General features: G+C 42.2%; 1 protein-coding gene and 1 long non-coding RNA gene across 3 annotated transcripts; one reads left to right on the top strand and one right to left on the bottom strand.

Moving 5' to 3' along the window:
• Positions 1–16,366: 16,366 nt before the first annotated feature.
• On the bottom strand, positions 16,367–58,569 carry TBX20 (T-box transcription factor 20). 2 transcript variants are annotated; one of them, XM_048299140.1, is made up of 8 exons: positions 58,463–58,569; positions 53,928–54,162; positions 52,423–52,587; positions 47,131–47,239; positions 41,467–41,625; positions 37,971–38,047; positions 26,425–26,534; positions 16,367–22,095 (listed from the first exon to the last, which is right to left on the bottom strand). In XM_048299140.1, the coding sequence occupies exons 1-8, from the start codon at positions 58,491–58,493 to the stop codon at positions 21,755–21,757; spliced, it is 1,227 nt and encodes a 408-aa protein (XP_048155097.1). In that variant the 5' UTR covers positions 58,494–58,569; the 3' UTR covers positions 16,367–21,754. The 2 variants fall into 2 exon arrangements, with proteins under 2 accessions (XP_048155097.1, XP_048155087.1); XM_048299130.1 differs by lacking the exon at positions 58,463–58,569 and adding an exon at positions 56,186–56,425.
• Positions 58,570–58,947: 378 nt separating this feature from the next.
• On the top strand, positions 58,948–61,768 carry LOC125335099. The gene is made up of 3 exons (XR_007207343.1): positions 58,948–60,039; positions 60,239–60,593; positions 60,688–61,768. It is a non-coding gene; the product is annotated as an uncharacterized LOC125335099 (long non-coding RNA).
• Positions 61,769–126,248: the final 64,480 nt, after the last annotated feature.

Below are 126,248 nucleotides of genomic sequence, written 5' to 3'. Positions count from 1 at the left end.
TTACTTCTTTGCTTTCTGTTTCCAGTACCATATATTCATGCTACTTTAAGTGCTTCCCTGCAGCTCTGAAAACAAAAAATAGTTAAAAAAAAAAAAAAAGGAACGCTAAATACTATGACTTCAGGAAAGAAATTTAGGCTACACTGGGAACATTTTAGGTAGTTTTAACATATTTACAGTTACCCTTCTTTCCTTGCTGCAGACAGAATGATGAAAGCAGCGCAGCATTCATTATTCATTTGCCCTATTGAGCAGCTGACTGGGGAGATTTGGCAATGCCCCTTCCTAGGCATGGTGTGTGATCATCTCCTCCCAACTGAGGCCTGGAATGTTTCTGTAATTCTTCACTGTTCTGAGGACTTTTAACTCCTCTGCGTGATATAATCTCCTTACAGATTTCAAAATGAGGATCTCTTGCTGTACACGCCACATACTCATTGCGTGGCATTTGGCCACTGTGAGTAGTCATGCTAATTTGGCATAGATGCCATGATTCACAGCCACAGCAACTGCATCTCATTATGCTTCTATTTGGAGGAGCAAATTACAGAGTAAGTTTTCCGAGGACCACAGAACTCAATATTTACAAGCAGAAGTGATGGATCCAGCTTCCCCTAACCTGATTTACTAGCCATGGTGGTTTTACTTAATTTTTTATGGAGTCAGTGGTTATCTGGTGTGTCTCTAAGTAGCAGCTGCCAAAAGATGCGTCAGAGAACACGGAGGAAACAGCTTGAAGCGACGAGCAGAAGCTTAAGTGATAACAACAGAACAGGACCATATGAACATGGGCTGAGCTACTACTATATTTCATGGCAGATGCTCCTCTATGTGAGATTGAGAATATAGACACCACTTACGGTGGAAATACGGGAAGGCCAGCAATGGACCGAGAACAGAAGCAGGAGAAAAGCAATGATCTGGAAGTGCTCACAGAATAGCTTTTCAGTGAACAACTGGCAGAGCAGCCAGAGGTGAGAAACGGTAGGGCTCCTGAAATATTGAAGTGAGTATATATATTCCATATGAGGCCATATTGAAGTCAGTATATCTAGATTGGTGGAGATTTACTGGCAAATCTGTTTTGGCAAGAGAAGCTTGTGGACCACTGTGAAATACAAACAGCTGTATCAGAAACAGCAGCAGGGTCTAAGCTTGCCTGTTCAGATGTTAGCAAGTTTATTTCTGTTTCACACTTTGCTTAACCTGATTTTCATTTCGGTGGGGATTCCGGAATGTGCTTTGCTGCCCTGGTTACTGAAGGTAGAGAAGAGGCACATTAAGACAGTGATAGAAAGTACCTCTGGCAAACTAAGCAACATGGCAGACAAGACTGAAGGCAGGATAATCCTACACATCAAACACCCCTTAAATGACAAACAAAATCGTGGCTTGGGAATGCTGTTTGCTTCCTGTATATGACTGAGAAAGGGTGAATCCTTTATGACAAACTGAAGTGACTAAGAGCCACTTTGAGGGCTGCAGGGCATCCTTTCCTGGTAAATCTGGTCTTTTTGCTAGATACCTGATAAAGAGGAGGAAAAAAAGATACTGAGGCTACAAACCCTTTAATTTATACCATAAAAAACTAAAAATGTGATACAATTTTTACACAGAAAAGTTTTGAAAATGGTACATGGAGTCCCTGTTGGTGACTAAAAACAGCAGTTGCATCTTCTCATCTCCTTCCTCACCTTTTCAACTTTTTGACAGTCTGTCTCAGAACATGATCTTAAATACTTCATTATACATTCTTAAACTTCATTAAGAATAGCACCCGACTCAGGCTTTAAAGACTGTGTTCACAAAACATTAAGATGTGCCACAGTATCAAGCAACTTGGTGGAATTCATCCCTTTTTTTCAATTTGTTCATGTGGAAATTTGTAGTGATCATGCCTTTCCACTTTCTGTAAGTCCGACCCCTCCTTGCTTTTTGACATTACTTCTCTAATTTCTTGAGCTACTGCGAAACAAACAGAGCTCTTTTTCGGTTGGAACAGGGCATTTGTGTCTGATCAGCTGTGCTTGCAAAAAGGCACAACTCTAGCCCAATTTGAAGCTTATTTTTGAGGTCACAGTGCCCTCTACTGTCCGAGGCATCCTCTTTGCTGCTGCATCATGATCATGAAAAACCACAGCATGTGAAATAACACATTCATTTGTGTTTCAATATACTCTTCCGTCTAGACTTGTAGGCCAAGTCTTCGGTTGTTTGATTGATTGAAAAGAAAACAGATTGGTCAGGCCATTGTCATTTCTTGCTGACTCTAATGCTGCTTTGTCAGAGTTGCTAATAATTTAAATTAAGCCACTGATCTATGCAGAGCTTCAATCACACCTGATTTGTAAATGTTGAGTAAGTCTACATAAGGAAGCACTTTGACATGCATGCAAAGTAAGAAAAATCAGGCCTGTGTTTCAGGTACAAATTGTAAATACCTCTGCCACAGATTTGTATTGCTCCAGGTGATCATTCCAGCTCTGCAGATACAAATTACCTGTTCCATACAGAGGTGTTCTTTACAAACTCCTCTTCTGTTTGTGTTTGCCCTCACTCTCTATCTCTGTGAGTGGTGTGTGGCACTGTAGGTAGTTTCACTTCCTTGTGAGTGTCACCTGGAGCACCACAGACTGTCCCTTGAGAGAGCCTGGGACCATCCCTGCCCTCACACCAACCATTGCTCACAAGTAACCACAGACCCTTGGTGACTCTCCCTCTCTCACCCCAAAAGACCCATTCACCTTTACACAAGGCATGGGCTGCTCTAGCATTAGAAAATCCTACTTACTTTTGATGTTACCAAGACCAATGCAAATCGAAAGAGGTATCTATAGGCAACAAAAATCCTTAGCCTCACCCACTTCTCAAGAAGCATGCAGCTGGTAGCACTGAAGAGATTATGTGAGGGGAGGGGAAAAACTCCTTCTAAAATACATTGTTTGTTTCATATTCTCAATTTCTTTTTAGTTTGACAGAATAACTCATTATGCTCAGACAGCAGCAGCTGACTTACTGTTTCACAAGACAGGTGCAACCACTCCAGTTCCTCAATGTGCTACAACTTGTTTCCCAGTAGGGGATCTTGTAGCATGGTTCCCCGTGGCATGACACGTAGGAGTTCAGAGAATTTCCCTTCTGGAGAGGTTACATTGATGATATATATCAAGGTATATATTGATGATGGACTGAAGCCTGAATATAGGATAGCATTCATTTTCTCCTGCTAGCCCCATAGCAAAATGAGGAGAATTCACTAAATAGTGCACTTTCAGGTGTGCACGTACAAGTGTATGTGTTTGCATGCATGTATCTATAAAAAGCATCTATAAAATACTGAAAAACAAACTGTGCTGCTGGGCACAGGAGGCATATTTCACATGACAGACCTGTCTTTAGCCATTTCTCCTATGCAGCTGTCACGTCATAAAGTCACAGAGAATTTCATGAGTAGAGCTGTGGTCCCACAGTGTGTTCCAGGGCTGCATTGCAAGGTAACTGTGGCCCACTGGTAATCCTGGGTTTTGCTGAAGAAATACTTGATGGAAAGGATGCTTTTAAAATTGCCACTTAATGGAAGGAGAAAAGGATGTCAAAGAGCAGAATGCAGAATGACTGACAGAAAAATGTGATGAAGTTTAAAGAGATACTTTCTCTTTAGAGAAATCTTCCCAATCTGTTGAGGTGGTACTTGGAAAAATTCTCTCTGCCTTTCAAAGAGAAAGAGCTTCAATGCCCACTAACAACTCACGAACTGCCTGTACCAGGTTTAAAGTAACTTCATGTTAGCACACCATATGCAGAATTCCATTTTGCAGGCAGCATGGAACCTCCACATTTCAGCTGTCATTATAGCCTTATTGCCAGCATTATTAGAAAAACTGCAGAAGAAAGAATACAAAATAGATGGTGTCAGTCTTACTTCGCAGTCATCTATTAACTTTAGTTAGTACTGGAGAGATCTCAGTTGAAGGAATGTGTCCAACAGTGAAAACTGCACTTCAGGAAAGATATAGAGCCACTGAAAGATAGGAAATTTTCCTAATCTCCTTTATCCTTTACTGTCATTCTTATTTTACATCAGCCATGGTAGTTGCAAAGCAGATTTCCCCCTCCACCAAGCACATATACACAGCAGAAAACACCCTTGAAATCTACATGAAGAAGATGTAAAATGTAGCCTGGAGAAGAGTAATCAGAGGGAATGAAATATCAGTTTTCAGTTAGGCAAAAGGTTGCTACAATAAGTGACAGAAGCACTGGATAAGGAGTGAAGGGCTAAAATTTCAGTCTGGGTCAGGTTAGATATTAGGGCTAATTTCTAAAGAAAGTATAGTTAAGCATCAGAATATTTAAAGAACCTGTGGAGTCTCCATTGTTGGGGCGTCTTAAAAACAAATAAGATAAACATCTTCCAGAGGTGGTTTAATTATAAACTGATCTTGGCTTGAATCAAGGAGATGATCTCTGAAGACCCCTTCCTGCCCTACCTATTATTATTATATATCGGCTAATCCCTCAATGAGTATTTGTGAAAAAAATTCATCCCAGGTATCCCCTGACCCAGCTTTGAGCTGGAGACCACCCAGCTCCTAATATACTGAGGAAAATGCTACTTTTACCCTGAGATGCCATATTGTTTATCATAAAGGCTCTAAGTGACCTGGAGATTAACAGTCTTCTACAATGAAATACATTGGCAACACCTTCAAATTTTGCCAATACCTGAAAAAGAAGAAGAAAAACAAGAAAAGAGAACTCTGGAAGCAGAAGAGCAGGGACAAACATGTAATATTTGCTTGGGCCTTTCTTTGGAGGTGGGAGAGCAAAAGAAGAAAAGAAGCAGGAAGAGGTAACGCTGAGTTTACAGTGCAAAACTAGCTTGGGTCTTATAGAGGCACACAGGTTTCAGTAATGGGGCTGCCACAGATCTACTTTGTAAGTACAGTGGATGGTCTAAAATGAGGTGATAACAAGGAAGAGACCTGTGACAATAATTGATTAGTAGCATTGAGAATAGGGGATGTATATGTGGAACGAGAATGAAGAGGAGCAGGCAATAAATGAGGAAGAAAATGAAAAGTCAGAGGACAAAGAAGGAAAGAGGAAAAAAAAGTCGTATTAGAAAATAACCTTAAATGTGCAAGAGCAAGAGAGGCCTAACTAACTCCAACAAAGATTCTGTGGTTTTCAGTGTTTCATAGGTTTTTAAGGGAGTGCTATGGGTGGGGAAAAAAAAAAATCTAAGTGCTGGAGTGAATCTTGGCCCTGGAACCTGCATCCCCTGACCTGTTGGTTATAGTAGGTCAGAGACCCCAAAACCTCACACTCCTAAGGACATGTAAAAGCCAGTCAGCCATGGTTAAATTTCTCATGTAATTCAAGAGATTGAGAAGGCGTCCTTGTATGTACCTTTTCTACCCCTGGGTAAAATAAATGTTGCTTTCTCATGGAATCATATCCACTCTATTGCCCACATTCAAGAGTGGGTCTGTTTGTCTCTTGTGTGATGGATTTTTGCTGCCATCTTCTTTTGAACTGACTCAAGGTTTCTTCCTCCTCAGGAAGAAACAATTAAGTCCCAAAGGTCTTGTGAAGGACCTGTTTCTGGTCCTCCCTCCTCAATGTCACTTCTACCTGAATTAGAATCATAGAATGATAGAAAATACTGAGTTGGAATGGCCCCATCAGGATCATCAAGTCCAACTCCTGGCCCTGCTCAGGACACCCTAAGAATCACACCGTGTGCCTGAGAGTATTGTCCACACACTTCTTGAAATCAGACAAGGCTTGGTGCTGTGATCCCTCCCCTGGGGAGCCTGTTCCAGTGCCCAGCCAACCTCTGGGTGAAACTTTTTCCTGATATCCAACCTAAACCTTCCATCTCAGCTTCATGATGTTTCCTCAAGTCCTGTCGCTGGTCATGAAAGTGAGGAGATCAGTGCCTGCCCCTCCTCTTCCCCTCACAAGGAGGCTGCAGATTGCAACGAGATCTCCTCCTCTCCAGACTGAACAGACCAAGTGACCTCAGCCACTCCCATACGGCTTCCCCTCCAGACCCTTCGCCATCCATCCTCATGGCCCTCCTTTGGATGTTCTGTAACAGCTTAATGGTTTCTTTTATATTGTGGCACCCAAACTGCCCCCAGCACTCGAGGTGAGGCTGCCCCAGTGCAGAGCAGAGCAGGACGATCCCCTCCCTTGCCCGGCTGGCGATGCTGTGCCTGATGCACCCCAGGACACGCTTGGCCCTCCTGGCTGCCAGGGCACTGCTGACTCACATTCAACTTGCCATCAACCACGAGCCCCAGGTCTCTTTTTGCAGCTCTGCTCTCCAGCATCTCATTCCCCAGTCTGTGCACACAACCAGGGTTGCCCTATTCCAGGTGCAGAATCTGGCACTCGCCCTTGTTAAACGTAATAGAAGAACGTAGAAGAACAACTGCACCCCTTGTGCAAGAAGAAAAGGAAAGCTAAAAAAGGCAAAGAAGTTCTCACCCACCTTGCAAAAAGAAAGATTGCAGCTGCACCTTCAAGGTTTTCTTACATTTCTCCTGTAGTAAGCTCTACCTTAATAAACATGATCGAGTTTCTGTCCTATCTCTGCTCTGCTCCTCAGAGTTGCCTTGTTCTTGTCTTACAGTCCCTGTAATTTTAGCACTAATGGACTTGGAATATTTTTTTTCTAGGGTTTAGTCCTCCAGTTTCTTAAAAGCTCTCCAAATATGTCTTGGAAGAAGAAGGAGGAGTCTAAACTCAAGACCAGTCATATGTCTTTACTCCTCAGAGATGTCAGAGCTATGGCAGACACATGCTTTGGAATTTAGCATTTCCATTAAAAGAGATTTATTCCTATTTCACTAGGGAGTTCAGCTGAGACAACCTGATCCTTTTGCAGGGACTGTATTCATCCTTTTCAGTGTGTGATTCCATTTCTTTCATTGCGTCCACTTGAATACAAAATCCAAAATCATGAAGATTAAAGAGGAAAGTAAGTCCTTAAGCTCATGATTTTTACTCAGTTTCCTACAGAAAAAGGTGTCTGCATATGCATATATGAGTTTTTCTAATTATACCAATTTTTTTACTATTTAGCCAGTTTCAACTTAATTCAACATTACACTTTAAAATTGTGGGGTGTGGCTTTCTAATTGGATGGCTTCTGCATTAATAACAATTTAGATCAACACAATCAGTGGGAGGAAAAGGGGACAAAATGCTGAGACCACAGCTCACTGTCAGCATGCTTTCTGAGACTCAAAGTGAAGGGCTGCAAACCTATGAAAATGATTGCCACAGGAGAAAATACATGTATCTTTATGCAAACATACAATCTACATAGTTTTGCCCTGAGTAAGGTGTTAGGTGTGGCACACTTACCCGGTTCAGCAGCAGCAAGTCCTGAACAACTATGCAATTACAAAACTCTGGTGTGGAAAGAAAGCTCTAAGTGGGTGCAGACATCTGTTTTAATCCTTGCAAGGCTTCCTGAGCTTTATAAATTGGCTTTTGTGTAAATGAAAATCAGGCTGTGTGTTTTCTGCCTTTTATGGTGTTGAGTGCATGTTCCAAAAGTATTTCAAGATTATTCCTTTGTTAAGATACAGAGCAATATTCTCGTTCTGTCTACCTGGAAGAAATTAGAAGTAGTGCATGTGGATACAAGCCAATTATTTTCTCTTGTTCAGGTTCATTTATTGCAGAAAACAGTAATATTTGCTGAAAATAAGAGAGTAAAAAAAAAAAAAATTATATCTTACCATCCATAATCCAAAAAGACATTTATGCCTGGATGCCATCCAACCAGTAAGTAGAAAACAAACAAACAAAACTATTGAGATAAAGACAAACCAGAGAAAAGCCTAATCAACTTAAGAAACCTAAGTAGCTATCCAATGCAGGCCAGCATGCTTTCATTCACCACGTGGATTTTGCACATGAGGACCTGGTATAAAATCTGGGAAAACATACCCGAGGCAGACTGTGTTACATATTGTGTATAGGGAAAAAAAAAAGGGATATCGCTGCCTGAAAAACGTCCCAGGCAGTGAATTTGTGCAGCAGTGGCAGAAGAGGTTCCAGGCGAAAGAGTTGAGTTACCACTGTGTTACAGGGGCTTGAGGTCAGAGGAGAGGGGCCAGCAGGAATTTAGGCAATACCAGAGGTGGCATTTGGGGCACGTGGAAAATATTGCTGATGCAAATCTCTCTTTTTCCTCCTCCTGATTTTTCCCTCTCGCTGTTTACTCTCCCGCCTGCCTTGTCTCGGAGATGCCGAGCCCGCAGGCTCCCTGTGCCAGGGCAGCGGCTGCCGGGGCCCGGCGGGAGCCGCCGGCAGAGGGCACAGGGCGCCCGCGGGACGCGCGGCCGCGCTCCCTTCCGCGAAGGGGGGCGTGCGGCTCGCCCAGGTGGCATCTGCCTCACAGTTGTATAACCCAGAGACCATTAGTCGTCAATTAGGAACAAACAAACAGAAAAGTTCCTGTGTCTCCGTACGTTCAGGGTAGGCTGAGTGTTAGGGCGCAGGTGAGAAACTCGCTGGTGCCTGACAAGAAATCATGAGGGTGACTGCCCTCCATTTAGCGCAGCCCGCTCCATCCTCCCCTGCCGTGGCCTTTGCAGTGAGTCACTCCCTGAGAAAAGTTCCCTGATGGTGTCACCTGAGCTGGAAGCATTTCCCTGAGCTTTGAGGTTTCACGGCAAGGTTGCGCTGTGAGTGGACGGCTGGGCCAGGAATTGTGTGCTCATACACATGAACATCAGCCTGGCCATCAGCTGCAAAACTCCTAAGCACGTCAGAGAAGGAGGCTTGTGGCACAGAGCAGTGCAAGCTGTTGGCCACAAGCAGAGCACACGAAAGGGAACCACGTCTCTACCTGTGAAACGAGGCTGGTGGGAAAAGGCAGGGCTGGGGCACCTCCATCCTTCAGCAGAACCAGCACTTCACAATGTGAGATCAGCTGGCGCCCAGAGTACTGAGCAAGGGGATGTGGCCCTCAAAGCACTGATCTTGCACGTGCAAAAAGGCCTAAAGCTATCACAGCATACAAGCTACAGAAAAAGGTGTGAAAACTTGTATTGTCTCAGCCTTTACAGTAGTCAGGATTGCAATTTTACGTAAGAGGTGGAGTTTTCTCTTGGGATGGGGTTTTTTTTGTTTGTGGGGTTTTTTTGCATCTAACAATAAAAGCTATGATGGAGTGGCAGTGTATAATACAGTAAAGATTAGATAGTCACGTGAAGGAGGGTCTTAGGACCCCACATGGCCAAGAAATTCAGTGATAAGTGGATTTGTCAAAAGAAAGATCTGGTTCCTGGAAGCGGAAATGAGTTTCTAATTCAGACCAAATGATTTTCAGCTGGAAATAGAAAGAGGAAACTATATCAGAAGTTGAAAATAAAAAGTTACTTGATAGGTAATAAAGTGTTTTAGTATTTTAGTTGAAACTGATGTAAATTAGTAAGTTAACAAGGAGTGGTGATTAACCTGAGGACACAGTCAAATACTTTCAGTGAACATGACATTGTGTATTTACCCAAAATGCATGTGTGTTCTTGTTCTTCATTTAAATCAGCCCTTTATACTCCTCCAAATTTAATTTTTGCATTATCATTTAATTCTGAATTCATTTTCCCCTATTTTTCCAGTTCATCAGCCAACCAAAAACCATCCACAAGCCCATCTTTTTAGCGTCCTAAGGACTTTGTAAAGAGTGACAGGGAAAAGTCACTTTGCCATTACTGTTTATTTTTGTTATGTAACTGGAATAAATTATATTAGAAATAAACTTATTTGCTGACATAGCAATAACAGCAAAAGTTATTCTGTTTCCAGCCCCAAATATTAAAAAGAAAAAGAAAGAAAAAATAGAGTGTTCAAACAAGAATTATGAGGTGGTTTATTTATTACTATCCTGAATTTTGAAACAGATTTATTTCATCTTAGTTTCCTCTCACCTTTCTTCTTTTTAATGGAAGGTGGGCTTGAAATTGAAATTCTGTTTCTCATGTCCATGCTTTTAATGAAAACACAAGGTGAAACAACACAAAACTCACAGTAAAATTACAAAAGAAAAAAAATCAGAGGATCCCTTGGAGAGGAAAAGGTTAGTTTCCCTAATGCTGAAGTGAAATGTTTTAGTCTTAAAATTAGATTATGGGGAATGCAGCCATCCCATATTAAAATTTAAAAGTAGTCTTATACCTTATAGCACTACGTGTGGATATCCGATACATGTGGGTCTGGGTGGAGCAAGAAGAACTAGTTTATAAGGTCCTGTATATATAAATAAGGAAATCCAGTTAAAACAGCTGAAACCACACTTGTGTTAAATGAACAAGCTCCCTGGTATGGTCCTTTCCATCACAAAGATGCATAATACCTATAGAATCAGGTTTATGCCACAACTTTTTCATGTTTAGGACTCATTGCTCTCTTTACTAGCAAAAGTGCAGACCATCACGTAACATTTTTGCAAAGGCTTGCTTTTTTTTTTTAAACTCGTGATTTCCTCACTAACTTAAAACATTTCATTCAAAAGCTAATTTTCAAAGTGACTTCACATGGAGAAATCTATTTTAAGGCATTGGTTAATTCAACATCAGTGAAGTGTGGAGAGAAACAAAAATGAAGTCATTGTTAATTTTAAAATTATTTATGTCATATTCAATGGTGGGGGAAATTTTGCAGACCTCTCTTTCTTTTCTCAATTTTTTTCCAACAGATTGGTGCACTTATTAATTCTTATGGCTTTCATTAGTTAAATGAAGATGATACACAGTTCTCTGTTTCCTTTTCTGGGGTCTTTTTCGTCTTCTCTGAATAATTTCTCCATCTGGATGCACGTTCAGCACTTGCCATGAATCCCAGATAAAGCAGAAATCCATTATTGTCGTCCCATTTGTTGTCTTTGTGTGTTTGGATAACTGGTTTAAGCCACAGTCGTGCAACTTATTTTATGTGGACATACTCCAGAACCAAAGCAGTAAACAGAGAATTAGCAGTGTATTCTAACACAAAATTTAGAATAAGCATTCGTATTTCCTGTATTTAGGCATGCTTACGCTGGTGCTTTTTAAAAGTTTTTTCAGTTAGAATCTGGTATAGCTGAAATTTGGATGTATGATCTGCTTTTCCTTCAGGTTACATGTTATGGAAACCTTCTTTCTAAGTTAGAGTTGTCTTTAACTGTACTGCAGTTTTGTTTACAGTCACATTGCACGTGTGACTTTTAGTATTCTTTTTTGTGGTTTGCAATTTCTCATGTGATTTTAGGTTTTAAAATGCCTGCCCTATTCTCGTGTTATCTTGCAGTGCATAGTCAGTGCAAAGTTTCATGCTTGGCACATAGAGCAATTCATCTCAAAATTACATGTTATTTGCTTAATTTGGTATTTCTATTTACACTAACTCTAAATACCCACTTGGATCTTATGATCAGCTTCCAATTTATTTCTACTGCTGCATCCGGACAGTTGCTATTTACGTCTTTCTGGATTTTCCAGTGTGTTCATTCTGCTGAAAGTGTCCATCTCATCACAGCTGCACTGCGGATTCACATTTCCAGAATAATACAAGTGTTAAAAATATTCTAAGCCATAAGTTTTTGTGTGTGTGAGAGAGACTTGTACATTGCAGATCTTAGGTTCTAGGCTCTTAGATCACTCAGGGAATCCACAGCCTTGAGCAGCTCTAGGCACAAGCTGACAAGGCACTTCCTCAGCATCAAATACACTCTGTGTGTTTATATGTTTGTGGGCAAGGTGGGGACAAACCAGTCCCAAACTTCCTGCCTGCTTTGCTGCCTATATCAAAGCTCTGAAGAGGAAAACATTTTGCTTTTGCTGTTGGAGAAGTTTTACATGCAGAATGGCAGCATCTGCTCTGGAGAGGGGGGAGGCACCACTTCCTGGCAGCGGTAAGGGCTTGCTGATCTGATGCTTCTCCATGTCATTTTACATTCTGACTTCTTTTATATCAAGACAGCTCGAACCCATTCCTTGAATTTTGGACAGCAAAATTCAGTTTTGCCTATATTGTAATGATGGCAACTCTGCCTTTGAGATAAATATATGGACTATTTTGCAAAGCAAAAAAGAACGAAGCTCTGAAGAAGAGGATCCACAAACAAACATGTCCAAAACCCCACAAAGACAGAAAATAGTAAATTAACCTCTTCAGCTCACATGAGTTCTCTTATTATTGAGTTAGCAAATAAAAAGGAAGTATCCATGTGTTCTCTAACAGTTTGGCCAAGGTTGAAAGAACAGGAGAACAAAGGCATGATATTATGGCATGGAGCAAAGGAGGCTTTAAAATAATTCAGGAACAAATGTTAAAGTGTTTCGGCTGGTCTCTGAGAAAAACCATAACAAACACCATAGCAAAGACTTTTCTGTACAGGACTCAGAAGCACGACTCTTACTAAAATTACTGCGAGCTGTGCATCTATCTTTGTAATGGCTTTGAAATCTCAGCCTATAATAGCCCTTGGTAGTCTTTTCCCTCATCAGTTATATAGGAAGGAAAACGTTTCCTGGGACTGAAAGCATGAGTAGTTGTCTGTCCATAACTACTGAAATCATGCCAAGTTGTCTTAAGTGCTAGATAGGCTCTACAACACATACTAATTCATTTAAGAACAACTCAGAAGTGTTTAAAGCCTTGTAAAGGAAATTATGGGGGCACAAGTGTTTGGCTTTTATATGTTCAGTCAAAAATGTACAAGATTCCTAGTGCTTTGTAAAATGAAGGAGCGAAGAAGGCCAAAGTCTTTAACCATCTGAAACAATCTAATAATCCTCTGGAAATGCACTGTTTGAGATGACTATGTTAACTGAAAATGGAGAGAACAAATAAACTGAAGCTGATAAATCCCCTGAGTACTACTAACTTATTTGTAATATCATGGGAGATGAGTAGTATGACTGGTGTCTCAAGTCTGAAAGCTATGATGTTCAGAGGGAAGGTAACTGAAGCCTGCCACTCCAAAGCCCTTGGTAGGTGTTCAGATATTATCAATGCAAATTTTACAGCCAACAATTTGCATCAAGATAAAAAGTAATTCCTCCTTTGGCTGCCTTGGGATCAATCCATGAGAGAGCACAGGAAGAAATAATAATTGATTTGTGATGATTTATCAACCATGCCTTTAAGATAAACAGAAACTGTTCTCTCCCACACTTGACTTTTATACCAGAGTGAAGACCACTGAAGACCACAGAGTTGTTGTCTCAGAAAATCACGTGGGATTTTGAATAGAAAACCCCTCAATTGAAAGCAGTCCAATTTCAGCGACCCTATTAAACGCAGACTACCTGTTTAAGTATCACAACTTATTCCACCTCTGTGAGAACTCAAAGAGAGGGTAGTTTCTGATGACACCAAATACCTAAATGATTTAGTATTTATACTTAGAACTATATATGCATTGTCCCTAGAAGCTGACTAGAAGACAGTGCAGACTAGAAGTAAAGACATAGTGAACTTCTCCAGTTCCATATAATTGTTTTCACATCATTTAAGATGCCTTAAGACAGAGACCCAGGTAAAATCCCAAAAATCATTCTAGTTTGAGGTGACAAAGCCATATGAATGCATTGCCTTTGAAAGTGCAGATAACAGATTTGTGACACAGGTGACAGACACAGATTTTTTGGTATGTACTTTGTTTCTATGACTCTCTCAGAACAGCTGACCGAAGTTAAGCATCTAAATAGAGAAAAGCCACAGCTGTTCAAGGAACTGTATCACCTCCACCTTTTGGGGGGGGTTGTTTGTTCAAATATCATCAATTACAGAGTCAGTTGCAAGCATTTTCCCTTTTTTAATTTGTCTTACTCTTTGAGCTATTCTACAGTTATTGGTAATTTAAACAAAGAGCTAGCTGAGTGCCCCTTGCATATCCGAAGGACAACCATTCAGCTCACCATCATTTCTGCAACCACCCTTCTCCAAACACAAGAGAACACAGACTTTTGAAGGGGGTACTCATGGAGTTTGTGAAAACATGACTCAAACCCCGGAGATTCTCTAGGACAAAAAACCCTGAAGCCACTCAAAATTACTGCATATATTCCTGGAAGGCTTCACAATGGGAATAAAAACAATTCAAAGTCAATCAAGAGGCAAAAATTGTAGAGAATGGTTGCTTGATTTTAATTCATCGAATTAGTTAGGCAATGTGGTTCCTGCAATAGACCTACTTTCCATCCTAAAAAACCTTAAAATACTGAATTTTGATGCGTCTGCCTGTCAAATTATATTTTATATTAACAGAGCTAAAAATGCTGCAGTGGTGATATATCTAACACTCTCTGCATTGGGAGAAATTATTATCCTACTCTTCAAAAAAACCTCTCTGTCCTACTTTTCTGGTAGGCATCCCCATAGGTTTTTCTTGGTCCCTCTGGTTATTACCCTGGAGAACAAGGACCAGCTTCTGTATTGCCTGCAAAAGTCCCTAGAGCCTCACTGACCAACCCTGATATCAATGATTAACTTTAATAAAGATCTTGAACATTAGACCACTGGCAGTTTAATTTTTATAGTTATCATTAGTGATTATTCTTAGTTTATATATATATTGAACTGTTGGTGTATGATCTAAATATTTTATGTGTATTTGAAATGACCTTGATTCAAAATATTGTTTATTGCTCTGTATTTCAAGCATACCATTAAATCAGTACATTCATTGTGCTCCTGCACAGGAAGTTTAGAAAATAGCATTCTCCAAATAATTTGTTTTCTGCATGCTTATCTCCAAGATAGGTAATTTGGATATAAATCAGTTTTCTAAATGTGAAACACAAGGCAGCCTACAGCCATCATGACTACTCATCGGTCTCTTCAAAGTAACCCTACTGCGAGACAGTTCAGAATCTTCATTTTGTTTAATCCCCTGGTTTCTCTTTGGACAATAGCAAATAAAGGCTCCAGCTACAGAGGTGTTTGTTGCACAGACAACTTGTTCCCAAAGGTCTTGATTCTGCAAAGCGCAAGGAGTTCTGCTGTTGCAGAGCCACTGCAATGCTTAAGCGCTGATGTAACTTCAAGCAAGCAAACCTGCTGATTTCAATGGGACCATTGGCATAAGTATGACTTGAACGAGTGTACAACCAATAGTTCTGATTCAGGAAAGTGCCAATGCACACGCCTGGTGTTACTTGTAATCAAGAAAGCCCCCTTAGCCTCAGGTTAAGCAAAAGACTTTCACAGCATTGAATATCCATGAGAGAATGCAGGTGTTTTGCTACTAAGATGCCATAAAAATATAATACAGAGACAAAAGGCATCATACAGAGTTACCAACTCAGCGATCTATCCTAATTTTCATATATTCCAAATGTTAATGAGATACATTAATGTATAGTTGCAACTCAGCATAGTTAAAGGTAGATTTGAATTACCTGAGGCTGTTATCTCCTTACATTCACAAACCAAGACAATGCTAATGCTGCTGCTGCTGCTGCTGCTGCTGCTGCTGCTTGGCACCTCACAGCTCTTCTATCCCACTGAGCTTCTTTGCAAACCAGGGATCTTGTGACCTAGTTGCAAAAGACCCAGCAGCTGATCTCAATTTGAAAACAAGATAAACTACAGGTGCATAACAAAAACTTTTGGAGCAACATGAGAATTTTGTCAGAAGCTGCTTTAAGGGGTGGCTCTCATAGGAAGCTTGGAAGTGCCTCAAGAGATCATTTGATTATCCTAAGGCAAGATTAGCTTTAATCACAACATTCTTAACTAGTGCGTGTTCAACCTGTTCTAAAAGACCTTGAATGATAGGTATTCCTCCTTATATTCTCTGGGTAACCCTGTACTATGCTTCACTATCCTTCCTCTTTGAATACCTTAGATAGAGTCTTAGGTAACTCTCGCTTGCTTTAATGTATGCTATTACAATTGAAATAAAATCCTATTAAATAAAAAGCCTGCAGCAGTTATGGAGAGGAATTTATTCCTCACTTCTTTACATTCTTCACTTCTCCTGACTTAACAGCCCTAATTACATTCTCTTCTTACACTGTGTTTCCTAGGTCTGTATTTACTGTCTTGGGGACCCCGAGAACCCCATATTTCAGCCATTTATTTGGGTTTTGCTGGCAAACCCAGTAATTTTTGTGAATATGATTGCAAAGCATTTTGAAAAAAAAAATTGTGTAACTCCATGCAAACTACAATTGTATTTAACTACAGTACAATTATCACTCCATATGAATCCAAGACTTGGACCACCTTTTGTAGATGAGCAGCCCTAAAGAATTTTGTATACTCTCGGAAACATCTGTGACTGGTTCCACTGCCCTCAGCAACTTGATTAGAGGAAAAAAAAAACAGAAGCAGAAAGATTTGGCTAAATAAGAATGATATATCAAAACACCCAATATTTTAATGAAAGAAACTGCATATCCACACATTTGCACTTCTGTACAGTTTTTGTGATATATATATAATTTTAAGCTGTTTACAAATAACATTTAATGCTTCAAATATTACATAATGTTGATATTATATTTCTAGCAGAAATAAATATATTGCACTTAAAAAGAAACTTTTCATTAGATGTTGCTTCATAGTTTATGTTCACAACTTTTTTTTCCATAAAAAGATTTCCCTCTACCCCCACCCCATACACACAAACACACACTTCAGTACATGGTGAATGTGCTCACGCAATGCATTATAAACAACAAAGTCAACACAGCAAACAGAAGAACTGTGGTACATTCTGTTAAAGAGGTTACATCCAGTTTTTTACCTTCCTTACTTTTAAACCAAACCTTTCCTCATGTTTCTGAAGGTACAATAAAAAAAAAAAGATTGTTTAAATGTGCTAAAGGTAAAATACAGCAAACTGTATTTTTTGTCCTTAAACTATCATAAAAAGTTACTTCAGAGCTTATTTAATTCACTGCTTAGTTTTCTCTTAAAAAGATAAAATAAAAAGAAGTTGTCATTTGATAATCTAGAGATTATATGCAAGGACATTTGATTACAGAGTAATACATAAATCCTCTGGCCAGCAAGTAGGTGTTTAGTAAAGAAACCGCATCTCCTGCAGCAGAAAGTGCTCTGCAAAGAATAGTGAGAATAAAGTCTCACTAAAACCAAAATTAATCTTGCAGTGAGTGAATGTCATCCCCCTGGAGATGATGAGTATACGCACTGTGGCCACAACTTCCTCAGGACAAGAAGCCAAAACTGTTACACTGATCTCAGTGTTGCTTTTACCCTTATCTAGGAGTAAATTCCCACAATTTGTATTAACTTACACTTTTGGAAATCATCCCAAGTTTTTGCAGTAATTTCCATTGATATTTCTGTTTCTGCATAGTACACACGCAAAAAGAGGATGTACTGTATAATCAAGTTGCCAGCCCAAATGCTTTTCAGTTGAAAAAGGTTCATTTTCAAGTGCCAGTTAGTGTTTGCTGGACGTTGGAAATGGCAAGTTCTTCCTACATGTGTACATGTTCATGCAGTGTCCCCGCCTTCGTGGATAAAATAGGCTGTGAGAAATTCTGCAATTGCATTCTGAAGGTTGTAGTGCCAAGCCTGTTAGCTACCATACAACTTACCATCCTTGAACTCATGAAGAAGGATTTCCATTAGGAACTCTATCTACTTAGACTATGCTTGTTTTTCAGTTTATACCCAGAAGAGTATGACTGAAACCCAGTGGCATTGATTTGGTATCTTTGACAGTGCCTCAGGCCATATAAAGCAATGCTGCAAACTAAGGAGCTAAATTAAAAATGGGGGGTTTTATGTTTAGATTCTCAGGGCTCCAAAAGTAGAAGAAAAAAAAATTCAGACAAATACATCCAAACCGGTTTTGTTAATATATGAGATGCTTTTGTTGGATTAAAGACTGGAGGGCGATGACAATCTATAGATAAAACAGTAATTCAAAAAAACCACAAAAATACTTGTAACACTTCCGAGGAAAATTTTATCATTCTCTTTGAAAAGCATATTCAGGCATGTTCTCTCCATTCTTCTTAAAAAGAGACAAACAGCCCCCCTCCAAAAAAAAAAAAACCAAACAAAATCAAACATAAACCAGCTCCATTTTTATGAGCCAAGAAAAAAAGCTCATAAAGGTGAAGAGCACTTCTCATGGGATATAAAATGTGAATTGTATTTGGAGTATAAATTCTAGATTATATTTGGCATTCCTAGCCCATCGACCAACAACAGATGTTCTGTCCTGAAAGTGATACAATTTTGACAGCAGTACAGCAAGTCCTTAAATAAATTACTGGGTTAATGTCAAAGTGATAGAGATAATTTAATTTTTTTTTCTTTTTTTTTTTAGCAAAAGTGATTTCACTCTTTAACCAGTTAATTACAAATTTGCATTCATTTTCTGCCAGTTGTGAGTTCAGTGCAAAAGCTGATTTGTACTTGGGCTTTAATCTTTTCTGTAGTGTTCCTATATTTTTGCTGTCATTGAAGTCACTGTTCTTACTGTGAGACTTCATTTTTAGATGACAATGTGGAATGAAATCCTGCCCCTGTTACAGTCAATAAATTTCCATTTTACTTCAGTTGGGCCAGAATTTTATTCCTGGAATCGCTCCCATGCTTCCCCAGGCCCACAGGAAGGTGAGAGGGACAGGGAGCAGAAACACTGCAAGGTGGCAAGACCTCTTCACTGGACGTCCTGTGACCTCTGTGAACTTAATCCCTTAAACCTCAAATCTATGCAACTGGTTTTGTAGGTAGGTCTGGGAGGGCAAAGAAGAGTAAATGAGGAATGGGCCGACCTATTCATCTCATTCCTGGGGAAGGCTGTGACAAGCTGCCTTCATTCCCTTGCTTGGGACCTGCCTGTGATTCTGCATTAGTGGGGAACCCAATCGATTTCTGCTGCAAAGGAATGAAACCATCAGAGAGCAACACAAGGAGGGATGAGCACACTGAGAGAGATTTGGTCTGACTGGAAAAATCAAGCTGTGGATTTTTCTGCAGATAGTTCTGCATCATATATAATACAAAATTCATCAGAGAGAATTTGGATGAGGAGTTGGCTCTATCATGTTTTTATATCGAGACAGCCTACTGCCATGTTTTCTCAGATATGAATCCCACTTCATTTGTAGTGGAAAGCACTTTTCTTTCATTTAATATTTTTGTAAATGAAGTTGTCAAAATCCACTTTCATTCTCCAGAAGCGGCCTGGAGAATTTTCTCTGAAACAGTATCGGGGCATTTCTGCATGCCAAATATTGGTATTCTCAGAGCAGGGACTGGGACAGGGCTGAAAAGATTGTAGAGTTTATTTCTCTGAATTAGCTTCATGAAGGAAGGTCATGTATGAGTAGCCTTTATGTCACATGATGACCATGCCTAAATCAGCCCTCCTGTTTCAAACTTGTTTCTGGAGTCATGTAAAAGTTGCCAACTCACTTGACCCTTTCCTGATGGAAGTATCGGCACTAAAGCTACTGGCTTGAATTCTGAACCTAACCATATCCTCTGCAACTCCAGATAAGTTAATAAAGCTGCAGAAGGAACCAGATAAGAGAAACTGAATCTCCCCACAGGCTTTAGCGCATGTCATCCTAGGGTTTTCGTACAACTCTAATAGAAGTCAAGCAACGGAAGAGAAAACTTTCTTCCAAACCTCTTCTGTAATTTTTGTTCCTATAGAGTCATATGTACTTGAAGAATTACATTCCTTTAGGGTCAGTATCACCTAATTTCCTGAAAAATAGGGGGTTTATACCAAAACCAGTTATAAGTAGACACAACCTTGCAACATGCACTTTTCCTGTGAATCTGAGAGCCTACAGCAAAATCTAATATTTGGGTATACCAAGACAAATTCAGTGTCTGATTCTGAGCCATTTAAATACCACAACGCTTGGCCTGTTATATTAATTTATGGAACTCCTTGTAGCAGGTCTGAACCCAGAAATTGTAAATAAATGTTCCTTTTTCTTTACATACAGAACACAGGAGTTGCAAATTGGCCCAGGTCATTTTTCATCAGCAGGTCCAACAGTGATTAATGGGGAATTAGGGTGATATTGCAGATAACTTCATTGAAAAGGTGACTGAAATGGCCAACTTGAGAAGATTTCGAATTCAGCTACTAGAAAATACATAGTGATGGTCCTTTTCTGTGGGATGCATGTGCCTTGCCTTGCACTTTGCAGAGATGGGTGTAGGTGACTCAGTGTACCGCACTCTGCTTTTTACCATATGACACCAACACAGAATGGTCAAAAGTAGAGGAGAATAGAGGGAAATAACTCTGTTTTGTGTTCCAGCTCTACAGAGATCTGTAATATATGAGATTATATGTGCTAGTTCTTTTTGGCCAGTACGTGTGTTATCATCCACAGCTTGGATGCAACTCGACAAAGAAACTCTGTGTCGACTTGTTATTTACAGTGGAATCCCAGCTTTTGCCACACGGAAAACCAACATCACACTGGTACTGTTTCCAGCAGTGCAGAGGATTCATGCTAGCTCTCTGCAGATGTCATTATTTTCTTATGCCTCTATAGCTCCTCCATTGTATCAGACACAACATACGAGAAAAAGAGGACAGTACTTTGAATGAGAGCCCCAAATACTAACTGAAGAGAAGTCAGACATGAATTAAAAAAAAAAAAATTGTGTGAAGTTCTGTATTGATATTTTCCTAAGGAAACTCCACCATTCTTGTGGGACATGGAGAAACTGGTAGTACAACCCTCATTTTCCTGGCCAAGGAGCTTGTATAATAAAAGCCATGACCAAACCCAAGAAAATCCAAACAAGCAGAAAGATACTCCAATGCCACTCATACCAGTCCATTAATTATAGTTTGATCCAGAGAGTCTATAGACTGATCTAGCCTGAAATTGGGTTAACTTGGCACACACGTGCAGCTAGAAACAGGTCTTCAGTGGCAAGCACAGCAGCAAACAAGCACTGTTTTAAAATTTGAAATCTTGGGTTTCTAAGTTTAAGTAACAGATTTTTCCAAATCAGAATTTTTCTTCATTATACCTTAACCAACAGTTAAATTGCTCCTCCTCGGATATAGGACAAACTTCCTTTTAGACTGAAGGCCAGAATACATTATTACTACTACAGTCCTGTAACACAGTTCTTTTTTTGGAACCGATAAGTGTTTTGTGAAAGAAACAAACAAAGAAAGAAAGACTTGTTAATAATGTTCTCTTTGTGATTATAGTAGCAACTAAGGAATACTGGTTTTGGTGAATATAAGCCAGTCTTAAAAAGGACAGTGGTCTTCTCCACTTTGTCCCATTTTCAGCAAATGTATGCTGAGATAGCCTAAAACATGCTCAAAGTTATAGCAATACATTTTTCTGTTTAGATGCTCATCAGTCACAAGAAGAGATGAAGATGAGTAATAGTATTGCCTTTTTCAGAATTCATCTAGCATATGAAAAAAGACCTATAGACAAGTAGTTTGTACACTGCTGCTTAAAGATAATCTCTTTCCGCTAGATATAATGCACCTTTGGAACAAGCTGCACGTGACCAAAGATCCTGGGGACTTTGGGATCCATTTTGGCTGTGTTACACATAGATCTGTTAGCAGCTCCAAGCTGCATGCTCTCTTCTTGTGATCCCTCAAAAGAGGAATCTATATCCACAATGCATTTTCTTAACTGGTTTGTTACGAGTTCAGCACTCCTGCCACAGGCCTTTCAGGAAGGTCCCTTGTATTTTTCATAGCAAACTTGCACATTTAAAATCTTGTGTTCCACTTCTCTTACATCACTCATACAAACGGTGTCATCACTGCGGAGGAGTGACGCAGTCCTTGGATAGCTGCATAAGGACCCTGCTGAAAATAATGGTGGTACCTTGGCATGTGGAAAGATGGGAAAGTGGGGCCACTGCCTTGCATGGAGCTGGCTATAGCAGAGGGTGTAAGAGGCATCCCCAGGCGGCTGTACGGAGGCAGAGATCCTTGGATCGGATGAGGAATGGGTGTAGCTATGGATGCAGTGCTGGTACCCAGGGCACTCAAAGACTGTGGATGCTGAAATCCCGGGAAACTGGTTGAAGAGGAAACCCAGGAACTGAGAGACAGGTTATCAGATGTTGTAAAGGCTGACCCTGCAAGCAAAGAGAAAGAAGACCTAACATTGGCACTGCGACACACAAAGCCGGGAAAGTAGCAAAAAAGGAGAAAATGAGTCTTTCACAGCAAGCCTGGTTTCAGTGACCGGTTGTCACTGGAAATACTTCCCAAATACTTCCATCTTTAAAATGTTATTTGCTGGTTGCTGTCCTTTATTGCTACATCTTAGACAAATTTCCATTTTCAGAAGCTGTTTGCAGTGGTTCAACAGTAAAATCAGCTTTGCACATCGAATATTTTAGGTATTAAACACTGAAGCATCTTGTAATGGTGCCACTAAATACTGAAATATCTACTCTGACATGGAAGCTCACTGAATTACATCCCTGCTTAGAAGACATGCTTGTAGATTTTTACATCAGATCCTTAGTAGAACTGTTTTGTTTTGGTTTTTTTCCTAAAATTTCAGTATGGCAAAAAATGCAGAAGAATGTAATTTGCACTACAAGTTTTCCTTTTTTTTTTATCCCAGTAAAACTTGTCAACACTACATCTTTCCAGTCAACCTGATTCTTTCTATAATATAGAACAAAAAATTATAAAAACATAAATGTCAAAGTATTTGTTGTTTTTCCAATTGTGTACAATATTCTAATAAACAACACTAGTGCTAATTCATAGTAAGAGATGCAGAACATGCTCTGAAGGTAATTATCTACTTTTGATCAAATGGAGGTGTTCTGTTTGTCATTTTGTTTGGGGCTTGTTTAATCTGAAAAGTTCCAAAAATTATTTCCACAAATCTTTCAACTCTTTAAAATACTTTTTTTCTAAAGATTGAAGAAACATTAAAAAAAAAAAAGAAAAATGGTTTCTTGAGAACTAATTACTTATTTCATGTTGACAGTAAAATTTTGGGGAAATGATAATTTGTTGGGATAATTACACATGGTCATTTTCAAATCTGATGATTCTTTTGCCCTTCATCTCTGTAGTTCCTCTATGCATCTGGTCATCATTATATGTCTGATTTCTAGAAATAGGGAATACAATAAAATGCTGTAAATAAACTCTTTGTATTCCTCTTCAAACAATAACTTAACTCTTGTGTCTTATGTATTTTCTTACTTGACCAACTTTCTTACTTTAGAAAATAAATTTGTTGACAAGAGTATTTGATGAAATATAAGTTCAATTCAGTATTGCAAAACATTCTGAGACAACAAATTTTGTAACAGGTATTAGTTTCCTAAATCTGATTCAAGAAGGGACGTTCATCCAAACTGTAGAATGAAGACATATGAAGACTTCTATCCGTCAAGGTAAACTTACTGGAATTAAGTACAGTAACCAATCATAGCCACATACTTAAACCAAAACTATAAGCAAAAAATAACAGAAATAAAAAATGACAATTGTTATTTTTTAAAAATCATAAATCTCTTATAGGATATACTCTCAAATCATGATTAATTTTTCCTCTGCTTAATGAAACAGGTAAAACAGCCCAGTAACAGGAAAAAGGAATTGTGCCAATTTAGCAAAGGAAACTTGAACCAAATCCTGGTCCTACCACTGAACCAAATCCTAACTGCTGGGAAATTAGGATCCAGAGCCAAACTGTAAGGATGGCACAATACTCACAGACCACAGCAAAACCCTAGACAAATCAGAGGGTATCTGAGCATTACTGCACTACAGGGAAAGAAGGATGCAAATCTGGATTTGCCCGGGTTTGCATTTGGCTCTGTTCCAGGTGGCTACTATGAATCCTGTGTGTGGAAGCAGGCACACAGAGAACTATGTATTTCCTATTTGTTAATTCCTTTGGAAATAGACATCTTGGGATAAATACAGTACTGTAGGTTACTGCTTCCATCTTTAGATGGCTGAAATTGGCTGAGCAGAGAATGCTCTGGGAGGGTGCTGAAGTAGTTAGAAAGCCTATCACTGCTATTTATTCCTTTGTTTTATGCCGAATAAGGTATGTGATCCTTTCTCATGAATGACAGTGAAATGATTGTGGGACTGGAACACTTCTATAAGGAACGGCTTAGAGAATTGGGGCTGTTCAGTCTGGAGAAGAGAAGGCTTTGGGGAGACCTAATTGCAGCCTGTCAGTGCTTAAAGGGGGTGTGTGAGAAAGCTAAGAACAAATTTTTAGCATGACCTGTTGTGACAGGTCAAGGAGTAATGGCATTAAACTAAATGTGGATAGATTTAGACTAGATATAAGGAAGAAATTTTTTACTATGAGGGTGGTGAAACACTGGCACAGGTTGCCAGAGAGGGGCTGGATGTCCGATCCCAGGAAACATGCAAGGCCGGGCTGGGTGGGGCTCTAAGCAACCTGATCTAGTTGAAGATGCCCCTGCTCATTGAAGGGGGTTTGCACTATATGACCTTCAAAAGTCCCTTCCAACACTAACTATTCCATGATTTTCATGAGGAACTTTCTCAAGCATCCTTTCCTGCTCCAACTGCAATGGTCTCTAATTGCAGCTTAGTACTCCAAAAAGTCACATACCACTTTTGCCAGCACCAAGGAGATTAGTAATTCTGAGGCAATCAAGGTCTCAAGGATTTTATAATACACACCACCCAGCACCGTATATATATGTGGCTCTCAACTCTTATTTGTATGGGGGAACATCCATCAGTTTTGCATGCAAGGTGGTTTTAAAATAAATCAGAAGAAATAAAAATATCTATGGAATTTCAATAAGAACATTATTTCTCTCCTTGTGTCTTGGAGGACTTTTCCTTATTTAAGGGCACTAGACCTAGAGAGAGAGCAAAGGTAGTACCAGTTACTCATGTGCAAGAGCATTATGATTTACCCTCTGTGCATGTCTCTGGTTGCCCAGAGCGCTCACGCCCCATGTAGCATATGGCTCCCAGATTAGACAAAAGTTCTTTGCCATGATTCACAATCTTCCTCACTTACTCATTTGCCATATTGTGAGCAAATGCAGAACTGTACCTTTTTATTACACATAAAATTCGTTGTCATAAAGTATTGTTTCCCTCTATGACACCTTTCTAAGGATTCTCTCCTGAAGAGATTTAATGGCCTGCTCTCATACGGAGGTTCACCTGCTTCATTTTGTCACTCCCAAGGGAGGACATCATGCTAGGAAGAAATTTAATTCTTGAAGAGAAGTTGCTTTTCTCTGAGCACTTCCAGCAATGGAAAATTTAATACTGTCTTCAACAATAGCTGGCCTAGGATCTAAGTTGACATGAAGCAAGGTAATCCCCCAGAAGTATGTGAAAGGATGGCATCACACCAGGTGAAAAGTTGCTTTAGAAACTCCATAACGTAAGGGCCTGCTCTTAGAATAGACCTGTAAAAACAAGGCCACCTAATCACATTTTGCTGAAGAGCAACTCATGGTTAAAAATAAGTGTGTTTTCCCTGCACAAGTCCAAAGAGCTATGACCAGAAATAATGCTCTTATCTCTTAGCAGCACTGTATGAAGTTAGAGGACAAGACAAGGGCACTGCCAGTCGGAAGACAGATAGACCTGCTTTACCTCAAGTGGCTGTGGCATATCAGGCAGGTCACAAAGTCAACATGCAAAGTATAATGCAACACAAGTTTGTGCTAGTCAGCAATCCTACAGGAAGGGTTTGAGATCTATTTCCAGTGGCAAATTATGACAGATGCAATTTCTCCAGTAAGCATCCCCACAAAGAACAAGTCTGTCTTGCTACTACTTTTGCTTCTACTAACGCAGACAAACTGTTTGATAAAGCATTTGGGGCTAATTTCTTCAGCAGGAACAGCATCTTTCAGAGACTAACAGATAACAGTTAAACATCAATTTTTCAGGGCGCTGCCAAGTTTTCTTCCTGAGGAGGCAAAATGGGTTAACCACAGGCTGGTTGAAGATGAGGTAAGTTGAAGATGAAATAAGATGAACTAAGTCCTCTGTTCACAGAAGGCTGGAGAGGCAGCAAGTGGCACATCTACATGGTACTTTACAAATGGTGTGGATCCCAGCTAGAAAATCCTGCCAAGAGATGGGGAGTGTTAATTTGTTCTCAGCACCACAGTAATGAAGTTGTCTGGTTTGCAGACATTTTGAAGAGGAAGCAGAACTAATTCTCTTCTGATGGCAAAGACTATATGGTTGTCTCTAGAACTGCCTCCTGAATTGAACCACCCACACCAGTGCCATGGGCGTATCAGATATCCCAAAGAGCCAAAAGGTAACAAGTACTCTTCTTCATTATAGGACTTCATGGCAGAGAGACACACCAGAGAAATATTTTAGAGCACCACAGTACTGCCTGTGGTCCTGCTTTTCTCAAGCATAACTGGGTCACAACACTTTACATCATGAGCATGTTTTCCTACCTCTGCTTTGTGTTGCCTGGCTGTCATCGCCAAGATCATCTTCTCCTCCGTAGGTCCGAATGGGGGATCGGGCATAGGAATGCTTTTGGATAAGGCTCTCCACACTTTCTCTGTAAAAGGAAACAACCTAGTGTATCAATACCACCCTAAACACAATTCTAATTCATTTAGGTAAATACAATGCCTTTTCCTGTCCAGATCACAGCTTTCTCACACAGATTCTTGAAAATTTCTTAACAAAAGACTTACCTCATAGCATGACATTGGAAATGCCAGATTTGGCCTGCGTTTTTTTAATATTGCTGATCATCTCTCACCAGCTTCTCCAGCAAAGTAGAGTCAACTTCCTACTGCGTTTCCTGGATGTGGTCTCAGGCAGTGAATGTAAGACCAGCACTCTTCATAAATTTGAAAATGCAAACTCTGCAGTTATTTTTGCTGAGTGATGAGTCTGGGTTCAAAGAGACACCTGTGGTCCAGCTCCTTTCAAACAAGCTTTTGCATCACACATGACCACCTCATTTCCTCTCCCCTTTTTCTGGAAGCAGGGGCAAAGACAGGTGTGTCCAGAGACAGCTCAGCTCTGACCATGCTCTCTCAGCACCGGGAGTCGAGGGCAGTTTGTAGCAGGAAGTCTACAGATACTACCGATCTCATGCCACATCTATTCTGGGAGGTTAGACGTGCCTGACAGGCCCCTGCCTTGCTGGTAGCACAAAGCACTGAAGTCACCCAAACCATTTTTAAATAGAAGGAAGGCATATCTGCATGATAAGCCTTAGTAGTTTGTAAGGAAGATCCAACCTTACACATTCCCAGAGCATTTCCATGTAAGTAGGTGGCATTATACCAAAGATGAAAATGACCTAGGCACATTTCCAAAATGGCTTTGACCTTCTGTTCCTGTTTAAAAAATCTAAGTAGCAATAGTTGTTTAAATATGCTGCTTGATGAAGCTTTTGTCTGAATTTACCATTTGTCTATTCATACTTGCGAATGCCCTTCGCTTAGAGAATATGTCTGCTGCAGAAATTCCAAGGAAAAATATTTTTCAAGTAACATGATAAATCACAATGGCACATGTTTTCCTTTCCTACAGAAAGTCCATTATGGTCATTTTGTCCTTGGTCTATCACTGGCATCATTACTTATGCTAGTGTCCTCAGAAAAAAAAAAAAATAAAAAGAGGATCTTATCAAAGTGATTTACTTGTGTCAGGATTGGAAGTGGACTGAAAGCAATGGCAGTTCCTACATAGAGGATAATATAATTGGATTACTGCCTTTTAAGTGATTGAAAACAGTAGGCATATCAGGGCTATCTCGAAGAAGATTTTCCAAAGAAAAAGACAGATGGCATTGTTTACATTATGTGCTGAATGCCTCTTGAAACATTAGGCTTTCTTCTGAAGCAGAATGTGAAATGCAAAGAATTTTACTTGACCAAAAGGACTATTTCATATAAGTAGAGCATAGCAGAATAACAAATTTGACCAGTGTTGTCTGAGTGATTTAGATATTGGTATATAAACATAGTCATAATCACAGAATTATTAGTCTATAAAGGTCTGAAAAATAAATTTGATACAGGTGATTGTCTGTATTGTCTCTATTGACTTTATTTCAAGTAAGGGTCTGCTTATAACAACAGAGATTACAGCATGTAATAATATCCTGATGCAACAGAAACAATGCAGGCTCTAGTTTTAGCACAGTGGGCCAATTTCACCTCTCAAACGTTGGATCCAATGGCGGCTTGGGGATAAACTCACCCCAATAAATTTACATTTGAATTACCTACAGGGATTTAAAGCTAAATCAAATGCCCACAATTATTGCAGACTAAATTCTTTCCAGATGGGTTTATATGCTAGACAGAGAACTCTATTATTCTATATGGTTGTCTTCTTTTAAAGGAAAAAAAGAGATGACTTCTTAGTGAACCCTGAATCTGCAAAGTTTGAAACCAGGGAACTATGTGGTAGGTTTATTTATTTATTTTACGATGTAGTGTTGCAGATAGTATGCAAAAGGTTTTGGAAGATTAATCTCATTCATCAGCACAAGAGGCAAAGGTTTTTATGGCAGAGGGAATGGTCTAATGTGGAAACTTGGACCAGAGAAAGCAACTAATCTCACAGAAACAGTTCCTTTTGTGCAGCTGAGATTCAAGATTCAAAACTGTATGGGCTTGTCTTGACTAACCACGTTGGTTGTTTATGCTATAATCACAAAACACCTAGTGAATTTTCATTTTAGAGGTTGAGGCTGTGATTCTCATCATGAGTGCAGAGCTGAGATTCACACCAGAATTTAGGCACCTGCCGCCACAGTCTTCTGGTGGGGTGGCCCCTCCTCTTTCCACATACAACACATGCTGCATATAAACCTCCAAACAGACCTACAAAATGCAAAAGGCTGTGTGCATCTAAGTGTGCAAAAGGAAACAGAGGAAAAAATGCAGTGTATTTTCTCCACTCATAAAGCTTGTCTCTGAGTTATCCTCCAAGCACTTTCTTCCACTTAGAAAAGCAAGAGCAGAAGTCCGCATTTAGATTTCTTTCCTTCCCTTTGTGTTTCAAAAAGGAAAGGGGTGGTGGCCTCTGCACCATGCTGCAATATTCCATCCTCAGAGAACATCACTTTGAGTCTTGATAGGGAAGACAGAGTTGCAACTCATTTAACCTATGAAAACATTTGGAGTTTCCCACATAGGTTGGAAAGAGGAGACTAAACTCCTCCACCATTTAAAGACAGAAGTGCCTTAAGACTTACTCCAATGCAGATATGCAGGAGGAAGCAGAACTTTAACAACAAGACTTAAGTGCCTGTGAAATCTAGTTCAGAATGCAGGAACAAAGATGGCAATCTGGAACACAGATTCCTTCTTATACCCTTTTTTCCACTGGGTACAAGAGGACTTGAATCTCAAAATCTTTCTGGAAATTCTCTTTATGGAAGTATGAACTCTTTAGGTTATCCCAAATATGATTCCCTGGAGAGATGATTAATACAATACATTTTTTTCAAGTCTCAAAATATTATGATAACACTACTAAAAGGGAAAGACATTATTACCTCTGGCTTTATAGTTCTGTATGCAACATCAGATATCTCAATGTGGTTCAAAGGATTTATGGAAATAATTTTATAAATTACTGAATGACAAATCAATATTTTCCACTTTATGATTCCATGATCAATTTCAAAAATAGCAAGTGAAGAGTATGGTGTGGTTTTTAAAGCTGTTTTGCGTATTTTTCAGCACTGTTCCACAGTAAACTGTCTGAAGAACCAAGTGACTTCCACTTACTCAATACTCAACTTCTGTTTCTTTGTTTGTGATCAGAGACTCGTTATCTAATATGGGGACCTAACAATTTTTACCTTTTAATGTGTCTTAGAACTCCACAGTTTCTTCTATTAGCAGGAAATTAGCATCAAACTTTGTTCTGAGAGATCAAAAACTGCCAATGGAATAAAGGAAAGATGTCTTCTTTCTGTCAAATATTTTTGTGTGGTCTAACAACAAGTTTCAAGTCTTCCACACTGTTCTTCACCTCACAGATATCTTGCAAATACCCAGAGGAGGGGGGAAAGCACACACATACATACAATATGTAACTATGATTAAGCTGTGCAATATGTACAGCTGGATAATAGTAGGAGATGACAGGCTGGAGAAGAGCAAGTTAGGGACTGAAGCTGCTTGAGAAAAAGGATCCACATGCCAAATGGAAAGGAAAAAACTAAGCTCGTATTGGCAAGCACACCCACAGAGGACAGGCTGACGAAGGACAAATGTGAAGAGAGATAATAGGAAAAGGAGCGCAGGCTGATCACAATAATCTGCATTCCAGCAGAAGCACACTTTGAGCCTACCCCTGTCAATAAACCTTATTATGAATGAAGCACTTCTCTCCTTTGTCCAAGAAATAAAACAGCAAAATTTGAACCTGAAATCAAATCATGCAAAAGGCTGAGAGAACTCATCAATCAGAAAGGGTTTAGGGTACACAGGGAACATCTTGCTATTCTGCAGGTTCTAACCTCTTGATTAAACATTTCACTCTTGCCTCTGCTGGCAACTGATTCCAAAACTTCCAGCTAGGGATGCTTTGTGTCGTGCAGCTCCAAGCTGAGTCTTTGGCTTTGTTTAGTTAACAGTGCCCTGTATGTACAGAGTAGCCTCAGAGGACCAAAAGAAGATAGGAAAATCCTGATGTAACTGACAAATGATTCACTAACACTTTACAGACCAAACCCAAGTTTGCCATGGATTTGAACTAGGAGAGGGCAGAAAATAGACCTGGCTTGGTAAGTAGCTGAGGCTCTGTGAGAGGATGCTCACTTTCTTTTGCTGTCAACCCAGATTATAGAAATTCTCGCAGGAGATGATAAAGTCCCAGATTACCCTGAGCAGGATCTTTAATCAAGATGAAAGAACAGAGCTTCTTTGTAGGTGGGAGCAGGCATCTCTGGTGTAATTTTTTCTCCTCCTTTTACTATTACCCTACGTCAGCTGTGCATGCATAGCAGCCTGGTGATCACCACAACCCTGGTTCTAAATTTGGCAGAAAGAAAAAGGACATGGAAAGCCTACCTTCTCCCTTTGGGACAAGAATGCTTAAGAGAATATATTTAGTGTTGGTGAAAGTGTCAGAAAAGCTGATTCAGAACTAGCTGGCTGGAACCAGGGCATCCAGTATCTATCTTAGATCTATACCATGGCTACAAAGAGGATGAAGTCTGATGTGAGGGGCAGCCATCCCTTCCAGCGGGAGCCAGGTTCAAGCTTGTTTGAAGACAACATGCTAAAGTCAAACTGCAGTGAAAAAGAGCAGATGGCTGAGCCAGGCACTCTGAACTTGTGTCTTCTGCGTAAGTTACTGTTTCAGGAATGGCTCCAAGAGGTAAAAATTTCAGAGCAGAGCTGAACAGTCTCTTAGTATTAACCTCTTTTTTTTACCCCTTGCTATCCAAGTGCTAGGTATGCAGAAAGGTAAGGATATCCCCAGAATCTGCTCCCTGTTCCTGATGTCATGGGGTTTGCTTTTTTCTATTTTTTTTTCTTTTTCTTTGCAAGGAAAGGCAATGTTGATTAAAAAAAAAAAAAAAAAGAAGGAAAATAATAAAATAGTAAAACTGACAATCGTGTTTTGCTTGGCCATTCAGTCCAACACAAAGAAAAATACAGAACAGGATATAAAGTGTATGAATTATCAGTTTGCAGCCTGAATGACTTCTTTAGTTCTGCATTTCAAAGGTTTCCTTTTTTTGTAGCTGCCAGTTAGTATGTTTGGAAGAAAGCCCAGATAACAGAAGACGTCAGAAGTGAGGTGAGGTGAAGACAGATGGAATAAATGGGCTGAGAAGGCACAAAAATAAACTTGTCGGAAGTCGCACTGTAGTAGAACTTTTTTTTAAGGGAAAAGATGACTAATTTGTCCAAGACACAAGTGCTAAAAACAAGTCTGTAAAAAAAAAAATCTAAACCCAAACAAAAAAACCAACCAATGAACAAAACTCCCCTCAAAAAACCAACAAAAACCACTCACCTCCCAAAAAACCAGAACGACATAGCAGGAAGAACAAATACATTTCTGTAACAGCAGCTGTGAGTGAACAACTTATGCTGTCAGAACCACTGTCCAGATATCACTCAATCTTTCCATTCCTGTGGCTTTTATTTGCTATTTTGCATAGGCACAAACATACAGACATATTCCTTTTCTACGTATACCTGCTCTTACACTGGTAGATGAATATTAGAGGCTGACCATAGGAACATAATTCAGGTTATGGATGGTCCATGGTATGGACCAAATCACTGAGCAGAACAAAGTAGTTCTGTTCCACTGCTTAGATTAAATCTGAACCAACCAGGGACAAAACAAGACCTACAGACTACAGTGGCTCACGTGACCTGGCCCAAAAGCTAATCCATAGCCTCAAAACACTTTCACACAAAGTCAAAACTACCGGGCAACTGTTGGATGGATGCATTACTGCAAGAATATATACAAAAAAGAAGGGAAATTAGTCTTAAATTATGAAAAATCTGGGGTTTGATGACTGTAGAAAAAAAAGTGTACCTCCACAATGATCTTTACTGCCACCCTCCCAGTAAAAATCCAGCAGTTGTAGAAGAGCTGTAATATGCATGGATGTGACAAAGCCTGGCTGAAGCCATGGCATGGGAAAAGTAATGACATTTATGAAGAAGGGGCATGAATACACTCACCCTACTTCTCTGAACTGCAAATGAAAATGAGAAAACAGTATTACATAGCCAGCCCTGTGGAGCTCCACTTCACTCAGTGGAGCAACCATTTCTGACTGTAGGCACAGCATAAGAGGTGAGGACAGAGCACTACTGTGCTTGAAACTGTGACTGGGGAAAGTCTCTGGAAAACTTCCTCTGGGGTGGAAACCATAGACCTAATTTGACATCATTCCCTCCTCTTATGCACACACTACATCTGCATGAGGTGGGTGGAAACAACTAGAATAATATTTTTATACCATTTTGCACAAGTAAGAAGCTAGATAACAGAAAACCTAAGTGAAAATGAGCCAAAGTATGAGTGCTTAAAAACTTGGGAGCTAAAGAGGTTTTAGCTGGCACAGGGGGCTTTCTGCTGGGTGAAAAGGCACAGTTGCCTGGCTAACAACAAGCAGAGTCAGAGGAACCAGATTTGACAGGAATAATTCAGGTGTTTAAACATAGGCAGGTAGTGCTTTCAAGATTTGCTAAGGCATCCAAGCCACCTGCAGCATTCTGGAAGGGACGGCACAGAAAATACAGACAATCCACCCACCCATCTGAAGCAGAAGCTGAAGGCTGGACTAACCTCAGCAACATCTGAAATGGCACTAGATAACAGGCATTTAGGCACCAGAGTCCCTGGTATTTCTCCCTAAATTCAGGACTCCTTCTCTTCTCTGAACCTGAACATCAGAGATCATTGTGACGCTGTATTTCTCACCCCCCCCCCCCAGCCCTGGCCACCCCCTCAGGCTCTCCCTATTGGTTCCTGTACCCCAACTCCGCCCATGTATCGCCCTGGCCCCTGAGAAAACCCCTCTGCGATGGGATCACCAGGTCTCTCTGCCTCAGGGAACCACCTGGAGAAGAGGTAACAATGAAAGTCCTCTTGGGCTGCCATGAGGGTCCCTTCTCTGCCTCCTTTACTGTTACCGTGCTGCAGAGCCCAGCTAGCCAGAGCAAGAGTGCGGGGCCATCTGGAAAGGCTTACAGGAGGGGCAGAATGGCTGCCCTGCCCTAAGCAGCCCCACTGAGCTCTCTGGCAGGGTTGAGGCTTGCTAAACTAAACCTAGCACTGCAACAGATGATATCTCATGGCTGGTTGCTGACATTCACAGACTGACAACTAGCTGAGAATGAAAGATCAGCTGGGAGTTTGACTTGTTGGAGAACTATGACAGAGCCCTACTTAACCATGGGTGTGTGGCTAGGTCATAGAGCATGTATATATTTCTGGCTGTTGGTAGGGGACTTTCAAGAGTCCAGGAAGTTCTTCTAGACCAACAGTAGGCAGCAGGAATGGGGAAGAAGGCAGCTCTGTGGGGTGAGCAGGGAAGGGATGGGAGAGAGGACGGCTGCGCACAGCCCATCACCAAGCATGTGACTTTGATACTTCAGCAGGGAAGTACCCATATCCAGGCATTAGCATGAACTTTGTTTACAGCCTTATAAACCAGCATGATGTATTTCCACATCTCAGAGATGAAGCTCCTCAGGGGAAAATCTGGAACTTTATTACCATGCAAATCCAGTTGGGATGCTGCTCTCTTACTTCCCCATCCCCCCATCCTTCCTTTCTCTGCCTAAAAATGACTTGGGCATGCAACCATACTTTTCCGTATTTCCTCGTGAAGTATCCCAGAAGCATTATTGGACTTGTGCAGATGGGTATACTCACTTAACTCTCTCCTTAATAGTTAAAAATCCACACCCTGAACGTGCCTATCACATACTTGGCTCCTGCTCTTGAAATTATCACCTTTTTCACTGACTTTTTTGAATGGTATGTGTAATTATGATGGATTTATTTATCTGTTTATTTTTAGCAGGCTAATTCTTCACAACAACTCAAAAGATAAATTCAGACTCAAGATTAAAAAAATTCATGTGTTGGGTTCTTCCTCTGCATCCTTTATGCCTTTGGCAGTTTTTTCTTCAGCAGAAATGCCTCATTACTGCATTTGGCATCCCATAGTCAACACCACAGTATGCTAAGCTCCATGTTCTGGTAATTGCTGTTAATTGTTCAATTTTTTCGTTCACAACCACTATGGGAGCCTTTTTATAGTAGAGGAGATGTAAATACCATGTAAAAAGATCAAAAGGTGCGTCAGAAACTTATCTAAATCACAGTAGCTCCAGATAAAGTCTGCCCCATTGCTATAAATAGATTACCACAAGTAATGTAGGGAAAGGGGTAATTGTGAAAGGAACCTTGCATCCTACTAAAAATTCGGTATATACCAAACTCACCCAAGATTTTTTCAATAGTTAAAAGGCTTGCATATAGCTATGAGGACAAGGAAACCATTCTATGGTATTTAGACAGGAACAAAAGAAAACGCAGGGCATTTCAAAAGTTTTGCTGTTGCCTTCCTCCTCTACTGTTGCGCAAATTTCACTATCTTTATATATATTGTTTCAGCTACAACACATACAATGCCCACAGCTTTAATCCTAAAGGCATTTTCAGCTTGAATTTCTTACATAAGGATCGTAAATCTAGAATGGGAAGCCTGAAATCGTTAAAGTCACATATTTATGAAATCATATTCAATTAGGTTAAAAAAGTGCAATTTCTGTCATCATGTCATAAAAAGATGTGTTTTTCTCTCAGATCTACTATAAAGAAAAGCTCCCTATATTGTTACAGATAGAGGCTGTTTTCAATCAGTTACAAGAAGCAATCCAATTACTGGATGGTTTAGTGCAGTAACTGACTCCAGACTAATTTAATTTCTTTAGGTCTCTAAAGATCAATTGATCTGATTTGTTTCCCTCCCCAAAGGCTGTTTAGGAAAAAGCAGGCTTAAATACCTGGAAATGAAATACAAAGCTCTGTACGCTTTCACACTACTTAGGTCATTTGGAAAAGCTGGAACTCAGGATAAATGAGTGCTGCCTTGGCCCCAACATCACGGGATGCTTTACGGGAGGCCATTAGGATCACCACGCCACACTGTAGATTACACATGCACGTGCTGCGTGCACGCCTGCTTAGGGAGCAGTGCAGGGAAAGTATTTTCACAGCTCCTAGATAACTACTCAATTTTCAAGAGCTGTGCAAGAGTCCATTTGGCCTTCGTAGTCTTCCCTAGCAAATAAGTATTTTTCTCCAGCAGTGATCTTATAGTTTACAACTAGACTGAGCAAGAGTCATGCTGTACTATTCAACATTCATCTATTTGCAATTCATGTCACAATGGACATCAAGAAAGAAATTCCTCCTGTTGTCATATCTCACTTTGCTATTTCCTTTGCTTTTTTTCAGATTTCTTTAAGCAATTTTTCTGGTGCTAAGATGAAATATATAGAACCAGTAGGCACTTAGAGAATGGTGTCCTCATCTGCCTGAATATTTTAATGCCAGAACCAAATAAACCCCTTCATATTTCTGGACCATTTGTATAACTTTGGCAGTTCCCAAACGGTCTCTTACCAGCCCACTTGCATGTTACACTTTTACTATCTCGTGACTTGATGTGTTGTGCAGCAGGTTTTGTATTTTTAAATACTATTGTAATAGCAATCAGGGCTAAGCTTTCTAATTTAAGTCAAAATCAGACCTGACCCAAACTTGGGCTCTCAAATCCAGAGTTTTAATGTAAGTTTAATAGTTTTCACATTCTGTTTCTTGTATTTATTGTAGGCTTCACATTTGTCTGCCTTATCTTTCATGGCAACATTTGTGCCTGGGCTTGGCTGCCTGTCTCAGGCTCTATTCTTACACTTATCAATAAACAAAAGGGCACTGCAGCTTATGCTCAGCATTTCTGACTCCATGCCATGTGCTGTTATAATAAGATGTCCTCCGGAAAAATTCCCTTCATATCCAGCACCACGATAGTCGGTTCATCCGCACAGTGGTAACTAAGTTTTTCTCCCAGCTTATCTGTTCAGACTCTTTCCGCCCTTGCAAAGCTGTGTTGTTAGATGTCTCCTGTCTGTAAAACAAGGAAACCTCTTCCAACAGGTCCTCCCTTGATTACTTATTGCATACAAACCTGAGCTTTGGATGTTGTTTACCTCACTATTCTGTTAATACAGTCGACTATGCTATTTTTGTTAAATTTGTCCTTTTTTTCTGTTTGTTTTCATTTTCAATGAAGGCTTTCACTTAAGAAACAATTTTCAACAACTTTGCTAGTGTGCACTGCAGCCTACAAGCTTTCTTTCCCCAAATTACTGGTTTTTTACCCCTTTACTCAACAGATCACTAATGATCCAGTCACTAGTAAGGTGTAAAGGATACCACTATTTCCCATCCATGGGCCTGCTTAGATAGATGTACTTTTGAGCTGCTGTGAAGGCTTTCTCTAGCTCTGTGGCTATGACTCCATTGAGCCGTTTGTCCTCTGTATGCACCTGTGAAAAATGATTCACAGATGCATCTGGATATCCCCACATAGGAGCCTGGAGAGGCTTGGCCTCTCCAAACTTTCTTTCATTATTGTGTAGGAAAATGCTCATTGGAAAAATTGGATGTGCTATATCCATCTCCATCGAGTTCTCTTCCAGCTTAAAGGACAAAGGCAGCTTAATTTGCTTCATTTGCCAAGATATTTGACACGATATGATAAAAATGTGGCGTGCTGGAAAGCTACCAAGAGATTGAAGTTTATTTCCTAACTCAGCTGTGGGTTAATGCTTCTGTCCCTATGGCACAGTTGCTTCTAACAAGCTGTACACACACAAAACAGTTTCCAGATAAAGCTTTCCCCTGATGCAGCTTATAATACAACTTTGGTGAAACAAAAATGGCATCTTTGTTGTTAGAGTGGGAGTTGTGGGAGTTATGGGAGTCATCCTGATGGCAGTAATTGCCAATTCAGCGTCTGGGACTGCTGAAGCAAATTTTGGGAGCTATCATCTCTCTTTTCCACTATGTTGAGCAGTGGGGAGCTATAAAGACATTTTTCACAGGACCACTACCCTTGTTTCCCATTGGCCCAATTCACAGCCCTCAACAGGATTAAATGGCATGATAAGAAAAAAGCTTTTCATTCTGAAGTTGTAAAACTGACCCTCTTCCCCCTTCAAGAAACCCCCTGAGGAAGACAAATATATCGGCCCCAACTGGAACAGATGTCAAAACTCAAAACAGCTCTTTCTTCATAAAGTTTATAAGAATTTTTAAAGGATGTGGAGGAGTCTTACTATATGCAGTAAGATAACGTTAAAATGCACAGGTTCTCAGGAGTTGAAAGGATGCTTTTCCTACAAACTCTCTCTTCTCTTTATCTTATCTGCATGGAAAGTAAACAGAAAGTCCCCATTACCTCTCAATATCAGTGAGTCTGGAAGAGTCACGGAATCCTTTAGCAAAAGGGTTGCTGTCAATTTTCAACTTGGTTATCTGGAAACACAGAAAAGAGCAACATTACACAAATATAGTGTTAAGGTACTGCAGTGTACAAAGTGTTAACCAATCCATCCGCTGTGACCTCACTGCTAATTTTATCCGCGTGCCCCGTGCGTGTGCATGTATGCTGCTCTTGAGACACTGCAAAGCTGAGGAGGCAAACCAGGGTGTACTGCACATATGGCAGTGGAAAGACCAAAGGGCACAGCAGGCTCAGCCTTCCTGTTGCCTGGAGCAGGAGGAACCCACCCACGTACAGTATTACAGCTTCCAAATACTTTAACAGCATCAATCAGGTTGTCTCTTCCACAAGCAGTACAAATCACCCTGCTAACAGCTGAGCCTGCTTGATGGAGCCGCGCATCAACCAGTACAAGCCCAAACGACCTGAAGCCATGGCTTCAGTTCAGCACCGCCTTTTCTTTTACTGGGATGGAAATGTTCTCAGCCAGGCCTACCAGCCACCGCACAGGGGCAGTTTAACTGGTTTTGTATGAAAAGAGGCTGAGGAAGGAAGGAAAAATGTGGGGAGAACTCAGATTTAAACTGACAGGGCCTGCATTGAAGGAGTAACCCCACTGAAACTATCACAGTCTTGAAAAAACACAGATCATGAATAAAAACTTTCCTCCCTTCTTCAAAGGTAGCTATAAACCTGCCCAGTGATTCAGTCAGCCTTTCCATTTTGACAGAGAACCCATTGACCAGGAATCCCTCCTGCCCCAAAGCATCTGAGCTCCCCTTAACTTTGCGGTGAAACTTTTCAGGCATATGGTGGTGACTTTCAATATGTTTTTTTGAGGACCAAGAAAAGAAATGCACCATTGTCCTTGTGAAATTTTCTATCTATCCAAACAGTTTCGATTTGGTGAATAAAACCTGAGACATCATTGTAATATTTGGATTTTCCAGCCATACTTCTTCCAAGAGCTAAAAATAAAATTTTAAGTGGAAGTTAGACCTTGATGAGAGGCAACACAGGACCCATCCTACAAGGCAGTGAATGCCACCAACTCTAGCTTAAACCCACGAAAACCAACAGCTCTCAACATTTCATATCAAGGGGCTTTGTCAGCCTGACTTCCCTCAAAAAAAAAAAGCCTGTATCGAAGAGGCCACAACCTCATTTTTAATAACTGGGCCTCAAGACTCAGGAAAAAAAAAAAAGGGATCTTTTCCAAATCATCAAACAATGAAACACTCTCACCAAACAAATATATTTCAAAATGGGGTCGCTTCTCCCCTGAAATAAAAAAGAAATGAAAAATAAAGAGGACAACTGGACCCAACTTTTAATTCTGAGAAAGAGGTCTTCTGTGAGGAAAACACAGAGAGGAAAGGACATGCTGACAAAGGCAAATTCTGAGTTTTAAAGTAACACTCTTCCAGTGGTCAAACACCATGGACCTGAGTGCTGGTCGAGGGTTTGAAGCTGTCTCATGGCTCAGATACAACTGGTGGAAACAACCCTGAAGCCTTGCTACAAGGACCTTGAAACAATTCATAAAGTTAGTTACAGACTCATTCTACTTCCAAGATATCCATAAGCCCTCAGCTCATGGTGATGTTGCAGCGTGGCGAGTCAGTGCCTCACATCCACTGAAGATTTTTATGGCAGCGTTTTGAAAACCACCTTTAAAAATACAAGCTCTAACTAGTTCCATTGACTGAGATCACCGACACACCAAGCCAACTGCACTACAGAACAATAAGGATGTCTATTCATCTCTTGAGCATATTTTCACCAATCAAACTTCCATCTTCGCGATATTAAAGTTTTGGTATGACATCACAGGAGAAACTTTTTGTATCCACCAAAGCCAGATGAGACTCACAATCATTTATGGCCATATTTTTCCTCAGAGACTGTCTCACAAACAATCAGAGAACATCTGCTAGAAAGCATTTTAAAATGAAATCTGACCTACAATTCAACTCTGTGGCAGTGGTTTGACTGTTTAAATAAATGCATGCCCTTTAAATCTTAAATTATGAGATAGTTTGTTGAAAGTGTAATGTATTTAGCTTTTATCTAATAACCTCCAGAAATGTAATCAATCCCTCCTTAAAACAGTTCTGAAAGAAATGGCAAAAATGAAAAAAGGCTCCATTTTCATTAGTCATAAATAAAATGACAACATCAACCTCTAGGGGTTCCGGAGATGTTCCATTGAGAAATTTCCAGGACTCAATGTATGTGCTTTGGGAAGGTTGGTTTAGAAACATCTCTAGTGTAAATATCATCGGTAGACGCAAATTCATCCTACAGAAATAAATTCCGGGTTTAGCTGGTTTTGTGCCTGTTACTGTTTTGCTGGTTTTTAAAGAAAGTTACATGGAAAAATCTAACTGCCTGTCCAAACATTATTTTCTTGAGATTGCCAGGTGCTGAGTGTGTTTTCTACGGCATTCAGATACAAATCTGAGTCTAAATCAATACATTAAAGCCTTAAAGCAGGATATGGGGTCCATCATAAGGACTGACTTAATACTACTAATATTATCTTCAGAGCTTCCTTGGCCCCCTATGCAGTAGTTTAGTTTTATTCATAACATTTCAAATTTAATTACTTTTGCTTCATATTAAGAAACGCTGACTTCTTTAAACAATCCAGCAGGTTCATTGACTCTGTGATGCTACCTGCCCACATATTTGGACGGGGCCTATATTTTTCTTAACTTGAGGGAACTAAGGAGTGAAATAGGTGGGTTTTTTTGAAGTACCATAGTCAGTAAGCCCTTAAAGCATGCTCTGAATCACACTGAAGGCAACGACATATTTCCACTGACTTAAATATTAAAGCCCAATCCACCATCAAGCAGAGCCTCTGTTCTCTGATTGTTTATAGACTTCCTAAAATTACTCATTAGCAATCCATTGTTATGATCTCCTCCATTTTGTATATATTATTCCCTGGCATGCAAATTGAAATTCAAACATCTGGATGTAATCTGGGCAGCCTCTGAAAAGCATATCTCTGAGTGGTTTTCCTTACGTTTGAGCCTTACAGCTTAATTAGTCGACTTTTTAAGCCCATGAAATTATCATGTGCAAACCAGAATCTCTCTCAGCTCATAGCTTGTGGCATAAAAGATCTCTGCAAATAAGAACAGTTCTTTAATGAGCTATAATTAGAAAATGACTAAATGTTAATATGCAAGCAGCTTTGTATAGACAGAAGGGAAGACAGAAGAAAGCCTCTTACTTGTCATTTTTACTCTCATGAATAACCCTTACGGCTCTTTGAAGTCTGTAGTACTACTGTATATTCAGGAATTACTCATGAATGTGAGTAAGATTGGCATGGAAAGGTAGGTTATGGCTGACATTTTCCTGGTTTACATGGGGCAGAAGGGAGTTTTCAGCAGGGTAGGGTCTAGTTTCATCCATGGAAATTAGCTGCTCTACTCACCAATTGATTCTGGTAGGCAGTAACAGCAGTAAAAACTGTCTCTGGAAAGATGAATGTCCTGAACTCTTCTGATTTCAGATTGAGCAAAGAAGCCGTGTGATCCTTCTTCTTAATGATGTGGACCCTTGGCTGGTACTTGTGCATGGAGTTCAAAATGATCTGCGAGAAAGAATGGCACAGCACTGTCCTGAGAGGAGGGTTGACAGAGCCCTCAAAGCTATAAAACCATAGGGGGAAAAAAAGAGATCTAATTAACACTGCAGGGGAAGTGCCTGAAATCTAACCAGCCAGGGGCTGGTTTTCAGAGTAAACTCTCCAGCTCCTTTGGGCAGTTCCAGGAAATGAAGGTGGAAAAGCAGGCATCCCAGGAGCTAGACTCCTCTCACTCCTACGCCACTGGTGAGCATGCATATCTTGAAGCATAAATACCTGTTCCTACAGGTGAGGTGTTTTACATATAGAATTAGTCACTACCAGAGTGTGCCCCAGTTGGCAGGTGCGAACTGAAAGCTAATGGCCAACACTCCCCATTTGCAAAAATGCGCAGGTGCACAATGAAAACAGTCACAAATCCCTCAAAAAAAATGACGGAAAAAATTAGACCCATCCAAAAACCTACCAGCAGCAGCAGCACAAACCATCTGACCAAAAGTAAAACTCCACATAGCCTTCTACTGTGGCAAACTCTTAAAACAAGCTGCTTCATAGATGCTCTTCACCGCAGACTACCAAAAATGAGAGCAAGGAGGGAAACCAGTACGGAACCCCCAAATGACTGGGTTTTGCTATTCTATCCTCATTAATAATTGTTTACGAGCTCCCAAAACAATTCTAAACCCAAGCTACCAACCAACCAATTTCAATGTTCACTGGAGTCAAACCAAGAGTTCCCCTTGCTTCAGTTACCACTGGCTGGAGGCCTGTTTGGCTGCCTCTAACCACAGTATTACAATATAAGAATTAAATACAGAGCTCAGCTCACACCAGCCCTTGTTTTGGATATAATCACAGTCACAAGACGAAATTGGCAATGGTGTGGGTGGTTCTATTTTGCAGGGGCCATAACGACATTACAGTCAGCTCCGTACATCTGGAACAGCTAATGTGCATTCCTCAGGAAGCGTTAACTTCAGCTGAAACATAGCAGGAGCAGTGCAGTATTTCATGCTAAGTCAATGAGAAAGGTTGCACATTGCATTGGAGTGGAGAGCTCAGAGACAGCTCTATCATATCTACAATTTCCATCAGCGTTTTTCTTTGCTGCTCCTTTGGGGCCAAATATTGCCAAGACTCACACTGAGACTTTGGGGGGAGGCACACAGCAGCAAGAAAGACATTACAGTGACAGTGAACCATCATCTTGGAAGTGTTGCATGTCCGCTTTAACCAGCTCAGGTCCTTTTTCAAAGCACTTCACCATTTTATACAGCAACACACACAACGGCCATGGACCTTGCCTTTAATACCCTTAGCACTTTACCTTCTCTTTGTCTTGTCATCCTAGTAATTTGGAGTGCTCTAAGCAGATGGAAAAGACATTTTAAAGCAGGGTGTGTGGATGGTGATGAGCTTACTGAGAAGTTGGCCCACAGACCTCGGTGCTTTCCATTGCCTTTCACGGCCATGATATCCACACCAAGGCATTACATCTGAGCAGCAGTCAAGCGGAAGGAGGAAGAAGTTGTGACAGAGCAGCTCCCACACATGTCCTTTCCTTTCACTCCTCTTGAATGCAAATTGTGATAAAGAAACTACATTTCTCAAACAAGAGCACGTAATCCCTTATGAAAGTTTTCCAAAAAATGAAGTGTACATAGATAACATCCCCTTCCATGGTACTCTATGTTTCTCATTCCCACCAGAGGCAAGTCTGGTCATTCATGTACCAAACAAGTACTGAATGTAGCCAGGAGGTCACAGAAGACCCATGGCCAAGGTAAAAGTAAATGTCACCATTTCCTTCATGTGAGGGTCTGTACCTGTAGTACTCCACCTGCACCCCCACACAAGCTGCTGGTAACGCACAAAGACACTCCTTAATATCCATGCAACATCTCGTGTTAGGACTATATAAAAATATCCTAAAGGAGTTAGATCCACAGGGTGTTCCTCACAGAGTAGCCTCCAAGAGTGGCCTCAAAGTCCAAGCAGTCCCCTCCTGCATGGTGTAGCTATCAGAAAATCCGTCATGCCAGCTCTGTGACAGTCCTGCTGGCATGTCCCAAGAGATACATCAGGTGCCCCTATACTCATGGCAGCCCCCCTGCACACACTTGCTGGCAGCCACAGGCCCCCAGCCACCCCATCCACCTTTGTGCTGACAGCCTGCAGCAGGGAAGATGACCAGGATCCCTCCTTACAGGATCCTGATTGCTGTAAGGTCAGGCAGGTTTGTAGGCATCTGGCTCCCACTGGCTACAGACCAGTCACCAGAGGCAATCTGGATGCCAGCTGCAAAATTCCAAGGTGGTTTTGAATTCAGGAACTGTGCTGTGAATGCCACTTCCATATTCACCAAATAAGAGCATTACCACGTAAAGTTTTCTTTCTGAAAACACGGAGGTTCCTAACTTCTGCCTGGTTGACTCTAAAAAACCTTGGGCATAACTCCTTGCAGCTATTCCAAACCCCCTGCTTTCACAGTTATTTATTAAACATGTTCACAGCTTTGTGTTTGCTTTTGCAAACATCCATGTGTTTGAGTTTTGCTATTGTAAATGCCAAAAAACCAATTACAATAATGTATACACTCACAGCTCACCTCACCATAAACCAGAAATTATGTCACTCCAATGAAAGGCAACAAAAAGTCCTAAAGAAAGCATTCTGTGTGAAGAATGTCACCAAAAATCTGGGGGGAAAATGTCACATTCATAAATATTTTGCAATCAGAAAAATGGCAATTACTTGCTTGGCTGTAAAAATCTAGAGATAGGAGCCATTTCCTTCCTCTGGTAAGGATATCTGAAAGTGTTTCCATGGAGCAAGCTGTATGTCATGCACACAGAGATAAGACTTCTGCCTGGTGCTTGGGGAGACTATGTGCATAACTATGGGGTTACACACGCTGCTGAAGGTACACAAGCAGAAATGCTTGCCAACTCCAAAAGTCCCAGAATAAGAGAAAACAAACATATGCTAGAACAAACAAATGCCTCTCTTCTCTACAGATTCCTTTCCAGGAAGTGAACCACCCTACAAATAAACCACAATTACCTTAACACCCATAACTGTCTTCTGGACGATGAAGAAAGCAAGAAAGTAGAACAAACTGGAATCGGGTTGGATCCATGTTCCCTACCTGCAACTAGTATTTAAAGGCGTCTTTTGGGTCATCCAAATTTCCTCAGGAACTAACACGCCTTATCAAACGTAATTAAAAAGTGAAGACTAGCTCTTTCAAACTGAAGTGAGAGATTTCAGGAGGTGTTTCAATTCTCCTCTTCTCCTCGTACACAGGAGTTCAGAAACACCGTGGGCCATAGCACAGTGAGCCCTCCTTAAAGGCTTTAGAGCACTGATTTCTTCCTTAATTCTACTGATCATCCACTGAAGCATTCACATAGCTTCAATAAGGCAGCACATAAAACCTGACATCCTAATTTGGAACATAAACCCCCACAAAATATTAAAAAGAGAGGGCTCTGTGAAGGGGTAACACCTGTCACTCAAACCTCAACACAGGATCAAGCCTTCAGGGCTTATACTTAACTGAACACACAAAACTTTCCATTGTGGTTGGCTGTCCAGAGCCTTTGTGTAAAGAATGGGATCAACCTCTGTTTCTCCGGAAATTAATAGGAAGGCTGCATCTCAAACACTACAGATCATTTTCTCCCACTGCCTGTATTTGAGGTGATTACATCTTCTTGCTCTGCCACATGTCTCTGTTCCCGACAGCTCCTCAGACCTACTTCTTCTTCCTCCTCCTCTGGGCTTCTGGGAACTGCAGCACTCCTAACTAGCTTGCAATATACTGCTGCAAGCCCTTTATTAGAGGCACACATGGCCCCTGTTATGATGAAAAATGCTTCTTTTTAAGTGCTCACGTATACTGCTCTATCATCACTCGGTGATAGAGCCCACAAATCTTCAGCTTTGCCCTTCTACAGATTATGAAATAAAAGAGAAGAAAAAAACAAAACCATTCTCTACTAGTCATGAAGAGAACAACGGTGGGAACTGGCTTCAAGAACAATATATCCACAGATGGATCTCTACAAAAGAACAACACAGAGGCGTCTATCTGGGCTTTTTTTGTTTATTTGTTTGGGGGTTTCAGCTATTTTTTTGTTGTTGTTGTTATTTCCAGGATGTATTTTAAATTATCATGGCTGTGATTGAATGCTCAGTTCTTGAAATGAGTGAAAATTCTCTTTTGGATGAGAAACATTTGCACAGAACACAGCTGAGACAAATGGTCACTGTCTCACACAGTCCAGGCAAAAAAATACCACACTAGGAAAGGGATTTCTGATACATTGTATTCTGCAATTATTCAGCTGAACAAATTAGTTCCCCCTACACATGCTTTGGAATTCAAAATCATTCCTCTCTTCCCAACACCTCATTTACTAACACTGCCTTTATGCTCATTCTTCTGAACTAAACTGCCTTGTTCTCAGCCAACAACTTTCAAATCCGTCCCCTCGCTCCTTCTGTCTTCCCTGGGAGAATCAACAAGCCCAGAGGCAACAATTTTAGCTCTTTCTTCACAATTTGGAGGCACTACCCAGTTGTTCCTGCACTTTAGAGGCATTTTTAGGGAAAGGACAGGACAGACAATACCTATTCTTATCGCCTACTGCTAGGCAGTCAGGTAAGTAAAGGAGTTGTCCCCACTGACGGAGCATAGCAGGAACCCATGGCAAGCAGCTCTGAATCCTATTTACCATCTTCCAGCCTCAAGGCTTGTGACAAAGAACTGGCACCAATTAGAGCCAAGACCCGTCTCCTTCAGAGGCCCAAGTCCACCCTGTGGCACCTTGGCTTGCAGTTAGCCTACAGTTATTTCAAGGGCAATTGAGGCACACTTATTTTTTATAATTTTATAGACCTTGCTTTGGTGTCAAGTCAGTATTTTCTGCTGACTCTGTGCCCATGCTGCAATGAGTCTGGAAGTAAAAGAGCTCTTATTGATGGACCCAGCCCTAACAGGTGACCTGAAGTGACCGGCAGGGAGCTTCCAAGCCCACATGTACAAGCACGTGGGTTTGCTGGCCGTGGGACGTGGCAGAGCATACTGCCAAGTCACAGCAAACTGCAAGCAAAAGCACAACAAAAGGCTCATCTGCTTTCCTTCTATCCCTTGCTCTCATCCTCAGCTCCACCCTGAACTTGTCCCAGATGGATGTTTTGCCTCTAGTGGTAGCAGGGTTTGATCTGGGCTCTGCCCTATGAAACACTTTGTAAAATCCCGACTTTTAAAGTTGCCAATTCCTCAACAACAGAGGAACCCAAAAGGGGCCTTAAACGTGTTAAGTCAGATGCATTCAAGCTTCACACATCGTCCCCCACTGTAGTATGAAGGGCTGGCTAAGAGAGGTAACATGGGGACCACGGCAGCCTTTCCCCATGGCAGTCTCTCTCCCATTTAGCCCTGTGGCCCAAGCAAGCAATTCCCTGGTGATTTCTTTTCCCTTTCCCACCCATAGGGCTACTCACATGGCCATGCTGATCCAGCTCATTGTTGGTGAGTTTGACTTTTTCAAAGGACACCATCTGCTTCAGCAGTTGCTCTCCTGTGAATGGGGAGTCAGGGTGCACATACAACCTAAAAAAAACACAGAAAAAATGCCTGCTCATAAAAAAAATCTCACCTCTGGGCTTGTGTGTGGGTACCATCTCTGTATGAAATTAAAATGCACATATCATTCTGCTTTTGGGATATGCAGTGGTTTCACGGACATGGACTTCCTGAGAGCTTAGGATAATACAAATCTGCTGCTAGAACATGACACCGCCTCCCCCAAATTAATGAATTCCTGAAATAAAGCTATTAATGAAGGACAGTAAAGCAGATTACTTATTTAATTCACTGGAACATAACTGAGAATCCTGTGTCTGAGTGCTAGACTGCTCCTTAACCATCCCTATTATTTTATCCTGCTATCTAAAACGGAGACATTAACTAACATTTGCTGTTGTGTCTTTTCCCAAATGAAAAATTGATCATGTCTTTCCCCACAGCTGTACTAACAAGCACTTAAAATAACAATGACTACAGCTCCAAGAGAAAAAACATGGTGTCATTACAGAGATAATGGGGGAATGCAGATAAAAATGCATTTTTCTTTATATGTAACATTAAGCCGTGATAATGATTTTAACCTGCACTCGATCACACATTCGCTGTGGTGACGTCTGTTTATAAGAGGTTGAAGGCTGCAGTCCAGCACAGTGGTTTGACATGAAAAATTAGTTACAGCTCTGCTATTAACAATCCTACACTTGGGAAATTAAGCAGAAGAAAAGGAAGCAAGAAGACATGTAGATACAATGATGTATACATTATGACTACACTAATTACAAGTGCCATGCTATTTAAGAGCAATGATTTTATAGGAATAATGTATTGCTGAAAATTATTAACTCAAATGTTCTTTTGTGATGGCAAATTAAGAGTCGGACCAGACCTTCAGCTAGTGCAAACCAGCCCTGTTCTGCTTCTGTCTGCATTGGTTATCACTCACTGAGGGCCTGACTCTCATTTTGAGTGATGTCTTTGGCCACACAAATGACTTTCTTCCATTAGGTGGGTGGGGCAGCACTGAACTGCCAGGTTAGGAAGATAAACATTTGTCCTTGTTGTTGAGCTACGATTTTAGAATGGAAAAACCACTAAATGGTGGGGCGTAACTCTCCAATAGACCACACTGATCCCTAATCAAGGAATGCCCATACTAAAGACACTGGGGAGAACAGTCCTGTTGCGCAAAGAGGAAGGAGATTTGATCCTGCATTCTGTTTTTGCCAGCAGAATCCCCAAGACACAGTGAAGCTAAAGTGTTACCAGCACAGCTCACCTCAGATGTGCAGGATGTTTGCCTTACATTGATCCAAAGCACAGCATGGCTGCTCTAGCTATGTCCATGGGAGGGATGCTGAGCCAGGATTCCTGTCACAATAAAATATTCCTAGCATGCAGGCGTCCTCACTGCTATAGACTCTGCTGATTGTACTGCAAAGCCCATAAAAAATGGTCGTGTATCTGAAAACCCAAGACCTGGAATCATGTTATGTCAAAAGAATCTTAGCTCTCATGAAAACTAACTTTGCCTTCCTCTAAAAAAACCTGAAAATTTCAAAATTTAGAGCCCTGAATTAGAGAAGGCAAGACAAAAAGAGTTCCTAACAGGCCCTGCAACTTTTCAGCCAGCCTTGTGATATTTTTTTTTTTTGAGCCTGCCTCCTAATTTTGAATGTCTGGATAGCTAATAATGTTTACTGTGATCACAGAGTGTCAGACTCAGCACGGTTTGGCTAATTGGGTCCAAAAAGCCAAAGTATTTCAAATATGTGCTGGGAATGAGTAAAGACCTCCCTGTGCTGAAAAGCTGAGCACAATTGTTTTACACCATGGATAGTTAATGCTTGGCACTGCTTTAGAACTACCGAGTGCCTGTAAGCTGAGTGCTAACAGGAAAGTCACTGAAGGATGGGCACCAGAATATCACTTACTGAAATGCAACAATAGACCTTACTTTTTTTACCCATTTGCTACACCCCATTGATCCCACTGCACCACAGGGTTCCACCTGGTGAGCTACACCTATTTCCCACACTTCTCCCACAACCTGAGCTTGCACACCTCAGGGAAGAGGGTTGAACACTTGACATAGTGATTTCTGAAGCAGAAGTTGTTGGGAAGACCATGAGCGTGCACAAGCAAACAGGTCGGCAAGATAAATGTGCACATTCCAGCACAGCACACAAGGCTCTCCCAGAAGTTTGCCTGGGATCTGCTGCCTAAGGCCAGCCAGATGCGAGGAGCTGCTCGCTTTGATTCATAAAGGATTGAGGAGCCATATTTGGGTGTGAATTTGCTCCACAGTACATAATGTTTAGTGATATATGCAAGGTTTGAGTACTGCTTCTTTCTTGTGTATTTTGGAATGCAGCACTGCACTCCCTCTATTTAGTTTAAACAGATGGTCTGGTCCCACAAGCCCCATGTATGCTACTTTTATTTACCATAATATTTCAAATAATTTGCAAAATATAATACCATTTAAAGATTTCCTGCCTAGAGTTCTCCATAAGTGTGTAAACACTGTAACTTCATTAAACAAATTATTGTAGACAAATACAGTTTAAAAAAAAAAAAGGGAGAAATTTTTGAGTGAAAGAAATGAGGCAAAAAGGGAAGAAGATCAAATAAAGGTACATGCTGAAACTTACTGATGTTTCACGCAGTCTTAATGTGGAAGACAAACACAAAATATCACATAGGAACTCTATACCCAGATAGCACTTAAGAAGATTCACAAAAGACTTTCTGAAAAGTATTTTTATTTAAGTGTTCGTTGCAACATAAACTTGTTCATTGCAACATAAACTTGCCTTCAACATTGACAGCAGGAAGACAAGGATAAAACTGGTTTTAATAGAAAGTTCCCTGAAGGGCTAATCTTTCAAACAGAATTGCAGAATACTTATTAATTTGAAAAAAACCAAAAGCCCAAAAAAAACCCTACAAAACTGTCTTAGTGTTGAAAGTTTTTTTTAAAATGGAAAGAGCAAGCCATCGAACTGGTTCAATCCTGTAAAGTCTTACACTCAGGCACAATGCAACTCCTGAAAAATTCCTCTGATGTCACTGTGCCTGTGCAGATGCAGGCAATGGTGTGTGGGGAACAAGTACCTTGTTACCAGTGCCCAGACACTAAACACACATACACCTCTCACTGACACTCCTCAAGTAGGGAGAGCTAAAACCCTGTGTTTGGAGGACAAGAAATCATAACTTCATTAAGGGCTTCTGTTACTGGAGCAGGACCAAACTCGTTTCAAGATGGGAGGAGAACTACTTTTAATCTGTTCAAGCAAGACTGAGACCTCCCACCTCAAAAGATGCATTAATACTCTAGAAGAAGCACTGGTAATGCAAACATTGGCACACTGAACCTCTTGACATCCTTTTTCTCACCGAAGAGAAGTATAAGGAGGACAACGTGCATAAATGTATCCATCCACACAAAGAAGCAGCTATCTCTGCCTGTGCTCTGACCAACAGTCTGTTTAACTATGCATCCTGAAAATAAAGCAGGAAAGGTGTACGTTTACACATGAGGGCAAAGCATCCTGAAAATGGAACAGCACAGATACACTTTTGCACATAGGGGGACTGATCTGTTGAGGACTCCTGAACGTTACCACAGTACAATAACAACTATTAAACTTCAAGAAGGTTTTATCCAGCACTCGGCAGAGCAGTTGCTAATTATTCCAATCTCTTGTCTTATGTTCTAGTATTTCCTTGTTGAATGAGTCTATGCCAGAGAGAGTGTGAATTAGTAATCTATTTAAAGGTATCCCAAAAGGGGCGTGAACAGAAAAATAAGAAGGGGGAAACCCTGCCTTAAAATTGTTTCTGTTCTTCTGTTATTTCTTCTTTTGATGCTGACTCCTTTGGAGCAGGATCTGTGTTTTTTCTTTGGGTTTTGATCAGTGCCCATTACTATACGTCAAATGAAGCCCTCAGACATTTACCACACTACAAGAAGGAGTTTTTGGCCACGAAAACAAAGCAGACATAACTCCTAGGTTGCTGTCTTTAATCACAGCTTCTTCTCTGCCTGCGCTTTTTGTTTATTTACTTCCCTGAACAGCCTTCCAGAGATCACCAGTCACCAAGATTTCAGTTCAACACTTTATATAAGGAAATCGTGCACTGTTTGGTGCCTATACTCACACACCAAAAAATTTGTTTCCATTTCTTGCATTTCACTTATAATTTTTGCCTCTGTAATAAGCAAGTTCTTAACCCCAGGCTAAGCCACGGAGCAGATCTGTGTTCCTGCACAGAGCCCTCCACAAAAAGTTTCTTTGAAGCCAGAGAGGCATCCGCGTTATTTCCCTATCTCCGGCTCTGACTCAGCAAAGCCTTTCGACATGTGCTGCAGTCTTACTGGACTTGGGGACTGAAGTAGGTACAGAAGTGCTGGGCTGAATACGATGAAGTGTGGGTCGCCTCTGAAGTGCCCTCCCACTGCACAGCCCAGCGCTGCAGCCTCAGCTGCCCAGTGCTTAAAGGAATCAGTCAGTAATTATATTAATAGAATGACTTTAGCAATTAAACTTCTAAAGCATTTGTTTCTGTGTAGGAAAGGGAATTTATTTTACAGAGGGGTTTTTTTTTCCTAATGTATCAGAATATGTCATGATTTCTTAACGAAAAAGAAAGTAACTATGCCGTGGAACTGATGTGTACTTTGCCTGCTGTCTAAGAGATGATTAAAATCAAGAATAAAATCACTGGTTAGCAAATGTTGGATATGTTACAGAAATAATATCATTTCAAGCCTAAACAGCAATGAACTGCAATTTATTTCTACTTTGGCTTGGCTGGTGGTGCCTGGATTGCTTTAAATTATGAGGTCAAATATTGGGGGGGCAAATCCAAGGGAAAAATCTTTTTTTTTTTTTAAAGCTTTCTTATCTGAGTCATGACAAACTTCATTAAAAAGAATTAAAACAAACAATATGTATAAAAGAACTCTTAACCAAATTCTACATGTCTTGGAATATTCAGTATAAATCAAACCTCAGGCAGAGATCTGAGGCCAGATTCTGCAGCACAAAATTTGTAATCAGAGTTTTGTAACCAATTTTGTTGAGCATGGACTCAAAATTTTAGAGCACTGTCTGCAAACAAAATGGAAAGATTAATACAAGGTATTTCTTGAAGAAAAAAAAGTAAAGAGAAATAAAAGACCAGCAATAAAATCTACAAACCTTGCAGGGAGAGGAGGGTCAGCTTTTCCAGCCACTAACCAGGAAGACCTGTGGTAGGCATATCTATATCTTTTATTGTCCACAGGAACTATATCCATTAACACAATATACTTGGCCTCAGGATCCACTCCCGAGAAGGAAACCCTGATCGTAGGAAACATTCTCCTGAAATAAAGGCAAATCAGAAAATAAATATTTGGGCAGAGAACAGAAATAAGAGAGCTTCTGAAAGGCTGCTAAAAGTAACAATTATATTTAAATCCCCTGAAAAAACTTAAAGCATCTATTGATTTTGCCTCCACATGATGGAAGTTAAATCTTGTGTCTCTCTAATAAGGAGACAAAAAGCAGCTTGAAATCGAAACGATATTTGGGAAGCAGAAAGAAAAATATGGTAAAGGTGAAAAAGTAAAGGAGAAATATACTATTTGCCTGTTAGTTAAAAGTACACAATGATTTCAGAAGATAGTTATAGCTAAGGTACATAAATCTTTAGAAACTTGGATTTTCTTTTAATTATTTATTTTTTACGGGATCCATACTACTGTAAGGGAAGTATTCCAGAAATTATTTTGGTCATTATTCTCCCATATGTTAGATGAGTGTTTTCTTAAGCCTGCTCACAATATTTTTGAATGAAATTTTCAAAACTAGAAACTTTCTTTTCTGTACTAAACTTTTGACAAAACACAATTTTAAAGTGTAAGGTTATCCTGTGGACCAGAAAAAAAAGTTAAATAATTTTTAACAGGTTATAATTTTGAACTTTAAAGTGCATGTTTTATACCTACTTTTTTTAAAAAAACAAAACAAAACAAAACAAAAACATATACCGATAGAACTAACCAGTTAGGGAAAAAAAATAAAAAATCGTCTGGGAACGACATTAGTAAAAAGTAACTTTGGGGATTGAAAAACCCGAAAAGACATTTGGCTCCTCCGGACTGCATTTTACTGACCCAAACCCCAAAAGCTTTACTGAAGAAACGGCATGGTTTGAGGTGACAAGAAAGCCTGGAATTCTTTTGCGCATTTTTGCAACCGAGAGAAAAGAACCAAGCAAACCAAGCTCTGACTTAATCATTCTCCCACGACCCCGCGTTCCCCGTGGTCTGTACCAACCTAGCCCCTTGAAATCACTGCGGGATTATAGTCGCAGACCTGACTATTAGGGAAACAACACTTCTAGCCTGCCGCCAGGACGCCCCGGATGGATTTCAGCCGGCCCCGCTGCAGCGCCCCGCGCCCCGCTGCCGCCCCGGGCCGCCTCTCCCTCTGCCCCGGCGGAGCTCCGCGCCCCGCTCCGCGCAGCGCCGGGCTGGGCCCGCCGAGGGGCTGCGGCAATTATGGGGCTTCACCCTCCTCTTCCTCCCCTTAACCCAGCCGTGCTGTTCTCCCGTTACAAAAAACTGCAGGGTTTCGGTAATTTTGTCTTTTTTCCCCCCTGTCCAAAGCCACTTTTCGAAAGATGCCCAGGGGGAAGACCCGGGGCTGCCCAGCCTTACCTCCCGGATTTGGTGATGATCATCTCGGTACCCAGTTCATGAAACTTGTCCCAGAGCTCCTTGGTCTCCAGGCTGCAGGAGATTTTGGCCATCTCCTCGCTGGGGATGATGGGAGTGGTGGGGATGAGGGGCTCGGTACACAGGGAAGAAGGGCTGCTGCTAAAGTCCCCGTGAGGGTCCAGGCTGGATAAATCACTCAAAGGCTGGGCGCAAGAGGATTTCTCAACGAATTGTTCTGCAGGGTTTGAGGAAAAAGAGAGAGGGAGAAAGAAAAAGAGAAAGAGACACAGAGGATTCAGCTAGGACAACGCGACCACCGAGACGAGCTATTTAAAAAACTAAAAATCTATAAAAAAGGCATTTTTCGTTCGACTGCCGCCGCTCTGCCCCAGCACACCCGCAGACCCGGCTGATTCCTTAGGCATCCGCTCATCATTTGAGGGCAGCGGTGGTGATTTTCGGAGATGAGCTCCGGGAAGAGCCCGGTGCGGATCCACTCCGCGGGGCACGGCGGGGCAGAGCCAGCCCTGCGCGCTGCCCCCGCCGCTAACCGAGGGGTTCCACGAAAAGGTCACTAATTCTCATTAAAACGGGAGCGTTGGGCGCCGAGGGGCTGCTGAGGGCCAGGGTCACGCTGGGGGAGCACGGGAGGCTGCTCCTGGACTGCACCGCTGACAGAGAGCGCAACACAGAAGGAGCCCGAGCGCGGCCGCGCAGGCTCCGCGCTTCCTCCGCGGGGAAGAGAACCCCAAATACCAATTAAACAGCGGGCACGGGCTCGCCCTCCCGGAAAGCTGGGTCTGCCTTTCTCCCTGGCGGTTTGCTGACACTGAACACGCTCCTTTGGAGAAACTGTCTCCAGGGGAGCTGCGTGCGGCCGCGCAGCCTACGCGGGTGCAGTAGCTGCTGCCGACGCTGGCCGCCCGCCGCGCCTGGCTTCCGCCGGCGCTGCCGCCCACCCCCGCCCGCCCCGGGAGGCTTCGGCCGCTTCAGCAGCTCCGTTGGGAGTTTCCGCCAGAGGCGAGGCCAGGAGGGAGCAGGGCTGCGAAAGCTCTGCCCCGGCTCCGCGATGCGGCACCGGGATACGGCGACGGATCCGCCGCTCGGCGCCAAAGAACAGGAGAAGCACGAACGCGCCCTGCCCCTCCAGGGAAAGGTTTTGCCTAAAGCTCCAGTTAATAAAAACCGAGTTACAGGCAGTCGTTTCCCTTCGATTTTTAGTTGAACGACATGCGGGAAGGGGTTAAAAAAATTTTGAAAAGGCAAATTAAATAAGCGTTTTCAGAAAAAAAACCAACCAAACAAAGAACAACTCCACTAACACTAACTTTAACACCGACCCATGTAAATATGCCGATCGGGAATACTACAACATTCTCGGCCTACATTAGCGCCCAGACTAAAAACTGAAGTTCACAAGGAATCCCTAGACTATGTGAAATCTTTTGAGACAGTTGATTAGGTGGAGCAGACGCTGAGGGAGCTGCCTTTGCTAAATTCTTTTAAGATTGAGTGTAATCCTGTTCATTGGCGCCCTGAAAGATTAACACATATTTTGTAGTTTTCTGCGAACTCCTGGATACACGCAAGGATGACAAACCGCAGAAACTTGGGGGGCCGAGGGGGAGGAGGCGAAGATGTTAATGTCTTTTAAAAGCTTTCAGGATTCTGAATCGAGGCAACCGAATAGAAGCGAAATCGCTTACCCGAAAATCGCGAGCACTTAAACTCCTCCCGGTCTATGTAGAACAAAACAGCATGTATGAGCCTACATCGAGGAGCTGTGAAAGGATTTTCAGGTCTACGCACAAGTTTTACTACCCTTGTAAGCCTAGGCACGATAACGGAGAGTCTCTTAATTGACTTCAGAACCAGGGTGGATTTGCAATAAATATTTAAGAGATTCATTTCATATCAGCGAAGAGAAATGGAACTACCTTAGAGTGTGGGATTATTCTACAAATGGCGAATCTGGATAAATAAGAGGCGTAACTGAAACTGGAGGAATTTAGGAAACTCTTTATGCTATAAACAGCCTCGCCTAAAAACGGCGATAGGTGATGAAGGGGCTCAACCTTCAAGCTTAGGTGGTGCTGCTTTTCCCTCCGCAGGGAAAACCTTCGGGCAGGGGGGACGCGCCGCTTCCCCGGCCGGCTGCCGGAGCACCGAGAAGAGTGAGCCAGTGCGGCCAGGGCCAGACGGACGGACGGGAGCTCCGCACCCCACGGACACCGGCGGTCACCCCCATCCCCACTCACCCAAAGGCTTGATGGTGCTCTCGGGGGACTCCTTGTCCTTGGAACTGCCGCTCGACATGAGGGCGGCAATGGAGAAGGCGTTGGCCCGGGAGGAGAGCTGCGGCTTAGGGGGCGGCGTGTACTCCATGGCCACTGTGCGGGGAAGCGGCGCGGCTCGGTGCGGCGCTGCCCGGACGGGGCGGGCGGGAGGACCGGCCGGGGGTGGCGGACCGGGATACCGGGAGCACTCTGCTCCCGGCGCCGCGAGCTCCCCCGCCTTAACGCGGGGCCGCGGAGATCCTATCGGCCGGCGGCCAATCGGCGCCGGGACACGTCAAGGGCCCCGGCCCGGCCCGGCCCGGCCGCGGGGGAGGGGGCGGAGGCGGAGGCGGGCGGCAGCGGCAGCGGCAGCAGTAGTAGGAGGAGGAGGAGGAGGAGGAGGAGGAGGAGGAGGAGGGACGGACGGGAGGGAGGGAGGGGAGGGGAGGGGAGGGGAGGGCAGGGCAGGGCAGGGCAGGGCTCTGGCCGCCCGCGAGGTGGGGAGGGGGCGGCTGGCCCTCGGGACGGCTCCCCGGAGCCTCTCCCCTTTTGGGCACCCCAGCCCCACTCCCCGCCGGGGCCCCGGCTGCGGTTCGGGGTGCGCCCTCCGCTCCTCTGAGCCCTGGGGGCGGGAACGGGGGGGGCAGGCCCCGCGGCCGGGGATGCTCCCGGGAAGGTCCCCAGGCTATTCGCTTTGCCGAGGCAAGAAACGGCGGAGAGGCGCTTGAAAGGATGAAACGTAACTGTGGATTTTTCTGGTGCGTGCGTGTGAGTGTTAATTTTCTCTTCTACATTCAAATGTTGAAAGACCACAGCTTTCAAAGCAGCCGTTTTCGTCGTTGTGTGCTTTCCGCTGGGACAGAATGTTCCTTAAGGCTCATCGTGCCCTTGGTTTTCCTGCACCGGATCCCAAATATTGTCATCCCGGTGAGATGTACTCGCCCCCACCGACTCCAGGGGAGACCCTTGCAGCATTCCCCTTTTAGCCAAACCAGCGCGTGGGCCGCTGATCGCACAGTTTTCTTCAACTCCATTTCATCGGCTGCGCCGAAATAGATGGTATTGATCAAGCACATAAGACAGAGAAAGTCGGGACGGGCTGATGGTACCAACGAGCAGATTATTCCAAGGTAGTGATTTAAGTAAGTTGCTCACCAGTATTCTTTCACACGTATAATAGAAACATACTCTCATGAATAAATAAATAAAGAAAAGCGGTGCGTTTAATTCCTTTAAATAAAAATATTACTGAAAATATTTACTCGCTAGAACGATTCACAAGAGGACATGCAACTTGGTCACTGAAGTTCCACCTTTTAAACCTAGAACAGAATCCAAGAACTTTTAGTATGCACGCTTGTGCCAAGAGCCTTACATAGCCGGTGTCTCTCCGTTCCTGCTGCACTTAATTAATTAATATGGAGAAACAATTATTCGGGTCACCCTTCACAGCCAGTGGAGTGGGGAAGACGAAACAGTGCTTTATCACTTTGAGTTCAGCGGGAACCAACTGCAGTTTGCCTTTTTATTACCTGAATTTTGCCAATAGATAGAATACATGTCACAAACGGGACGTGCATATTTAGAAGCGCCTGAAGCGTCTGGCAGAGGATTCTGGCGTCGCCCGCAGCAGTCTGGGGGCCCAGTCTATAGCCTCAGGCATTAGCGGGAGGAGAGGGGCGAAAGGGGAGAGCCCGGCCAGTGCCGCGGCCGGCGAGCCGGGAGGGCCAGCTCACGAAGCATCGCCTCTTGCTTGACACAGGGAACCAGAGACGAGCGGTTCTGCCGACATCAATCTTAAGCAAACAAACAAAAAGTCCCTCCAACAGTTTACCACTTTATCCCGAGGGACATCCCGCCAAGTACGGGTCCGACTTCCCTGTGGGACAGCCCTGCTGCTGGGACCCCTCCCGGCGTGCGAGGGGCGGCGGGACGGGGGTCCCGAGCTCCCGGCCCTGCGCTCCCTTGGCTCTACCTGAAAAGCAGGGTTCGGCCTGCCTGAAAAGAAAGACAAAGGAGGGTACAAACAGCCGGGGAAATTATTCTATTCACCGTTCCTCTGGTGACGGGGCTGCCTAAGTCTCCTTTGGTTTCCTACCTACTGTATGCGCCGGGCAAATAAGGATAATAAAACCCACGAGCTCTCGTCAAAGTAACAGCACAGATCCTACTGGGGGAAAAAAAAAAACCGCCCAAACAAAAAACAATCTCTCCTTTTCCCTTGCTTATTTCTGTCCCCCAGCAGTGAGGGTAACATACCTGTGCCTAGCAGGGGCTGCTCCCAGTCCATCGGGGCTGAGGGGAGAGGGGTGGCGGGTGGCCGTGGACATTTCAGTGCGTCCGTCTGGGAAACATCGGCTCAGCCCCGGCAGCTGAGGAGCTCCGGACTGATTTCTGCTCTCCCTTGCCACGGGATTTCCAGTCCCGCGCGGCGCCCGGTCATTGCCTTGGCCCGGGGGAGGAGGACTCGGCCGCAGCGGGGGGAAGCGCTGCGCAGTGAAAGGGGCACGGCGCACCCGGGCGCGGAGACGAGCGGAGCGGCGGGCGAGGGGGAACCGAGGCCACGGCGCAGTCGTGGAGCTGGGACGGGGCTGCCGGTCACCTCCGGGCAGTGGGTTGCCCCTCTGGGAGAGGAACTGGCCTTGGGGGCTTGCGGGTCTCGTACCTTGGAGGTAAAAAAACCGGGGTGGAAAGAAACCAGGAGCTTCGTTTTATTTTATTTTAAACGGGTCCTTCCACACGAGATGGCTTTTCTTTTGCTTGGTCAAGTCATGCAATTTTTCGCTCTATCCCACGAGAATCTATATTTTTTTAGGTTTTTTTTTTTTCCCCTCGCTCCGCCTCTGATAAGGAAATGAGCCTTGTCTAGACGTCCAGAGCACCCCCCTCCTTCCCCGTGGGCAGGGAATGGGTCTCATCTCCGGCCGCCTAATTCTCGCTACGGCTCTCTCCCCCGCCGGGGCCGGACTGGGGAGACACAGGGATCAGGGAACCCGAGTGCGGAAAGGGAGAGAGCCCGGCTCCCCTGGGCTGCTTTGCCGTCCCTGCCCATGGCCCTCTCCGGCGACGGGACGGCTTCCAGAGACCAGGGGGTGGCAGGGGAACATACCACCACCACAGTGCTCTTGATGCCTCTCTGCTTTCCCAACCAAGTGGATGTATTTAATAACGTCCGCGCGCTCTTCCCAGGGGATGCGAACCGGAGCTGCCAGTCCCCGCCGCACCCAGGCACAGAGCGGCTGTCACCACTGTACCGACCCCCTCCCGAGAGCAGAGTTACTGACCCTGCTGCTCCCCAACAGGGCGGTTGCCTCGTTTGAACCCATTTCAATTAAATCCTTCGTTATTGTTTATCCGTTTATGAAGAACACGCAATCTACACTGCAGTTTGTTTTTAATCTAGCAAATCCATGTGTTTGTCGCGGGTGTCAGCCTGCTGTGGCAGAGACATTTCATTAGGCTTCATTATTCTTGTAAAGTACTTTTTTCGCCCCTTCCTTGGTCTAAAAAGCTCCTTACTCTCTTGTGCGCCAGCAAAAAACAGCGTGTGGTAATCGCTGCACACCTCGTCGCGTTCGTTCGGTTCCCAGCTTTAATCAGGATTAGGGCTCAGTTTCGCCGCCAGGTTTCAAACAGGGAGCTTGCGGCCCCCCTCCAAAACCCCTCTCTGATCCCTGAAAAGCCAAGGAGTAAACCCGATTCCGTGAAAACCATGAGAACCGCTTCTTCCCGGCCCTTTCCTCACCAAGACAAAATCGCGACGGCAACGACACACGAGGGACAAAAAACCCGCACAAACCCGCCGGGCAACCTAGGGTCCAGAGGGATGGTTTCAGGTGAGCCTTCGCTTGTGTGACAAGAGCTCCGACGCTGCGCGTTTCTGCGCGGCCGCGCAGGGCCGCCGGGGGTGGGGGGGGTGTGCGGAGAGGGGCGCAGACCGTGCGGGGAGCCGCGCTCAGGTTTTAAGCAACTCTTTCGCGTAGTGATGAGGGGCCGTCACCCTTTCTCTCTCTTTTTTTTTTATTCTCGCAAAAGCCCCCACGCCGCACACTTCTCGCCGCAGAGACAAACCTGGGCTGTGGTACCCGTGGGGTTGCCCCCCGGAAATGGGCCCGGCACCGAGCCGAGCTGGCACACGCTCTTCTCCCGGCTGTCCCTTGGGATAATCTGACATTTGCATCCCATCCCTCCTCCTCCGTTACTTCCCCGTGTCCCCTCCGGATCCGTCGCCTGTGCGGAGGGCAAGATCACCTTTCCCTTTAATTAGGAACCTATAGGTGAGGGGTGCTGCTGCCGAAACCCTCCCTGCCGCCGTCCCACCCTGACCGCTGCTGGCCTGGTGCTGCCCGGAATCTGTGTCTGACCCTCCAGCCCACACCCCCTCTCCAAGGTAACCTACAGCACTGCTTTGGGATCGAGCTTACTCCTGCCTCGGGAGGGAAGAGTTAAAATTTTTTACTCTTTCTTATTTTTCACCCTTGTAGATGAAAACAGTTTCTCCAGTAAAAAGAATGGTGTTTATTCGCTCGGGCGGAGTCTCAGGATCGCCCGTTCGTGCCTTGCGAGCGCACCGCTACTTTACAAAACGACGGCTACAGCACTACCCGGCTCCGGCTTGGGCTCTGCTCCTCTGCAACCTCACGCGATTATCAGCCCGGCTTTCAGGAGCTTTTTTCTCCTCCGCTGCACATAATTCTATTGGTCTGTCCGCCGGATTCCTCCTCTCTTTGCGCTCCCCGATTTCGGAGCAGCCCCCGCTCCCAGTGCTCTTGCTGCGGCAGGGACATCGCTCCACTGCCGCCGCTCCACGCTCTCCCCTTCACGGAAAGAGCCGCGCCAGCAAGGCAGAAGCCCACGTACCCGAGATCCAATTTCACAACAAAAACATCTCAATGTCACCTACGGCGAGAAGGTGGCTTATTGGAGCAAAATGCGAGGCATTTTAAACCCATTAGGCATCTCCCAGATGCAAATCCAATGGTGGAAAGAGAAAGGCTCTATTAAGACCCGAGGGCTGACAATTAGATTATAGTCCAATTGCCAGTGGATAATGTGCTAAAAGCTTTCCCATTTAGTGTAACTCCTCGCTGAAAATTATTCACACTTTACAGGCTGCCGCGCTCCTGAACGGGAGACGTCTTTGTCCGCGTAGAGCGCGAACAGCCGGGCATAACTCGACACAGACACACGGACAGATGCACACGCAGGAGGTCTCGCAGCCAGGAGGATCACTGAGCACATCCTTCCCGATCCAGAGCCGTGTGGCAAATCTGTTCGTGGTACAAGCTGACGAGCGCACGCACCGCCGCTACAAAGGCGCCAGGACAAGTGCCCCATGGGCGCACAGGCACCTCTTCCAACGTGACATACTGTGTGTATTTAGCATGGTTTGTGTAGAGCATAGCTTGGAAGATCATCGAGTTCTCAAGCACACATTGCCGCGTCAGCTGCACACAATTAGACTTTAATGTTCCTTCATGTGCAGAAAATACACTATTTTCCGTATAAACCTAAAGTTTGTATTTAATGACAGGGATGACATTTTCATTAAAAATAAATATCTGAGTTTGGGTACTCCACAGATTATTTCTTTCAGTTTAAAACCGTCACTAAAAGCTGATGAAATTTTCACTAAGGGCTTGAACTCCCAACTCTCTGCGGCTATAATTTGAAGTACCACCAAGCAGTACATGAGTTCGGATGTGATCATTTAATTCCAGTATTGCAAAATCTTTGTCATGGGGTGAGGGGCTTTGCAGCCGCCGATGCTGTGCCTGCCCGGAGGGCGTGGGGACTGTTAGCCTCCCTCCCCGCGGCGCGGACAGGCTCCTGCACCCCTAGGGAAGACGATGCTCTACGGCGGCCGGCCAGCATTACGTCCTGCCCCAGGGGAGTCTGCCCTGGACCGGAGGGCGGTGGAGGACAAGGTTGGGTTCCCCATAGCAGGATGGGGTAGGCAGAGGCAGCCAGGGCCTTCCTGACTATTCACTGAGGGAATCTCTGCCTCCCATCATGTCACACGTACCAAAAATCCTGAGCCTTTTTGGTTTTTTTAAAGGTATATACATATAAATAATAAACACACAAGTTTGTCTTGCTCACCTTCCCCAACGACACCGAATTGAAAACTAAAGCAAAACGAGTCATCCCCCCAAACACCCAGAACTGCTCCAGGACCGACAATGCACACCAGGCTTGAAGTGACCAAGCACCAGCTTTGGATTTTGGGGTTTAAATCGGTGGTCTGAAGTGTTATGAAAAGCCACGTCTTTAATGCTCTATTTTTATACAACCATTTTATGCTCAATTTCAAACCAAAGTCCTTAGGAGCCCTTCCACCTGTTTTGCAGAGTTAGAGGAAATATGAATTAACTGGCAGAATTAAGCAGAAAGGCTGGAATGTTAGAGAGAAAGATGAGATCAGAAAAGCTCCTTCACAGGTCTCGAAAAAGACAACACAGAAACACATTGTCTGTCCAACTTCATTGGAGAGAACATTTCAATGGCATGCAAAAGAATCTGTTTGTCTAGTTTCTTTACACAAAAAGCATTTTTAATTTCTTTACTCACAAAGCATTTCAGAACACTTCAAAATTTTATAAATCATAAAATGTAACTCGCTTCCTTAGCAGATAGGAATATTATTCAAGATGAACAAAATGTGCTTGTGTATACACTTCTCTATACACATACATACATCTGCAGTACCATACATTTAAACTTGCCCAGTGGTGCTTTTCTTAGTTGCCTTCCACAAAACAATACAATCAACCCACGGTCTGCCACAGCACACGATTTACTGTAAGCTGAAACCACTGCTTTGGATCAAAATTTTAGGGGAACACAAGACTTCTTTATTTCAGTGCTCATTTTAAAGATGTAAAAATTTATGTCCGTGATACGGAAGCAGTTTGCTGGAGCATCTGAAAAATCTGTTCTAGTTCCTGATTTTTGAAGTCTCACTGTAGTTAAGATATCCTGACAAGCACATGTATGTTTGTCTATTTGTCTGTCCTAGAGACAGGATGGAGCTGCTTCTTGACTTTCACCTTGATGATGGAAGACAAGAAGCAATTCCTGGCAGACTGCAAGAAAGTGATGGCTCCCTCTCCTTTGATTAGGTACAGTGGTCCACCTGAAATTCTGGGCTTGCAGTTTTCAGGAAAGCTGTCACTCACATTGTTTATTAGTTAAAGTATATCTCTGGCTATTGTGTGACTTGATTGTGTAGTTGGACTGCTTGGAAAATGTACTCATTGCTCAAACTCCTGAAACAATAAAATCTCTTCTTTTTTTCTTGTACCTGTGACAGACATTTTAAGTGAACCTCTTTTATTTTCATTTTCTTTCAGGCCTTTTTGTCTCTTTCCTCATTTAATATTTAATTTTCATTAAAAAATAATAAATCAGAACTTTTGAGCTTTATTAAGCGAGATTTGAATAGCTAATTTATTTGCTGTTTGTTGGAAATTACCTGTTTAAGAAATACTAATAAATAATAAATTGGCAATGTAGAAGTATTTAGAACAATCTCAGCTAAATAAAAAGTCTCAAGGAGCATTCTTTGGTTAAAAAAAATAATCAGACTTTACACAGCACTAAAGATGATCATGTGCATATTTATGAGAAAGGGCAAATTTTTTCCTCGACTTTTGCAGCCCTTGGATCGGTAGGAGAGTTTCAGAGTTGCCTGTAGTGGTGATATGAAAATAGGAATAGTGGGAAGTGCTGGGAAGAATAGAAACCTCAACAACTAAGAAAAAAGTTTCTGGCAAATGTTAAAACTTTTTTTTTTAAATAGAAGAGTCTGGTTTTGGGTCTCCATTTTGAGATGTCTTGGGCGTTACTTACTTCATCTAGATTTATAGTTCCTTGCAATTTTTTTGTTGTGTCCAAAGTTGTGTCCCAAAATATCCAAAGCTAGGAACCTAAAATTAGAGACTGCCTTTGAAACTGCTGATCTCTGCATATTTTCCCTCTGTGAACATACAGCAGTAGAAAACACGCCCAAAGACAATGAGTAAAGAGAATGAGTTTTGCTTTGAGGGCCGGCAGTAGAGAGCCTTACAAGAAGGCTGTCAGCCATTTCCCAAAAACTTCGGGAGCATTGCTTTTCCATTTTTATTCAGTGATATATCTGTAATTTGTGTCCACCTCTCCTGGTAGGTGTTAAGAAAAATGGTAGTTTAAAAAAAAAAAAAGGGAAAAAAAAAGTAATGAAGAAGATGGAAAACAAGGAGGAGTAAGGTGAACATAGAACAAAGAAGGTTTCATTTCTGGCCTAGTGGGCTTGGAAAGTGAGAAGAAGCGCTGTGGTTTACAACTCTCGCAGCTCACGCGGAGCAGTTTGTAACAGAGCGTGTGATACAGTCTGGGAGCAGCACTGCTGTCACTGAAGAGCTGCTCCAGCAGCCTTCTGCTGCCTGAAGCCTCACAGCCACAATCACAGAAACCCAGAGGGTGCAGAGAGGGTCCTGCTGCCGGACCCATCAGGCACCACAAACGGGGCCTGCCAGATATTTCTGGCTTATTTCCACACTGTAAGGATGGAGGGAGAAGCACTCCCACACCATGGCACGGTGAAAGATTGGTTTTGCTTATTTTAACAGTATGGGGAACCAGACTGGGGGTGTTCTGGCATAAAAAGGATTTTTTTTTTTCTTAAGCCTGCAATTTCGAAAGCATTCGGGATTAGGGCTTGAAAAACATATATCAGTACCCATAACATTCTGTTGATTTATCTGGCAACAGCTAAGCTTGCAGAGGGAAACTAAGCTTATTTGAAATAATGTGGTCATAAATAACACTGGGGGAAAACAGTTCACAAGTTTGTGTAACTCCCAGCACACTCTCTGCTGGAAGGCTGACACTGAAAGGGTTTTCATTTCAGCAGCGTGAAGACAACCCTACGAGGTAAGCACTTCCTGCTCTGCCTGCACGGGTTTGCAGGAGAAGCCAGCTTGCTTCCATTAGTTATATCAAAGTGAGGAAACCAATGAACCCGGAATTTGCACCATAAAAAGTAGCTACAAGCCAAGTAGGTTGCCATCAACTTGCAGGTGATCAGAGGTGAAATTACAGCCTCTTTAAAGTTAGCAGTTCATTTAGCACGGATCAGAGAAGAGCTTGAACCAGTATTTCAGTTCAACTTTACCAGGAATTTTTGGGTGGTTTTAGAGCTTAACTTACTGTTGACCATAGTACAGTATTCATAGTTGCTCTTAAAACCTTCACCAATAATGAGTGCAGTAATGAAAATACAAATCAAATAGGCTTCTGGGTGACATAGAAACTAGCATTGCCCTATGACAGACATGAGATTATAGCAGTTTATATTTAATATAAATGAGTGTGTGAGTCTTTTGCTAATGAAGAACATCTACAGTCTTGTAGTGCTCAAATTTGGCAGTTTAAAATATAGCTAGACAAGAGTAAGTCATGTGTTAACCTCAAGCGTTCTTGCAGGATACAAAGCCAGGCTGGGTTTTTCTAGATACAGGAAGGGTTAACAAAATTTGACAGAGTTGTTACTGCTGTTACTATGAAACACAAATGAAACTCAGCTAATAGGATAATACCTTGCTGTTTGTCCTGAAGAAATAACCAAGAAATACGATCACAGATATAGTTTGTAAATGGGTGTAAGTAATGTACAATGGATATCATATCTCAGGGATAGAAACAAGGGGAAGTAAAAAGGTGTGAGAACAACTCCTTTCCAACAAAAAATAAATAACACTTACTATCTATCATGCATCTTATTTTTTTCCACAGCAGAAAAATCAGCTTTTCTGGGCTTTTATTTAGATGATCTTTGGTTACACAAGGACTGAACTACATTTGCATTCCAGTGTGGTCTTTTCGCCCAGCACTGGGGATGTAAATGGGGAGATTTAAAAAAAATATAGAATCATTTGGGTTGGAAAAGACCTCCAAAATTGAGTCCAACCTTTGACTGACCACCACCTTGTCAATTAAACCATAGCACTATGTCCCATTTCCAGTCATTTCTTAAACACTTTCAGGGATGGTGACTCCATTGCCTCACTAGGAGTCGATTCCAGTGCTTGACAACCCCTTCAAAAACTCCTCCCAGTGCCCAAACTGAACCTCTGGTGTAGCTTGAGGCTATGTCCTCTTGTCCTGTCACTGGCTGCCTGGGAGAAGAGACTGACCCCCACTTTGCTACAACCTCCTGTCAGGCAGTTTTAGGGAGTGATAAAGTCACTGTGACCCTCCACTTGTCTCGTACGATTTACTCTCTGTAGACTCTGCACCAGCTTTGTTGCCCTTCTCTGGACATGCTCCAGCACCTCAATGTTTTTCTTGTAGTGAGGAGCCCAGAACTGGATGCAGTACTCAAGGTGTGGCCTCACCAGTGATGAGTTCAGAGGGAAAATCACTTCTCTGGTCCTGATGGTCATACTATTTTTTATACAAGCCAGGATAACTGGGCACTCTGCCAGCTCATGTTCAGCTGGCTGTTGACCAGCACCCCCAGTTTCTTTTCTGCTGGGCAGCTTCCCAGCCACCCCTCCTGAGGTTTGTAGTGCTACATGGGTTTTTGTTGTGAACCAAGTGCAGGACCCAGCACTTTGCATCATTGAGCCTCACACCACTGGCCTCAGCCCATTGATCCAGTCTGTTTAGATCCCTCTGCAGAACCTTCCTGCCCCCCAGCAGATCAACACTCCTGCCCAACTTAACATCATCTGCAAACTTAGTGAGGGTGCCCTCAATCCCCTTGTCCAGATCATCAATAGAGGTATTAAACAGAACTGCCCCCAGTACTGAGCCTCAGGGAACCCCACTAATGACTGCTGGGCAAAAGAGATGCCTCTTGTGCAAAGCAACCATCAGTGGAAAAAGACAGCTCACTCCTCCTCCATTCACCACTGCCCCGAGTCTGCCTGCTAGGATACTGCAAGGACTTTGGAGAAGGATTTGGCCTTTCTCTCTATCCATAGTTACCCAATATAGCCAAACCCTACCACAACAGAGCTGATGATTAGTAGCCAAGGCAGCCCCATGTTACACTAGTGGTTGATTAGCTTCCTTGTCTTCACCCCTAACAACTGCTGGGGTCTGGGAGAAACTTACTTTTCCTCCATGGTAGTCTCTCAAATTTAGGGTTAAACATTTTGTCTTTTTCTCCGTATGAGATCTTTTTTTGATTAAAATCAGCCTGAAGTCATAGGTTTTAATTCCATCTGTACATGGATTTCAAAGTTAAAAAAAGATATTTGTTAAATAAAAAAATTACCTTTCATTAACTGAAACATTTTTCTAGTAATGGAAATTATTATTTAAAACAAGTTAAAATAGTATCTTTCAAGTTAAAAACTCTATTTTACATTGTCACTTTTTGGCAAATTAAGGATTTGATTAAGAGCTTAGGTCTCACACAAGTTGAAATGAGTGGGTTCTCTTTAAAAGTCCATGGCATCACCCCTTTTCATATACCTGAGTTCACGTTCCTCTTTCTGTTACAGAAACTCTTGAGCAAGTATGGAGCACAGAAACCTGTCATGCACCTTTCAACTTCAAAGACAGCTGCCAAAGTACAGTACAAGAATTAATATTCTGATATTTTTTTCTTTCTAACACCAGGAATGCTTTGGGTGACAGTGCCAAGACAAACCTTGTCCCTCAGGTTTGAGACACTTGGATGTAAGTGATCATGTGGAAAGTGATATTCACCTTTATATAGTGTACCAAATAGTAAAACTATTAGCATGGATCCCCTAAAAAGGCCTAAAATAAATGAGAATTGAAAAGAAAATTCCCTTTAGCCCACTAGAATAAATTATATGGATCTACTAAGCAGATAGTAAAACCAAAGCTGGCACCATGAAAGAAAGATAATGGTGTACAATCGGGCTGTAGGAGAGACAAGAGGGGGAAAGTTGGGACATAGTTTAGTGAGTATTTTAGAACAGGTGTTTTATGTCAAAAAGGGAAACCCAAGGTTAATTCTGGCAAAATAAACAGACATATAGACACATTGGATATTTGGTATTGGAAAGAAACCTAAGATGAAAGGTTTGAGAGAGAGAGAAAAAAATTTAGTGCTAAGTCTCAAAGATGGAAACACTAGGAAGAAATAGTGGCTTAAGCACAGCTAAAGTCTTACAGCTGTAGCGACAGCTTTGCACCTTAACTGATGCCTCCACCCTTCCTTGGCAATGCCACAATTAATCTTGATCAGTACAATGTGATAGCTAGAACACAAGGCCAGAATTAACTGGTCTTAGACTCTAGCCCAGAACTGCAAGTACTCTGCATTCCTGCTTTGCTTTGCCCAAACCCAGTCACAGTGATAGCAACATGCTGCAGAAAAGGCCTCAGAGTCTGCTGACTAAAAGCACCACACAGAGACATGGTGTCAGTGCTGCCTATAAAACAAGGCACTTGGGAAGGCACCTTGATTTGTAGACTCTCTCTGAGCTTTTGCAAAGAAAATAAAGTCTATTTTTAAACCTGACCTTTCTACCCACCAACAGCTAATGACACAATCCTTTTCAATTAGGTCAGATTTCAGAGAGTTTTTAAAATATTTGTGTTAGCAAAGCAACCAATACTCGAACCCTTTATTTTTTCGGTTCAGTTTCAAAGGGTTGCATGCCTTTTGCACTGATGTGTTCCTAGGGATTGGGAAGAGCACTTCTATGTTTAACATGCAATCACGTTTCCAGTGAAAGAAAGACTGCATGAAATCTGTCACTTAATATCTGAAACCTGCATGGTTTCCTTTTCTTCAGTTTGACAGGGGAGATTATGCCCACAAATAAACATTCCCAATAGTATATTTGGGCTCTTACCACTTGGCATCTGTCAAACAACTTGCCATCAGCTTTCTAAAATTGACAGTTTCAGTAGATTTCTGCTAAATGTTGAAAAATAGTTTTGCTGACCTCTTCTTTGTTGAAGATTCAGACACCAGCTGAGGCAGCTGTCCAGTCTGCAGTATGATATAAGAGAAGAGGAATTAACCCAACAGAAATTGAATTTGGAAATGTCTTTAGAGAAACTACCGACTGCTGCAGAAAAAGGAGTATTACTTAGTTCTGCTGTCACTAAAATGGATGACATCTGCTAATCTACAGTGACTGATCCTCCTCTAATGTGTGACCTGAGAACTTGAGAACTGAATGGGTGCAGACCAGTCACAAGCACAACACAATGGTCACCATCACTTTGCTGGTCTTCTCCACTGAAAACTGAGTATATACAGTTTTGAATAACATTTTAACCTTGTTATTTCTTGTCTATTTCTGGACCTTGCTCTTTTGCCTTAAAATTTGTGTCTGTTGTGCTTTCCATGATGGTGATTGTGGAATTACAGGAAGAGCATGCACTTGTCCCACCAACAGTGGTGTAGATGGTAGCTATGTGGGGCAGGAGATGCAGCCACTTAGCAGAGAGTGGGATTTCAAATGTATCCATGTCACTTAACCTGGTTTTTTTCTGTTAACACAAATGTGCATTCTTAAATATGCACCATGTTGAAATCCAGAGAACCAACTGTCACAGAAATGAGAGGGCTTTCACAGAAAAGCGAGAACCAAAAAGAACCAACTTTTGAGTGCATCTGAAACACGTAAGGGAGAGATGCATGGGCTACAGAGGTAGAGAAGGGAGGTTGTGCATTAGAGAAAGAGAGGAAGTGAAAACCATCTTTTCTTTTTCCTGTCTTTTTTTCAACAAAAGAATTTTCAGTTTATTCACACATTGCCTAAATCATCTGAATGCTATCTCATGTCATCACTGGCAGCTTACAGTCCTTGACATCTGTAACTCACTTTGGTTCTCATTTTCCTTTTAGATTTTTTTTTTATTTTAAAGAAAAGCAGTTTCTGCTGTGAAATGCCAGCTCTTTTTCAGAGCACATAAATATTGACGTAAAGTTGAAACATTGTCACGTTCAGCTGCAGACAAGTTAATAAACAGTGATTATTCTACAGTGTTCTTCCTATGGTGTGTCACTGTTATATGTTCTTAAGCCACTGTTTAGATGGATCTTTGCTAACACACAAAGTCGCTGGTGAATTTAGCCCAGCTATCCACAGGAAACATGCCATGCACCATCTAGCAAAGATGGGGTCATTTCATCAGTTAACCATATTTCTGAACTTAGTTCTTGATATCTTAAAATAACCTCCCCTTGAAGCCATAAATCAGGGGGGAAGGCTTGTAACAAACTGTTTTGCAGCCCAGCTCAGAGTGAATTATACTAATAGGCTGTTCATAACCTGGTCACATCATCTTTGTTGACTCATACAACTGACACCAGAAGCAGAAGTTCCTTGCTAGGCTCTTTACCTTGGTCCTTCAATGTGCTCATTGCTTTTATCCTCTGTTTATTAACAGGTAGTGGGGACATGAAACCTACTTATCACCATCTGTCTCTAGTAAAGAAGAGGCAGGCCTGACAAAAGGTACTTTGAATGTCCTGGGGGGGGAAGGAAGGGACATGAGAGACATAACAGAGCTGATGAAACTTTGAGGACACTGGTGCAGGCTTTTCCTGTGAAAGGAAAGACTTCATAGCTGGCTCTGCATATGGAACCCAGATTTTACAAAAGCTGGGTTCCCTTCTTAAGAAGAAAGACAAAAACCAGATTTACTATCTGTTCAGCAGATTTGATATTCATGTGCCCCACTGATACCAAATAGCTTAAGACATGTCTAGGTGAGGTCCTTTTTGAAGGCTTACAGTGAAGCTCCTAACAAGCTTGTTTAGCCATCCATATGCCAGGGACTGGAAGAGGTGTAAACTATTACATATGAGATAGTAGCACATGCAAAACAACTAAAGTTAATTTTTCCTCCTCTGGTATAATTTGAATTTACCAATTTTTTTGTTTGTTTGGTTGGTTTGGATTTTTGTTTGTTGGGTTTTTTTTTTAACAGAATCTTATAACAAATGAAACCTATGTAATCAAAGCAAGGAAGAACATGTCAGAGCTCACAAAACTCCATGGGCTGGGAAAACAGACCAGTTGCCAAGGCTCAAGGAGCAAGATTGCTGGTACATCTACCCCATGCTCAGTTTTCTGGGGACCAGGCTATTCCTCTATGATTCAGTGGAGCAGTAGTATGTACAAATTTATGTACAGTTTCTCAGTTGCATGTATGGAAAGGCACATAAAGAAATATTTTGATTAGTAGTAGAAAGTAGTAGAACCTATGAAGGCTGGTCGCCCATGAATTTATGTCTTGTGATAAAGTCTACTATGTCAATAATTTTCTAATAAGAGACTCAAGCCATGATGGAAGTATAAAGAGAATTTCTGCCTCCTATATTAGTCAGTCTATAGTCACAAAACAAGTAGACATTGAATATCATTGACATCCTGTCATTGTTTCCAAATTAAATTGAAATTACCCACGTAGTTCAGAAGTTTTGTTGGAGAAGGGGTGGGATAGACAGAATTGTTTCAACCTTTTTTTCTTAAGGAGACCAGTTTTGAGAAACAGGCAAGAAACACAGCTCCCTTACGGTAATATAACAACAATGAAGCATATCTGTTTTGTGTTATATAAACAAAGACAGTGCTTTGGGTAAAAAACTCTGTGAGAGACATTAGGACATTTTGCAAACTGACCATGTGTTTAGTCTTGAAGATGAAGATCCTGTAGGTGAATCATTAGATTAGACCTCCCTGAACTAAAAGAGTGAAAGTAAATTGCACAGCATCCACATCAGGTGAGTATAGGAAGAAACAAAGGAGCAAAAGATCCATCAGACATGCCAAGGGGAAAAATCCTGTTATTTTCCTATTGTTTCATATCTACACTTCTGGGGAGCAGACCAGGCAGTGTTTAGCTTATTAACACAATACTTCAGGAACTTTCCCTGCTTTTGCAACTTGACCAGCATCTGGTTTAAAAAAAAAAAAACAACACAAACAAACCAACCAAAAACGGTATATGTGGGAATATTTTGCCCTTGGCAGCAGTGAAGAAACCCATATAAGTTATCTAATATGTCAGCAGATCATCAGCAGCAGACGTGACCCCATTTGGGTGGGTACTGCATCTATGCAGAGTATAGTGGTATGGAGAGGAACATAACAAGAACCAGGCTGAGCTGCTGCATGGCTCAGGAGAAGGGCTTTCTTTGCAGTCACTGTGGTGTGTCAAGGAAGTGGAGCCTTTTGTGAGTCAACAGCAGGAGGAATCGCTAATGTTCCCTCAGAGGGACACTGCCGAAATGGCTAACAGACCCGAACCAGAGCTGTAAAGGATGAAAAAGACACTATTATATCATCTGAAACCTTCCCATGTGAGCAATGGGAAGCCTTTACTCATTCACTGGTTTTAAATGAAGCTTTAAAGCATTTGGGAACCAAATCTGTTGTTTCTTTTCCTCCTCGCAGAAGTCCTCAGTGCTCTGCAGAGCTTTGAAGAGCAGCAAATGTCATAATACACTAAGTAAGGAGCAGATAAGTAAAGACTGCTTTGGACAACTATCCTGTTAATTAAAATACTACTTGCAGGGCTGGGGGAACTGCAGATAAAACACCAGGGAACTAGTTACCAGTTCATCATATGACAGACATCTTTGACATGTATCGTACTACTATCCCACTGTTTTTGTTCATGGCTAAATATACAAAACACTTGAAAATGTGGCCATTTCTCTACATTTGTGCTCTAATGGCAGTGGATTTTGGCAAAGTTCTTTACTGCTGGTTCATTAGTGGCCCCCATGCCAAGTGCTGTGCAGTCCATTGCATCACTAAGGTACCAGCTACTAGAACCAGCATGAAGGAAAGATAATTAGAGCTGTAAGTTCAACAGACATTGGGTATTGCCTACAATTTTTCCACATTTTGACCAATATTTCACCAAGTACAGGAAGGCACCTGTGCCTTCATCGTGTAAAATTGTAAAATTTCAGGGCAATGTACACACAATTCTACTTTTAATGATCCAGTAATGCATATTCACAGAGAGATGATACCTGTGTTAGCCAGCTCATGCCACTGAACTCTGCTGAAAGCAAAAGTAAGCTTTATGGCTGAGCAATAGCATTAGGCAAGTATTTGTATAACAGGGGCAGCGGGGTAAATACTATTTATGAGCCATGAATATTTTTATGAGGAAAGATCACAAATCACTTACCTTCTTACTACTTGTACAAATACCTTTTCTTTTTTAATACAGTGAGATTCTTCCTTATGTGTGAGTGTAACAGAAATATGTAGCACCAAGGCCAAATAAAGCAAACGTAGGTGTTTTGCTGAGTATATGTGAATATTGAAGAGTATTGTACCCTCTAGAAAGCAGCAATGCAGGAGCAGGAAGGAATGCCCAGAAAATACATGAGAGCAGGACTTTGTGTTTCTACCACCCACAGAATACAGTGAAATTCAGCTGAGCTGGAACCACACAAGTGGTCATCAAAACTTGCAGAAATCTGTATCTGTGAATATTCTTCTCTTTCTGGGGAAGTGGAAAAGGGTCTGTGGGGAAATGTTTTGTTTGTTTGTTTTGTAAAAGCATCTGCTCATCCTCTCCAGGTAAGCTGCAGAAGCCAGAAGACAAGGCTGGCAGCCTGTACAAACACACTATGCCAAGGACAAGGGAAGACAACAAAAAGGGTCTCTAGCAAAACAGCTACGTGTTCCCACAGCACTCTTCAGAGAAAGTGTGCCACCAAGTGTCTATTCAAATACAAGCTGCTAAAAGCAACAAGTATCTGATTTCAGTTAATTAATACATGGAGCATCTGCATGAACGAAGCACAGAGTACTTTTCTGAATACTGGAGAGATGCAGCTTCACTGGCAGGCATGTGGCATTGCTTCTGAATCACTAGGTGTATCAGAGGAATCAACACACACACTCCCTGGTACATGAGGAAATAAGGAACTGAGTTACAGAATCTCAGGTCCTGGGCATTTCTGCTTAGGCACGGTGGTGCTCCTCATGAGCCCACACTTAGCTCAAGCTAGGGTTGTCCATGCTGCTGCATTAATAACCACAACTAATGATGAAAAGGCCTTCTATCATGCTTTCCAGTGGGCCAGCTCAAGTTCTTTGCAAATAAGCGTAGGATCATGATTGATAGGAAAGGAAGAACTACATAAATTGTTTCAGCTCTGTCCCCTGAAGTACCAGAAGGTAAATGCATGGTAGGAAGCATATGCATGTCTTCCCAAGAATCAGCCCAGCATTATATGAAATAGAAAACATCTGTGTTCCTTTTTTGGTATATAAACAAAGGAACAACCTGAATACAGATGCTTGGACTGGTACTGTTGTTCTCCTGCCATGCCAGGAATCCAAACCTGGACAGGCAGCTGTCAGTCTCCTGTCAGAAACAAGCAGCCTTATGTACCTTGTGGGAGCAAACTTCTCTGATAGCTATTTGGCAGCCCCTACAGAAGGAACAGAGAGTTTGTCTGAAAGGACAGATGTATCAGTGAAACTGAGGCATAAAGTACTTTGGAGAAATGGGAGAAAGAGAGAGAGAAAGAGAGAGAGAGAGAAAGAGAGAGAGAGAAGGAGAGGGAAAGGAGAGGGAAAGGAGAGGGAAAGGAGAGAGAAAGGAGAGGGAAAGGAGAGGGAAAGGAGAGAGAAAGTGCAACATGTCACCATCATAAAACCCAGCAGATGCGCTGCCTAAACGATGGCAGTGGTCGGAGTGTGTTTCTTCTTTCCTTACTATATGCATGTAGCACCTATGCAGATGTTCCTTCACCTCTATGCAAAAGTTCTATATGTCCAAGTAGTTTATTCCTTTCTCTTTCCAGAAATAAGCCATGGCATTATAAAACATACCTTATGTTCAAGAGCAAAATGAAAATTCAGAATTGCTAGCATGCCAAATACATTCTGCAGCCCACATCAGAAAAGTTTCAGGATATGGTAAAAGCAGGTTTTATTTCATGTCATTTGCTTCACTTACAAAGTAAATTCAACAGAATCACAGAATAAGATGAAGGACTTTTAAACCCTGAGTTAGGAGTTTGACTTAGGAATTTAAATAACTAATCATAAAAGATACACTTTTAGTTCATTTCACTTGTTCTTTTTTTTCTGTGTGTCTCTGTATAGACAAGCTGTTAGACTGCATGAGCTTGGGTTGTCGCCTTCATCACAGAGTGAATGCAACAGGATCTTAATTTCAAGCAGTTAGCCACTATCCAAATACAACAGCAAAATTAGCAGTAATCCAAGTTTTAAGTTATACTTATTTTGTCTTTCAGATTGTAGGGGATCAAGGCATGTTTGGTTCATAAAGAAAAAAAAAAGAAGTCAGACACATGAAGTCTCTCAACCAGCACAATTCTCTGAGATTAGGAGACTGTCATTCAGCTTTCATCTCTAATTTTTCCCCTTGCTCGTTTTCCATCTAAACAAGAAGTGTTATTAAATCGAGAAGATTAGCAACATGACCAACTCTTTTTCTTTTTTCCTCTGTGTTTTGCAAGGAAGGAAACATCCTGCAATCACTTGCAAAGCACATGGTCATAAGCACGCTGCAACTGTGGATACGGGTGTGCAAGTTGATCCTGCAGCTAAGCCTCCTGTTGCTTAAACAAGCAGGGCTACCTGTTCTCAACCTAATTTCAGTATTATGTTAGGGAGAGAAGTCTCTTTGTATCAGATCTGACAGGCATGTGTTCCTGAGGAAGTGGAGGGGAAGCCCTCCGTTCATATGACTAATTAGACAGGCTTCACGCTGGGTTGCTCTTTTTTGATGCTGATCCCTGTACTAATTGTCAGTTTGTTCCTTGGGAAGGCAAGGTTGAGTTCAAATGCTGCAGTGCCCCGTTAGCTTTCCTGACCTTAAACTGATGCGAATTGACAAGGAACAGACTGGGGGAGAGAGAGCACGGTCCTTTCCACTTGTGGAGAGTGTGTTTTGGAGCCACGGGGAAAAAAAACAGAAACAGGAGGACAATTAACAAGGCGCACTTAGATAAAACAGACAGTCATACCCGTGAAGCAAGAGCACCAAGAGTTTAAGGAGAAAAAGGCAGCACTATCACAATCAATATACACTCACTTCTAGCTGAGATTCTCCAGTTCCCTTAGGAAAGTGTAGATGGTTTAATTTTTAACCAGATCTCCAATCGGATTTTTTGCACTGCTTTTATTCTGGTTGGATCTGCAACAGTTTAAAACCAAGCTACCACAGCTGAGCCAGGCTCACTTCCCAACAGCTGCCTGCCTTTTCTTTTATTTTTTTTTTCTTTTCTTTTTTTCTCTTTTTTTTTTTTCTTTTTTTTTTTTCTTTTTTTTTTTTTTTTTTCTGATGCTGTTTTAGGTCTGGTCGGGCTTTCATGGTAGGAGAGAAGGAGGGGGGAAGAAAAGGGGAGCATTTAATCAAATCTGACATTCAGGAGCTCAATCCTGCAAGGTACTGAGCTCATTGACCTCAGTCCAGCAAAACAATATACATAGGACTTCAAAGGGGATACTCACATGCTTAAAGTTAAGCAGATGTCTAAGTGGTGTATTGGATTTGGGCCAGGGAAAGCAGGGCCTTCCAAAAAGCTCAGGCACTCCAGTGTGCTCAGGTCTGCAAACCACCACCTTTATCGGCTCAGCTCTCCGTGTAACTCCAGAGCAGGTGTTACAATTATAGCAGGGGCTGAGATGAAAGGGGCCCAAGGGCTTGGCTGCAAAGACAGGAGAAAACTGGCAGTTTTCTGGGCAGTAGTTCCTGTTCTTTTCTTTGCTCTATTATGCTATTTCTGCTTTGGGATGAAATGAGGCAGCCAAATGCTCTGTTCCCCACTAAAGTCCTAAAATTCTAATTTACAATTGAGGCATGACAACTCTGCAAAAGAAGGAAGAAAGACTTCAATTTTGTTGGTTGGGCTTTTACCCTATTCTTTCTGATGCTTTTAATTTTAGTAAAATGGTTCAGGAGTAGAAAGGCACAGCTTTCTGATTTTGAGGGAAGACTGCTTGGAAATCACTGTATGTCTATGAGCATCCTCAGAGCCTGACTTGAAAAAAATGGGCATTGTGCAACTTTAACAGACTTTCTACCCCACTGAGCATACATATCCAAGGGAAACAGGAGTTTTCAGCCAAGTGAGGACTCTCTTGGTCTGGTTTCAGACATGATGGTCTCAGGAGGACTTCAACATGTCTTGGAGGTAAAGAGTGAACAAGACCCGATTCTGTGACGTTAACAGCAAGAAGAAAAAAAATTCCAAGCGATGAACTCTACGAGAAATCTCTGTTTGAACTCTATTGGGAAAAGTAGTGATTATCAACTGCTCTGCTCCTCTCATCCAACATCCTTCAATTAAATGCGTTCTACACAGGTACATTTGCACACACCTATATATCTTAATCTTCTGCTCAGTAGAATGTGGACAACCAGAAAGCTTAGTTTTAGACACAGCACTGATATTTTTCTGTCCACCTTAGCGCATGGAAGCATAAGCAAGTGGGAGGGATACAGATAGAATGTTTCAACCTCCAAATAAATTAATTCTGCAGAAGTTCAACTGGCAGAACAAGAACTATGCAATTATTGAAGATCTATGAAATTCCAGCCTTTGAAAGGTCATTGAGATATGCTAAGAACATGTATTAATCAGTACAGAATGTGAAACATCAGCTTTCTCATAAAAGTCATTACTAAATTACAAAGGCTTTACATGGCACTAGTAATGTTATTTTCAAATTTTCTTTCAAGAGCTGACATTTAAAAAAATTTTCTGCTTAGGATATGAGTCCCTCTTCAGTGAGACTCTCCAAGTAAGTGAGAGACAGCATTCCACAAACAGGTGGGAGAAGCCAGCAAAAGGAAGAGCCCAGACAAGCAAAGCACTGTCGTAGATCCAACCCAATTTTAAACCTGTGGCTGAGGTAGAAACTTTTTTAATAAAAGTTTTTATTATACTAAAAAAACCTTCAAAAATCCACCTCCCCACCCCCCCACTACAGCTTTCTTATTACTTCTTTAGAACAGTTGAAAATAATTTTGTACTGCTGTTTTAATAGCCTACCAGTGTGGATAAGACTACTCTAGTCCTGCTTTCTTGTAATACCTCAGGAGAAAATGTCACCTTAGTCTTTCAGTTTCTGGGGGTTCGAGGTAAAAGACGACTTTTTCAAACTTGCTACAAGCATATATATTAAGGGCTGCCATATAACAGACTATACAATCTTTCTCCTGCTACTTTCTCTAGTTCCACTGCGGATGATTGTCTGGTCTGGAATAAAAGGAATAGAGCAGGCAAATACTCACCTCAGGCATCTTCCACTCGTGACATGGGAGGTAACAAAACATCCTTGTTTTCACGCTTGAAAGCACAGGTTCTCTGTTTTAGCACTTCAGCAGCAAAACAGCTTCCCTGTCACTGAGTGCATCTGCAGTAGGCCCCATTTTCATTTAAATGATGGCTTTTCAACCATCTGTGGTCTAGACTTTGTCTATATAGGGGAAGACTGTCTCTTCAACACCTTTCTCCACACTCACATTAGCACAGACTTGCAGGAAACTTTCCTGCAGAACTTTATCAATAGGTGTATTAGCAATATATGTCAGAAAACTCTTTAAAAAAAGAAGGCATGTAAAAGAGAAGTCACAAAGTGTCATACCTTGTGTACCTATTCCTTCTGAGCAAAAAGTCTTTGAAAACCTAAGCAACAGGCTCCATGTTCAGCCATGACATCTGTCCCTACATGTTCTCATTAATTGCTAAGAAAAGGGCAGACTTGAAGAATGCTAGAAGGCACTGTCCTACATCAAGTTTGCATTCAGATCAAAGTCTTTATTCCAAATCCTGTCCTAGATAGCCATTACAAAGCCTTGGATCAGGTGTTATGTTTTGGCCCTTCAACTTTTCAAATAAAAAATAATAGTTTCTCTTAGGTTTCTGATGCCGTCAGGGGAGTCAGCGGTAATCTCCTACCATCTCTGAAAGAACTGGTTACTTGCATCCTATTCCTGCACGTCTGGATAATGTTCCAACAGCATGGATTGAGTAATACAGATAACTTGGCCATAGCCACAGTTGTAAAATCTCCTGTTGCATCAAGTCATCAGAAACACAAATGCAAAGACAGAGATGCTGTCCTCCTGTCCTAGAGTTCCTACATCTGTAATGAAAACTCTGCAGGTACCACAGTTCCAGATAACAGTTATAACAAAAACACCAGAGTATAGATAGCACAGTATTTCCCCCCATCACCCTCTTCTCTTTCACACACAGAAAATGATATAAGGCAAAATGGCAACACAGCTTTGATAACAGTTTAGGTCCCATCATTAGGGCTACATCAGAACACAGCCAACAGTCAAGGTTTCCTAGAGATTGTTGCGGAAGGAATCTATTTCAGCATCATGCCTGTGCCGTGTAGGCCATCTAAACCACAAAAGAACAGCAGGGTATCTTTGCTGCAGTTCAAGGTCACTTGTAAATGTCTATTGAAATGAGTCTCATGAAAACAGCAGTCTTGATATTGCAGAGGTCATCATCCCAGTGCTTGGTGTGTCGACATAACAATAATTATTTTGCAATAACAAGCTTAGCTGCAACAACGGGGACCGAGTATTGGGGTGGTAGAGTTTCCAACCTGCAATTTTCAACCGCAGCCTCCCCATTCAGAGTGGAAATCACAGTGTGTGTGGCATGGCCTCTGACTGATGTAAAAGGTCACTGAAAGCAAAAGTGTAGCACTTGCTGAAATAAAAGTTTAGACTAAACAGCACGTGATATTGTCAGGACTTGACCATGTGAAGGAAGCTTTCATCACCAAATAGCATTTTACCAGATGTTCATGAGTATGCACACCCAAACTCATAATCTCTTGTCTGTTAGGAGGAAATTCACACCATTTTCCTTTGTTCATTACAATAGGGTTCCATTTGGACTAGGTGATAGGAATATTTCAACATCTAACAGCTCCCGTTGCAGACAGCTGGGAGTGAATATTTGAAAACCTGGTTCATCAGCTATAATCACAGTGGGAGACAGAGGGTGAGCCTAGGAGAGCTCACCAAACGCTGTGCTACCAACAGTTTTATTCAAAGGCTGCCACAATATGAAATGGATAAGGTGAGGAAAGGGGAGACTTTGGGGTAGATGGTGGTGAAATGTCATAGTGCTGTTGAGGAAGGAACAGAAAACTCTGTGTGGGAACAGTTTGGGAGTAGGGAAGGATCTTGAAGAATGAGAGTGATGTTCTGGAGAAGTGTCAAAGAACTTGGAAGCACTGGGGTACTTGAACTCTAGGACAGGATGACTGGAAAGCAGAAGATTATGTTCCCATCAACCAGCCTCTCATGCTAAATCAGGAGAAGATGGAATTATCTTTAGCTAAAGATAAGCAGACTCATTAGGAGTCCAGGACACACAGAACTCCCATCTAATTTTTTCTTGCACTGGACTATCAGGACGCTCCCTTTCTAACAAGCTGGAAGTCTCCTAGCCTTTCCAACCTCTCTTGGCCATAGAATAGGTCTGTCAGAAGTTTCTAAGCAGTTCTGGATACCTTTCATGTTTGTGCTCTGTCTTGTAAAAAAGCTTCTTTCCAATATTCAAGAAATTCTAACATTTCCTTAGTTACCAGTCTAACTCAGATAATGCATTTGTTCCAGTTGTAGCCAAACAACAGTTTGCACAAAACCCCTAAACAAACACCCATCCCCTTAACTAATACTCCAAGAAAACCAACGTCAATGTTCGCAACAAACACCCCTCACTCCTCATAACTGCAAACTGAAACTCGGTTGTGAGTGGATTCTTCTGTTTAGAGCCTTTCAAAATGGTGTAAAAGTAGTGAATACACTCTTCGGATATGAATCTTTACACAAATTTCCTAAAAGTTAGCATTTTTTTTAATGAAAGGAGCTAATGAAAATTTGACTATTTCATATTAAAGAGCAATGAATTATTCCTGAACATAGTGCTGAGTACCATTAAAATAATTTATTTTTGGAGTACTATAAGGGGTTTTATTTAGTTTTCTCTTTGTTTCTTTTGGCCCCCATCTTCCACTGGCACAAACTGCCGTGACATTGGAAAAGCCAGTCCCCCATTTCCTGTTAGGATATGCTTAAGACCCTTAAGACCTCCTGAACATCTCCATGTAGGAAAAGATGAAGCAGTTCATTGAAGTACAAAACCACTTATTCCATAGAATCTGAGAACAATTTAGGTTAGAAAAGACCTCTGAGGTGCTCGAGTCCAGCCATTAGCCTAGCACTGCCAAGTCCACCACTAAGCCATGCCCCACATGCCCAGGCCCACCATGGGGCTCCCTGATGCACACATGATGGAAAGATCTGATGGAAGGGGTTTAGCATGATCTAGTGCTAACAGCTGTGAGTTAACTTGGGCCATACCCAGCTTTGGAGGTGGCACTGGAGCAGCTGGAGGGAGCCCTAGGGCAGGGCTAGCAAAGGGAGTTCAGACAGGCAGAGCTTGGTTCACCTTGAAACCCCACACTACAGGGTTATTCGCGTCTCTCTACCACATGACAACTGGTGCAAATGAGCTATTGAAAAAACTTCACTTCAGCTACAACTCACCACATACCCCCTGAATGTGTCATTGCCTCACAGGAAAATAAGTGTTCATTCAATATTACTCATGTTGGGACACAAGTAAGGGACAAGTGGAACAATTTGCATTGAGGTAGCTAAGATATCTCACCTTTTAAGTGCAAAAAACTAAATTTCATTAGTTCTTCCCCACCCTCTCCTCACCCAAAAATGAGGCTCTGGGAGATACTTTATTTGATGCTATGATCTACAACAGTTTAACCTCCAGCCTTATGGAATCAGACCTCTCATGGTTATCAAGTAGTGTCCAAAGGTAAAAGACACCATCTCCATGACACAATTGTCTTATTTTTCATAAGTGCGAAACGTTAATATAAAAATAAATTTCAAAACAGGTCTTAGGTAAAAGAGCACAACATCAACTGAAAAATGGCTGAAGTAACAACGTTATTGAGGACAATCCAGACAGATTGTAATGGAAGAAGAGTGTAGTTAAATTTGACTTTCAGCACATATAGGTAAAACTAAGTCCTACAAAATAACTCATCATAGAAGCATCAAGAAATGTTTTCTTCAGTAAAGTAGGAATTTTAAATAATATTCAAGAGTAACTGTGCCTAAAAATGGTGGATGTCACAGCAAAAAAACTAGGGAGATGGTGGTATTTTCTTCTCCTAAAACACTTGAAGGTGCAGCTGATGAAATTACCCTGTAGCAATCCTAAAAGAAGGGAAGTACTTTTTCATTCAAATAGTTAAATTCTGGGACTTACTGCCACAGAAGGCTGTGAAGGCCAGGAGCATAAAACGAGATTCAGAGAAGAATTAGGCAAACCTGTAGAGGATAAATCCATCCCCCAGTGCGTATTCAAGAAATAGTGGTCCTTCTATCACTAATGTTTTCAAGCTGGAAAAATATGCCAGAAAGGGGATTCCTCTCTATTTGTCCAGCCAGCTTATAGGAAAAAAACTAACAGAGTATTGGTTTGTATGGATCTTTTGGTCTGGTTCGCTGTAGCAGTACTTATGGAAATGAAAAAATAAAAGTAAAAATCTTTTATACCCCTTATTCACCAACATATTTTTCCCATTTCTTTATCCCCATCTATCTGTTTCAACATGATGCTGTTTTCAACATGAAAGCCTGTTGGTAGTGTCCTACTGCCTACATTAATAATTAGTAAATATTTGAAAAACAGGTATAAAAGGGATTGTAAGAAAAAAATGTCATCTTATAAACCAGGGACATAGGGTAATTCTATGGTATATCAATTCAGTATTCTAGAGTTTGTGTTTGTTACTGTCTCTTTCAATTCTTGTTTAGAAATAATATAACCCCAATAAGAGTTTAATGTTTTAAAATTTTTATACTAAGACTTAACAACTAAGAAAATCAGATCAAACCCCAAGAGTAATCTGTTCTTAAGACTATCCTCAGAAGCATTTCTTTCACCCAAAAATGTATCCTAAAAAATGTACAAAGAAGGAATATGGGAGATGAGTAGTTGGAGGAGACCAACACTTTGACTAGAAAGCAGAGACACCTCACACGGTACATGATTTTATCACTGTAATACAATAAAAATTCTAATCGATTATTTTTCCAGTTAATGACATTTTTTTCCTAAACCTCTGTGCTAAACTCAGTCTCCCATTAATTAAACAGAACTATGTTAAAACATACAGCATCAACCTGAGTTTTAACAGGTATTTCTCAGGAGCACCAGCCAGCCTGTTAACCGCAGCTGTAGAAGCTGTAACATCACTGCTTGCAAGCACCTTGGGTGATAAAAGGACAATTTTAGTAAGGGAGAACCAACATAGCACCAACCTGAAAAAAAATGGCATATCAAGGAAGGGTTACCTGTGTACAGCTGTCCTGGGAGATGGGCTGTGGGTACAGCTGTCAGTTGCATACAGGAAGCATCAGCGTGGAAGTAGATGACTGTTCACAGAAAAGTTAGATATTTGATGGAATTTTTAGTGCTACACTGACACCCCCTTCCCTGTTATTTCAGGGGTCTCCTCTCATTCACCACTGCAAGATCCAACAAGCAAGTGGTAGCTTTTCATGGCCCTTCCCTCTTTGGCACCATTAACCCCACAGACAATGCAGATGTTTCTCAACCCTAGGACCTCCAGAGGGACAAGAGCAAATCAGTCCCCTCGCTTGCTAACCAGGAAATAGGTATATCACAACTTCTTTACTCTTCCCAGTTGGTTGTAGCAAGGTCAAGACCTGCCCAAGGGTACCTAGAGTGAAGCCATAAGCACCTGAGAGCCCTTAATGCATTCCTTACCCCAGATGTGCTCTCCTAGGCAGGGAGGCATATCTTTGTATACAAGTGTAGCTCCACAGCTGGTAGAGGGATGCTAGGTACTGATTTTAAGTGCCATGTAGATGCTATTTGTGAGTGCTGACAGAGAGCTTCACCATGTTCACTTATCTAGAGCAGTACTGCAACTCCTCTTCTGTATCTTCATTGGTGATAGAGAAAACAGCCTCTAGACTGACACCTAGAACTGGACTACTCAAATAGCAAGCTGTGATCTGGATTGAGACCACCCAGTGGTGGCAATATTGCCTGCTGGAACTGTTGCCAGTAGACCCCACATCTTGGTAGATATGGAGACTGTGCTCCTCACAGCTTTCCTGGAGTTTTAGGAGGCTGTTGCGAAGCCATCACATGCAATAACCATCCTGGGATCTGGGTATTTCTTCTGGCTGATCATGGCTCAGCAAATATGATTTAGTAGCTGTGCCCTCAAGCCGTGTGCTTCAAGTTAAACAACCCCAGAGATAAGAAACTATTTTATAATCACCCCAAACAATGAGTTTATATAACCCAATATGATACATGACACCTTCTTAGCAACCAGTTCAGCATCAGTTCTTCTCACTTCAGTAAGTTCAAACTTTTTGAAGGCCTGTCTAGAGCTGGATAAGAGAGGTATTTCTAATTCTTGCCTTCCTATGCTTCCTCAGGATTTTTTTTGTGTTTTAACAAAAAGTCTCTGCCAAAAGGATCAGTCATTTTTGAAAAGAAGAAAAAGAACCTGTATGAGAAATGAGAAGCTCACAAAACCAAACTGACCAAAGCACTGCACATCCGTATCTGCTACTGTGGAGACATTTTCAAAACTTTACAGTAGTTGGTTTTATTACTCTACCAAGTCTAGACCAGCACATAAACCAGCACATTGCTTAATTACAATTTAAGCAGCATTTGAGGTGGGATCAATACATTAGAAGATTAGGAACAACCCTCTTAGTAAGGGACAATATATACTCCTCTCCACCATGGCATAGCTGGCTGCCCATTTTCTTTAAGAGAGCCAGTTACTGCTAGAGAAAGAAATAAGAGATTTTAGAGAAAAACAAATCAAGGCCTTAATGAACTGATAATGATTTCTTTCTTTATGGTCAACAAGTACTTCTGTTCTCTGAGAGTGGGATCCAAAATCTGCTGAAGGTTATGGAGCCTCCCTATTGATTTAAATGGGCTTTGGATCTTCTCTAATTTCCTCCTCACAGTTTTATCTTATTTCTAAGGGGCCAGATGCTGGGTCCATATCTGCTCAAATCTATATTTTGCTAATGGAGCTCAGGTTTCTGTAGAAAGAAATGTAACCGAGTTCCCTTAATCCCCACTGCTGGGTGGCTCTAAAAGAGAGACTTAGTCCATCCTGCGGTGGCGAGATAAGAATCGTATTTTAAACCAACCTATTTTAAATGAAATTAAATAGCTGTCAGTGTTAATTGAGGACACTTGTCCCCGAAACAAAAAAAAAATCTGATTTTGTTTCTTTCTTCTAAAAGAGCTGCACTTATGTCTCTAAATGGTGAGCTAAGGACGACCTCCTGGAAAACTGACATACAGGCATTTGTGCAAACTGCTTTTGGGGAGAGAGGTAATCTCTAAGTTTCTGTATAATTTACATTTCACTCAACCTTAGATCATAAATAATGTATACTTGGATCTTTTAATAACAACTTCCAGTTGTTTGTGAGTGATGAAGTAACTTACCTGTGCAATGTTATACCCAAATTAAGAACAATAATTATAAAAAGGGTACGTGGGAAAAAAAAAAAAATGCTGCAGCTGGGTGGCCTGTGCCACAAATGGTCTCATGCATGTGACATGGCATTTCACATTCTGGACAATAGCCTGGGCTGAAGCAGGGTCACAGAGCAGCAGAAGGGCTGTTCTGTGGTTTTATCTATAGGTGGTATTATAGACCACTCTATTCTTCGATGTCCTTTCTTTAAAATGTCATACAGATAAATAAATAAATAAATAAGAAGCAAATATGGAAAAAAAACCAACCCAGTTTAGTTTTGATAGCAATTTAAAATGTTCCTCAAAATATCTGTTCTTGAAAAAAAGTCTAACAGTCTGTTGTGTTGTCGCCTTTATTTCCAAAATATTATCTCTCTCAGTTAACATGAAGTCCTTTGTCAAGGTTTGCTATTCAGTGTCTGAACTGCACTAGTTTGACAATCTTCACAGGAAGAGACATTATCTTTTAACACACCAGCAAATATAAATGGAAGAAATTACAAGTTTTTAGGTTAATTTGTTCAGACAAGCAACAAGGTACCACCTCTGGTTATTAAAACAATGAATATGCAACCATCTCTAGAATTTCATAAAGAGATTTTCCTTTTAGTTGTGTCGAAGTAATTCCTAAATTTCTTCCTCTGAATACATACACCAATAAAGCTCCATCACTCAAACCTTTTCAAGGAGCTATCCAGAAAGAGCCTAACATGGCAGGAGAGAATTCACTCAGAGAAACACGAGAAAGTGTAAAATGTCTTTTGGGACTCATTCTCTGTGTCTGATCAAAGCTGCAGACCCTAACTGAAGAAATACTACATACAAATTGTCTCATCTGCTATCCTTAAAATCGTAAAAGTAATTCCCAGCATGATGATTTCCTCTTAGATTGGAGCTTATCCCTTTCTGCTTAGCTAGCTGGTGAAATGCATCCTGCTGTATGTGTTGCACTCTGGCTGGCGGGACTAACCAGGAAGCAGTGGTCCAAGTCCTGCCACTCTTGTGCTAGGAAAGTACAAAACTTTTTATATAGCTGTTAATTAAACTAAAACCTTCTTTAGCTGCTAAATCATATCCCTTTAAACGTATCAAAACAGATCAAGGGTCAAAGATTTATAAAATGAACAAAACAGAACGGACAAATTGTCTACAATACAGGATAAATTAATCTGGGTACTAGCAAAGTGGAAAATTCAGTGAAATAGAAAAAAACCCCCAAACCCCGAATGATCCCACTCCATTACGTTTAAAGAAGTCAAACCCATTTTGTCCACTGGTACTTTGGGGAACAGAAGAACTGCATTTTGTTTTCACACGTGGAATGAAATGCAGAATGTGCTCTGTAAAGGATGAATACTCAGAGGGGTTTTTCTTTTTCCAGCATGGTCTCTGCTTTTTTCTCTCTGCTTTTCCCACCTCTTCTTGCCCATCCCCAGTGCTTTTATTCAGAAAAACACAGCATGAATAAATAAGACCACCAGCAAGGATGTGAAATATTAGAGAAGGAATCTTGTCATATTTCCTTACCGTGGTCACATATAGAACCTGCTTAAAAACGAATACATAGCACATTATACATTAGACTTTACTAACACCCTCCTCCCACTTTTAGTTTTTCCATTTGATTTTCTCAATTCTGGGCTTTTATCACCACAGTGGTTTGATAAAAGTCCATCATAGCCGTGTGACACTGCAAAAAGGATTGTACTCTCAAGAACATTCTCACCATTTCTGAAGGACCCAATTTTTTTCACACTTGTACAGAAGGATACTTGCCCCTTGGGGTGTTTTCAACTCTACTTGAGTGCTGTGGTGTTTACATTTATACATTTATTCCAACTATGTCATTAAGTTAATATTTAATGGATTGTGTTTCCCCCCCACCTGACTGGGGTTAAGGTTAGATGAAGTCCTGCTGCCTGAGCACCAGCAATGAACGTTGAAGTTGTTGATATTGATTCCTATCACTGAGGAACATTAATACCTGAATGATTTATAGTACTGAGAGTACTCTCCAAGGTTTAGGACTGCAAACACCTGTCCACAACTTTAAAGGGCGAGTGTATCCGTGTCAGGGCCCTGGATGGACTGCTTCATCCTAGGAGTCTGGCCATGAGAAGCCCCTGCAGGTCTCTTCCCTCCCGATCTACACTGAGGCTCAGGCTTCTACCCCAGTCTCTGCCTGAGCTATATCTCCAGTGCTCAATCTCATATATCCCCATCCCTGACCCCTGGACTAGACGTCCTGGCTTGGCTGTGGACTGGCTTTACCACCATGGGCTCCTTTAATGACCTGGGCTCCTCTTATCTCAGCCTGGTGACCATCCCCAGACCTGCTCTCCTTGCAGCTGTTGAATACCATGGGATAGATCCCAAAAGATTCAGTAATTATGAGCTTAAAAGTATTTTTATTATAAGCAATGAGCCACAGCACTCAACCTGTGCTTTGTGGCGATGACTTCTGAAAGCATGAGTTTCTAGCCCATCTGGAGATCTAAATTCTGCATAGAGCATGTAAATATTTGTTTAATGGTGAACATGGTGGGCAATGTTATGTTCACACCTGAACTTGATGATCTTAAAGATTTTTTCCAACTTCATCAATTCTATGATTCTGTGATTTGAAGACTTAAACACATTATAAGGTGATATATATCTAGGCTTCACCTAGAACCTTCAACCTGAAAAATTTGAGGGGTGAAACCCTCTTTTCTCCCCAGAATATTTGGAGCTTACGAGTTTCTGTCAGCTCAGAAGCAAATGCTGAGCAAGGCACTGGTGGTAAGAAGTTTTTGCCAAGAAAAATGCTTGCCACAAAAAGCAATGTTTTAATGAAAAATAAGATATTTATTGAAAACACATGATTATTTTGTGGCAAATCAGTACCAGTCTCAAAACCTACAAGTGGGATTGCCTTAGACTTTCCTATTCCTTGTTTTTCTTGTCACTTCTCTGTTGCTGTTAGGTAAACCACTTGCAGCTGTTTACAATTTCCACACAGTCCACAGTTTGGAAGATGAGAAGAGCCCATTTGGACTAAAGAGGACCATTTTTATAGCAGCTCAGAAGTGCTGGGGCCAGTGACTGCAATGGTAGCAGGAAAAGGCTGCCAGGAAGACCAGCATTTTGCCTTTTTCATGAAGACATTATTGAGCTTTGGTACACAGACTGCCAGTGGGGTGTCCCTTTTTCTGTCTTTTTCCTGCCTGCTTCCTTCTCTCTTCCTCTCTATTGCAGCATGATGGGACTCTGACAGGGGCATCTCCACAGCACTGCTCCCATCCTTGCTGGGTATGGGGAGAAGCCAAAGGGGAGTAGAGGAGCAAAAGGGCCATGCTAAGACACAGGCCAAGTTTGCTTGGGTGGCTGCTTGCCGGTGACTCCAGCACAATGCTCAGAGCCAGTCTCAGAGGAAGAAGAAGGAGAGCAACACAGAAAATCCAGGAGACAGAGACATGAGCAACTTGTGTTTCCTACAAGCACCAAATTTTTTGAACCTGAAGTGCTTTACAGCTCTGCTCCATTAAGAGCGGCAGGATGAGGAGACTCCAATCCATCAAAGCCACAAAACAAATCCTGCCTTAAGCCATCGGGTTTCACATGAAAAAAACCAAAAAGAGAAAACAGAAGCCAAAAACGTTCAATAAAACCACAGAGACAATAAATCTGCCCAGTTTCATGCAGAAAAGTTACCTTTGAAACATCCTCTGGCAAACCTGATGAGAGCTTCAGGTCTCTAATGAAACCTGAAACCTGCGGGCTTGTGTTTTGGCTGTTAACTCGGCACAAGTCAGGGAAAGAACTATCCCCACAACTGGGGGGCGGGGGGGAAAGGCTTAAAACACCTTTGCCACTTCCTTCTTCCCAAGGCATTCCTGGTTCCTGGCACTGCCAGTAGGAGACAAACCCTGCAGATTCAGCGGGAACTGGTGGGAGAGAGATGCTGCCCACATTTCTGTGAGATTTTGGGTCAGGCTTAGGGCTTGCTCTGCACCCAGCCGCAGGAATGAGAGGAGTGGTACTCTCCATCACTCAGTCTTTAACTGTAAGGATACATGGGTAAAGTACACAGAGTGTTTCCCCATGACTCCTCAGTGAGTGATACAGGGATTTCCTCTTCAAACACCTTCAACCCCATCTTTACCTCTTTTCCAGCTAGTTAATATTATTGCCATGGCAGAGAGTTTAGCAAGCCAAGAGAAAGTGCCAAAATTGCTACTTTCCTAGGGACAGTGGGTAAAGGGCAAGACTGCCCTGAAATTAGCAGATAAGAGCAGACCTTAACTGAAGCTTTTATCGGTTGTTTGTGTTCACCGAGGCCAGATGATTTTCAAGGAGCCGCTTAGAGATTTAAAGCACTGATGTGACAGGAACTCTTTGATTTTAATGTTCCTGCCCTCTTCTTGCAGCCAGTGTTTATGTAAACTTGAGAAAAACTGCCACTACTGTTCATCTCCCTCATTTTTCAGCCTTAATGGTAATTACATTCCACGCATGACAGGAGACTCAGCATAGCATTCAAGACGGGGGCTGTAAATTTGCCTTTGACATGCCATTACTTTGCATTAAGTCACGATTTCATAGAGGGGGAAAAAATAACATGTTGCAAAAGTGGGGGTGTAATGAGCACTGCAAAAAACATATTGTTGACGTGCATAAATGGTTTCAATAAAATGCTGCAGCTTGAGATTTCCAGGGACATCCAACTGATGGAGGAATGACTATGTAATTGGATTTTAATGGAAGAAAGGGTTCCAGTTTCATGTCAGATCTTTTTTTTTAGGGACAAAATTTCTATTTGTCTGTGCAAGATTGCTACTGTATCCTTCTTTGCTCTTGGCTTTTCTCTCTCATCTGCTAAGCACTCTCTTTTCTCAGTGCCGTGGAAACATCCCATGCGACCAAATATTTATTACATCTGCCCAGTCCTGCTTGAACTACAGACTTTAACTTAAGATACTTATTTTAATGTGATACTTACTTAGCAAATAATTTGCTCCTTCTCCTTTATTTCATCTACTTGAGGTTTACTGTTCCAGATACAATCTGGTAAGCTGATGGTGTGAGGGAGTTAAAATACGTAATAGTTACTGATTTTCTCCTCCAGATAGAATGCTGTCTGCATGGACACCTGACTGATGGCCATGTATGTCTGTATGTCATGTTTTTGAGAAGAAATAGCAAACTGCATCCTTAACAAACTCCCACAAGATACAGCTTACAACTGCTTGGTGTGTGACACTCAGAACATCGCAATGTATGCAAGCATCATCTGAGGCATCTCACAGCCATGAGCAACAGACAGCAGAGCACAGAGGAGACATTTTGATTAGGAAGTGAAGTTTGTCCTCAAGCTCCCAAATATCATTACCCATCTGAAATGCATCCCCAGCAGCCACAGACTGAAATAAATGGACCACAGTGAGAGATTTCAAGCAAGTCTTGACATAAAAACATCTTTGACTCCCAGTTTCAATCCTGAAACAAAGCCAACTGCTCTGGGCAAGGATTATTTCTTTAGCACTTCAGTTTCAGCCTTGGCTCCAAGCTCCTGGTAAGGAAAGAGGTGGTTTTACCTTGAGCAGAAGCCAGGTTATTCCCCCACCCCCATCTCACGCCACCTCCCCTGCCAGCAGCCCCTCCAGGATAACCCCTGTCTGCTTCCATGGCCCCAGGCATCATGCAGCACCTCTTCCCCTCGCAGTCCCTACCTCACTTTGCTGGCACAGACTCCAGCTGAGGCCAGCCCAGGCTGATTTATCTGTTTTCAGTGGTCAGTTGTGGCAGGTGTTGGCAAAGGAGTGCAGTGGGGATTCAGGGGCATCACACCACCCCTCTGTGCCAAGGGGCCACCCAGTGCTGCAGCCTATATCTCTTGGGAGCAGCAAGGTGCCACCACCTCTCAAGCATGTAGGCAGCTTTGAGATTATTGTAGTTTTAAAACTACCTCTGTTGAACCAGCTGCTTTTATCTCCATCCTGGCGGGCAAAATATGTGTGTGTATAATGGGCCAAAAGCTGCATCCGTTACTCTGCAAACGCCCTAGAGAGGGGAACTACAAAAAAAAAAAAAAAAAAAAGTTCACCTGTATGGTTAATCCAGCCTATGTTGAGAGGAAAGAACCCAGCAGTATCTTTCTCCTAATGGAAACAGACTGTACACCAATTATATTAGTTTTCATTCTTTAAATTACAGATTAGATTTTAAAATTCCACACTGCTCCCAAAGACCTTTTTAAAGGCCTTTTTCAGGGTTTTATCTTGCAGCCCTTACAGAACTTGCTTTAGATGACAGAAAAAAAAAAGCAGAAAAAAACCTTAAGCTCCAATCGATTGCTCTGGTAATGGAAATGGAAACCCTGCTTGTCCTTATTATCATGAGCCTTATTACCCTTGTCATCACCACCACCATTATGCCATGAGGCTTTTATTCTCCAGGCATTGTGAGGAGGTTCAGCGGCAGAAGGGGCAAGCACCCAAGCCTCTCCCTGCTCAGAGCTGCAGAGCCACACTCCCATCTGTCAGTGGTTCCCTTAAGTGGTGCTTTATCTTCTCTGCCTAACGACTTACACTTTATTGTATCTGTCTCACAGTAATGCCCCGAGTTCTCTGCTAAAATCAGGGATCCCCTCCAACGACTGCCTCTGCAGGCTTACATAAATTCCCTGCCTCCCTGCAATTCAAGCCATCAGGGCTTTCTAGGCTGGATCCCCACCCTCTTATGATGCACTGATTTGTACCTGCTCTAATCAATAATTGTCTGGAATACCCACCATCCAATTCAGGAAACATGGTTCCCCTGAAGCAGAACATGGAAAACCACATTTCCTATAGATGCAGAGGGTCAGATTTCATTATTCAAACTATATGCAAGTCCAGGTCAGCTCTAGTGACTTTAATAGAAATTGCCGGATTTTTAGGAGGATTAGTGAAAGCAGGGTATAGCCCACAGCAAACACTTTTTAAAAATGCCATGTTAATGACTTTTCTGCAGGCACACAAAAAAGTCTGCAGGTAAGGAAATGTTGGCAACCTCGTGGTTTCAGTAGGATTATTCTACTGTGATTGGGTATTTTTGTAGGCACAAATAAGCTGGAATAAGTATACATTTTTCTCCCGAGTGACATACAACAAACTGGAATTGGAGTGACTGTGCAGGAAGTATAAGGCCTGAATGTGGCAATAGGATTAAAGGAAAATATTTCCCCTCATCTGGAAATCTTGGCAGTATATGAAGAATTTCCTCAGGTTCTCCAAATGATGCTTTGCTCTTCTACAGATCCTATAGAGAAAATCCTAATAGAGAAAAATACCTCTAAAAGGGTATTTCAGAAAGAAGGTTTTTCCAATCTGATGAGTATCAGTGCTCCTGATACTAAACTCCTGTGGGCACAAAGTCCTCAAGGGAACTCTGGCACATAGAGACGTGGTTTAGTGGCAGTGCTACGTCAGCAGCTGCACTCTGTGATCTGAAAGCTTTTTCCAATGATTCTGTGATTGCTTGAAGGTGCTAGAACGGGCTCCCACAAAACATGCCACTTTCCTATTATCTCCCTAAAATACCTGAGGTCCATATCTCCCTGTAGTCCTTGGAATCCACCACTGCTCAGGGAAAAGGGAACTAATGTAAGAAGACTGGGCTGTTGCTGGCAAAGTACCAGTGCCTTCTCCAGGAATGGAGCAGTGGGGTCAGGAAGGGCACTGCAATCACCAGTCCACTGTCCTTCTGGGACTAAAGCTGGCACCTGTGTGTCACGGTCTGTTGTGTCACGAGGATGGTGCCTATCTGAGCTGAGCTGCAAGGGTGCTGTGCTGCAAGACATAGATGTGCTCAAAGGGCTTGGGAGAGAAGGCTGTAAAAGCTGAGGGACTTGAACCTTGATCTGAGCCTTATGCTTATGTGCTGGGCTCCAGATCCTTACTTCATCTTCAGCTGGCAGCCAGACCATCTAGGAACTCTCACATCCCTCTTCCTCCTTTCTTTGCCTTGTGCACCACTCACAGTCTAATTAGCTGTTCCTATTATTGCTACCTTTCTCCCATGATTGCCTTGTTCACTCCTAACAATGAGGAATGCGACTGGCTGGCAGTTATCAGCTAATTGGGGCTGAATAAGGTCACTGGCTAGGCATTATCCTGACCAAACCAAAATGCACATTGACATTCAGTGCAAACATTATCCTCTGCATGAAATAGCCCGGCTTTAACCAGAAGCATACCTTCCAAATTCGGGTGAAGCTTCTCTGCAAAATCTCTGCTGTGATTCTGTCAGATCCGAGGGGACAAGCTGCAAGAAAGGGTCCACAGTGGGACATGCTATGCGCACACTGTGCGAGCAAGTTTTCTGGCAGCCTTATTCACCGAGGCACCCAGTGAAGTGACTGTGGTTCAAACTAGGATCGTCACTAGGCAGTGATCACGAGATGAATTTCTGCATTCAGTGAATCTCACACATCTGCACATCACAAGAATGGTCCCAGAGAGTCTTGCTGTATGCAGGGAGTAGATGCTTCTTTTCCACAGCCTGTTTGGCCAGGTTGGAAAACCTTGCTTCCAAACATTCATTTGATTTCTGAGTGGCTGCCCTCTTTAACCTTTTTAGCATCCTGCTTTTATTTGCTAATGGTCTGTTTACACCACCAAAGTTTTGTTGATATGAGTAGTTGCGACATGCCTATTAATCTTCCTAATGTCCATATTCATTTGCCTGTTCATGCATCACCCTGCCTTTTTTTCATTATTCTTAATTCATTTGATAAATCTTTTCATGATTCAATTAGAAAACTGAAATAATACCCTGTGACTAAGGTACCAGTCAGACATCATGCTTAAGTCACAAATGGGCTGGCTAAGAGGTTTGATGGACAAGAAGGTATGAATTCTCACATAAGAAGAAAACATATTTGTAATTCATTGAATATCACTTCCTCTGCAGTTAGGAAGCAAGACCCACAACACAGGCAGGTGTTTGCTATGGTTATGTTCTCTGGGAGGAAATCTGGGTGCCCTGCATGGATTGCCTTGAGGATGAGTGAAGCGTTAGCCAGTGCATGGTGGGCAGGGAGGAGACTTTCACCCACAGTACAGCTCCTAGGATGGTTGCAGCAGTGACTCCACAGTCTAGGGAGGATAGCTCTTAATGCCAAGGGCAGCTATTCACCTAGGAGCCCAAACCAGGTCCTGTTCATGAAAGAACAGGATTTTGCTTTTGGTGAAAAGGTAAATACTGTCAGTGACTTACAAATGGAAGCTGGAATTGCATTTGACCTTTTGTGATTTAAGATTGATTTCTCCTCATAGCACTGTTCTCATTTAACAAGGATGCCAGATTCTCAGAGCTGATACTTTCAAATACACAAGGAAGTCTGAGTATTAGAAGGATATACCTGCAGCTCAGGCTGGCTGTACAGTTGGCAAACAGTGAGCGCTCTCTCCCTTGAGCAGCAGGGGACAAGGGGTGGAAAAGGGGGGGCACTGCTGGAAAGGCTTCATGTGCTGATCGTTGACACTCAGATTTCAGATTTTCTGACAGAAAGCAAAAAGACTTAACCAATCAAGAAGATTAACGGCGATGAGGTTGAGGTTCAGCTCTGATATAAAGTGATTTAACACTTGGCTGTGCAAAACACCAAGCAAGAGAGTTTCCTTGTGCCTTCAGCCAAGCAGAAACCCTCTGTGAAATTGTCTAAAATACTGGCATCCTTTATGAGCTTTCATCCCCTCACCATCTGGTTGCAGTTGGCCGAGGCTGTTTCCATGCAGCACCCTGCACTTGGAGCCCACGTGCACAGGCAGCTGTGTGTCAGGGATGGGGCTGCCCACCTTCCATACACAGGAGCCCACTGCTGGGCTGCTCACACATTTCAGTGCACCCAAATCTCCCTGGTCAAGTTTCTATTTCAGGACGATTTTATAACTTTCATTTCAAATAAGAAGCCTGCTTCAACTGAGAGCCAATTTCATTGAAGGGGAGTTTACAACTTCAGTGTACTTTAGTCTGGGCTTTCAGTGAATAGAAGTGACTTCAGGTTTGCTTCAATATAAATTAAAATTCTTATTTGTTCAAAAATGAAGATGATGCTGATGCCTATCTGTCAGTTATCCTTTCCTTAGCTTATCTGCTTTCTCCTTTCCCCCTGACTTCTCAAAACAAAATGTGCTTGCTTTTGTATCTAAAAGAAGATGATTAAGCATATACATTATGTTTCACTGAAAGGCAGGAAGGACTGTTTTGTCTTTCCACCCTTTCCCTTTAATTCCATGGACCAAGATAATGCTTATTTTTTGATTGCATGTGTTACCTGACAGCTGACAGAAGCAGATTGACCTGGACAATATGTTTCCCATGTCCTGTTAGAACCAAAAAGCAAAACTTTCAGCTGTTAAAAAGGATTGGGCAGGTCATTTAAAACTGTCAGTTAAATTAGCAAGTCAATACTACACACAGTTTGGCACTTAATTCAATAGATTCTTACGGTATTTTCTTCTTGGAGTCCAGTATTTTATTATTTCAGATTTAGGCTACATGGATACTTACTGTTTTTATTCCTTATTTAAAAATTTGGCTTTATGCATTTCCTCTGGAAGTGCAGATGAGCTGCTTCATGCAGCTGTCATCCCCCTCCTGCCCAATCTTGGGATAAAGTGACCCATTTCTTGGAGGACTGCTATGAGCCCTGGCCAATCATCTCTTATCAACAAAGCTTTAGGGGCAACACATTACATTATGCAAGAAGCCAGGAAGTGGGCTGACTCTCCCTGTACTACAAATATTCTGGGGAATGAAGATGACAAAACAGTATAAAAGCTATCTGGCTTTTAACAACTGGGATACTACTTTTATTGTTCATTTCCCTCAACATACAATTTTAACAAAAATGGCTGTATCCTGTATTTTCAGCAAGACCATGTTGGCCCCTCAATTTAAAAAAAGTCAAGATGAAAGGAATTAAAATGAGTATGTATTATTTCATAAGGCAATGAGCAGAACAGATATGCCAATCAAGTAGAGACAGACATTACATACCCTGCTACTGTCAGCAAATGCGTTTATAAAAGGAGTAACAAAACAAAGTCAGTCTGGTTCCTTCGTTCTTACCTGTTCTCAAGGGGTGTCAGTTTACTACAGGAAATTGTTCTATTTCTATTTATTTCCATTTTGGCCACACGGAGTTTCCCCCCAACAACTGACGCCATATTTGCCTTACCATATGGTGCCTTGATAAGCTGAGATGGGTTTCTGGCAGGGGGTCAGGATCCCTTGCTCCATCCTGCCAACTTTCCCCTGCCAGCAGCTGGCTCTGGGTGCAATGTGACATCCCACCAACCCCACAGATACTGCCGGGATGTGGTAGCAGTGATCTCTTCCCGGGTACTCACAGTACCAGGAAGTAGCATGTGAATTTGGGAATGGGTCATGTCCCTTTGATGACTGATTGGAGCCACAACCTGGTGTTGGTGTCCTCTCCCTCCCCAAAATCTGGTCGGGCTGCTAAGTGATGCCACTGCCCCTCACCCCTGCTACCATCCTCCAGCAAGTGGTGGAGACTGGAGATTCTTGCCCCCTTGGATTCCTCCTGGTGAGCAGTGACTCCAGCAAGTATCTTCCTCACAGTGTCAAGGCTGCGGTTTGGCTCTTGGTGCCAGAACACAGTTGCTGGCTACAGTCCCCAGATGTCTTTATCTGTTTATGTTTCCCCCTATCAAGGCTTTTTTCTAACACCCACAGTATCAGGGCTCTGGGGAGGCAGGGCAATGTCCTGGGACTACCTCAGACATCCATTTTCCAGCAGAAGGGCTGGGACCTTTTGATGCCAGACAGCCCTGTAGGATGCAGAGGTGAATTTGCTCACCCCATGTCTCCAATTTAATATCTCAAACTCAGCACCAAAACTCTTTCCCTGATAACTGTAACAAATGGCTTTTGGGTTGCAAGGGGATGTTTTAGGAAGGACAGAGCCTAGTATCTTCTCAGTCAGGGACCACAGAGAGTTTTAGTAATGCAGGGTTGGGTCTGCCCAGGTCTGCACCCCACCACGTGCTACTGACACCCCTGCTGATGCATCCCCTGCGCCTGAGCATGCCATCCTTCCTGAAGGAGGCCATGAGATAGGGGTAAAGAAGAGTGGGGGAAGAGGACACCCAAATGGTGGTGGGTGGGAGAAGAGATGGAAGGAGATAATGCCACTGCTTAGATGTGAGAAGAGGAGCTCATGTGATTCCTACTTCCTTTGTTGTAGTCCAAGAATTTCTCCTAATATATTCAGTGAAAACACCTCTATTCTAATAAGATCTCCAACCAGATTCACCAGAAAACTACCTACTGACCCTTAGGACACAAATGAGTTGATGTGTCTGCACCGTGGCATCAGACTTGGGGGTGGTAGGGATGACTGGAAATCATGTAGGCAGTTATGAATTTACAGCCCCTTTCCAAAAGAGACACAGGTTCGCAGAAAAAGAGTTCATCAAGGAAAAATACCAGAAGAAAAGTAGCTGGGTAAATTACAACTATTCTGAGATTGGTATTAGTTTCTAAGTGCTTTAGAAAAAAGAGAACTAAAAGTATGTGTGTTGTTCTTAAACTTTGGACAACCTCTTCTCAAGTTTAAATAAAGCACCTGGAAATGAAATGTACTTTGTTTTAGGTAAACCTAAGAACACTCTCATCACTAGTTCAATCCAAAGCATTTTTTCTTAGTTGTTCATTAGACAGGGAAAAAAGTCGTTTTGTGCTAATATAGGTTAATTCCTTTTTAAATCATCAGCAGAAAAACCCTACCCCAAAAGAATCACACATTCTTGCAGCTCAAATTAGAGCTGTCATGGAAGGTCAATGAACTTGGGCTTCCCCATCACACCAGTATTCTTGAATATTTAATGCACATGAAAACATTTCCTTATATTTCCTGAGTACCGAAATCCACAGTTACATTTAGTTACATTTCCAAATAAACTAGCTTCATTTGCAGAAGGTGTGCAACCCCTAATTGGCTGAAACTCCTAACACACCAAACCTGCTGGATTGTTGTAATACCTTAGCATCTTTGGGAAAAAAAAAAAAGTCAAGTGTATTTAGGTTATATAGATGGCTTCTGAAATCTCTTTAAAGACTGTCTTTAGGGCACCAAATTTCAAACTTTGATCCAAATCTAATATATTTGCATACTTGCTCTGTGTGCTGAAATACTTTAGTGGAAAGGGGTTAAAAGAAGTTTGGTTCTAAGCAAGTTACTATATTATGTTATCTTCCCTCATTCACCAGGTCAGAACAAAGCTTTCAACTTATAACAAGGTGCCCCTATTTTGATCATTTAAAGATTTTCCACAGCCAGAAGCTGCCTTCATCATTTACTGTATAAACTGTGGATTTAATTTGAAATTGAAACTCTTTGGCTAAAAACTGTTACAGATCACAGTCAGTACACTGGGTGAAATGTGTATCATGTACACCATGGGCAACTCTAAAGGGATTGATATCCTGTATTACCAGTGGAGCTATTCCAATGTCACGTGTTAAATTTGTCTGGAAGATTCTTCTAGTATTTCAAACGGCAAAGGCTTTGTTGGGAGAGTAGAACATCAACACATTTAATTAGAGTGTGAATATTTCCAAATTGTCCTAATGAGAGCTTGTGCATCCTCAAATTTTTCAACCCAGCAACAAGAATTGAACATATTTGCATGTTGAGAAACATATGGGCCATTTACAATAAGAAATATTTTCCTTGTCTTCTTGTATGACTGAAAAGATCATAATAGCAGATTTAATTTTTTATTTAGTCCTCTGGAGAAATTGAATCAGCTCTGACATTGTTGATTTTTTTCCAAAAATTGAAATCTTTGTATCAATTTTTAATAAGACTGTAATTGACAAATCCACTGGAACATTAGTGAACATTTAAATACTAATTAGCTAAGCCACTGCTAATCTCTCCTCAGCAGAGCTCACAGACACAAACATCAATTAAACCTGAGTTTGTCCCCAAGGAAAGAAAGGTCAGAGGGTAGTGTTCAGTCAGCTGTGAGATTATGTTAAGGCACTGTTAGGAGTAATAATCTCTGAAAAAAAAAAAAAGAAAAAAAAAAGTAAAGAAAACAAAGCCAAACTTTCTTTTACTTTTTTTTTTCTTTTTAAATAATTGCATTAAGTATAGGGTTGAGAGGGGAGAAACAAGGGAAGAATTACAAGAATTGAATCAACAACAGTTGCCTCTTTAGCAACAAACCAACCAACCATCAATCCATTGCCTAAGGAGTTAGGAGACAGCTCATTCCCTGCTTAGAGTTAAATCATTGAACATCTCAGGCAAGCTCCTTTTAGTTTCCACCAGGTTAAGATTTAGGTTTTTATTTACTCTTGAACTGCTGTGAACTGTTTAAATTTGAGTTGGTTTTCTCTTTTTTTCCCCTCTTCTAAAAACACCCCCAACCTTCCCCAAAGAAAATCACACCTGAAAACCTCATACCCCTCCATCCTTCCCAAGACCTGTGGATCTATTTGCTGTGACTAATAAACACTAACAAATTAAGTGGTGTGTGCTCACCACACTCCCCCAATTTGCTTCTTTTTGCTTTTCAGAGCACTTTATTCCAGTTCTGCACTTAGGAGGAGGATGGCTTTGAGTACACAAACCATCCCATTAAAGTGAAGGGACTTCTCCTGCACTTCGGATTACACAGCTCCTCAAGTGCTTCCGTAGACTGAAGCTGTAACTCATTAGAACTGGCAGCACAGGGCTATGTTTAAGTATATGCTGCAATGTTTCCACAGATCATTTATTTATTTTACATTGATGGACTTCAGCACCTGTTTAAAGTTAAGCACTTGCTTCCTCAACAAGGGACTCAAATACCTTCTTTTTAAGTTACACCCAGCATCCCTTCTTCCCCACAGAATCTTCCAAGGAGAGGTTGTGTGAAGTGCTGCTTCTGAGACAGCTCTCCTGATAATGCAAAACTATCCCCTTCAAATGAGGAGGTAAAGCACAGAAAAGGCAATTCCTGAGCCCAGCTCCTGTTGTGAGAAGTGTGTAGATTAACAGCTCCCTCTCATGAGAATAGGGTTCTTGTGTCAGCCTGCTTTGTCAAAACCTTATATTTTGTATAAATTTTGTGACAGGGGATGGGCAGCCAACAGAGTGGTAGAGTTAAAGCTGGTATCAGGGTATGCGGAAAGTGCAAATTGCTATGGGAAATGTTTTGAAAAGCCTAACAGAATGAAGTTACATAGCTTGGTGAGGCCTCAGGTACAATATAAGAAATCTCCCTATTCTTGGAAAGGTTTAGTGCTAGAGCCTCCTAACTGTACTTAAAAAAGAAAAAGAAAATCTTATAAACCATTCTTCCAAAAACAAGATAAAAATCCCCAGCATAGCTCAAAAAAAAAAAAAAAAAAAAAAAAAAAAAAAAAAAAAATCAGTGCTAGTTTGTATATAATGATTTATTTAGGAGCTTTGGAGAAATCTCAGCAGAGAAAAATATTACAGCTTGCTGTCATAATTTCCTAAGGTTTAAGTGTTCATAGATTTGTAATGCTCCAAGCTAGGAGGGGCCACTCTGTTATGCAGTCTGACCTGCTATATATCACAGGTCATTACATTTCACCAAGTTACCTTTGCATCAAGTCCAATAAATTGTGTTTTGCTAAAGACTATCTCCAGAAAGGCATCCGTCTGGATGTAAAGACTTTAGGAGCCAGAGAATCCACCCTCCCCCCACTAGTGTATTCAAGTGATTAGACTCACTGTAATAAAAATGTGTGTTATTTTCAGCTTAATTTGTCCAGCTTCAGCTTCTAGCCACAAATTCAGGTCATGTTTTGCTTCAGTGGACTGTAAAGTTCTTTGGTGTTCAGCCTTCTCTTCCAGTGAAGATGCCTCTCTGGAGGACATTTATGGAGGGTAAACATGCATAAGAAGCTCTAAGTGATTTCTCTCCATCCTTTGGTTCTCTTTTATAGCTGTTTCTGTACTCTCTTGGTATACACCCCACAAGCAGAACTTGCTGAAACTGCAGTATTCCAGCATCATTCTCACCAGTTCCAGCCACAGACAAACTCAGAGCTCAGTAACCTCTTTATTCATGTAAACATTACTGCAAAGAGAACTGGAGTACTGTGCTGCAATCCCCTGCTTTTCTTCTGCCCAATATAGCCGGTATAGCCTCTTAGTTTTAAGAATTCAGCCTCTTTTCTTGTAGATGAGGGCTGTATTTTTTGTTCTAAGGTATACAAACTGGTGTTTTAACTGTACCAGCTTGTTTCACAGGGCTATACTTACCAAGTCATTCAGACCAGTTTATATCACTGCTTAGTCATCCCGATTTTACCATTCAGGTAGTCTTTGCCTTATCTCCAGATTACGGTTTTACTTCAACTCACAGATAAAGATGTCAAACTGCCAGGTCAAATATGAGCTGCCACTGAATCAAACAAGAAAAGTCCACATTCAATTAAAATTCCTCATTTACTTACAACTCCTTCAAGGTTTAGTCCATCTCATGTAGACTTTGTTAGCAATGTGTAATGCTGGCATGCAGAAGGTAGTGTGATAAATACCTTACAAAACTTCTTTTAGCAATAAACTTTATAATTCCAGAAGAGGAGGACATCAGCTTTGATCTAAGATCTGTTCCTGTCCTCTAATATTTCCCTAACAGAGCCTTGTAGAAATTCAGTCTTTATTTTGACTGAGCCTGATGTTTGGCTCACTGGTTTAAGTTATCCCGCTTACTCTTTGTGGCTACTGACTGTCTATTTAATATGTAAATATTGGTAGTTTTACAGAGTGTCCGAGGTCTTGTGTGGTCTAAGATTCAGACAAGATGAGCCTAAACTCACATATTTATGGTCTGAAGATGCCTATTTTGCAACCGCTTTAACATGCAAAGAACCACATTCATGTGACCTTGCTTAAGTAATTTATGGGTCTTTAGCAAGAAGATCTTAAAATGTGCTATTTTAAAGCCAAAGGAACTAAACCCAGAGGACTTTGAAAGGAATGAGGTGATGTTGCATGACTTGAACCAGTCACTCACCTTTATCCCTCAGTCATTTTACATGAGAGATGGCTACTGAGTAAATGCAACTGTGCTTATACCTGAAGATGTTTTTTGTGCTCCAGAGTTTGTATGCTCAAAAAAATTGTATTAACTTCACTCCAAATGTAAATCCCCTGTGGGCTTTTTCCAGGCCAAGGAGACACGTGCACATACCGAAATATTTATTTTGCCATTCATTTTGACACTGGCAGCCCTGACTGGTGGGGCCACAGCCAACTTATCAACTCTTCTTCCTCTTAAATCCCACATGCTGGCAGGGAGCGTGTCCATGTCCCCATCCTGCCCCATCCCATATGGCTGCCTGTCACCCCTGCCTGTATTTTTTTGGGTTCCAGGCCTTTTCCTTACAGTTATCCTGTTCCACTTCCAGTCACTGCCAGTCAGAATCATGCTCGCCAAAACTGATAGAGTTGTAATTTTGACATGTCAAAATTGTTACACAAGCAGAAATCTCCTTGTCCCCAGTGGCTTCCGCTCCGGCATGGACACTATTTTCCAATAAAGCCTACTTTGCTCCAAACCTAAAAGGATGCAGATGCATTTTATACTGTGCAAGAAACAGGACAGCTGTAAGCATTGCACAAAAATCCTGATTTCAGCTGTAATCTTCAGATAACTCCTGCTATGAAATGTGCTCAGCACCAGGGGAAATATCAAAGGACATTTCCAAATAATACTTTCACATAAAAACTTGCTAAATGGCAGACCAAATCCTCAGCTGGCCCGCATCACTGCAACCACGGGGGTTTATCTCACCAGGAATCTGGTTCAGCATCATGTACATAGACTTAATGTGTTTTTTCTTGCCACTAACAAGAAAGGAAAAAAAATTAAAATCCATAGAGTTATAGCAAAGAGGCTAGGGATTTACCTGAAGCATCTACTGATCTTTTAGCTTGTGAAAAAATGGGGCCTGAGATGATGGCCTCAGTGTAGGAACATAGATTGATTAGATACCTAATCTGCAGCATGTCTTTCATCCCAGAGCATTTTCCAAACATTACTGTCAAAGCTTGCTTTCCCTGATAGCTCCCCGGGTACGTGATCACACTGTTTTTTTAGGGGTCCGAGCTGCATTTCAGCATGGCTGGCTACAAATGCAGATGGGGGCCTTCAGTTGGGTATCAGACTTGCAGCTGGAGCTCTTTTACATTTCCTAGGTGTGTACATTTCAGGATCCATTCACTTTCAGGGCTTTGTAGTACAGGATGACCCAGAACACTCAAACTCCAAGCACTAGGAACTGGCAGTTTGAGGGTAAACTTCAGTGAGAAGTTTGGAGGAGGAGGAAGCCCAAGGAAGTGGAAGCCCAAGGACCAGCAGTTGTTGCTGGATCCCTCCATGAGCAATGGGGATGGGTAAGCAAGACTGCAGTCCCTGGCATCAAGACCTGAACTACTCTATAAAAGGCAGCTCTTGCTCTCTCAGTAAAACTTGGCACATCAGACATAAGAGATGCTAGTGCAGACACCACCAGAGAGGTCTCTCCCCTCTGCAGCAAGCACCCTCATCATCAGCCATGCTCTCCTAACACTGCAACCAATGCATATTCCATGACACAAGAGGGACAAGGTGCCCCTAATAGGGTGTGGGTTTTTCTTGGCTGGGCAGCACCCATAAATCTTCAAAAACATAAGTCAAAGTTCCTTGTAGACCCCAAAATTTTCATCCCTGACACTCAGTATTCCAACAGAGCCAAGACAGCATCATTATATTTTGAGTATTTGCACAATATACTAAGAACAAAACAATTTGGGGATTCATGTGAATTCAGCTGGTTTTATAGTTGGCATCTGGACAACTGCCACCACTCCTTTCCCCCTGCTGACCTTCCTTCCCCCTCACTCCTATCTGACATTTGCTACTGCCCCCATTGACTCTTCCAGCAATGAACCCAGTGAGTCCAGTGCATCAGCCCCACAGTCTCCGACCCAAGCCAGGGAGCCCTCCTCCTCAATGGGGCAGCTGCCAGGCATGGGCAGCTCCAGACTTTCAAGCCCAGATGATGCCAGGGCCACATGCTGCCTTTACTCTGCAGAGAGAGAAAAGCACCACCACTGCAGGACCCACAGAAATCTCCTTTGGCACATTATAGCTGCATTAGTAAGACTGCATTCCCACATCCTGGATAAAACTCCCTCCCTCTTCTGATTACTGCTAACTCATACTTTCCAGAGCTGATTTATCCCAGGCCTCATAAAAATGTTTCAGAGCAGCCAAAGCATGTTGCCTTCAGAGCGCACCACATTCCTTCTAGCACCAGGTATTTTAAAAAGACATATCCTCAGGGAGGATGCCTCTCCCTGTCCAACTCCTATATACAAAGGCTTCACACTTACCTGAAATCACATAGGGTGCCAGCTGGCCTGACCTATCATTTCTGTTATTATTAGCACTGGTAAGGTCAAGACTTGTTTTTTCTGGTTCCCACCTCTTGCTCTGAATGAGCCAATAAAAGAGAGGAAGGATGGAAAGAGGGAGGAAACAGCTGAGCCTCTCACAGGACCATGGCATGAGAGTGGCAGCAGCTGGAGTAAAATGTTGGACTTTCCTAAATCTCTAATTATGCTCTACATTTGGTCACTTACCCTGTGCATGAGGTCACTGACTTGCTCTGCATCTCCACAGATGTCCTATTCCTACCCTGCATCTTCTTTCCAGGAGCCATAGGTTCTTTAGGGAGGAGCAAGTCACTGTAGGGACTGCAGTGCAGGACGGCTACAGGTAGCCCAACCCATCTTTGATGAACAGATACCTTCACCCCAGTGAGGCTGGGCCAGTAAGCAGGGGTCATCTGCCCATGCTCTGTCAGGACTATGATGCAGCACTCCTAAGATCATGCCCTCCAGCTCTGTGAAAACACAAACTTCTTGAAAGCAATGATGCCAAAAAATTTGCTTCACCATGCACCTTGACCAATCACTTTCCCTCTGTCCATTACCAGGCTGGTTTTGGCTGGAGTCTGTGTATGGTAAAACACTGAAAAATGAACCATTATCTTGCACTGGCATTACTCTACATAAGAAAAACACAGAGTATGCTAAAGCAGAGCCAAGCAGCAGCAAAATACTGCAATGACCTCTTGTACCCCAGGGAAAAGGTCTGCCAAGAGACAGCAAGCTGAGGGTCACTTGTCTTCTCTAAATTCCTCCAACATTTTGTCCTGCTCTTTCAAGGATTCCACATTTTGTCTGGAGAAATGAACCAGTGACACCAAACAACCTTAAATACTCCCACATGTAATCACATTCCCGTAACAACGAAAGTGGAATATACCCCACAATCAAAGCCTTTGAGTTCCTCCTGTCATGGCAGGGGGGAAAACAGAGAGGCAATGGAAGAAGAGTAGAACACAGACCCTTAGTTCTTGTTTCTTACAGTCCTGACACCCCTGGCAGAGCACTGTCACATATGCCTGCCCTTTGGGGCTGACACTCATCGCGGAAGGGGCTGTGCAGACACAGAGCAAAGAATAAACTCTGCTCCTAGTACAGTTTAGATATTAGAGTTACTAATTCCTATTACCACGTCTGCTTTTGAGGGGTAATGGAGATGTCTATGACTTTTTGCTTCACTTTATATCATGCAGGCCTGTGTTAGTCTCACACAAATACAACTATGCATGAATTCATTTAAGTAGGAAGAGTCATCTGCTTCAAAGGACATTAGATAAAGTTCTCTGAGTGTGATTAAAACCAGTGGGACTGCTCAGTGGACTCTGGTTAAAGCCCTGCTTTACAGGGTTTCTATGCTGACATATCCATCCGGTTTCAGCAGTTCTTTTCTTTCCAAAACAGCAGATCCCCATCATTCCTGACACCAGGCAGGACACCACAGAAACCAGTCAGATGTCTGCAGTATGCAACATCTCCCCAGCCAAAAAAACATCCTACAGGCTTAACATAATAAGTTATTGTATTCTTAAAAAGCAGCAGACACAGTGATCACTCTCATTAAGGAAGCAGGACAGTTTTCTTCTATAAAACTACAGCCTTCATAAATGTTGTAACTGGTCCAAAGGGAGAAGTGGAGTAGTTTGGTAGCCTGAGGACAAATTCACAATTTCTTCACATGCTGTTGCCCAGCTGGGGGAAGGATGAATGGGGAAGGGGGAATTGGCAATGCTGAACGTCACTTTTTCATCCTTTTTTTCTTTAGTTCAGAGAGCACTGTTCTCACTGTGGGGCAGTGGATCACTAGAGGGACAGCTTTCCTCCCAGCAGCTGGACCAAACACAACAGTTCAGCCTGCTTTCCAGGCTCACCCAAAACATCCATAGCCAAGGCCCTTGGCTCTTAAAATTCACTGCCCCTAAAAATCTTCACAGGAATTGATTTGATGGGGCTGTCTCTGAGAGCAGGTCAGATGTATCTATTTATATTGAATAGCAGTATGCTTCCCTACATCTGCAAGCTCTAAATAGGTGTATTAACAAGCGATCTCAAAGCTTCCTGGCAGCCTAAATTGCCTTTCCTACTTTATTGTTCTACATGAAGTAGACCACAGAGATGCCAGGTAGAGAATGAATAGGAGAAAAAAGAGCAGAGATGCAAAGCTGGAGGTTTTCGTGATAGGGAGAAAGAGAAAAAGATGACTTGAAAAACACCACATAATTCCTCTACCATTAAAACCAGCAAAACAGTTGCTGAAGAATTGCACATGACCATAATTATCAGATTAAGTCTTGCAGGGAGGGACATACAACTATGGCAGTGAGAATCCAAACCCCTTTTCCTGTCTGTGTTGCCCCACAGCATGACCATGTACCCATGCGGTGTGTATGGTGTGCATTGTAGGGTGAGCAGCTCCCCCACTCAGGAGGGCTGAGACCATGGGAGGTTTGTCAAGAGAGATTTTCCCATGTCCCAAGAGGATGGAGGGACCACACATTTTTAGGAAATGGTGCTTGCCAGTGAGTATCCACCAAGACTATGCATTACAGAGCACTGCAACAGCAAGCCAACTGTACAGACCTCAAACACAGACTGTCTTTCTCCCAGTGTTTTCCCAGAGGTTTCTGGTGAGAGTCCTACTAAATGTAAGTTTGAAAGGGTTGAACTCAAGCTCCCACCACCAGGTAATTACAACGGGTAACAGATTCTGTCAGGTAGTTTTTGTGGCGACCAAGGAAAACAAATGCACCATTGAAATCATCGAGACAAGGACAAACTTTTGATCCTTTGGCAGCTAGATAATTTATGTATGGTGATTATATAACATGGCATTAAAAGGGATTTCTTGTTCTACCCTCATTCAATTTATATTTTTCCCATCACTGATGTCACTGTATGACTAATTTTGTCATCTGAAGGAATGAATGCATGCTAGGATGCCAAGCCTTTTTCTGAATTAAACCTATAAAGCCCCTCGTAAAATAAAGATGTTCAGCGTGACATTATTTTACATTAATATGACACAGGAGCACCTGTAGACCCTGAAAGTTACAGACATCTTGTGTAATGTAAAAAAGACCCCAACATATAAAAAACCCAACATGCCCACATAGCTACAGCTATTATTCTACCTCTTTATACAGCCAAAGCAGTCAAACTCTTTCTAGAAGTCTGAAAAGATCACCTGTTAAGACTGACTAACCTAATTTGTGATAAAAATACATTATAGTCCTTTTGTGCATAGTACAGACAGATACATCCATTCCCTGCAGCTTAAGCTTCCTATTCCTTCTTAAATCTCCTTATTTCTTGTGCTGGCATTCCATTTACTTATATATATATATATATATATATATATATACACACACACATATATTTAAAAATTTGTTAGATTCCGTTACAGTGGAAGCATGGACAATTTTAATTTTAATTTCACTGTCTTTCTAATAGCAAGGGTTTCTGGGGGACAGTAACAACAGTTTTGCCCTAATGGTACAGCTTCAGATCCATTTTATCCAGTGATTACAGTGTGTTTCCTCCAGCTTATTTAGTACGTGTCCTATTGGATAAGTACATGACCATTTATATTTCAATCACTTTTGCTGGTGGATTTAAAACAAAAACAAAAATCCAGGACAGGATCAACATGTGCTTTACTTACCAGAGCCGTACAAGAAGTGTTGGCATTGCAATACCAGCCCTAACTAGCAATTCCTTGTCCTTTTCCTTTATAGTGTTGTTCTTGGTGTGCAGACTGTTGTCTTTGAGACTAAACTTTCCCCAAGAGAGTTTCCACCTCACCTAATGATCTTCTCTTCCCTTTTTCCATGTTTCTGTTCTGTTCATTAACAACTAATCATGCACAGCGTTTACAGTCTCTCAAGCACAGAAATACTCTTATTTCAGCACGAAGTCATGCACCTGGTTATCCCAGCTAGAATTTTCTGGATCTGAATGCATCAGGCTTCTGAGGTCTGATGCTTTGCAGTTGCAATGGCAAGCTAACATTGAAAATGCCCTATGGGGAATGGATGTGTTTTACTGTGGCTTTGTTTACTTGTTTATTGAACTGAGTTGGTTTAATTGTTAGCTATTCAGATTTATAGGTTACATTGATCTAAACAATTCCCTAGCCAAGTGGCAGAGAGAAACCCTGAGGCTCCGGGCTTTGGTAAGATTAGATCCGTTGTGTATTAACCATGTTTAAAAGCAATCAAGTCAAAGTGCTTTCAGCAGACTCCCCCAGAGACATCCATCCCTCTTGCCCACCTTGCTCCAGTCTGCTGCAGTTTTGTATAGCCACAGTGGTCATGTATATGAGCCATAACTTGTCCACTAAGTGTCCCCATTTGTGCAAGCCTTTAGTGTGATGCAAACCTCGGTTTGAAAGTGTTAGCTCCAAAGATTGGGAATTTAAAGTGTTGTCAAAGCAACAGAGCTGCTGTTTACCTCACTTCAAGCTTCAGCATGACCAAATCAAGCCTTCTCTTAGAGAATTGCTTTTCAAAATATAAAGCAGAATTTCAGCATGTGGGATCCATTTTTACTGTCTCCTTGCACCCTTGTGCTTCTTTCATGTAGCAGCATATTTTAATTGCTTTTAGTAAAACTGCTTTCCCCAAATTGGGCAGGCTTGTTTTGCAGAAGAAGAGTGCTTTGTAGTGCTACTTCTCTGCTTTTAACTGAAATCATAGCAGAAAATGAAACTTGAACAATGACTTGTCACACTTTCCCTGGCCCAGTTTAAAATAAGCTAGGCCTTCTGAACAACCTCCAGGCATACATTTTTTTGTGGACATTTTCTGTCCCAAAATCACAGTGGGAACCCCCTCAATTCTTCTATTCCTACTACTATTTTAATGGCAAGATGAATTTTCACAGTTTTGCACTATGACCAGGGAACTGCTAGGAGAATTATCTTTAAATGCCTCTATCCAACTTTATAAAACATGCTACACAGGCCTACTGCACTTACATCCAAATTATATAGGAGCAGCATCCCTGAAACAGCAAAAAGAGTGAGAGAGAACCAGATGCATGACGTTAAATACCAGTTGCACTGATGTACATGTGTATGTGTATGAATCTGCCCAGCTAGAGCTTCTGTGGTATTTGAAAGGACAGTAAACCCTAAAGAGCCTGAATGTTCACAGGGGAGCTTATCAGTTGTTGATGAGGCCCTGTCCAGCCTTACAGACAGCCAGTTTCCTTCTGCACTGGGGCACTAGTTTGCAGTGGAGCCAGCAGAAAGGTGATAAGCTGCAGAGAAGATTTTTTAGGAGTCTTGCCTATCTTGCACACCAAGTGGCCAGAGCACATTTTCCACAGTTGCCACTTACAGATAGGCTGGCTGTTCTCGGATAAGGTCAAGAAAGAAATAGGAAAATGGGTTCCAGTTTGCTTCCTCTTGCAGTCCCATAGGACTCCGAGGTTAGGCCAGACTTTTTTCTTCCCACCCCCACCCCTTTCTAAATACATAAATCTCCCAGAGCTTATAACTGCTCCAGACAAGGTAGCTCTGGAGTCAACTCAGAGCAAGAGACAGATTTCAGACAGGCTATCAGCAATTCCCTGTCTGCAACTGCCAGGCAGGAAAAGGCTGCAAGTTCTGCCAGCTGATAGCAAAAGCCTTGGTTAAACCAAGCGGTAAAACTTTTTCAACCCTCTCAGAGGAAAGGGGTTCTTACAGAATTCACCTTTTGCCACATTTCAAGTGACTCTTTTTGGGTCATGCACCAAAATAAGAGTGAGACAGAGCAGGATGGCATCACTTCCCTGGGAAACAGCTTCAGGACAAAGCAGCCTCATCCCTTGCTCTCCAGGCTGCTTCTCCAGATACAGTGGGAAATGCAAATATGCGGTGTCGGAGGTTAGCATTCAGGGTAGATAACAGTGGGATACTCCATAGGGGGGCTTAAGATGATGTCTGAGATTGTTGTATCTTCATCTTTCAAACTTTCTCTGAATGTTTGACCCCCTCCTTGCAATTTTTAGAAGCATACCCAAGCATTATCCTGGTCTCTGCTTTCCAGGACTGCAGGCTTACACTTGCAGGTTAAAACATTTTACCCCCAACTTCTGATGATGACAAGAGCCATCTCAAGTTACTTGCATGAACTTTTGTTTAACACTCCCCTTGGGATAACACTATTAGGACATAACATACACAATCACTATAAATCTGGTGTTCTGAAGGACTGTGGTGATGCATCGAGTGGGCAGTTTTACAGCATAGAGGAACTCTGACAACTGCAACATTGCATCAGCCCCTCTAGACACTCAAGTGAATATTTTTTGTTATTGCCTCCCACCAAAGAGACTCCCAACAGAAGAAAGAGATTTGAGAAAAATGCTACGTGATGCTTCAAAGGCTTAGCTGAATCTTTGCCGCTCTAAGGCATAAATTTGAAATAATAGAGACTGTTGTGTTTGAGCGCTGATGTGCCAACCGTTTCGAGCACTGCCAGTGTTTTGGGGTCAACATGTTAAAGAGGAAATGGCTGAAGGGGAAAAAAGGATTTCAAAACCTTCATTCCCAGCTCAAACTATCTCTGGAGTCTGAGGCCTGCATTGTGAAGATGTCCGTGGGCTGCCATCTTCTCTATTTCATGAAGGTATTGACGTCTCCAACCTCTTGCTAGCACAAATCAAAAGCCTCTCAGACAAGATTCTCCTGCAAGCTATTGTGACAATTTTGTCTTGTTGATGTGCAGAGGCTCTCCCCAAAATACGTTCACACCTGGTTCATGCAGCACCAGGCACAAGGCAGCCACAGTTCACCTCCCTCTAGCCCACAAAGGGAGAGGAAAAGGGGCTTATTTAGAATTTGTGTGGTTTCCACATGGCCTTGCACACCCAAAATAGGGCTTCTTCCATCCACACAAGTGCGTCAGGGAGCTGCCAGCATCCTCCATGGCTGACACTCACTAGGGCCCTGGCAGCTTCACCCTGTGCCGTGCCAAATGCCTCGCAGTCCCTTGCCGCTCCTTTGCAAAGTAGTAACACTTCTAATTAGTGACAAGACCTGCCAAAAAGAGGGCAGAGGTGGGATGGGATGACACAGAGGTGGCTCAGTTGGGGCAGCCATGCTCCCAGCAGTAACGAGGCGCTGAGGCTGGAACAAGGAGTAGCTAAGAGAGAAGAAAGGGCAAAAGGGGAATATTTTGCTGTCAGAACACAAATATGCTTTAGACTAATGTCTAGTGCCAGTGATATTTTAATCTCATTGGCAGGGAGCTGCTCTTCCATGCAGGGAGAAATAGTTCGGGGTTTTTTTGGTGTCTTCCTTCAGGTGGAGGATCACATGAAGGAACGTGCTCCATCTGCTAAGTACCACCCCAGCACTAGGGGTGAGGAATATTCCCTGACCTAACAATCAAGAATTCACTAAGAAAAAATAATCTTATGGCTTGATTCTCTCTCAGGGAAATTTTTATTTTGGTGACACCAGTAATTGCAGTGCAGTGGCTCCTGAGCACTCTGGTGCAAAGAACAGAAGAGCCAAGAATGCAAACTCCTGGGCCCTCAATCCTATTTAGCAGCAGCAATTAACGAGGCACCAGTATGGCTGAATTGTTCACTGCAAGACCACCTCCATGGCCCCTTTGTCTACCAGCAGCTACAGGAGCACTGGTGAACATCCTTGATACTACCAAGAGGGCTCAGCACTGAAGTATTAATCATCATTCAGAAGGGTCCAACACCAGAAGACAGCATTCTTGTCTTAGGGTCTGCAACCAAAAAGCACCGAGTGCAGGACAGAAGAGGTTTTCTGGGGTTTTGCCCCTTTACTCCCAGATACCCAAAAGAGCCACACACATGCATGAGGACATCCCTTGGAGAGCCATCTGTGTCACACAGACAAATGTACTGCCACAGCAGTGGTTTTCTGCACTCCCATTTGCAAAACACTTGTTCCTTGCAATACTTGGATGTTATCCTCGTGCAGCATTTCCCAATGACACAGAGATAAGAGGTCAGCACCTGCTTCTCCTGCAACAGGTCTGCAAACCCCTTCTCCAGAATAAACCCTTATTTTCATACAAGCTAGTTTTCTACCAGGGAGATTTTACTAATTCCTGTCTTATTCCTGATAATGAAATAGCTCAAAATATAGGGTGTAGGAAAGAGGAAGCTTTTGACTGAGTTCATACCACATTCTATAGTTCCTAATTAGATGGCTGTCTACCAAAAAAAAGTAGTTGCATTAGTTACTTGTGATAGCTGCCTGAATTAGACCTGGGACTATTAAAGCAGCTCAGTTTACCTAGGGTGGTAAGAGCCATTCAGGCCACCCTTCTACTTTGGTGAGTCAGTGGAGGAGTCTAAGTGCCTGCCGCTGGCACTCAGTTCAATCTTTATGTGCTCCTGCAACATTCACCCAGAATATTCACCTAGCACAGCTAGAGGAATTCTCATTAGGAATGGACAAGAAAGGAAAAATATGATTTTGCTCTAAAATCTGGAACATCAAAGGGTGACCCAAAGTAAGAAAAAAAAAAGTTCAATTTACTCTTTGCAAGATAGGAGACTAGGAAACTAGACCTGGAGACGTAATATTTAATTTGTCAGTGTATCAAATGTCACTCTTGAGAGCTTTCATGCTACTATAAAGAGCCTCCAGTGTGATCCAAAGCAGTAACAGGGCATTTGTTGGGCAAGAAGGAAAATTCACAGAATTTCATTATGCCAAGGGACACCAAAAATTGGAGAACAGACAGTGGAAAAAACACATTACTGAAGATTGGGAGCAGAGGTCTGCCAAATCCAGAGAGTGAAAAACAAAAGGGCTGTAACCTATACTGGATAATATCAGAGACTACAGTAAAAAGGTTAAATCATCCCTTTCTACCACATGTTTATGGCCTGCCTTTGTTTAGGCTTACAAGCCTGAAGGCTCCTTTTTCCCTCTTGATGACTAGTCTTGGGGATTTTTTGTTGTCATTTTGTACAAGATACTGCTTTTCTTCAAAGAGCTCACGTAGACCACACTGCAGAATTAGGACATTTGTCACTCCAGAAGAGGAAACACCAAACAAGCACATAAACAGGGAGAGAGAAAAAACACATCCCAAAAGAGACCAGTCCAGCAACAGAGACATACACAGGCTCTCTCGTGAAATGTGACAATCAATATAACAAAGAAATTAAATCCCTGCCAGCCCTCTAATAGACATTGTGCATGCTGAGCCTAGATATTTCCTCCTCTTCCTCTCTGCTTTAAGAGGGGGCATTAGTTGAGCCAAACATGAAGCTAAGCCTGCCAATAAAGATTTATTGGCTCTGCTGACAAAGTCTGCCAGCGGCCAGAGGCATTGTCACAGACTCAGTGAAGGCAGGACTATAAGAGCTGCTCAAGAAAGCATCACTCAGACTGACGGGGGCTAACCACTGCCTATGTTTGCCTAAACTGCCAGCTAATTGAGGTGGGAAATGACTTCTCAAGAAGACAGACACTCCTCCTGATCTTGATTAACTCCCTTTGTATTATGGTTTACAGAAATATGTCAGAGTTCTCCATCAATCTGCCAGCAAGTCTTTTCTCTAACATATTTCAGCTTGCCACTTGGCCTTTCACTGTGGATAGGTGCTGCCACAGCTGATACAGCTCCCACATGACATCAGGGAGTAGCACTACCTCTTCCTGCTGGTGCTGACCTTCCTCCTTTGCAGCAAAAATGAAGCAAGCCAGGAACTTCAAAGAAAAATGGTATACTGGAGTAGTTGTAGTTGTGTATTTGTAAGTGAATACTTCTCAGGTATCTTTTCAAATCCTTCCAATGACTGAGAATAGTTTTTTAAAGATTTGGGGACAATGCCACTGAAGAAGAACAGTGCTGCTTTGAACACATATCTATGCATCATAGAAAATGTGGCTTTGAAGGAAAGGTCAAAAAAACCAAAATACCTGCTGTGTTAGTTGAAAGATATGGGGAAGTGATATTTAATTTGCTTACTGCCTATCAGAAATATATAAGAAACAAAATTAGGAGAAGGATAACTCAGTCCATACATCACTGAGGTTTCTTATAACCTTGAGACTACAACACGTATCAGGTTCAGGTTGGGTTGTCAGATGAATGGCTCCTTGTAGATGTTCTGTATTGCTTCTTTGGGAAAGACCTCTTTTCACTGTGTCTCTATACAGCATCTAGTTCAGTAAGGCTCTGCTCCAAAATGAAAGTCTACAGGCAGCAATACAGAAGCCCACTTAAGAAACAATTACCCAGTACTAAATAGCTGGAATAATTGGCAGGAAATATTCTACTTGCTTAATCTGTCATTCTGTTATCACTAAGTCTACATAATATTCCAGATCCAAAAGAAAAGCAGACTCAAAATTCACATTTGTCTTTTTCCGTTACCCTGGAATGTAGGTGGTGGGCATTTGATTCCTACATATATGTATATATGCCAGATCATTAAAAGAGATAAAGAAAGTCTCTTTGTTAATTTGCAGAGTGCTAGGAAGCTAAAACTTTTGGTAAGTTTATTTTCTATTTTAAGTTCATCAAAAGAAAAATCTTTCTCATTCCCATATGCAGCTATATATGCAAATACTGATCTTTTATTATCTTCATGCCTGCAGAGTCTGTGTGTCTTCCATCTGAGCCATAAGAAGATGTGCATTAAAATGGAGTCTGTGTAAAAGATACCTGATGCAGTGCTCCACAGTCAACATTAGTTTGAGAGAGGAGTGTACAGAGAAAGGTGAACACAGAAACAATACATGGAAACCAAATGGAAAGGTCTCTAGGCTGGACATTTTGTAAAACATCTTTGTGGTGTGTAAATTAACAGTCTAGTTTCTCTCAACTTCTCAGATTAAGTTGTTCCTGAATACCTTAGGCAGGATTTTTTTTTTTAAATAAATGCCAGTGTCTCTGAATTTTTTGCTTTCTTATAGGTGACAAAGACAAAGGTGCATAAGTAATCATCTTCAAACGTCTTACAACCTTGTGGATCTTCACCAGCAGACACAGAGAGGGATTCGCATTTAGGAGTAAGAAATGAACTTGGATCAATTGTGGACCGGCCTGTGAATGCTGTGCTCTTTTTACTTCCTTTCATTTTTTAAATGTTTTTGTTGTTGGCTTTTTTTTTTTGTTGTTGTTGTTGTTTTTTTAGGATAGGATGGGTTAATTTCCCAGTTCTACACAATTTATCTGTGCTAGGCTGGAAGAGTGTTGAGTGGGAAAGGGTTTCATTGTCCACTAGGGCCTTATGGCTCTTCAACACCCACCACTTCTGCCTCATGTCAAAGAAAAGCAAATAGGTTTATTAAATAGCTGTCAGGCCAAATGAGGCTGTACAGAGAACAAACAGAAGGGAAATTGGATTAGAGGCAGAGTACATGCCACACTAAACAAGGGTACAGATTTACGGTTTTCTCGGTGTAACTGGACAAAAGACTTTGAAGATGAGCTTTGGGGATGGGGGAGCCAAAGTCTGGGGAAAAAGGGGCAGATGCCCACACAGCCCCAACAGAATGGCAGTCATCCTCCTCAATAGCTGGGAGCACAGAGGTGAAGGTACCCCTCTCCCCTTTCAAACTCCTAGCTGTATTTCTCCAGCACGTTCTCTCAGCGTGTGAAGAGGAAGAAAACCCAGGCTGTCCCTTGCCCACCTCCCTCAGGGAAGATGCCTTCACCATGACCTTCCCAGGCGTCAGTCCTAAATCACACCATCTAACCCAAAAGAGGCAACAAGATAGAAATAGAGTCATAGCTGAGCTAAAGAGAATTAAACTTTCCCTGATAAAAGCTTTGGCTCACAGGCAGGCTCAGAGAGGTTGGGCTCTTTTGCAAGTGGCTGATAGTTATTCCCAGAGAGAGCCCGGCCAAATTCTCACCATAGAGGAGAAAGTGCCAAAATATTTTGAAGTCATTTTTAGCTGAGAGAAAACAGAAGGAAAATACAACACTCACCAAAGGGACTGCAGGGGCTGGTAAAGTCAGAAGGATCATAATGGGCCAAGCAATGGAAGGAGCTATGTGTTTTGGGCTAGAAATCTGCAGACCTCTGCTAGCTGCAAGTGCAGTACCTGGAACTATGACCTGTGTTGCTGTAGCAGCCTGAATTTTCCTTGTGCTGGATGAGGAGTATACCACATCACCCACAGCACAGTAATTGACTCTGCCGTGAGAAGAAACAGGCTGTAACTTGTTGACCCTTGCACCTTGACCTTCAAAAGCTGTGGTTTTGTCTCCCACAGCCAAGCTGGATAGCAAAGTGCTAGATATCAGGTGCTTCTCCACACTCAGGTCCAAAATCAAGCACTCTTCTGGATCTTCACCTCAAACCACATCAGGTAGGTTGGGTTGCTTATCCTCCTCTGACTTATTTAAGCACGTGGTGGGCATTGCCCTTTCTTCATCTCTTGACTGTATTACATGCTCTTGTATTTCTTGATCAGAGCAATTTCTAAGATAATTTTTCCTCAGAGCAGTGTGCATTTGGAGTTATTCTTGATTATTTAACTTGTGAGACTTTGGAGAGCAGTTGTCAAAACTGACATAAGGCACTAAAATGGTGCACACACCTTGACATGATGCTGCAAAAAGAAAGGTCTTCATTCCATGCATGGTCCATGCACCATGTTCTCCAATCCAAGCTCATTTAAGTGCTTAATGTAGCCTAACAAACATCAGCTGGTTTTCAGTCACTTACTGAAAATTCAGCATCCAAGAAAAACTTTGGCTTTTCTGTACTCCATCCAAAAAAATCCTTAATTTTAATGAATGAACCAGTGAAATTCTTTGAATAACTACTGTATTAGCATCTTTAAGATGACAGTTGAGACCATAAAGAGCCATTCACATATTCTGGTAAACAGAACAGAGCAAATTGCAGAGTTTGGGGTTTTTTTGAAGAGGGAAAGTACAATGAGGATGGCTTGTGTCACTCTGCTACTAAAATCTTATTTCTCAAGGTCTTGGCCTGAAAACATAAATTCTCCTTTAATCATTAGGGGCTGGACCGAGACTAGTACTCCAAAACACTAACTAGCTTAGGTCCTTTGGTAAGCACAGTGTGATGTCTGACCAATAAGGTCATTTTAAAGGTAACAAGGTCAGTTGAGGATCCTGACAGTAAGAGCAACAGTTTCAGTATGAATGGGACTACCCAAACAAGTTGGCATGGAAGGAGAAGGGAAATGCCCCAGCTCACAGTAGGCCTTGGCAGCCTTTCCTCATGGCTGTGCCACAGTGGACAAGGCTGGGAGACACCATACACCTGGCCTCTGGGGCACTGCTGGCTCAGGAGGGGGACAAAGCTGGCATCCACAGCACGTTATCTGCAGTACATTTGACTGACAGGCATCTGTCGCCAGTGGCTGAGCAGAGCAGCCACAAGCAGCCACAAGCCACAAGCAGCCACTGATCATCCTGCTCCAGGGACAGCTTGTCCAAAGCACCCATTAGCTTTGGCTCACTCTAAAGGCCAAGAAATTTGCTGCTGTGCTGCAGGCACAAGTTGTTGCCTCTCTGAGCTTAGTAAGGTGCTATCATAAACCACAAAATTAGGTGTCATGGTGGAAAGTGCTTTGCACAGCAGTCACATGGCAGTGTGCGGTAAGAATGGTGTGCTATATTAGCAAGAGAATCCAGGCAAAATCCACCTCAAGATGCTCAGGGCTAATTCCACTTACAAGAAGTTGTGTTTCTTTTGTCTCAACACTGAAAATGCAAAGGCTTCCTCCCTTCCTTCCCACCAAGTTTGCCAGGAGCCAAGGCTATTGTTACCAGGGAGCGGTTGAAACCCCTGATGTACTGCAAGAATTGGAAGCGAAAGCCTGGTTTCAAATGCATTTTTGCAATGATTCAATCGGTATGGTTTGGGATGCTGTGGCTGTGCTTAATTTTATGGTCATATTACATGCTGATAGATCTTACTTTTTTTTTTAATTTCACTAACAGAAAGCATCAGTATCTTGCCCGTGAATTATCTAAACAGTTTCAGCTCTCTCGATAATGAAACATAAATCAGAGGGCAAGTTGATTAGTAGCATGCTTGTAAAATATTGCACATACGCCAGCACTGGTAAAAAAGAGTTCAAGCCAAATGTTATAGGCTTTGGCTTGTTGGCTTAAAACAAAACAGCTAGAACTACGTACATGTGAAGTGTTCATTATTCGTACCACAGCAGCACACACAGGTGGTAGCTATGAAGTAGGTCAGTATTTCATAGAAGACCGGCCCTACTTTATCTGGGGCTGAGAACAGGATGACTCAATAACAAGAAAGATTTTGAGGAAGTGACGACTGTTGGTAAAACTCCTCATCATCAGAAGTGAGACTCATCCATTTTATTACGAGCAGATTTAAGACTACACAAGCTTCAACAGGAAAAGGCTTAGAGTAATAGCAGTCCCTACAGAAAATCCCACCCATTATGTATATACCAATGCTGAATTAGAGAGCAACATGGTAGAATCACAATAATTCAAATAACGATGCAAACACAGCAACAGATCTGGTGTTACACATTATTATAAACAGAAGAGGTTTTTAATTGAGACCACAGTACAGAATTGTTCAGAAGCCACAAAATGGGTAGTATTAATGTTACAAAACCAGGTTCTTTGTAAGATCCACCAGGCCTTTCTTTTCCTATATGGAATAAAAAAAGAAAAAAAAAATCAGCAGATAATATACCATTAAGTTGCTTGGTGGCTTTGTCTGACCAGAGATTTTGCCTTGAGCAAGTTTCCTGTGCAGTTGGGCACGTGATAGGCCTGCAGACAAAAGTGTTATGCTAGATACGGAGACCAGACTTGACTGATTAACACACATTACAATATAGAAGCAACTATTGAGGTGTTTGGAACGTGGCATGAGCAGCAGATTGATCAGCCTCCAAAACAAGCTGTAGATGATGTCCAGTTTCTGGTAAAAGTACGGTAGAGACATAGCAGGCAAACCTCAGAAGCCACTGAAAGCTTAAACCAACCAACCAAGAACAACCCATGGATTGAGGTAGTCAAGTTTCAATACTCCATGAAATTACTGAAGCAATAAAAAGGAAGCAAGTGAAAATAACATGTGCCACAGGTTAAAGTCTTAGGAAAAAGGTAGGTATGCCATAGCATGCAGTTCTGCTGCAGTAGGAGGGGACCTGCAGAGCAAAGCAGATGGTGGAGAGAACCCAGCTGCGTACTGCACTTGACTGAAGGGGTGCTTCAGCCTGGGACTCACCCACTTCCCCCAGGCTTAGAACCCATTAGCTGGAGCACATTGGTCACACATCCTCTGCTTTCCATCCACAAAGAAGAAACAAGGTTTGTGACCTCCAGGACTGCCTCACAACACAAACCAAAGCATGTTAAGTGGGGACATGTGGGAGACAGACTTCAAAAGTGCTCCTGCCCTACAATGATACACTAACACAGGGTGGAGCCTTGTTTATCTAAAAGTATAACTGCACTGCAGAAATTTTCTATTCAAATTTTGTAACACAATATTTTTCATTCTGTGATGGAACTTCTTTTAGGGAGCGTACTACCACCAAAAAAAACTAATTAGCATGATGTTAATATCATGCCATGTGCTTCAACTTTTAGTCAGTCCTGAAGTGATCAGGCAGTTTTACTACACCTAGGGATCACTGGAGATCCCTTTCAACAGAAAATATTCTATCCTAGGCTTCATGACCATGCCTGAGCGCAATAATGTGGAGACAGCAGATTAGTGTCATTATGCCTCTCTCAGAAAAAAAACCTCCACTGAATCATTTGACTTCGGCATGTATGGGAGATGGACTAGTGCATGGACTGGTGTCCTGCAAGGTAGGACAGAGCAAGCTGCTGTAACACTATGCTGAATATAACAGCATGGATGCACATGTCCGAGATTCATCACCCAGAAATGTTAAAGCATTCTTTCTACCAACATGCACAGCGAAGTTTGCTCATCACGCTAACCAGGCTGCTCATGCTAGTTTACCATTTCCATGGCATCTTTGAACTACCACATAAGGAAATAATCTAGGACCAGCAGCAGGAAATATCTGTGATCACCTCCTAGTATGCAAAGTTATTCTACCCTCAACCAGCAGTTCCCCTCCCCATCTTTTTCTGAAGACAGATTGTTCCTTCTGAGTAAGAAGTAGATACCAAGATGCACTGAGTCAAATTTAGCCTTGTAGCCCATGGGTTCATGCAATGGGTTTGCAGACACCCCTACAGCCTGTTGTTTCATATCAACTTCTATGGTTCGGGTAGATGCTATCAAAAAAGCTGTATGGTCACACCATTTTCTCTAAACAGACAGACTGTGACCACAACAAGAAGTCTAAATTCACAGCCATGAATTTCTGAAAATGAGACCATGCAAGCTATACTTAGTTCTCTTGCAAGTTTAACAGCAACTTGCTCATCCAGTGGCATAGAAAAGATGCAATGCTGAATTAAACTGCCTGGATGTCTCAGGTAAGGTGGTATTCTGTCATGCAGAGAGACACTATTTGTCTGTCACCCTTCAGGGTGGCTTATGGGTCACAGAGGATAGGTAGGTATTGATACTGGACTGCTCTGAAACCTCTTTCATAACACAGTGATGAAGGAAACTTGGTTAATGACAAAGGAAGACTTTCCTTTTATTATGGCTCCTTCTTGGCAAGGATCTCACTTCAATAAACACATTTTAAAATAATCACCACTGGTCAAGGACAAAGTGAATCTCTCAAGTCAATTTGACATAATTCTGTTTGATTTGAAGTTTATCTACTATTTGATAAATCGTGGCCTGTCATCCTTCAGGGGCGGCGGAAAACCAGGTCCTCAGTCCTTCACCCTCTCACCTTCTGGGCTCTCTGGACTTGAAATTTTGATTTGAGTCCCTTCCCAGATGGTATCAAAAAAGGCAAAAGGTTTTTTTTCTCATTCTTGATAGGCAAAGTCCCAGAAAAGTAATACATTAAACACTAACCTGTAGCTCCAGAAAAAAAACAGGACTAGTAGATATTTGCCAAAGCCTGAATTAGAGACCAGCGACTTGAGATAAGATAGGCAATCAGTTCTGACTCTGCCACTGCAGACTTCTGGTCTACTTGCAAGAGAAGACATGTCATCGTTTCTCTTGACAGTCCCCAGGATTTCAGGGAGAATGCCTAATAGTCACAGGAGAAAGAGGGAAATGAAAACAGGAGTCTTAAGGAAGAATGAGAGACTTTAGGAAAGAAGGTCTTAGCTTTATTTTTAACAGAGAGTCTATGACAGCGCTGAGTAAGGTTATATATGTTTGTGTATGTCATCATCCTTGGCCAGGAAGACTGAAACATAGTGATGTAACATAGATTTTGTTGTTGCATCAATCCCTTACATAAGAGTCACATTGCCAGAAGAGGTCTGAATAAAAAAGAAAGTCAGTTTATTCTTTGCACTGTTCAGTAGTTACTTGAATAACATGCATTTTTAAATTAGAATTTCTCCTTAGTCTGCCTATTCCTCATAGACAAATAAATGGGCCATCTTACCACTGGAAACACGTTTTCCTAGACCCTTCATGCAGACAAAAAGTCATGTACTACATTGACTTTACAGCTTCTGTCAAGAAACAAAGGGATCGCAGCTATACATTCCACTTGGTGTTCAAACACTGAAGCAGTCAGACCAAGGTGGTCAGTCCATGGGACTGGTTTCCTAGGCATGCTTCTGAGGCTCACATTAACCTTTCCAACACACTGGCAGCACGGCAGAACCCTGCACAGCAGGAGCCAAATGTGAGCACTGCAGACATGCAGCAGCTGCTTTTGCTGTCAGCTGTGGCAGGCTCTATTTCTTATGACTAGCTAGGGAGTAGGAGAGGAGAGGTGCTAGTCCATAAACAGTTATAAGCTGAGGGAAAACTCCCTTGATATTGTTTCTTTTCTGAAGTGTAAATTCTATACAAGCATGCGTCATTAAAGAAATCTTTTTTCTGCTGCAGTTTCTCAGGAGACTACAAAATACTTTGCACGCACATCTAGTTATATAGAAATGGTACCTTATTCCATCGGGGAGGAAAAAATGTTCCAGTAAGGAAGCACAGAAGTTTCACTTGCCCAGTTGTTCTTGACTGGTTGAGAGGGTGGTTGTTCTCAAAAACGTTCAACTACTATCACAGGTACCCAGAGAAATACAGTACTGCTCATCCATAGCCAGACTATTCCCTGGACTGGTACCAAAAATAGCAGATGAAAGTGGTTATGAATCATGGTTTGATGGAGAAGGGAAAAGGCAGAAGGGCTGTTGGAAGGACTACCTCCTGTCATGGTGCACAGTCCCTGTCACACAGAGTGTATGAGTTCTTATCTGGCTGTGTGGGCCCCCCCACTTTCCAGACTAATGCCCTCCCCAGTGCAAGTGTGGGCTGCTTCTATGACCTCTACTTATATGATGGCTCTGGCTGAGCCATTTGACACCAAATCCACTGCACATGTCCCCTGATTTCCTAGTACCTACCTCAGCCAACACTAATCAAATCGGAAATACTTCACAGGAGGGGTCTCCCTTCCTCCTCCAAATGAAACATCTCCTCCTGCTGTACACTCTCTCTTTAATTCTGATGCTATTCAGAATAGAAACTTAGGAAGATGATTATTGCAGTAGGGCCTCTTCCTTCTTTTCAGAGACAAACAAAATGAAAAGTTCAAAAGCCTCTTGCTTTTGGTCACAGCCTTCAGGCCAGTTTGCCAGGAGGCATATGTATGTACATTTGCATTTTATACAGCCTTTCTTCTTCCTTCCCTCAAAGTAGTTGTCTAAAGACCACACAGTATGCAGCATTTGGAAATTTCTTTCTTTTTTTTTTCCCCTCTGGAGCTCATTCTAAAGTACTTCCACAGATATTTTTCTTGCTTTGTGTTGCGTTTCCTCTGTAAGCTTTAAAAGACTTGGCAACACAACTTCCCTGGCTGGTATAAATACAGCTATAGATATTTTTAAATCACAAAAGCAAACCTTCCTACTCCCCCTCCCTCCTCCCCAAAAGCCATATCATGCAAGAATCTCTCTCCTCCTTCTGATGGAAGTAATTTCATTATTTTAAAACACTTATGCAACCAACAGAGGCGACACCATGTGTGTGTGCATACACAAGCCTCCTCAGGAGTCAATATGATTGTGCCTTCTCCCTACTTTCTCCTTTCTCTATCCTTTATCAGTATTAATAATATTTTTTTTACATTTTAACCAGGTACAGGTTGATATCCACTGTATAGATCTTAAACATGCGTTTCCAATGTGCGGTGTTAAATCGAAGTAGGTTGATACATTTGGTGGAAAGGACACAGAGAATGCCCTTTTGATGAATTATACAAGTCCAGTTTAATCATGGAAGTTGCTTCCTTTCAACAGAGGATTTTAAAAACTGCCCCCTAACCAGCAGGTTAACTCTAAACATCTCCAGCCCCTGTGTGTGCTTGGGGATCTTCATTTATTGCAGAGCTTTCCCTTATTCTAAAACAAACTAACTGCAGTGTCACTTCTTCCTAGTCTTTGGAAAACATATTTGTCAATTTTTGGTTCAAATTTAGAATCTCTCAAATAACTTTGCTTGCTACTGAAGGTATCTATTTTCTTGTCCATGAATTTAATTTTTCTGAAATCTGCTTCTACTGATACATTTCCAACCAAAAAAAGGCATTTACCAATGCTATATATGCCTAGAAAGCCACCATAATAAACAGCTGAAGACAATGTTAACGTAAACACAGTGAAACACCCCCAAAACTCTGAACCAGCGCAGCCTACCAGAAGGTCTGGACTGAGACAGTCATTCCAGATATAGTACTCCCATTTCAATACTTGGTCATCTCAGACAATCTATTTTCCCTCTCATCTCCTGAAAAGTTAAGCAGCCCAAGGCAGGAGAAGCTTTGGGAGTTTTTGACCCTTCTCAGTGACTTTTGTCAAGCAACAACCAACCCAATTTTGGAAATTATTTGTACAGCCTTTCTTCTGTTATAAAGAGTTGCACTTTCATGTACAGCTAAACAGGAATAGTGTGACAGGTGGAAAGGGAAAGTGTGGTATTCAGCAATCCCACCTTTGTCTGCTGGGCTATGGGGAGTGTGAATTGTGCTGTCCTCTCTCCAAATGTCAGTAACTCCTAATCAAAACTCCTTCAGTCCCTGCAGAGCAGAAAGATCTCTGCCCATGGTGACACAGATGGCAAATAAAGGGCTGCATAATAGGTCTTAGCATCCAGTGATATTTGAGCTTCTTCATACTTAGAAACTGAAAAGATAGCCTGAAGATGCCAGAGATACAAAATTAGGATTATACTGGGGTGTTAGAGAGGAAAAAATGTTTATTTAAGTATACTATTCCTCATGCAATTCCTGTTCTCAGATGTGTTCAGAAGCAATCTCCTGGAAGGGCTCTACCAAAGTCCCTGAAACCAAATCTCTCCCCCCTGGCTTTGTAGCCTGGAGTGTGTGATCCTCACTAAGGGAGCTGAGTGATGTTTCTTCAGGAGCAAGGGCATTGGGGTTGTTGGTAGTTGCAGTAACCTTAAGAGTGAGACAAGAGCCTGTGACACAGTGGTCATTCAGCACACCCTAGCCCACACACTTCCCTGCTCATCTCACTGTGCACTTTAATGTGCATTAAGTGTTAGAAAGTCCTGTTGTACTCTGCTTTGCTGGCATCAGAGTTTCTACTTCAGCCAGATCTTCCCATCACTGGTGTTAATTGTCCATTTGTTTCCCCAAGTATCTGTACTCCCTCTCTCCCTGTAGACTGTTCTCCTACACCCAACATGTGTGTTCTGTATTTCCAGACACATCCTCGGAGCTGCCTTGGAACACATCTGAGTCTCCCAAGTGCCAGAGCACTGGAGGAGGCAGGGACCAGCAAAGGGCAGGTTTCTCCCAACATCAGGCTTATGTGGAAGGATCAGACTTAGGAGACCAAAACTCAAGTTTGACTATAAGCAGAGCTGGTGCAGAGCTGAATCACAGGTACTAGAGTGTGCTTTTCCCCAAAATGCACACAGCTTCTCTGCTACAAAAAGAGCCATGGTTGCAGAGGACAAAGGAGGCTGTCAGCAGTTTAAAAGTC

Source organism: Corvus hawaiiensis, chromosome 1 (assembly GCF_020740725.1).
Source record: "Corvus hawaiiensis isolate bCorHaw1 chromosome 1, bCorHaw1.pri.cur, whole genome shotgun sequence".
NCBI classification, from domain to species: Eukaryota; Metazoa; Chordata; class Aves; order Passeriformes; family Corvidae; genus Corvus; species Corvus hawaiiensis.
The sequence above is the reverse complement of the archived record's forward strand: the minus strand, read 5'-3'. Positions and strand labels throughout refer to the sequence as shown.

Bases quoted from the DNA above. Each gene is read 5' to 3' on its own strand.
- TBX20 (XM_048299130.1), bottom strand. From the start codon at position 56,312: ATGGAGTACACGCCGCCCCCTAAGCCGCAGCTCTCCTCCCGGGCCAAC. The intron at 52,588-53,927 runs GTAAGGCTGGGC...CCTTTATTTCAG, and splicing joins ATCATCACCAAATCCGGGAG to GAGAATGTTTCCTACGATCA. The intron at 26,535-37,970 runs GTAATGGGGACT...TTCCTTTTACAG, and splicing joins AGACTCACTGATATTGAGAG to AGAAAGTGTGGAGAGCCTTA.